Below are 144179 nucleotides of genomic sequence, written 5' to 3'. Positions count from 1 at the left end.
TGGCCAGCCATGGACCCCAGGTCTATGATGCACCTCCAGCATCATGCTCACTGTGGACAATTTTCTGCACAACACTTTATTTTCCTACTCAAGCATAGATCCCCTCCCATCTTCCCTCCTGAACACCAGACCCCACCATCAACCACCCCACCCAGCACCAATAGAGCACTCCCTTTCAGAAATGTCATAAATTTTTAGGGTCAGAAGGGACCTCAGTAGATCATTGAGTCTGACCCCCTGCCCTGGGAAGGAAATAACACTGGGTTCAGATGACCCCAGCCAGGTGCTTGTCCAGTCTCCTCTTAAAGATCTCTGGGGGAGGAGAACACCACTTCCTTTGGAAGCCCATTCCAGATTCTGGTAACCCCTACTGTAAAGAATTTCTTCCTGATGTCCAATCTAAATCTGCTCTCTGTCAGTTTGTGGCCATTGTTTCCAGTTACTGCAAGGGGTAGCCTAGTAAACAGAGTATCTCTTATTCCTTGCTGCCCCCACCTGATGAATTTGTAGATGGCCACAAGATCACCTCTCAGCCTTCTGTTGTGGAGACTGAAGAGATCTAGGTCCCTCAGTCTCTCCTCGTATGGTCTTACCTGCAGACCCCTAGCCATATTAGTAACACTCCTCTGGATCCTCTCAAGATTATCCACATACTTCTTGAAGTGCGTTGCCCAAAACTGGCACAGTACTCCAGCTGTGGCCTGACCAATGCCGCATAGAGGGGAAATATCACCTTCTTAGACCTGTTTGTGATGCACCTGCTAATGCATGATAGAGTGCAGTTAGCTTTACTTATCACTTCGTCACATTGACAACTCATGTTCATCTTGGAGTCTACTATGACTCCGAAATCCTTTTCTGCCACTGTGCTCTCTAGAAGGTCATCTCCCAATCTATATGTGTGTTGGTGATTCTTTCTCCCTAGGTGCAGCACTTTGCATCTATCTTTATTAAACTGCATCCTGTTCTGTTCTGCCCACTTTTCAACCTGTCCAAATCTGCCTGAATGTGTTCCCTGCCTACCTGTGTGTTTACTTTGCCCCATAATTTGGCGTCATCTGCAAATTTGGACAGGGTGCTCTCCACACCCTCATCCAAGTCACTGATGAAGATATTGGACAGCATTTGTCCAAGGACCAAATCTTGGGGGACCCTGCAGCCCACATCTTCCCAGGTCAATACCGACCTGTCCACCACCACTCTCTGGGTGCGTCCCATAAACCAATTTGCCACCCACCTGACTGTAATCATCTACATCACAGCCATTTAGTTTCTTTATAAGACTGGGATGAGACACCGTATCGAAGGGATTTTTAATATCCAAGTAAATGACATCTACCTCAACTCCTGCATCTAAACATTTTGTGACCTGGTCATAAAAAGAAACAAGGTCAGTCAGGCAGGATCTACCTTCTATGAATCCATGCTGGTTGCCCTTCAGCATTATTTTTTCTGCTGGACTCCCACAAATGTGATCCTTAATGATTTTTTCGAAGGTTTTCCCAAGGATAGAGGTGAAACTAACTGGCGTATAGTTGACTAAATCCTCCTTCCTCCCTTTCTTGAAAATAGGGACCACATTGGCCCTTTTCCAGTCACCTGGGACCTGTCCTGACCACTACAAGTGCTCAAATAGTCTTGTCAGTGGTTCTGCTATGACACTGGCTAATTCCCTCATCACCCTTGGATGAAGATTGTCTGGGCCTGCTGACTTAAACATGTCCAGCCCCTCCAAGTGCCCCTTCACTAGGTTGGCACTAATTGTTGGTGGGCTGGTGTCCCTCTTGTGCCTGTCTATAATACAACTGGGAGACATGTCTTTATCTGTGTTCAGGAATACGGATGTGAAAAACTCATTGAAGAGCTCATCTTTGTTGCTTTTATCTGTCACTAATTGCCCTAGTCTGTCTGGTAAGGGTCCTATGTTGTTGTGCACCTGCTTTTTGCTCCCTATATACCTGAAGGACATTTTGTTGTCTTTAATATTTGACGCCATCCTGAGTTCCTTTGCTGCTTTGGCCTTTCTAACTGACTTCTTGCAAGTGGGAGCCAAGTAGGTATACTCCTTCTTGGTGGCTACTCCCCTCTTCCACAGTCTATATGCCTCTTTTTTTGCCCCTAGGCTTTCCTGGATATTCCTGGTCAGCCAAGAGGGTTTCTTGGCCCCTCTGCCCCTGCTTTCTGTTCAATGGGATTGTTCCCTTCTGTGCCTGAAGGATTGTTCCCTTGAGGAACAACCACCCCTGGACTCCCATCCTCTCCTACTGATCTCCTGAGCTCATTGAAGTTAGACTTTCTGAAGCCTTCCCCATGCCAACTATGTAGATTATGCTTTCTGTACCCTCCCAGGGTAGGGGACCAGGAGTGGAGGCACCCATGGAGGCGAATGCTATGGTGAGGCTGGCAGGCAGGTGGCTAGTCTAAGGGATAAGACAGTTGCTGCTTTGCTGGCATGGCTGGCTCCCCCTCCTGTCATGCAGCCTAGGGACAGAGCCAGCAGGGCCTGCATGTGGTGCTGGCCCAGCTATGGTCACCTTCTGCTCAAGGACTGAATGGAGCCTGGGTGAGTGGTGTGTAGGGACCCAGGAAAGGAGCCCAGCTGGCAGGGGCCTAGGGTGGGTGCCAGAGCAGTCAGCCCTGGCCACTGGAGGTGCCGTTGCATCTCAAGGCATCCCACTGAGAGGTTTGAGGCTGGGCAGAGGGCAGCCACCAGGAGGCAGGCAGGGCCAGGACCTGGGCCAGGGACTGAGCAATGGACATCAGGAAAGAGACTCTTAGTGCCAGGATAGTGTCTAGCAGCCAGCAGTCCTCCTCCATGGCCCCACTGCCCTGGCCACCATGGTGGCCTTCTACTCATGGGCCTCCAGTAGGCATCTTCTCAAGAAGGGTGATGTGTCTCTTTTGGGGGGCCAGGAGTGTCTCTTGGAATACCTGGTCCTCCCAGGCCCTCTTCTGATCCCTCTGTAGTATGTATGCAATGTCCTCAGTGCACCAGGCCCACTCCTCTGCCAGCCGCTCCTCTGCCATGGTGACCAAGTTGTCCAGCAGCAGGATCCAGTCTTGAGTCCACTGCAGCCAGAGCTGGTGCACATGGAAGGCCCTGGCTGAGGGTAGTGGTGACCCTGAAGGTGCATCCCCAGTGACAGCTGGTGCCTCTCCATCATGTGCGAAAGAGGCTGTTTGTGAGTTTGCAACATTTCTGAGATAGCATGAACTATATCAGGGGGTTGTGTGCTGTCTGACCTCAGATCAGGGTCATGCCTGCCCAAGTGCCCAGGAACCATGGTAAGTCAGCTGGGCTGGCTCTGGCACAGTGGCTGCTGGCTGAGCCCTCTGTTCCTGCTTGCTCCATGGGGGCAGGCAGCCCTCTTGTTGCTTATCACAAGTAGTCTGCATTCTCCACCCCCTTCTCAATCTGGGCCAGGCCTGGCTTCTGGCATCACTTGCTGTGGCTGCTCCAGACCCACTCTCCACCTTCTCCTGCAGGCCAGGCAGTCTCCTCCTGTGTCACCAGGCCCATGCTGGCTGTGAACAGGGGGGGCAAGTGGTTACCACCTAACTGGGATGCAGAGCTTGCGGTACCCCTGCCCTCCCCACAGGGGCCTCTCCAGAGAGGCAGCTTGGGGCATGGCCCCTGCTGCACATGGCTTGCACCCTGAGCATGCCACTGGTGAGAGTGCCCTGGGCATTCTGTGATGAGCTGTTTGTGTGCACCAAGAGGATGCCTGACCCACTATGCCCTGCTGCTGGTCACTGGTGCCCCAGGTTCATCTGAGAGCCTGGTGCTTTGACAGTGCCTCAGGAAAGCCCATGCTTCCCGGCAACATGTGCCACTGCTGGGAGGGGTGCCTCTGCTGGCACTGCACATCCCTGCTCCCCTGTGGCAGAGAAGGAGATTGCTGCAGGCATCAATGAATTACTCTGCATGTGAGAGGCCTGTGGCTGCCTAGCTGAGAGGGCACTGGCTGCTGAATAAAGTTTTGCACTGCCTCCTGCCTCCCTGTGTGCTGTGGGACAACTGCAGGGGCCAGAGGGGAGCTCAGACAAGCAGGGTTGGGAGTGGGGCAGAGGTAGGGAAAGGAGGGCCCTCTCAGTGCAAGGCTTACCAGATGGGCATGGCTGGTGTCCTTGGTGGCCCACATCTGTCTTTGCTGGTGGCAATGATGTGCAGCTTCTGCTGATATCCTGGGGTGCAAGTGCATGGTGCCTGGCTGCTCAGGCAGTGGGCCTCTCTGGGGAGGAGCTGGAGCTTATCATGGTGGGTGGTGCCATCCCTGGGCTATCCTCCATGGTAGGGCTGTGCACCCAGGGCTGGTGGGCAGCTGCTGGGCCAGGCTTCCAGAGCTGGTGGATGAGGCTGGGGGCTGGGAATTCACTGGGAGGTGCTCCTTGTGCCCTGAGAAGACTCATCACTGCTGCCAGGCTGCAAGAGAGTCTCCAGCAGGCCTCCCATGCTGGAAAATATAGGGTCCTGAGGAGAGAGGATGTGGTCAACCTGCTGCATAAAGAGCATGGTCCTGTGGGCAGCCCCTAACTGGTCGGTGATGTTGACCCACTGCACCCACCGGGCCCTGACCTTTATGTGGCAATGCTGCACCAACCAGTTGTATAGGGCCACTGCTGTGGGACCTGGTAGCCAGAGGCAGGCAGCAGGTGGAACAGGCCCTGGGCTCACAGCACCATTTTAAAGGCCAGGCTGGAGCAGGCAAAGAGAAGTTCTGAGATCTGTGCCCCTGGGGCAAGCCTGAGGTTGGCCCCCTGGTAGTGGGGCTCACCAAAAGAAATTTGCTTCTGGTTGGCATCTACACATGTGCCACTGTACAGTAACTACTGCACAGTTAATGTACTACCTGCATTTGCATTACTAACCATGCAGCACACTAATTTACTGCACAGTAAGCACCTATATGTGTGGATAGTGATGCTTTACTGTGCAGTAAATTAGTCTACTGTGCAGTAAGGCATCTTGTGTAGACGCACCTATGTTGGAGGCTACCTGAGATAGTTTAGCAATCTACTACTTATAACTGATATTGCAATTCCTACAAACTGTGACACTTGATGAAAAAGCAAAATGTTCTCAAAACGAGGGAAATGAATGCTCCCAGGGTTGTTATGCCCTACACAGAACAATCAAAAGGTTGAGTTATAACACCTTGATTAGCTGCAGGGTTAGAGTCTGATGACTTTTTTTTTTTTTTTTTTCCTTGCACTGGTCCTGGAAGCACTGCAATACCAGGTCAATGCATAGAGTGGACGGAGCACGCTCCGGTTCCACCAACCAATACCAAAAAGAATCTGCTCAACATGAGCGGAAGGCAGGGAGAGGCTGCAGGGCCTGCCCGGCATGACAATGAGGCATGTAGAAGCACCTCAAACTCTGTAAGAAAAAGCATTACAAAATGAAGCATTCAGTGCCTTCAGCATTGAGCAACTTTTTTGGACAGGTGAGCCACAAAAGTCAGGTGATGATGGTACAGCCACGTAGGATGTTTTAAAATGGCAAGTATGGCTTATAGATTTATTTTTATACTTTTATTGTTTATGTTTTTACAATATGAGAATGATAACATAACATTACATAGCAACAGAGAAGAATAGTTTATATTTATATTGTGTTTTCATCCAAGGATCCAAACGCATTATAAATAGTAAAATATGGATAGGTGCACTTATTTACTAACAGCACATTGTGATTGGCTGGTCTTTAGTTTTAATATCTCAGCTATACAAGTCCCAAAGGCACACATTGGATGCATCTACTTGTGCCATTAAGGCAACATGAAAAACTCTAGTGCAGTTTGTGCTGGAGTCAGCTGCTCCTTGGTGGAACATCTGAATGTGTGCCCAGGACCACAGCAGTTTGAGCCAGGGTGGAGCAGCCCTGCGCTGGCAGCAGGCTCAGGGGGTCAGTGCTGGGCTCGGGGTGATGATGCCAGGTGGTGGAAAGGCTGGCTGGAGCATGAGAGTGCTGAAACTGTGGAGCCATGTGGCTGCCCCCCCCGAGTCTGCTGCCAACCTGGGGTTGCTCTATCCTAGCTCAAACTGCTGCAGTCCAGTCACCAGCCACAGGTAGGTTTCTGCACAGTAAATTACTCTGCTGTAAGATAGTACTGTCCCCAACAGTAGTAAGCCCTAATACCAGTGCATGTATAGATGGTGATGCTTTACTACAGAGTTAATTAGTCAACTCGGCAGTAAAGCACACAAGTAGATGCACCCACTGGGATCTCATCACTGAAAAACAAAAACAAAATAAAAATGCCTTGTTCCTTTAATTTAAATGAATAAGAGAAACAAAGGTTAATGGGGGGGAAAAAAAGATAATGGAACCTGACTGAGGGCAATCAGAGGTAGGAGAAAGCTTATGTGGGTAGTGAAAATGCTGCAGGATACTGTTATTGTTTTAAGACAGTCTTATTTCTGGAATATGTCAACTTGTTTTTTCAATAGCACTTTGGAGATTTTCAGCCATTTGAACTCACAACACTGCAGTTTAAGCTAGGCTGATATTGTAGGCCTTGCTGCAGGTATGTCTACATTGCAGACAACAGTCTTGTTTTTGGCTACCCAAGCTACCTAAAACTGAGCTAGCTCAGGTACTAGAAAGCAGCAACACACGTCTCCTTATGGACAAACTGACCCCACTCTTAGTAAAGTAGCCTGTACAGAGTCTGTGCTACTGAATCTAGACTGCTTCCTGTATCTAAGCTAGGCCAGTCTTAGCTAATTCCAATTATCTCTATACTGTTCTGCATCCTGCAGTGTGGGCATACCATGAGAAAATTATTTAATTATCTGAACACAGTAATGAGAGGCAGGCCCTTCGCACTGACTAGCTGCATCTACATAAGATGCTGACTGCACAGTTGTTACTGCACAGTCATTTAGTACTTCTGTAGACAAGTACTAAAAGATTGCATTGTAACTGGAGTAGCATAGCCAAATGGCTTTTAGGTGATGCTGACTGTGAAGTAACTTGCTACTACTGTGCAGTAGCATCATGTCACGCTTCATGCCATGCGATGCTACTGTGCAGTAATAATGAGCTATTGCTCAGTCAGCATCTCCTGTAGATGCGGCCACTGTGTGTTACTGAAAAGGTATGCAGATGAATTAGCATGTTTGAAAATTAGTGTGTTGGTGCAAATGGTGTGGTGCATCATAATGTGTAATGCAATGCATAATTTTATCCCATTAAAAAGAAACTAGAAACTTCATTAATAAGCTAGTGGCCTAGGATTATATTATATATGCAGTTTAAGATTGGAGTGAGGATGAATACAAATTTATTGGAATGTGCATTCATTTGCAATATAATATCTAATGCATATATAACCACAACAAATTAGGCAAAAATAATCAAAAGATGTTGTTTCATTAGTCCTGCAGTCATTAGAACTAAATGGACATCTTTTTTTCTAATTCGTAAAACAAAATCAAGCCTTCTTGAGCATCTTAACAAGGCATCCAATGCTTCACTAAAAGTTATTTCCACATTAGAGTTAAAAACAATGTTCACGACTGTGAAAAAGGAGTTGAATTATCAGGAGCAGCCAACAGACATCAGCCAACCAGATGTGCAGGGGCATGCACTTGAAGCAGCACAAATTTATGCCGCTACTTTGTGCTGCCGTGCATGCCCCTGCACATGCACTTTGATGAGGGACAAATTGTCCTACTTCAGACAAACTACTCTTTCCCCACTTCTCCCAGCTCCCGGTGTGCTGGAGCAGCCAGGACACAAATGAAATAGTAGAGACACTCTGGCCAGTAGCCAGAGTGTCTCCCTCGAGGACTGAGCCTCCGTTTGTTCTGGCACATGCTATTGTAGTGTGCACTGTGCTTTCTTTCTTGGCATGTTTTTTTGCTACCAGGAAATCCCAGTAGCAAATTTTCCCCCCATGCCACAAATTTGCAGTGCGTGGCATGCTTTAACATTATGGGCATGTGATTTCTGGTGCCACAAAAATGTTTGCAGCACCACATACTGCACATGCCTGCATGTCTGGATGTGGCTCACAATTACAGAAGAAAGGCTAGCTTGATTTGTTGAATAGCTAAACCATTAAAAGGAGAGAGGGTCATTAATACCTGTGGTATGAAGAGTTCAGAAGGAATCAGGTAGATTATAATGATCCATAAAGTCAATTGATTCCAGTCACTGTTGCCTGAATAGAATTGCTACTACCACTGCCAGGCAGTTTAAATTCTGGATGAACTGGGAATCAAAGGGGAGGGGACAATGCAACTGCACTATCGCAACCTCCTCGCCCCCATCCTGCATCCACCTCAGTAACTTCTATATCTGTTAAAATTAATGGGCATACAGTGCAGCCCATCATACAGTGCTAGATACCTTAAAAGCACCACAGATATTTGCCAAATATTATTGTTATTTTTACTGGAGAAGTGACTATCGCCTGTGTAGAGCTAGCACATGCATTTTGACAAAAATACTGGAAGGAATTCTGTTAACACTCTCTGGATTTTTTGTGCATGTAGAATAGCTGCACTGATACTGAAGAATGTAAGGGACCCAAATGGTTCTTACCATATATTAATTAAATACTGCATATATTAATAAGTTCACAAGTCTCTTGTGTCAAAAATAAATAATATCCCAAGTGATAAATATTCACAATAAAGAGCTTCTAAGTACTCTAGTATGATAGTTACACTATTTACTTGTTTTCTTTACATAAAAGTTAATAAGATGTTAAGTTTTGGGACCCCCACTTCAGAAAGTATGTGGACAAATTGGAGAGAGTCCAGTGAAGGGCAACAAAAATGGTGAGGGGCCTGGGGCACATGACTTCTGAGGAGAGGCTGAGAGAGGGCTAATTTAGTCTGAGGAGAGGCTGAGGGAGGGCTAATTTAGTCTGAGGAGAGGCTGAGGGAGGGCTAATTTAATCTGGAGAAGAGAAGACTGAGAGGGGACTTAATAGCAACCTTCAACTAGCTGAAGGGCCATAGGCAATTGGGAGGAGGAGCATGGGAAGGCATGGGAGGACATGGGGGGGCATGTGACCCCCCATGACAGGGCTGTCCCCTGATGCCGCCAGCAGCTTCTGTGGGTGCTCGTCAGCCCCATCCCCACTGCTGATGCTGCCATTGGCTTCTCTGGGTGTCCCCTCCAGACTCAGAAGGCACCAGTCGCTCATGTGAAGGGCAGTTCCAAAGAGGATGGAGCTAGACTCTTCTCAGTGGTGGCAGAAGACAGAACAAGGAGCAATGGTCTCAAGCTGCAGCAAGGGGAGTTTAGGTTAGATATTAGGAAAAACTCTCTCACTAGGAGGGTAGTAAAGCACTAGAGCAGGTTACCCAGAGAGGTTGTGGAATCTCCATCCTTGGAGGTTTTCAAGACCCGGCTAGACAAAGCTCTGTCTGGAATGATCTACTTGAGGATGGTCCTGCTTTGAGCAGGGGGTTAGACTAGATGACATCCTGAGGTCACTTTTAACTCTAATTTTCTGTGAGTCTTTGATTCTATGTTCATTTCAATAACACACAACAATAACCAAGTTCCCTCATTTCCCATTGCTCCCATCACCCAAATAAATACCAGTACTCAACAACTTCTTTATTATTATGTTTTATTGTCAGGCTTGGGTACAATCTTTGAAAGAAACTTACGACTCCCATTTTAACTTAATCTAAATTAGAGATACTTTCAATTTTAATTTTTTTAAATCGGTTATCCTTGGTGAATTTTCAACTTTGAAAACAAACATATAAAAATAATGAAAAAGCCTTTATCAAAATACCAGAAGTATTTTATAGACTATATAGTACAAATACAAAATATAATTCTAAAAATAAAGTGCAGAAATAAATGAAAAGCTAGTGAGTTGAGATATAGTGAGGACTGATGTTTTATGCACATTAAAATAATTAAACGCACAATTTCCTCTAGGAAATGAATAAGGGATAGAAATAGTCAATGATGATTTGATCTTATCTAGTTATAGTTGAATTTTAACAAGGCCCAGATTAGTAAAAGCATCTCTGACTATTTTTAATGAACTATTTCAACATGGGATTATTTCTTCTTCACTTGAGGAATCTCTCACATGTCTCATTCTGGATAACACCGTTAGTGATTATTAACAGTCTGTCCACAATGTTGTCTAAAGGTTGAGGGAAGTGCCCTTTTTCAGTTAGACTTTTCAGTATATACCTAATTAGGCTGGTTAATATGGAGATTTCTGAGGCAAATTCTGTCAGTTTGATAATTTGATCATTGTCCTGGATGTGAAAAAGATGTCTATTGGGTTTTGGTAGCTTTTGCACTTAATTCTTAAACAGAAAATTGATGGTGGAGGACTTTTTTGGGGGGGGGGTTGTTTGTTTTTTTAAACTAACATAGATTTTTTAGTTTTCCATATACTTCTGTTATAACCATTACTATGTATATTCATCACAACAGTTAGGCTAAGCTGTGGGTAAAATTTTGAAAAGCATTTAATAGATATTAAGTGACACCAAAGCTCCTTAGTGCCTAAGGGCTAAATCTGCAGAAGAGAATAAGGTGCCACACTGTCACTTGAGGAGCATGCCTACTGGATTAGATCTTACACAAGTGACAGCTGGACAGAAATCCAGGGTTAAGTGTCTCAGCTGGAAATGTGGGAAATCTATTTTTAAATAGCCACTGTGCCAGACTTGGAGTAGAGAATGCCCACAAGTGTCCTAACCACCAAAATATAAAGCATTCAGAGATTCGCCTCTTGGTCTTTTCTGTTGGAGCAGTTTTACTTGCTTAACTAATTGAATAGACATTGTGCTAGAGAAAGCAACTGAGAAAGACAGATTCTATGTTTTTGTGCTTGGTGTACTTACCCTAGATGTAGGAGAGTCAGGGTCAAGTTCCTACTTCTAGGATAATTTAAATATACAAAGTGGAACATCTTCAACAGTACAGATAAAGAAAAGCTCACTGAATATCTGGTCACCTGTCGATTAGATATCTCCTGCTCTAGGATATGTAACATCAAGTATTGTCTTCAGTCAGGCTGAGTGGGTGTGTGACATCTACTAGGCGCCCAGTGCTTTCTTGATTTCTCTTATCCAAACAGGCTGATGTGGCTTAATTACCTGTTTCCAAAATGAGGTGCACAGTTGAAAGTGCAAATAGAGATAGGCTCTCCTTGGCACTTCCCACTAGGGATATAAATATTGTTAAAAAAATTATGTTTAACTTTCTCTAATTATATTTGTTAATGGATAGCACCTATCTACTAGGGGTGTGTGAAGTGGGCTGTATTTGATTTGGATTTGGATTTGGCCCGATTTGGTGGACAGCGATTTGATTAGTTGATTTGGATCACTGTCCTGATTTGATTTGACCAAAACCAAATCTGGAGATTCAATGATGGTTTGGAGAATCAGCAATTCAACCAGACACAGCTTTAAATGTTTTTCCTACGTAACTCAAGGTACCAGGTACAGCTTGTGGACACTGAGATGGTGGGGCTCTATGGGGAGCATCCCATAGAAGTGCAGGGGGCCCCCCCCCACATACTCAGTGGCAAACCTCACCTGTGCCCCCCCAGCTTGGTGATCAGCCACTGGGGCAACCTGGGTGCCCCCCAGACCCAGGAGGCACCAGTTGCTGAGCTAGGGGATGGGGAGAGTCCCCATGTGCTTTGCGGTGGACCTTCTGGTCTACTTCCAGGTCTGCCACTGAGCACGCTAGGGACTCCCCCGTGTTCCCATGGGATGCTCCTTCTGCCCCAGCATCTCAGCGTTCATGAGCTGCCTCGTACCTTGATGTATGTAGAAAAAACAAAGCTGTGTCTATGTCTGAATCACTGAATCTCTCCAAATTGATTTGGAGGGTTCTGATTTGATTCAGAGAGATTAAAGGGTCTCCTGATTCAATCTGGATTCAGCAATTCGGCCACCAAATCAGGTTGAATCGCTGCCAAATCAAATCAGCAACCAAAGCTTTGCAAAGGCCTAATATCTAGTTTAGTGACCTCTGATAGGAATGGCCCCAGCCTCGGCCCTGGCCCAGCCATGGCCCCGGCCGCTAGAGCATAGATGTGATATTCAAGAAATAAATTAGTTGAGTAGAATCTTGTCATCTCAGTTATTAAAATGGACGGGCTTGAGCTTTCTTGCTCATGCTATTCTTAAACCTGTTGATGATTCATTCAGGACTATAAAATAGTTGGAAGGGCAAGTTCAGAGGTAATCCTTTTGTTGATATATTCTCATAGAGAGGCTTAACTACAAATTAAAAGGCAATATTAGAATGTGAGATTGCTCCCTCACTAAAATCCATTCTTTATTTGAAGCATATGCAGAAAGTAAAATTAATTCTTCTTAGTTTGTATTTATGGATTAGACTAGTGGAATAGACTGAAAACTGATTTAGCTGTTAATCTGCGTGACTACATATATTTTTTATTATAATTTTAATTGGGACTAATAGCAACAATATGTAGCACTTCCATTACACTTTATATCCTCAAAAGAGAATTGAGATTTAGGGTCTGATTCTGTTTTTATTGACAGTGATGTAACTCCATTAATTTCTATAGAACTGTCCATTGATTCCCAGATTTTGTAAAAACATAAATAAGAGGTGACTAAGACCCATGAATTTATAAAATACTACAACACAATAAATTGGCTAGTCCCTTAGTTCTTCCTCAGCGTCATAATTTATTGCTAATTCACCCTGACAGCCATACTCCAGTTTTCACAAAATCCATGCAAGGCAGGTTAGGATTATTCTTTTTTTATACACTTGGAAACTGAGATACATAAAGGGTGAGTGTCATAGTAATGTAGGGCTAAAATTGATAATTAACTCAAGTTCTTGTCTTTTAGTGCTGTATTCAGGCTAGTGAATTATTTCATCTCTTACACACTCACATCAAAATAAAAATATTTTATCTGCATAGGAAGAGAAGTATCTCTGTATCTGTAGTTCAAAAAGATCTTGCTTCAGAGAAATAACACCAATTCTATACAACAGTTCAACCTCAAACTCAATGCAACTGTAAGAAGCAACCAACCCTCAAATATCATCAATCTCTCAACGCACACACTCGCCAAAGCTGAAAAATCTGTCCTCTCTAAAGGCCTGAATATCTGTTCAGAAAAACACCTTAATAAAATACTTCAATGTGGAGAACTACAAGAAATCTTTCGACACCTCCACCTCAATATATATTTCCATAACCAAAATGAATCCACTTCCAACAACACTTCAACCTTTGACACCATCGAGAAAATGATCATCCTTAAAAAAAATCAGATTGGACACTTCATGGTGAACAAAATCCAAACCTTGACCGCTATATTGATTGCTTCAGAGACCAAATTAACAATGAAATAATCAACAAGACACACCACCATAACAACCTCTCCCTCTCCGAGAAAAGGGCCATAGAATCTCTAAGACTGAACCACCAGATAGTAATAAAACCAGCTGATAAAGAAGAGCTACAGTTATCTTTAATTGTGAAGACTACATAAAAGAAGCCAACAGACAACTCTCTGACACCACCTACTACAAAAACTAGAGAATGATCCTACTCCCCTTTTCACCTTGGAACTCAAAACTACCATCAAATCATTTCTATCAGAACTAAAACAAAAACTACAAAACTTGATCTCCTCACTATCCAACCCAGGGATTTTTACATGCTCCCTAAAATCCACAAAAAATGGAACTCTGGCAGACCTATCATGTCCAACCATGGAGCCCACACTGAGGAAATACCAGGTTTCATTGAATCAATCCTAAAACCTCCTGTCACCCAAAGAGCTAGTTTTGTCCAAGACACAACAGACTTTCTATGAAAACTTAAAAACATAGACCACCTTCCAAGTAACACCTTCTAGCCACCATGGATGCTACCAGCCTAGGGTGTCTGTAGATGAAACGGGCGCCCTAAACTGAAGTGGTGGGGTTTTAAAAATGCTGCTTCAGTTTAGGGCCAATTAAACCCCTGTGGGGGGCACTGCAGCTGCGAAGGGAAGCACCAGGCCCCTGTGCAGCTCAGGCAGACAGGCAGGCTCCAGAGGGGGAAAAAAAAGATCAAGCTCACCACTTCTGTTGTGTGCAGCCTGCCTTCCCGGGCTGCTGCCAGGCTGCCTGCAGGGCTTCCTGGAGAGCCACGGAGCTGCATGGAGCCCGATGCTTCACTCCATGGCTGTAGGGATGAATTTGGCCAGACACAGCTTTAAATGTTTAAACTCTTTGAAGGAGTTTTAGTTTGCTGCTCCCCAAGTCATTTAAGGCATATTACACTGCCAAATTTCCTACAGCGGCTGGAATTAATGCATAATATGCCACTGAGGAGTGCAAACACTGACACAATTAAAGTGGTGCAAAAACATTTAGCCTGCTTTAAAGTGTCATGCACACATGCCCCTCGTTTTGTCTACATATGACCCTATATACCAGCATCCCATACCAGGATGGCACTCAAGCCTGCCTTACGTATCTGCAAGAACAAGACTGCAACACAGAGTACAGACCCAACAATGTTGTCTAACTTATACACTTTATCCTCACACACAATTTCACTTTTAATAACCAGCACTTCCTCCAGACCCTGGGCACAACTATGGGCACCAAAATGGCCCCACAGTATGCCAACCTTTTCATAAGCCACCTGGAAGAAAAATTCCTCAAGGACTGCACCATTAAACCCTTGCTATACTTAAGATATATTGATGACATCTTCATCATTTGGATTGAAAACCTGCAATCTCTGATTGATTTACATCAGAATTTCAACATGCGGCACCTCTCTATCAGACAATCTCTGGAATACTCCAACACCAACATTCACTTTTTGGACACAATGTTACTATCCAGAATGGTAAAATATAGACCACCAAATACAAGAAACCCATGGACCAACATGCATATATGCACGGAATCAGCAATTACCCTACACACACCAAGAAAGCTGTAACATACAGCCAAGCCCTCTGATACCACTGAATTTGCACTGAGAACACCTGTGATCACCACCTCACAAATCTCAAAAGGGCCTTCACTCAACAAGAATACTCCTCCAAAGAGATGGATCACACTTTTGAAAGAGCCACTTAGATACCATATGAAAAATTGTTGCAATACAGAAGAAAACCCCCCATGAATTGCACACCTCTGGTTATGACAGATCATCCCTCCCTGGAACCTATACAGAAAATCCTCAAACAGTTGCAACCCATACTAGAAGACCCAATTCTCAAAGAGATCTTCCCAGAACCACCCATTCTATCCTTTAAACAAGCACCAAAACTCGCCAACCTCATCACCAGAAGCAAACTTCTTACGGTCCAAAGCAGACCAAATGGATCCAGACCATGCTGGGACAAGAAATTTAAACCCTACCAACACATTTCCACCACCCCAATCATTACTACTCCCCACAACAGAACCATCACCATTCCTGGATCTTACACCTGCACCTCCAGAAGTGTAATATAGCTCATCCAGTGAACCAAATGCCCTGATGGAAAATATGTAGGAGAAACCAAACAACAACTGTGCACCAGAATGAATGCACACGGCAAATCTATCAAAGCAAGAATACCCAATTACCTGTGGGGGCACATTTCTCACAAGAAAACCCCAATCTCTCAGTTCTAAACCTCAAATGGAATTTACAAAATACCTTTCACAGATAAGACTTTGAACTTCACTTCATCAACCTAATGGATACAAAAAAATCACAGACTAAATATACACATTAGATTTATGACACATAATAACCTGACATCTGACTCCCCAGGTAAACCCTCTACTTTTTACCAGATATTTTCATTCCCTCCCCCTTTACACTCCTGCCTCCCATCTTTTGACTACAGCTACATTCATTCCTCCTTCCCTTCTCCCCCTACCCTGTCTCTCACCTACTGATGACCTCAATTTACATTTTGACTGGCTTTCTTGCATACCTACTGGCCTCTGGATGCTTTACCACTCTATCCAGGAAGAGCACAGATCATCTGCAGACACTACCTCAGCCTGATGAAGGGTGTTTGTGCCTGAAAGCTTGCTAAGAAGAATTTTTCCAACTATCTGAGGTGGTCTAATGAAGGATATTGCATTTACCCAAAGAATGTTGTCTGTCTATGTCCAACACAGCTACAACCTATACCCCTTAATGGTTTGAAGCATCGGTGATGTGTAGCGGGGCATGCGGGTGCATGTGCACCCCCTGAGATTGGCCATGACTTCCCTGAGATTAGCCAACACTGCTGGTGGGACCTGCGGGCAGTTGCTGCTTGCCACCCCCCCACCACTGACGCTGCTGGTGGTGTCTATGCATGGTTGCTGATAGCCACTGTGCCCGCCTGCGGGCATTCCCTGTTCACTGCTGCCACGCCGCTGCTGCCAACACTGCCACCCCTGCCTTTGGGAGGTCACCGTGTACCCTGAGCCTCAGGAGCCATGAGGTGTTCATGGTTTGAAGAATATCAGGCTCGTGTGTGGAGCTGGAAACAGAAGAACCTAGATCACATGTGATACTTCTGCCCTGACAGATGCTAACAGGTGCTCCATAGGAAAGCCTGTCCTCCTGGGTTTTTAAAGTGTGTATTTCTGTAACAACACGTTTAGTCAGTTATAACAAATTTCATCTAACCTTTTCTGTTAGTCTGTTTTCCTGAAGCTGAAATTCTGATTTTTTTTAGTTTTTATAGTCAGTCTGTCTCTGTTTAGTTGTCAGGAGAATGAGACATGTTTGTACACATATAACATTCCTGACATTCATGACTGATTTTGTTATATGATAAAAGTGCTGAATAAATGTGTCTAATAGTTCCACATGAATTATTCCAGAACCAGTGTCTTCTAATGACACTTTATAAAGGAGTTATGCATCATATTTATAAATGTACTTATGGGTGTGCTTCAAGCTATTTCTACATTAGAAATGAAGGTAGCGATAATTTCAGTGGTTTTACTTCTTCTCCTGTCCCTTGCTCTGCCTTTTACATCAAGCTCAAATTCTTCCATTTTCCCACCATTGAAGCTTTTTCCCACTTATATCTCCCTTATTATCTCCTTTAACATCCTCTCTCATGTCTTGCTTTTCACCACACCTTTGTCTTTTCCTGGTCTCCTCCCAGTTTCAGCTTAATGCTTTTTCAACTTATCCTTCCTTCTAACCTTTTAAATTCCTCTACACCCTCCATCTTCATGAAAACCCTTCCTAAAACAGCTGTCTTTCATTTAAACTGTTCTCTTTTACTATATCCTCTGTTTCCGCCTCTATTAATGAATTGGTTGCATCAGATCCTTTTGGGGAGGGACATTGGAAACAAGTATTTATTCTTTCAAACTAGTATTTATTCTTATGATACTCGTGTTCTCGCAGTTTTATGATGTGGACCACATTACACATTGAAAAAAATGGTGTGGTGGTCTCCTTTCAGACTCCACCCTGAACTATGTATGAGGTAAATTCCTATTCCTGTTCCTATTAGGAAAGTATGTATGTGTACATGGAATTTAGCCAATGGAAACAAAGAGAATTCTTTGCTTCATTTGGCTAGCCAGGTGTCCATCAGTAGTCAGTGAGAGTCCATGGACTGTAATTTGAGAACCTCTGTGATAGGACATGCATTATTAACAAGGGAAGGAAAAGGAAAAGAAAAGGAGGTAGTAAGACTTGCCTAACATTTTGGTTTTTCAGGGTTTTTTAATAATCTGAAATTCAATTTACATATGAAGGAAGCTTCAGAAAAATGAATTCAGGGCAAAAGTTAGGGCATGAAACCCCACCACCACCACCAGGGGGTTGTGCACATGGAGCATGGTGTCCCCCAGCACATTCTGAGGAGCACAGCACAACTCCAGGATGGCCTCTCCAGTAGTGGCCTTGCTGACACCAAGCAGGTGGCTGACATACTGCAGGCTGATGGACATGGCCAGCTTGAGCATGGTGAGGGCATGGGTGTCCACGAGAAGGGGTGGCCAACTGCTGGTGTCCTGCCATTCCAGATATGGCTGGAGCTGCTCTAGGAGATCCCAGAAGATGGTCTGGGTAACAGAGACTGTCATTGGTGTTCCTTCTCTGGTCCAGCCAGGTGGAGGGGGGTGGAGGTGGCAGGTGCATGATGGCAGCCCTGGGATGGCTCACAGTGGGCAGGCAGGCAGTCACTGCATGTGAGGGAGCTGGGAGGGGCAAGACAGGCATGGACCAGGTGGTGGTCAGTGTGGTGGGCCAGCAGGGCCAGCATGGTGGCCAGCAGGAGCGTAGGGTGCTGGTCATCACTGCCAGGGGCAGGGGCAGGGGCAGGGGCTGGAGCAGCCACAGCATGGGGAAGCACAGGTGGAAAGGAGAGCGCTTCTGCTTGCTGTCCCTGCCCTGCACATGCTCCTGGCCAGGCAAGTTTCATAGTTGGCAGGGTAGGAAGGGACCTGAGAAGATCATCAAGTCGGACCCCCTGCCATGGCAGGGAAGGGTATTGGGTCAAATGACCCCAGCCAGGTATTCATCTAGCCTTCTTTTAAAGACCCCAGGGGTAGGAGCCAGCACCACTTCTCTTGGAAGTTGGTTCCAGATCCTAGCCTCCCTGACAGTGAAGTAGCGCCTCCTGATATCTAGTCTAAATCTACCCTCCACTAGCTTGTGTCCATTGTTTCTAGTCACTCCTGGGGGTGCTTGAAGGAACAGGGACTCCCCCAATGCCTGCTGGTCCCCCCTTACTAGTTTGTAAACTGCCATTAGATCCCCCCTCAGCCTTCTCTTGTGGAGGCTGAACAGGTTCAGGTCCCATACCCTGTCCTCGTAGGGCCTGCCCTGCTGCCCCCTGATAATGCAGGTGGCCCTCCTTTGGATCCTCTCCATGCTGTCCACATCCCTCCTGAAGTGTGGCACCCAGAACTGGACACAGTACTCCAACTGTAGCCTGACCAGTGTTGCATAAAGGAGGAGGATCACCTCCTTGGACCTGCTCGAGATGCATCTGTGGATGCACAACAAGGTATAGTAGGCCTTCCTGACTGCATCCCCACATTGTTGGCCCATGTTCATTATGTCATCAATGATGACTCCTAGGTCCTTTTCTGCCTCTGTGCTGATGAGAAGGGAGTTCCCCAGCCTGTAGGTATGCTGCTAGTTCTTCCTCCCCAGGTGCATTACCCTACATCTGTCAGTGTTGAACCCCATCCTGTTCCCATTGGCCCACCCCTGTAACCTGTCTAGATATGATTGCAGCCTATTCCTCCCTTCTAGCACGCCCACTTCTCCCCTCATCTTGGTGTCATCTGTGAATTTGAACAGAGTGCTTTTTACACCCTTGTCCAAGTCACTGATGAAGATGTTGAACAGTGCAGGCCCAAGGACCGAGCCCTGCAGAACCCCACTGCCCACATCCCTCCAAGTTGAATAGGACCCATCCACCACCACTCTCTAGGTGTGGCCCACCAGCCAGTTAGTGACCCATCTGACTATGTAGGCATCAACACCACAATCTCCTAATTTTTTTATGAGAATGGGATGAGAATGGGGTGAGAGACTATGTCGAAGGCCTTTAAAGTCCAGAAAGACTGTATCCACTGTGACACCTGTATCTAAGGATTTGGTGACCTGGTCATAAAAGGCCACCAGGTTGGTCTGACAAGACCTGTCCCTAATGAACCCATGTTGGTTGCCCCTGAGCATAGTCTTCCTTGCTGGGCCCTCATGGACATGGCCAGGATAATTCTCTGAAAAACCTTCCCCAGGACTGAGGTAAGATGCACGAGCCTATAGTTCCCTGGGTCTTCCTTCCTCCCTTTTTTGAAGATGGGGACCACATTGGGCCTTTTCCAGTCATCCGGCACATCGCCCGAGTACCACAAGTGCTCATAAAGCCATGCCAGAGGTCCTGCAAGTGGCAGGCCAGAGAGCAGCGAGTGGAGCTGCCTTTTGAAGAGCCCGGAGCTCCCCCCGGTGGCAGCAGGGGTCCATTGCAGGACCCTGGGAAGAGGGAGCAGATTGGCAGTAAATCTGTTCCCACTTCCCTGCATGTGTAGATGCCTGCCCAGCACCATTTACTCATGAGTAATTTACTCAGCAAATGCATGTGTAGACGCACTCACATGTCATGACATACTAAATAAATAAAGCTATGTCTACATTTCAGTAGAGATATAGGTGCAGCATATGTAGACATATGCAAGCTTGTTTTGATTTGGGTCTTTTAGGGTTAGTAGTATGGACTTCAGTGTATACTGGCCATAAATACCGTGGGGTTTGCAGATACTTGTGCAGTCCATGCCTAAAGCCTGTGTCACCATGGTTTCAGTATTGTCAGGATCCGCATTACCTAGATCAAAGCTAGCTTGGCAATGTCCATGCTTAATGCAATCTGATCTGACAGAGTCTAAGGCAAAGCTGTTAGCAGGGAAGGAATGCAGAGCTCTGATACAGAGTTTAGTTTGAGCACAGTGAGGATATCAATACTGCAGGATAATTGGGAACTGACCTGAATGATGGCTGAGCAATTTACCCTCATAATGATCCAAGCTGTAACATTTGTGTATTTTTCTGTCTCTGGGTAATAATAAACTAAATATCTTACTTGATGGACTCCAGTAACCAAGAAGAACATGTTTGTTTATGAAAGTGTATTAATGATGATACTTGCAAAGTGCTTATACTGGGATAGTCTGAGCCACATAGTTTGAAGCTTAATTTCTTGTGAAGTCCAGGTCTGATTGGATCTGCATCTGGTTGTGGCTCATATCTCATTAGTTTTCAGAATGCTGAGTCCTTGGGAAATGCTATGTAACACAGACTATTCCTTTTCCACCTTTTGAATTGTGATATTTCAGTGATTGAGCTGAAAGCAAAGGAATAAGAATATGAAAGCCCACCCAGATCCTACTCTCTGTTGTACTTCTATTACTGGTTATATCCAACAGGCAATCTGTGTTTCAGCCAAGCACTCTGAAGAATCCCCAGTTGTTAGTACCCTGTTGTGAGCTAATGGGTGACTCAGGAAAAGTTAAACAGCAGTGATTGCCAAAGATTACATTTTAGCCCAGTGGTGCCTGACCTTTTTGTGCTGTGGGCTGTGGGCTCGATGGGTGAGGCTAGGTCTGTCTGTGGGCTGGATCCAGCTGTTGAGTTTGATTTAACACATGGGGCTGGTGCAGTGGGGGCCCGTTCCAGCTATGGTGGCGTGCACAGCCGGACCCCGATTTGACCACCCAGTGGCATGAGGAGTAGCCTGGCTTTGGGCACATGGGGGTGAGGGAGAAGGGGCAGCACAGCCCCAATCCAGGCACATGGTGAAGAGGTAGGAAGCAGCTCAGCCCTGATCCTGATGTATGGGGGCACGGAACAGCCCCAATCTGCATGTGCTGGGATGGGAGGGAACAGGGAGCAGCCTGGGCCTGACCTGGATGCATAGGGGTGGGGGTAGAGCAGCCTGGCCTCTATCTGGACATCTGAAGAGGTGGGGGGAAGAATGGCAGACAGGGACCAGGGACAGGTAGGGGTAGGCCCAGCCCTGGTTTTGCTGTGCAGCAAAGAATCTGGCTACATGGAGCTTCCACCGCTCCCCTGCTGTCAAATTTCCTGACCTGTGGGTCAGATGACATGGCTCTGTGAGCTGGCCTACAAACTTGGGGGTTGAGGGCCACTGTTTTAGCAAGTGCTGCTTTTTATCAGACTACTTCATAGAGGCACTATAGTCCATATCAGCAAAAAAATTCCCCAAAGCTCCTGGGTATGGACTCTTGCATTCTTCTAAACCTTCTGCCTGATCTCTTTGCAGCAGCCCTTCCTGTGAGCAGCTTTGTAAGAACAGAAAGGAATAAAGCTGAATGTAATCTGGTGTGTACTAGTTAGGTGACTGACCACAAGGCAAGATTGCTCATGCCATGACAGCACTATGTCTGGGGCAGGCTAACTGTCTAGGTATTTACACAGCTTCTCAGGTGGGTTTTTCTGGCAGTACTAGAGACCAGAGAATCCCTCCATATCTGTCCGGTATCTGTTAGGCAGTCACTTTCTGTAGGTTCTTAAGGTGCTCCTTGCTTGATGATAGTCTTTTTTGCTACACCGAGTCACTTTTTGTTTCTTGTCCTTTTCCTTCTCTATGGCAGTTTCTCACACACCATGTCCCATTTTATGTTTCCAGTGGCTATTGTACTGTGTGTCCTAGGATGGTGTAATAAATTATCACAAGATTTGGGTTGTCTCCAGTGACTGAGGATTCACATTGCCCACACTGAAATGTAAGCTTCCAGCAAATGCAGATGCCATTGCACATTCCTAAAAAACTAATGTGGTGTTGGCAGCTGCCTCCTTTTGAATGAGTTCTGAAATCAAAGTCCACCTGCCATTTTTTGAGAGAGGTAGGGTATTTTTTCTCTCCTCCAAAGAGAATGGTAAAGGTTTAAAATAAAGGCAGAGCGACTGTCATGGCCTGGCCAACACTCACTTGGATTAATATCAGGAGATAAATTGCTAGTGAAGTGTTCATGGCTGAGTACACACAGTGGCGCTGTACTCATGATTTAAGACGTGAGAGTGGGAAAGGAAAACAGCTTGCTTGTTCTTCGAGCGGCAGAAATGCTAACAGTTCTGTAAGTGCAGCTGTTTCCTTGTGTATGTGAATAGTGGTGCCGTCCAGTTTCACAAAGACCCATTGCATGAATTTTCCTTTCCTGGGCTGCATATCAAGAAAGGAACAGGAGGATTTTTTAAAACCTTATTTCTGACTATTGCCTATAATGGAGTTTATTTTGGAATTTTAGTCTACTCAAATCAATTTATTTGTACTATTGATAGCTAACTCTGATACCAATAGATTATCATCAAATCCTCCAGCATAGCTATATATCAGACAACACGTAAGCTACTGTTTGAGGTTCCACTTTGTTTTCCTCCTCACAGTTCCTACAAGTGTCATTTTCTTGTTCCCTTGCCATCTTTGTGTTGAAAAGCTCCTTCATTTCTGCAGCAGTTTTTTCATGACATTTTCTACCTTGTTAGCAGGTCTTTTTCCTACTGCAAAAAGGGTCTCCTAAAGGAAATTGTGATTGTAGCTCATATTGACACATCTGTTACCATTAAACCTGCTAGCTCAGATACTGATACTAGCATTATGTAATGAGGCCAGATCACAACTCCGGACCCAGCCAGCCACAGATCAGGGTAATTTATCCCTTGAGGAAAGTAAACAGGTGGCACCTGCAGCAAACTCAGATCAACACTCTGGATCCAGCTGGTCCAAACGAGGCAATCAGGGCAGCCAGTCCTCCCCTCTCCACCACAGGCAACAGGCCCCACCTGTTCTAGCACTTAAAAGGCAGGCCTAGCCCACAGCATTGTTTGGGAAAAGACTGAGATATTTACTTCTGCTTATCTTTAATATCTGCGCTGAGATATTTACTTCTGTGGTGTGTTCTTGGCTTTCTCTTATTGGATTTCTGGTTTTGACTCTTGGCTCCTGATTCCAGTCCTGATTTCTGGCATATCCTGACTCTAGCTTTTATATGATGCCTCAGTGAGCTGCTGGAGTTCTACCAGGATTCCTGGTCCCCAGACGCAGTCACCCAGGGTGCAGACATCTTAGCCAAGCCCTTTTTGAAAAACCTGCAGGTGGTAGTGCTGGTGACAGAGCTGCTGTGGGTGTGCTAAAAAATGGTCCTGATCAACACTATCCATATCAGGGACCTCCAGGCAGGGGTGGGCAGATCCTTCTGTGCTGGCCTTGTGCATGGAGCTGCCCATACTGCATGCACCCTGCCATTTACTCCAGGAGATCAAGGTCACTCTGCTGGACATTGCCTGTGCCTATAGGTCCTGCATGAAAGCAGTCCCTGTTCCCTGGTGTCCCCCTGCCTGGGGGATGAGCTCATCCTGGGGCCACTGCCTTGACAGGTGCAATGACAGCCCTTACCACACTACCTCAGCAGGCTGGGGAACATGAAGCTGGTCTGCTTCTGCAGAGCCCATTGCTGCCAGCTGTACAAGTTTGTGGTCTGAATGATCCACCATCCTGTCCTTATATCCTGCCCAGACATCAAGTGGCAGGACACCGTTGGTGAACACAAGTCCCCCATGGACAAGCCTGCACAAGCCCTCATCCCATGAGCCACCAGGGACCTCAACTGGCAGCTCCTACACAGAGCTGTAACCATGGGTGAGTATCTGGCACAGTTCACAGACATCCCCAACACCTACCCTTTTTGACAACATAGGGACGCCCTAGTGCATGCCTGTTTTCATAGATTCATAAATATAGGGTTGGAAGGGACCTTGTAGATCTTCTAGTCTGACTGCCTGCCCTGGGCAGGAGAGAAAACTGGGTTCAAATGACCCCAGCCAGGTAAATGTCGAGCCTCCTCTTAAAGACCCCCAGGGTAGGAGCCAGCACCACTTCCCTTGGAAGTTGGTTCCAGATCCTAGCCACCCTGACTGTGAAGTAGTGCCTCCTGATGTCTAGTCTAAACTTACTCTCTAGCAACTTATGGCCATTATTCCTTGTTACTCTGGGAGGCACTTGAGGGAACAAGGTCTCTCCCAAACCCCACTGGTCCCCCCTAGTAAGTTTATAGATGGCCACCAGGTCCCCCCATAGCCTTCTCTTGTGAAGGCTGAACAGGTTAAGGTCCTGTAGCCCCTCCTCATAGGGCCCACCCTGCTGTCCCCAGATCATGCGAGTGGCCCTCCTTTGGACCCTCTCAATGCTGTCCACATCCCTCCTAAAGTGCGGTGCCCAGAACTGGATACGGTACTCCAGCTGCAGCCTGACCAGTGTTGCATAGAGGGGGAGGATCACCTCTTTAGTCCTGCTTGTGATGCATCTGTGGATGCAAGACAAGGTATGGTTAGCCCTACTGACCGTGTTCTCGCACTGTCAGCCCATGTTCATCTTGGAGTCAGTAATGACTCCATGATCTCTTTCTGCCACCATGCTTTCAAGAAGGGAGTTCCCCAAACTATAGGTATGCTGCTAGTTCCTACTGCCCAAGTGCAGCACCCTGCACTTGCCAGTATTGAATCCCATTCTATTTTCATTTGCCCATCCCTGTTACTTGTTCAGGTCCTGCTGTAATCTGTCCTTCCCTTCTAGCGTGCTCACCTCACCCCAAATCTTGGTGTTGTCTGTGAATTTAAACAGGCTGCTCTTCACTCATCGTCCAAGTCACTAATAAAGAAATTGAACAGTGTGGACCCAAGGACTGAGCCCTGGGGGACCCCACTGCCCAGTTCCCTCCAGGTCGAAAATGACCCATCCACCATCACTCTCTGAGTGTGACCTTTCAGGCAATTTGCAATCCATCTGACTCTGTAGGCATCAATGCCACAGTCACCTAGCTTTTTAATGAGAATGGGGTGGGAGACAGTGTCAAAGTCCTTCCTGAAGTCCAGAAAGACTACATCTACTGTGACACCTGCATCCAGTGATTTTGTGACCTGATCATAGAAGGAAATTAGGTTGGTCTGACAGGACCTGCCCCTAATGAACCATGCTGGTTGCCCTTGAGCATAATCTCTGCTGCTGGCCCATCAGAGATGTGATCCTTGATAATCTTCTCAAAGAGCTTCCCCAGGATTGAAGTAAGACTAACGGGCCTATAGTTGCCCGGGTCCTCCCTCTTCCCTTTTTTAAAGATGGGGACCACATTGACTGGCACCTGGCCAGAGCACCACAAGTGCTCATAAAGCCATGCCAGGGGCCCAGTAATAACCCCTGGCAATTCCCTCAATACCTTGGGGTGGAGAGCATCTGGACCTGCTGATTTGAACACATCCAGCCCCTCCAGAAGTTCTCTAACCTGGTCCTCCCTGACCCTAGGCTTGGCAGAGTTTCTTCTGAGTCCACCCTGAATCTCAGTAGGGGAGTCCTGGTCCCTGCACAAGAAAATAGAGGTGAAGAAATTGTTAAAGAGGTCTGCTTTCTCCTCTGGTGCGACCACCAGATTGCCAAGCATATCCTACAGGGGCCCCACATTACCCGGGGCCTTCTTCTTTCTCCCTATGTATTTAAAAAATACATAGGGAGAATGATGCTTGATGCTATGCCTAGTTCTGTATCTGCCTTAGCTTTCCTAACAGCTCCACTACAGACCTGAGCAGTGGATGTATACTCTTCTTTCCACCCCTCCCTTCCACTGGGTGTACACCTCCTTTTTGGCAATTAAGATTTCAGAAATGGCTTTGGTGAACCAGGGGGGCTTTTGGGCACTCTTGCCCCCTTTGCTTCTTGTTGGGATTTGTCACCCCTTGGGCTCTGAGTATCGTCTCCTTAAGGAACGACCACTCATCTTGGGCACCAAGTTCCCCTACTCTCCAGGACCCTAGTGCCTCCCCCAACTAATCTCCTCAGCTCATTGAAGTTGGCCCTCTTAAAGTATAACACTACTGCCTTGCTACAGGCCCTTGACACCCTGCGCTGGATGGTGAATCCTAGCAAGTGATGATTGCTATCGCCCAGGTGGTCGAGGACCTGGAGTCCCCTTACCAGGTCATCGCCTGTGGCCAGGACCAGGTGCAACAGGGCATTCCTCCTGGTAGTACTGTGCACCTCTGGGGTTAAGTGGAAGTCCTGTATCTCAGCCAGGAACCACTGTGAGCAGTCAGACCTGGCTGACTGCTTCTCCCAGCAGATGTCCAGGTAATTTAGATCACCCATGACAACTACATCCCTTGCCCTAAGTGCCTCCCTTGCCTTTGAGTGTACCAGGGTGCAGTCCCTTCATAGTTTCTTCACAAACCTCTTGCTGAGGTTCTGGCTGCACTACTCCCTGCACCTTTTCATTTATGCACTCTCCATCTGTGGTCCCACCAAGTTCTGGGGCCTCTTGGTGAACCTCCTCCTTGCTCAATCTAAGTTAGCTGTCTACCTGACCAGGGAGAAGTAATCAGCCAGAGGGACCCCTGATGACTGTGGGGCTTTCTCACCTCCAAGCAGAGTTTCACTTGGGTGGTGTCCACTGGCTCCTTGGGCTTTTTCAAGTGTTAGTGGACTCAGACCAGTGTGCTCTGCTTGGGGCCCAACATTGGAGCACTTGTTATTAACCTTTGCCATCCCTGTTTTCACATTTTTTTTATCCCACAAAATCACTTGTTATGCACTTAGTGCTCCTTCTCCAGAAATAGGGAAGGCATGTAGTTTCTGAGTGGGCCGAGCTTATTGATCACTTGTATAACAAATAAGGCTGAGGCTGGCTTTGGTTCCTGGTTCCAGTTTGGCTTCTGACTTATTATGTTTCTGGCCTGGTTCCTAGTTCTGGCTTTGTGTCCTGATTCTGATTATGGCTTTGGCTCCTGATCCCAGCTTGACTCTTGGCATATCTGACCGACTAACACTCATAATTCCAGCTCTGATGTTGGACCCCTCCAGACCCTCAGCTCCTTGGGAACTTGGCCTGGACTTCACCCGTGTTTCAGGTGACTGATCACTAGGCAAGACTACCTATGCTCTAGTTCCTAACATTATCATAGCAGCACTAGGTTTGGAGCAGGCTAACTGTCCAAGTATTTACATAGTATCTCCTGTGGGCTTTGCAGCCATGCTAAGCTCTGCACTTTTGTAGTACTACTTTGTTGTCCATAGTTGAATTAGCTAATATGAAGCTAATTGGGGTAGGCCTACATGAACCACCATGCAGGGGGGATCTTGTGGCCTGTTATAAACTAGTCGGGGGGATCAGCAGGCATAGGGGGAGTCACTGTTCCCCCGAGCACCTCCAGGAGTGACCAGGAATAATGGTCACAAGCTGGCAGAGGGTAGGTTTAGGTTAGATATCAGGAGGTGCTACTTCACGGTCAGGGCAGCTAGGGTCTGGAACCAACTTCCAAGAGAAGTGGTGCAGGCTCCTACCCTGGGGGTTTTTAAGAGGAGGTTAGATGAACATCTTGCTGGGGTCATTTGACCCCAGTATTCTTTCCTGCCACGGCAGGGGGTCGGACTAGATGATCTGCTCAGGTCCCTTCCGACCCTAGAAACTATAAACTATGAAACTATAGTTTAATCAGGCAGGTGCCTTTTTGCCATACCTGACTCTTTGGAAGATGGAAATGACTCTGAACAGAAAAGCCAGGTTGTGAGAGAGAAGCAGTGCTGGAATAGGAGTTCCAGAGAAAATCAGAGTTGTTTCTTAGTTAATCCAAACACAGAATGGGGAATTACCATGTTTTTTCTACATTATATCAATGGAAGAAATGGCTATTCACATTGACCAAAAGAGAAACCAAGAAATGGAATGGTATTGATTTATATTTTTATTTTTTTCTGCCACTCTTATAAGCTCTCTGCACATGTCTGCTATAAATATGTTACTGTAAGACCAGAATCTACCTTAGCAACAACAGAAAAAATAATTGGCAAGACAGTAAAACTATTAACTACAGGACTTTTTAAATTTATCTCTGAATATTCTCTGTCCATTTGAAAAGAAAGAATTAATCTTTTTAAAGGATTATTTTTTAAATCTGTTTTCAGTTACAATTGAAATAAAATTTATAGCCTCAGCTGTCCTTAGTTGGATGATGGCTACATTGTTAAGATACCACATAATTTAGCACAACTAACATGATTGGGTCTCTATTCAAAAGATCAGGTCTACTGTACCTTAGGTATGTTACTACAGGTTAGATTGGAGTCCAACTGGCAGAGCTATGTAGGAAGTTTACTAAGTATATGTTTGTAATTGTGTTTTACATACATCTTGTGGTCCTCACAGAAGGAGAGAGGGGATTTTTCTCTTCAGTTATATCTTTCCTTTCTCCATTTTTCCGCTTTTACCTCCTGGAGTGGAAGAAAAGAAACAGCAGGACAACATTAATATTTCTACACTGTGAGGGTCTGTCTTGTGCACTGTAGCAATAGAACACAGAACAATCTGCTGCCTTGGTATTGGACAGTACACTCATAAGCACTATAAAAGCAATAACTAACCAATTCCTATTCAACACAAAAAATAGCTTTAATTGCATAAAGAAACTGCTCTTTGTTCCATGACGAACTTGTCTCTAAATGCAAATTATATCCTAATGGAATTTTCTTTCATCAGTTCCTGTAGTGTTAAATGAAAGCTTTCATCGTCCTCCTTGTGCTTTGCAAAGCTTGGTGGGCAGGCACAGGATTGCTGTAGAGAGTATAAAGTGTTCCCCAACAGTGTTGTACATGGAGCAGTGGCTTGTTTACACCTTGCAAAAAAAAAAAAAAAAAAAAGCAGATGGGTAACAAGAAGTATTTAATTCCCATTGCAGTGTAATAAGCTCCCTCCTTAGATAAATAAGTTTTCTTAGTACTTTTTGGTTAATCAATATATTTTTATCTTAAAGAAAAAGTACAACTAGTTTGACAGTTTTAGTCTTTTTGCTACGTCTCTTTGAATAGAGTTTGCTAGTGAAAGTCTGAAAATTAGTGTATTATATTCTTTTTGCAAGGTTCTCAAAAACTAGGTTATTGGAAACTTTAGTAATGCTTCATGAAAAATACTCCTGGCCATCCCTTGTTGAATGACTGGTTCTAGTAATATTTGCCTGTGGAAAAATAGATTGAGACTGTTTATCTGACATGGAATTATCTAAGTATTCATTGTGCTTATTCAATCATTTATATCCTGAAAACACTATAATCTAACATTTTTGTTTGCACTTAGTGGCACTAATCTGTTCCAATATGCATATATAAAGGGTCTTATATTGCTTACATTGCTAGATACCTAAATGGAAAAAGTTTCAGCACATTTTAGGTCTGTGGTTTGTATGCTTATTGGTACATTAAAAATTACTTTGAACTTTTTAAAGAGCTAGTATATAATAAATCATTTGAGACAAATTATGCCTTCCAAATTATGACATAAATAAATGCCAGTGAAATCAGTGGTAACCAGAAGTGTGCATCAAATGAGACTTTAACACTTTGAGACAGAACTGTCAAGAATTATAACTTTCTCACATGCATGAGTTTAAATGCACAGGGAACACTGAAGTTATACATCAGTGCCAGCAAGCCTCTGTTTCTGTGTTGAAACTTCCTAAGAAAGCTTATGTGATTTCTTTCAGGCTATCAGTCTTGCGTATTACACCTATATTGGTAAAATTTATTATTATCTGGTTTAACAGTATATAAAAATGAAGCAATCACATGACTCACTGAGTGGAGAATATAGTATTATATTCCTTTGCCAGCAGTTATGGAAAGTAGGCATAAATATGTCTTTACTTATTTTAAAACTAGTAAAGGAGGGAAGGTGTGCCATGGAGTATCATAGAGAACTGGGGCTGGAAAGAACCTCCAGAGATCATCTAGTCCAATCCCCTGCCTGAGGCAAGATCATTCCTATCCAAACCATCCATACAACCATAAATCCAAACTCTACATAAGACTAGCAAGAATGTAGACCTAACACCCTAACCTACCTAGGTAAAGCAGGAGAATCACAGGAGGCAATGTGCTGCTTTTCTAAAATGTTGTCAATAAACACTCAAGAGGTCTCAGATAGAGGGGCCATGGCCCCTGCTACAGAGGAAGTAAAAAAACACATGGTCCATGTTAGGGTGACAGTATTTGGATCTTGGGGAGCATTAGGTTTGCAGTGTTAAAAGTAACATTGCAAGATGCTTAGGAAAGCATTTTCCTAACAATATAGTAGTGTTGTAAGCTATATAGCTCATTACGTAAAAGAAACAAGATGCAAACCACTGGCTATCATTAGGAGATAAAGCAGATTTTGCTTATGAATGCTTATGTTAAGCCAGCCATTTGCTTATGCTAAGTAGCCATCCTAACTGTGTCAACCATTTTCTGAAAAAAGCAGCAAGTGAGTCTGTGTAAGTCTGTGTAAGTCTGTGTACTGTGAATGAGGTAGAGTGATAGTTAAATGAAGGCTGGTATGAACCAGTAACAAGATAAGATATAGGCGTCTTAAGAATGTGGAGATGGTACAGTATGGGACTGAAAAATACAGACTTGAATGTGATAGACAATATATAACTGGTAACAGAAACTGAAATAAACATATGCAGAAAGGTGAGTGGTGATTGGTAAAGAAGCCTCCAGAAGCTTCCTGGCTTTGGTTGAAGTCCGCCCAAAGAATCAGGGGTCTTTTGCTATGAGCATGTGCTTATAGCAAAAGACATGTAATAAGTGAAATTCATAGACAATTCCATGCTAATGAAGTAAACAATAAACAGAGGCGGAGCTTAAGATGAGAAGGACTAAGGATGGCACAAAGGAGAGACAAAGGTGGGGTAAATGTTAATAAGCATAAACTAAGGTGTATAAATATGGAAAGAAATAATGTTCAGGGCTGTTCCCTGGTTTGTTAAAGCACACCCAAAGCTGTCTCCATTTTGAATAAAGCTGTTGACAAGCAATGTGTGCAGGTCATGCGTGATGGCATCTATCTGTTGTCTCCCTAGTTATTGGGCATCACATGGAGTCAGGGTCTAATAGTCCATCTCACTCTGACCATAGGGTAAAATTCTTTCCTGCCTCCAAATATGGCATTTGGTCTGATTCTGAGTGGAGGGGCAAGACCCTGTAGCCTAGAACCTCCAGCTTTGCTCCTATCAGAGGAATTGGCACACCCCAGTTGAAGTCCCCCAGTCTTGGCTTTAGCCAACACCCAGTGCCTCTGGGAAGACTTAAAACCACCCTGACACATGGCAGAAAAGGTGAGAGGGGAGTGGGAGGGAGAGCAACCAGCAAAACCTGGAAGTATAGGAAATATCCATAGTACAAAATAGGCATAGCTACACCTAGATCATCCCCAACCAGTGCCTGTCCAACCTCTTGAACACTTCCAGTGACAGAAAGTCCAAAACTTTCCTGGGCAGTCTATTCTATTGCTTCATTATTCTAACAGCTTCTTCTAACAGAAGAAGTTTTTTCCAGATATCCAATATAAATTTACGTTGCTGCAACTTCAAGGCATTGGTTCATGTTCTCCTTTCTGCAGCAAAAGAAAAAAGGTGCTTTCCCTCTTCTTTATGGCAGCCCTTCAGGTATTTGAAGACTGCTATCATGTCCCCTCTTAAGTGTCTTTTCCACACACTGAATAGGCCTATTTCCTTCAGCCTCTCCTTGTATGGCTTGATTTCCAAGCCCTTGATCATTCTTGCAAGCCCCTGGACCCTCTTGAATGTCTCCATGCCCTTTTAAAAATGTGGAGCCCAGAACTGCACACAGTACTCCAGATGAAGCCTAACCAGTGCCAAGCAGAGAGGCACTATCACCTCCCTTTTCTTGCACGTATTTCTTCTGCTGATGCTGCCCAAAACTGCTTCCCCACAACTAATAGGAGATAAGAATCAAATACACATTCCAGGGTATATTTAAATATACCTTCAGTCAGGTTTGCACAAGTTTAACAGGGAGATGATCAAATTAGAAAGTGAGAGTGAAATCAAAGCGGAATGATGGTGCCCTGCACACACTTTACACAGATGTGATTGACTAACTAAAGTGCAAGATGCTAGTAAATGAGGTCCAGAGTTTAAATTACTTAGTGATAATGGGCTTCCCCTTTTTTCTTTCCTCTTCTCCCCTAACTCTGCTGCAGGTTGGGGTGACTTGAGGAAGAGGTGGAGAGATATGAATGCCTAATTACCTATTTCAGGCACACCTTAGCAGAAGCAATTAGTCAGGGCTTATTTTTTCAGTGGCATACCCTGGTTCAGGAAGCAGCTCTGTAGACATGCCTAAATGTCCTGATTCCTACTAGTAGTATAAGAGGGATGGTCCAGAAGCTGTGATGGTCCAGAAAATATGTGAAAGGTAAGAATTTCTTAGGCTGATATCTTTTATTGGACTAACTACGTAGTTGTGATAAAGTTAGACAAGCTTTTTAATAAGACATTCTTCATCAAATCTCTGATTACAGGAAGGAAGGCACAGCAAGTGAAGCACAACATAGGGCAGGGGCTGAGATAAATTCTCAGGAGTAGCAGATCTACGATTAGCAGAAAAAAAGATGATTACTGGGAGATCAAGGTCCATCAGAAGAGGGGAGGGTCAGTCTCACCTTCCTTGTATGGAAAGAATTCAGGACTTGGATAAATTATCCAAATTATCCACGCTCTGAACAAGCCAAAGGAGCTAAGCAGTCCTGGAGGAGAAAGCGTCGAGTGATCATCATAGGCGACTCCATCCTGAGAGGTACAGAGGGCCCCATCTGTCACCAGGACCCCTCAACACATGAGATCTACTGCCTACCTGGAGCAAAGATTCATGACATGATGGGGATGATCCAGGCTGTGATCCAGCCCTCCGATTACTAGTCCATGGTCCTAATCCATGTGGGTACTAATGATGTAGCCAGGAGAAGCCCTGATCACCTGATGGCAAACTACCACCCTCTGGGGGGTGTGCTGAAGGAGATAGGTGCACAGGTGGTATTCTCTTCTGTTCTACCAGTGAGCAGATGTGGAAGATGGCATGAGACGTGCATTGCAGAGACCAACTGGCGGCTTTGGGAATGGTGTCTGGAGGTGGGCTTTGGCTTCCTTGACAATGACCGACACATCATGATGAGAGATGCTTGGATGGGATGGGCTCCACCTTTCTCCTAAAGGTAAGCGTGTGTTCTCTTCTAGGTTGATGGATCTCCTCTGGCGGGCTTTAAACTAGGCTTGTTGGGGGAAGGGGAAGATGAGGGAGGAGGAAGCCTTGGACTGCTAAACCAAGCAGCACTCACAAGTACAGCCCAACCTAGACCAATGAGCAGAACATATACACAGGTAAGCAGCAGGGGCCAGGGCAATGCTGTGATTAGGGGCCCAGTGCAAACACCCACAGGAGGCCTCAAATGCCTCTACACAAATGCTCACAGTATGGGAAACAAGCAGGACGAACTTGCCCTGCTGCTAGCTGACACCAACCCAGACAGTGGGGCTCACTGAAACATGGTGCGACCCAACGCATGACTGGGTAGCGAATATCAAGGGCTATAGGCTGTACAGGAGGGACAGGACAGGGAGGAAAGGCGGGGGTGTGGCGCTCTACATTAAGGAGGAATACACATACTCACCAGGTAGCACAGAGTCAGATGAGGGGCACACAGAAGTGCTCTGGGTTAGAATACAAGGCAGATGAGGGGAACGAGACTTAATGGTGGGGGTCTACTACAGACCACCCAACCAAGGGGAAGAGCTAGACCAGGAATTCTCAAGTCAGCTCACGGAGGTAGTTAGGTCAAAGGACATGGTCATCATGGGTGACCTGACCTTTCCAGACATCTGCTAGGAAGAGTAGTCGGCCAGGTCTGACTGCTCACGTAGGTTCCTAGCCCAAATGCAGAACCTCTGTCTAACCCAGGAGGTGCACAGCCTCGGGTGGCCACGGGTGACGACCTGGTGAGGGGGCTGCGGGCAACAGTGATCATCGTCTGCTGGAATTCACCATCCAGCACAAGGTGGCAAAGGCCTGCAGCAAGGCAGCAGCCCTAGATTTCAGGAGGGTGGACCTCAATGAGCTAAGGAGAATAGTTGGGGAAGCACTGAGGTCCCAGAGGGGAAGGGAGCCAGGTATCCAAGAAGAGTGGTCGCTCCTTAAGGAGACGATCCTCCAAGCCCAAAGGGAGGTAATCCCAACATGGATCAAAGGAGCAGGAGGGCACAAAAGCCCTTGTGGCTCACCAAAAGCATCCAGGAATGTTTTCTAGCTAAAAGGGAGGCGTACACCCAATGGAAGGGAGGGGCTATCACCAGGGAGGACTATATTGCGATTGCTCGGGGACGCAGGGGGGCAGTCAGGAAGGCCAAGGTGGAGATGGAATTGGGACTAACTTCCTGGATCAAGGACAACAAGAAGTCCTTTTTTAAATACATAGGGGGCAAAAAGAAGGTACCGGGTAACGTGGGGCCCCTGCAAGACACGCTAGAAAATTTGGTTGTCACACCAGATGACAAAGCTAACCTGTTTAACAACTTCTTTGCCTCCATTTTCCTGAGCAGGGACCGGATCAGCCCCCCCACTGGGCCTCCTTCGGGCCCCAAGGGAGGCACACCTAGACCAAGGGTCAGGGAGGATCTAGTCAAGGAACTTCTGGAGGGACTGGATGTATTTAAATCAGCTGATCCGGATGATCTCCACCCCAGAGTGCTGAGGGAATTAGCTGAGGTCATTGCGGGACTTCTGACACAGCTTTACGAGTACTCGTGGTGCTCTGGTGTGGTGCCAGAGGACTGGAAGAGGGCCAATGTGGTTCCCATCTTCAAAAAAGGGAGGAAGGAGGACCAGGGGAACTAGAGGCCAGTTAGTCTTACCTCAATCCTGGGTAAGCTTTTTGAGAGAATTATTCTGGCACATGTCCATGAGGGGCCAGCAGGAGAGATTATGCTTAGGGGCAACCAACACAGGTTCATTAGAGGCAGATCCTGTCAGACCAACCCAGTGGCCTTCTATGACCAGGTCACAAAATCCTTAGATGCAGGGGTAGCAGTGGACATAGTCTTTCTGGACTTTCGGAAGGCCTTTGACACTGTCTCTCACGTCGTTCTCATTAAGAAACTGGGGGACTGTGGCGTCGACACCTACACAGTCAAATGGGTTGCCAACTGGCTGGAGGGCCACACCCAGAGAGTGGTGGTGGATGGGTCATTTTCAACCTGGAGGGATGTGGGCAGTGGGGTTCTGCAGGGCTCGGTCCTCGGGCCCACACTGCTCAACATCTTCATCAGTGACTTAGATGAGGGGGTAAAAAGCTTCCTGTTCAAATTTGCTGATGACACTAAGATGTGGGGGGATGTGGGCATGTTAGAAGGAAGGAATAGGCTACAATCAAACCTAGACAGGTTACAGGGGTGGGCGGATGAGAATAGGATGGGATTTAACACCAACAAGTGCAAGGTGCTGCACCTGGGTAGGAACAACCAGCACCATACCTACAGGCTGGGGAACTCCCTTCTTATCAGTGCAGAGGCAGAAAAGGATCTTGGAGTCATCATTGACTCCAAGATGAACATGGGCCGGCAGTGTGGGGATGCAGTCAGGAAGGCCTACTATACCTTGTTGTGCATCCACAGATGCATCTCGAGCAGGTCCAAAGAGGTGATGCTCCCCCTCTATGCAGCACTGGTCAGGCTGCAGCTGGAGTATTACATCCAGTTCTGGGCACCACACTTCAGGAGGGATGTGGACAACATGGAGAGGGTCCAGAGGAGGGCCACTTGCATGATCAAGGGGCAGCAGGGCAGGCCCTATGAGGACAGGGTAAGGGACCTGAACCTGTTCAGCCTCCACAAGAGAAGGCTGAGGGGGGATCTAGTGGCCTGTTACAAACTAGTCAGAGGGGACCAGCAGGCATTGGGGGAGTCCCTGTTTCCCTGAGCACTACCAGGAGTGACTAGAAATAGCAGTCACAAGCTGGCAGGGGGTAGATTCAGACTAGATATTCAGGAGGCGCTATTTCAGTCAGGGCGGCTAGGATCTGAAACCAACTTCCAAGTGAAGTGGTGCTGGCTCCTACCCTGGGGGGTCTTTAAGACAATGCTTGACAATCACTTTGCTGGGGTCGTTTGACCCCGGTACTCTTTCCTGCCATGGCAGGGGGTCAGACTTGATGATCTTCTCAGGTCCCTTCCGACCCTACTAACTATGAAACTATAATAAGCCATAAATACAATATCAGTGATTAGTCCCTGGTTCTTAGTGTCCAGCCAGTATATGCATTTTTATTCCCAAATTCACCTTTTAAAGGTGCTCGGTAGATTTCCCTTGAACATGAGGATACTGAGTTCAAAGATGGATTGATTTTTCTGTGAGAAATGTGCCCCTAATAGTGAATGTACACTCACAGTCTCACAGAACAACCTTTTTGTCTCTCAGTGCTCAAGGAGAATCTACAGTGAGCTGACAGTGGTGTGCTACCAGATTCTTTGTGCTTGCTGCCCTGGACCAGATCCAACCTTTCCAAGGACTCAGTATGGCCCGTGAGCCAAAGGTTGTTAATCCCTTTGGAGGACTGCAGGATGGAGGATGCAGAATAAGTAGCTATTTCCATAACTACTGAAGTAAGTGTAAAGAGAGTAAAGGTTTTTTGCTTGCTTTCTTCAGTAATTTAAAAAAATTGTGCAAAATGTTATGGCTGAACAAGCTATGTAAAATTATATAGGAATATCCATATTTTAGAAAAAGAATAGTACTTGTAATTTGGATCAGATTATAACTATTCCTTATTTAGTCTTATTCTCTTCTTTTTATTCAGTTGTGTAAATCATTTATGTCTGTGACTTATTTCATTTATTTTACACCTAAAAAGAATATTTTGAATATGCTTGTCACCAGAAGACAATTTATCTTAAATGAGTGAGTTAACTTAAGTGCCCACAGTTGAAATTGTCTTGCTGTTCAACTGTCACAAACATCAATATGAAACAAAAAACAAGGTATGAAAATTACTCTAACAACTGGAAGAAGGCCAATGTGGTGATCCAGGCTGACCCGGACAGGCTCAGCAAATGGGCGGGCAAGAATCTGATGGTGTTTAACACCGAAAAATGCAAGGTTTTCCACCCTGGAAAAAAAACCCTGCAGCATCCTTATACACTGGCTAGCACTACAGAAGAAAGAGACTTGGGGGTCATCATTGACCACAAGATGAACATGAGCCTTCAATGTGATGCTGCGGCTAGTAAAGTGACCAAAACGCTGGCTTGCATCCATAGATGCTTCTCAAGCAAATCCTGGGACGTCATTCTCCCCTTGTACTTGGCCTTGGTGAGGCCGCAGCTGGAGTACTGCATCCAGTTTTGGGCTTCACAATTCAAAAAGGATGTGGAGAAGCTTGAGAGAGTCCAGAGGAGAGCCACGCACATGATCAGAGGTCAGGAACACAGACCTTATGACGACAGTCTGAGAGCCACAGGGCTCTTTAGCCTGGAAAAGCGCAGGCTCAGGAGTGATCTGATGGCCACATATAAGTTTATCAGGGGTGACCACCGGGATCTGGGGGAACGTTTGTTCACCAGAGCGCCCCAAGGGATGATGAGGTCGAACAGTCATAAACTACTACAAGACCGTTTCAGGCTGGACATAAGGAAGAATTTCTTTACTGTCCAAGCCTCCAAGGTCTGGAACAGTTTGCCATCGGAGGTGGTTCAAGCACCTACATTGAACACCTTCAAGAGTAAATTGGATGCTTATCTTGCTGGGATCCTATGACCCCAGCTGACTTCTTGCCCTTTGGGCAGGGGGGCTGGACTCGATGATCTCCCGAGGTCCCTTCCAGCCCTAATGTCTATGAAATCTATGAAACATTGAAAGGAAGCAAAAAAGCTTTATTAATATATTCTGAGTTTCTGTGTTAGGATCATAGTTCAGAAAAATGGAGATGAAATCTAACTGGTTTTGTCTTTATATGCAAACTAAATTCTGCTGAATTTTATACTCCTTTGTAAAATATCTACATGACACTAAAACCACTTTAAACAAGCCTGCAGCTTAACTAAACAGTTTTCCCCAAAGTTAAGAAATATGTAATGCCTCTGTGACGGGCTAGCTGGCAGTGACCTAGCCCAGGGGTTTTGAAAGGGCCAAAGACGTTTGGAGGACTTGGGATTCCCTTTCCTCACCAATCAGGCCCCAGAGACTTGCCCTCCATGTCCCCTAATTGGCCCCTTGGGTTACCTGGAAGAGGATAAAAGAGGCAGTGCAGCTGACTCAAGGGAGACCAGCGAAGGACCACAAGGAAGGAGCTTCAAAGAGCTGGGCCAGCGGGGTGGGAGCAGTTGCCCCAGAAGCACCTGAAGGAGCGGGACCTGCAGGCAGCAGTGGGACCCTCAGCGGCGCGGCGTGCGGCTGGCAAGAGAGGCTCCCCGCAGGGCTCCAGGATTGCTTACAGGAGGCTGTGGCCAGCAAGAGAAGTCCTCAGCTCCAGCAAGGATCTGAGCAGTGACCTGAGAGGTTCCCAGCTCTGCTTCCAGCTCCTCCAATAAGAGGTAAGGCAGCTCAATGTGAGGCAGGGGTTCCTGGAAGGTCAAGACCCCTAGCAGCTTGGTATCACACCAGCCCTGGTGGCTGTGTGGTAGAGTTTCTGCCTACTATGTGGGAGATCCAAATTCAAGTCCCAGTTGGGGTGAGTGAAGTAACAGGGAGAAGTCTTTGTTGCAGTGGAAAGGGGTCATTGTGTTTTTCCCCCTTTCTTCCCCTCCAGGTACCTGGGCCCTATATTCCTTGTTATTTGACATTTTGTATTTTGTGCCTTTTATATTTCACCAACCAGTATTGCTTGTTTGTGTTGTTTGTGTTTTATATTTTGTTAACCCTGACTTTTGTCAACTGGATGAATATGTCTATGATTGTAAATGTCTAACCTTTGTTGAATTCTGCCCCCTCAGGGCATTGTAGTGTCCCCTATATCCCCTGGTTTATGCCTGTTATGTTCCCAATGCTGTTCTCTGATTAAAAGGCATATGGTTAAGTCCCCATTAGTGATCTGGCTCTGCTCTATAGGGGGAGGAGAGTCCCTACACTTCCCACAGTGCTTGTGCACCTGCTCTGACCTCTTCAGTTGGAGAGGGGGTACCTCTTGGAGTACCACCCAGCTTACACCTCTGTAGCAGAGCACTAAAATGTGCCTGCTCCTTAAGGCTGAAGAAGCCTGGCTCAGGAGCTCAGCAGGCTAAGTAGAGCTCCCCAGCTGCAGGTTGCCAGGGTAACAGCCTACAGGAGTAATTGGCCACACCTGCTGACATCATCTGACCGGCAGGAGGCAGGGTTCTGGGATGTATAAACCCAGGCTGTAGCTGGCAGACATGTACTCTCTCTGGCAACTGGCAGGGAAGGAGCTCCTGCCTGCTGTAGCTACTTGAGACCTGGGGCTGCCTGCCTAGCTCTCCCAGTACCACCTGCTCTGCTATCTAGGTACTACATCACTACAGGGAGTCTCCCAGGTACCTAGACTAGGGGCATGTTACTCTGAGTAGAAATTTGTTCCCTTAAAGGGGCATAGCATGGTTGTTATTGTTAGTATTTAAGTTATAGCCTAGGGGCTTGTGTTTATGTTCATGTTTGCCCTGGCAAATCAGGATGAGGCTAGAAGGGGAGGTTTGGAGGCCTCACTAGTGAGAGGGCATATGATTTGGTAGATCCCAGTGTCAGGCACAGCAGGCATAGTGCCAGAGGGGTGTAGCCACAAGGGTGCAGTGAGCCCAAAGTGCCAGAGGGGTGTAGCCAGATGGACACATGTACAGAGTTGCGGTGAGCCCATAGCATCAGAGAGTTGAAGCCAGAGGGGCACAACACCCATAGCACCAGAGGGACACAACTAAGGAGGTGCAGAACCAGGAGACCAGGAGAGAGGCACAGAGTCAGGCAGCCGAAGAAAAGGCACAGAAAGCCACTCACTAGATAACTTAGTGCCTGCAGGTTGCAGAGAGACAGGAGGCAGAGGGCTCAATGCCAGGGTTGTATAGAGTTGACAATTTGTGAGGCATGGGATGTGTAGAGAAGGTTGGAGCGTGTATATACTGCCCAGTGTAGCTTGGCACATGAAGGGCAGCCTCCCACCTAATAAGCAACTTAATTATTTACTAACAAGGCATGGCAGGAGAGAGAGGCAGGTGGACTGCCCAAGACAGGTGTGTAGGCCAATGGAGAGGTCAGCCTCAGGACGGCTCCCTGTCATGGCCCCCAAAAAGGGATTTAGATAGTCATCTGAATTTAGGTTTTATCTAAGTTAGTAAAAAACACTGAATTTGGTTTTGTGTTTCTGATACTTTAAATGTTACCCTGTGATGAACAATGGCAGGAGGGGAAAAAAGGTTAGGGAGGGGAAACTTGAAAGATAAGACAAAGCTTAGAAAGTGAGAATGAATCTATTCATGAGGTTAGTAGTTAGATATTGATAATTGCCAGTACTGTCTGTAGTGGGTCAAGTCAAGTTCAATCGAATGTTTGTCAGTAAATGGTAACATGTCAGCTGATGCTTAAAAATATCCCTTCATGTTTGGGGTACCTGTATTCTCAAAACACTCTCCTTCTTGTGTTCCCTGACAGGACATTAAGACCACTCAGTATGACTCTGGGCACCCTAATACAAACTTACGTCTCTCATGCCTTTTATCTCTGCTTTGGGTTAGATTCTCAGTCCTGTTAAAGCTACTTTGAGCTGCTTTGGCAATACAATACCAATGCAACTGACTGTTAGAAAATTCCTTTAAGGAAATAGATTCCTCAAGTAGTATAGAGTCCTCACAGTAACTTCTACACCACATCCTGTCCTATCCACAGTGTGTAGGACAGTGATGCCCAAAGGGTGTGTCATGGTACACTAGTTTGCCACAAGAGCAATGGAATTATGCTTTAAGAGTCCCCTTTGTGAGGAGGGAAATGCTCTGGGCCTGTGCCTGCTACTCCAGTGGCACCAGTGGCTGCTATTCTGGGGACTGCTGCCATCTTTTCCTGCCCTCCTCTGCCACGAGGCAGCCCCTGTGCTCGCTGCCTTTCCCCACTGGCATGGTCCTAGCAGTGTGCTCCACTGCGAGGGTGTGGGCAGACATACAGAGCTGTGCTTTGTAGCCCAGGTCATCCCCTCCATTCCTCCCAGGACTGGCAGGAGGGCCTGCAGGCATGGGCACTGGCATGTGAAACCCTGCAGGAACAGCTGCAGCCACAGGGGCTTGAGGTGTACAGAGCAAGTGTTAGGACAGGGTAGACAGTGGAAAATGTAGGGCACAGCAGGGTGAGGTCCTGTCCCTGCTGCCCCAGCCAGCCTAAGTGGAACCAGCTATTTTGGTGATTCTCAACCTTTTAGTCTTAAAGCCTTCCTCCATGTCTCTTCTGAATTTAGATCCATCTCAATGATTTTCACCTGGGATGCTGTTTTAGAAGTTACAGGGGAGTGCCCTGAGGCTAGTAAAATCAAGAACCACTGGCATAGATGTGAATTCCTTGCTTAAAGAAAGATATATTTGGTGTAATTTTTTAACTACATCTTGGCACTGATTAGTATCTCCTCTGACAGGAGAAGGAATTGTGTTATATGTTTTGGAAAAAGGTTGCGTGCATGCACCCGCACCCCCTCCTCCCACTAATTTTAATCCACGAGAAAGTGTGTTTGAAGTATCAAAAGCATGGGAACGCTGCTGTACAGCCTATCTTGGCAAAAGAGGAAATTGCCAAGACACCTCTGACAGCTGACAGATAACCAAAGCATAAAATAATTGCTTGGGGTTCATGGGGGCTAAGTATAACTTGAACAATCCTAAGGCTTTCCTATTATATTGGGAATTATCTTGGCCTTTGGCAGGCCCTAAGAGAAAGGGTTGGGGAAAAAAAAGATGGCAGTATTTCTTTAAATAACTGATTCTCCTCACCTCCACAGGCTTAGAGCTGGTTGAAAAATAAACTCTGGTTGTAAACCTTATCTGGCAGATCACCATGAATTCAATACAGTGTTTGAAAAACACATGACTTCTTGACCGATATCCTTAATATCAACTTTCCGAATGTCCATGGAATTTGAAACTATCCTTTTTAAAAATATATCATGAGTTTTATAGTAACAACCATGGTATCATGGGGTTCAATAGATCTATTCTCTCTATGCTGACTGGGACTTAGCTCTATTCCCAACTCTAGCATTGAATCGCTGTGTTATCATAGGTAGGTCATTTGACCTTTCTTTGGATTTACCATCTCTAAAATTGGAAAGGAATGCTGCTTATTTGTCTCCAAAAAGCAATTTGAGTCCCACAGAAGCTACATATCAATATTAACTTTTCAATATATGGTGCTATTTGTTTTAGATTTTTTTTAATATACTGGCCAGTATTTTTCTATGGGCTGAAGTTTTCTATGAACCAAACGTCACAGCATTTTCAGTTATTATTTTCTTTTGAGATGATTTACAGAGAATGGCTTTTTACAGCATGCCAGACAAAGGAGATCTTGCAGCCTCACTGCCTGTAAGGCTCTCATTTCAGCTAAAGAGTTTTGTGCAGGAAGGCTAAAAAAACAGGTCTTTCCGCAAAGTGTACTAACCTAAATTTTAGTATCAGCCCTTCCTTTTAGCATTTATATTTTAAAATCATCATGAAACCATCCATGCTCCACACACATCATCCATGCTCTGATCCCTATGAATATTGGATATATTAATATTCAGTTGCTCTTCAGGTCTAAATATAGACTTGCGACTTTAGAATCCTTTAGTGACAGCCTGCTATTACAGTTATTTTCACATATCCTGATCGTAACTATTTTCACACATTATTTTTTATAACATATAGATGAATCTAACAAAGTAAATGACTTCTGATATGAAATGGGCTGGAACCAAATCCCTGGATCTGAGCTAGCTGAGTGGAGTCTCAGCTGATATAATTGCGATTGCTCAGTTTCAGGGGAGCTTGGACAATTTACACCACATGATATTCTGTTCCTATTCTAAGCTGAAGAAAAACTATGGATTTGAGCTATTCTGAAATTTGAACTCTCAAAATACTGATCCATATATGGGCTCTTCCAAATTCTGGACTATTTAAGTTTAGTGTTTTATCCTAAGCCATTAGTAACGATTCTGAACAGTGGTATCAAATAAAATAAATATGATGTCAGTGGATTTACCTAGTCTTTGGGAAGTCATTACTGAGAATCAGTCATCAATCAAGATGATTTGTCAGATGCTAGAGTACAAAGATTAAAAGGGAAATAATTAATCCTTTAAATTTCATGGTATTTGACACTTCTGTAGTAAGATCTTATACTGATAAAACATTAAAAATCAGAGAAGAAAATGAGACACACAGCAATTATTTCCCCTTTCAGTTGTTGTTTCTCTTAGGTTTTTGAAAATTCTTTTTTGAAATGTTCACCAATTAAAAACTTTCAGTTGTACTACCTGCAACAGTATTCCTCACTGAGGTCTTCTTGGATGTTACCCCAAATTCCCTGGCACTTTTAGAAAAGCTAAGACTTGAATCATATTGTTAGCCACGAATTGCCCTTTTCTTTACTCTCCTGAATGATGGTGGCTAGGTGACTTCCACCTTAACTGAATGTACTTCAGTGATGGATATACATATAGTTTATAACTTAACTAAGGATTCCTTTTGGATATTGGATATTGTATATTTATGAGGGATATCTCAGTACCAATGAAATGATTTCAAATGGTCTCTCATGGTATGAACACAATATTGCAGTTTTAGCTAAACTAGCTTGAGTGTTACAGCTCAGTGTGGTCTGACAGCCTAAGTATTAACCCAGCTTCTTGGTGGGCATTAACTAAACTTCTTTCAGCCTAGCATGACCATTGTTAAGGGAATCCAGGATAAGGTAAGGGAATCCAGGAAGGGGAGTGACAGTGTCCATGCATTCCCCCCCGCCCTCCCCTTCCGATCACACATGTGTGCATGCACGCGCACACATGCACAAACACCCATTGCCTGTGTGTGTTCATGCGCGCACACACACCTGCACTCAGCACAGACACCCTCTCCCCCAAACCCTGCATGTGCATGCACACATATACCTCCCCCAACCCCATGGCTCCCAGGAGCCCTGATGTCTGGGTTGGGTGGGACAGAACAGAGGCTGGACCTGGCTGGGAGTGACTTGGGCCCCTCACTGCTGGCAGCCACCTGGGGCTGCTACATGTAGCCTGGGCCTCGGCAGTGGCCACAGTGGCAGGGCATGAGGCTTTGCTGCCAAGGCTACACAGCTAATAGTGCCCAAGCTAGTTAGTTTAAAGGCTTTTCAGGCATATCTGCATTAGCAACAGTTGCACAACAATCATGTACAGATAAACATAAAATTCATGTTTTGGACAAAATATTTAAAAATAGACATGCACTCTGCTGCCACTTAATAATGCTTTTAATTTCCTTCTGTTTTCCTTTCCTATGGGAGGAACGTTTGCTATTTCTGAGAGGCTTGCTACTGTTGTTTTCCTTTATTGATGCTATAAAAAAACCTCAACATTTTTTGATGCTCTTGTGCCTAACATCCATATTCTCCAGCACGTCTCCACTGGAAGATACCATCTTGTCCACTCTGCCACTTTATCCTTTCCTCAAAACTCATATTTTCTCATCTAAATGTCTTGCACAGCTTACCCTATTGAGGCACAGGAGCCTGGTTTTAATCTACCAGAGACTGGAAACTATTTGATTAAAGCCTGAGGGCTAGAGGAGGAATTTCATTGCAACTTGCTTGATGGAATTTGTCACGTCTAAGGTTTCTAGGAATATATAAATTATGGTCTGAGCAATTCCACCCTGTACCTCAAATGATGCCCTACCCAAGAGAGGTGTCAGTGTTATTACTGGAACTGTCAGCTCATGGAAAAAGTGCAATAAGCACTCCTCGACATTGTGATAGGCTTATTCAACGTCCTGAATTGTCACTTAACTCCCCTCTGATTATGAACCTCAGATAGAAGAGGCTGCTAATGAATTGTTTTAGTCTTTAAGCCATTAAAATTAAACAACTAAAAAACCACCCACTTAATCGTCTTACATCAGGATAAAATATGAAACAAGGAGATGTGAAAAAACCCAATGTATGTCTATTTAAAAAATAATTTATAAAGCACTGTAAAGGTATATGGGTGCCTATACCTTGCTCCAATATATTCTAATTAATCCAGTCTTCTCCGCATTCTAATTAAAATGCTCTAGCATCGCCACAGCATCATGGGCACCTATACGTGTGACGGACCTCTGCTCTGACACATAATTATTAGCATGTGTAGGGGCAAATTTGATTAATTAAATCTGCTGCAGGTCTGCTAATTAGCATTCTCCAGCAGCCTTCATGTTGCATGTATTCAGCACCTCCACATTTCAAAATGGCGGTGAGGGTGCTTTAATTAAACCTCGTTGAACAACCTTTAGTTAACACACCCCTGCCACCATTTTGAAGCATGGGACACTGAATAGACGTGATGTGGGTGCTTTAATTAGAGTAGCTTTCAGAACCACTCTAATTAAAGTACCCTTCCCCCTCCCCAACACACGTGTATAGATGCCCCATGTGTATAAACCCCCATGGGTTTAAAAATGGCTGCTGGGGCACTGTAATTAAACTCATCAAATTAGGCTTAGTTAAAGTGTTCTGTGGCCATTTTTAAATGCACAGGGACTTAATACATGCGATGCTGTGGTGTTTTAATTAGAGCAGCTCTCCGTGAACTGCTCTAATTAAGCGCTCCTCCTCTCTTCCACACCTGACCATGTGTATAGGCAGCCTAAGGCTTTGCAGACATAATAAACTTACATTTCCCTAGAACAAGGCCCTCAAATGTTCTGAACTTCCCATATTCTACTGAAACAATAGCCATGCCAGTTTACACCAATGCTGAAATTTGTCCTTTGTCTCTCCTCAACAGCTGAAAACAGCTGATGAACTTTTTTATAGTATTTGAAAATAAGCAAATACAGTTCTCTCATAGCTGTAAGAAAGGTCTTATTGGGTAAATAAAAAGATAAGGTCTCATGCACTTTTAGCTTTATGTATGCCCTTTTAGAGCATAAAAAGGCCATATACTCATTTAGCCTGATTGTAACAACAACAAAAATGCTGGGACCATCACAAAAAAGTTCCTCTTTCAAGAGGAAGTTTTTTGTAGCAGGGAGTTTTGTAAAGCCACATGTAACACCTATACTGTTACATCTAGTGCCATGTGGAGTCCCTCACATCCCACACTGGTCTGTTCCCCTGCACTTTCCCTCTCCCCACCCAAGGGGTTGTTGCAGCACTAGTCCAACAAAAGCACTAGGACTGTTAAACTGGTGCCAGTGCTTTAACTGGTCCAGCTGGCCTCAGCAAGGGCTGTTTGTGCAGCAGAGACCACCCAAGCAGCCATTGCCTTTTCAGGAGTTGCAGGCAGCCCCATCAACTCTTACCATGATGGTAACAGCTGATTGGGCAAGCCTATCTGTAAGCCGGAGTAGCTCATGGAGTAGCTTTGTGGGTGCGGGAAGCTGAGGAGCAGCTTCCTATTGGCCCCTGGATGGACAGCCTGCCTTTGTGGCAACTCTGTTGTGTTTCAGCTGAAAAGCTACAGACTTTGTAGCACTACAAAGAGAACATGTCTAGGGCCTAAGGAAGACCTCCCTGACTGATTGTTATTTACCATTTTAATGAATGTTACTTTATAAAACCAAGCAGTATTAGATGTGGTTAGAAACAGATGTAATATGAGCAGGTACTGCAATAGTTTTTGTCAGATCATTTACATCCTGGCTTGTAGTATTTTTTACTAATATAGCAGAGAGACTTCTAGTAACAGAACCTGACCATTTGACCAAACGTGGGGCCACATCCTGCACCCTGTACTCACTGGAGTCATTTAAATGTGCACTTTACTGTGGAGTTGACTGATTAGCTCCACAGTAATGTATCATTGTCTACCTGGGTGGTGCTGTTAGGCCAGAGTAAGCTAATTAACTCTGCCATAGGATAGTACTGCCTGACACAACTACTATCTGACAGCAGAGTTATTTACTCTGCGACAACACAGATGTAGCTGGTGACCAGGGCCCCACACTGTAGCACCCTCTTGCCTAAACCAGCCCCTGTGAGGCACATTGAGCTGGGTTGGAGCAGCTCCAGGCTGGTGGGTGACTCCGTGATCCCCTGCCATCCAGGGCTATGCTGCCCTGGTTCAGCATGCTGTTGTCCCAGGCACACATGTAAACACTGCATCCAGTAGCTATAAACTCTGGAACGATATGTGCCAAAGTTTATTCAGGTGCATTAATTGCATGTGCAGATGTGCCCACTGAGTAGATTAATCAAAGAGTAGACTAATCAGAGTAGACTAATTATCTCCACAGTAAAGCATCTCTGTCTACATGTGTACTGGTACTGGGGTGAAGTAAACTAATTAACTCTGCCATGAGATGGTACTTTCAAGGACAGTGCTACCTTACAGCAGAGTAATTAACTGTGGTGAAACCATGTGTAGTTGGTGATCTTGAATTGGTCAGACTCCTGCCTACTGCTGAGCCACACAGCTCTGCAGGTTCTGCACCCTCGTGCTCCCTCAACTGCCTAAAACTGCCACCCACAACCTGGGTCTGACCCTTTATGTCCCCTGCCAGCCTGGGCCTGCTCCATCCTGGCTCAAATTTCTGCTGTCCTGGGTGTATGTGCAGATGCTACATCCAGCTCCAACTGCTTCAGAGTTTACTGCTTCACATTAATTGCTTGTGTAGATGCACTTATTAACTGCAGAAATGGGCTCCTCTTGACTTTGATAAATGGCAGTAGAAGAAAACCACCTAGGCTCTTGACATTTTGGGGAATAGTCTTGTGTTTCCTTAATATTAACATCTGCTTTCTTCAGTAGGTAACCAACCTGATAGAACAATGTAGCTTTGCTATGGATATGTGTCTTTAAAGGTTATATTTATATCTTACCTTTGCACTAACAAAATTAAGTAATTATAATGGGAACAGTAAATTTACTCCATGTTGAATGTCTTGGTATCATGACATTTACAGCATCTGGTACTGTATGTGTTAGAGCTCACTCACATGGATATATGACAAGAAATATGCTCAAGGCAAAACGTAAACTGAGAATAATATCACAAAAAGCACCATACTAACTGTAGACAATTCATGTACACTGAAATATTGAATGCAACTTTAATAAGTGCAGTTGAATCTACAACCGATCACCAGGACTGGTATTAATAAAATACCATAAAATGTGATTCTTGGGAAAGAGAATTGAGGTTTTAATATATTTTTTAATGCTTTTCACACACAAATGTGTAACTGGTTTGTGGATGCCTCTTCTCTTGATACATATACACAAAGATGATTTGTAAAATATATATGCACATATATAAATAATAAAAAAACCCCACCCAATAATATACTATTTATTTTATCAAATATTATTATATAGTGCTATTTAATAAAGTAATATATAATTGATATGTACATAATACTAACATATAATATAATATATATTTATCAATATAATCTTTGTTTTGCCTGAACATTCCAATAAGATCTCTGGGACAATTACAAAGGTTCTTTACATGGAAGATGAACTTGAGGAAATATCTGAGAGTTTGCATAGCTCTCTCTAAAAGCAGCTGGAAACAAAAGAAGCACCATGTGATCAAAATGCAGATCATTTCCAGGGGCTGTGAACAACTGTTTTGAGTAAGTGTGAAATATCACAATGCTACTATAGTCTTTTTAGATGGGGATCCCTCCTTCATTGAAGCATTTTTCCTCATTTTTAATTGGCTTACAACTTGCTCTTAATGACAATTTATTTTGAATGCTGGAGTGTAGTGTGGTTTTTTTCCCTAAAGGTTAGTAAAAAGCTCTAAAGAATGATACCAATTAATCATTGGTGACATTCTGTTTTCTCATCTATTAGAGATAAAATATTTACCCTTTAACCAAGATCAATTTGGAAAGCAGGTGCAGCTTTGATATTTACACCCTTTAATCAGCAGCCCTAATTAACAAGTTTGTTTGCTAATGATTAATAATTTGCACAAATAAAGTGTGGATTTGTCAGTTTTAAAGTTACAGGCAGTATGAATGTTTTTGGGTTGATAGTGGAATAAAATTAGACATAAGAAAATGATTATATCTATCTTTTGAGATGTCTGAGATGGGATTTCTAAAGGAAAAGTAGGGGTGGGAGAGTGCCAGCTAGGCCACTGATATTGTAGATCGCATCTGGCTTTATGTCTATGGACTCAGTTTCAATTTCAGGTACATACAGAGGTCAGATATCAAGCTTCTCAGGTCTAACACCATATTGGTGGTGCCCTTTTTTGTACAGTTTTCTCCAGCAGCAGATTCACAGGTGACACTTATTGTTGTTTGATAAATCACTTGTACCTTTTACCAGCTCCACTGCATGTATACAAGTTCACTAACCGGTTCCCTTTCATCTGCTTAGAATGAGTGTAAGTGGGTTTAAGGAAGTCTAAGTGGCTGTGAGGGAGTTTAGTTTGTATGTTGCTTCTGGTTTGCCTTAGAAAAATCAATTTCTTTAACGGCAAGGTTCTGTTTTATTTTGCTTTGATGGTGAAAATTTGTCTATATGGAAGGAGGGAGAGAATTGATCTAAGAATATAATTACTGTGGTGTCTGGAAAGAGAGAAAATAACAGGAGGATCATGGGTGGGGATGGATGGATGGACAGACAACAAAGGGGTTCAAAACTTTGGAGAAGTGTTTGTAAGTGTTTTCAGCTTCATTCTGTTTGGCAGAGTATAAATAGCTTATCAAAATATAAATTATCCTAGTTTCTTATCTCTTGATCGCAACCTGTGTGTATATGTTTTTTCTTCACCATGCCAGAGAAGATATAATCATATCTGTTATCTGAATCACCAAGTAGAAATGAAGGCTGTATTCTAGTACTTGCTTGATCTTTTAAGTATAACCTTTCAAGACGGGGTGCTTTAGTGGTTTTGGAAACAATCAGTTGGCGCTCATCTTTACGAAACTCAGCCAAGCTTCAAATGCAAACTGCCTTAGCTTAATTGCCTATTTTGAGTGCAGTATTGTACAGTAACCATGACAACTAGTTTTAGCTAGGCCTAAACCAAAATGAAGACTATCCTAGAAACCTTCTTCAGTAGTAACGTCATACCTATTCTGCAGCAACCTCTACTGGAATATGCACTAGTAATCATTAATGTGCTGTAAAATTAAAAGCAATCAGAACTTGTGGTAGAGGTAGATATCTTTTCTTAGACCAACCAACCAGATTTTTGCAAAAAATCTTTATTTACAAGCTTTTGGACACAAGTACCCTTCTTCAGGTGTAGGAGAAAAGATTGTAAAAGTTCTCCTAGGTAGAAATGAAAGTTCATATTTCATGGGAGAGTTGAAGTTGTGGTAAAATCTCCTGTTTGGAACGTTCATTATAATCGGAAGGAAATATGACTCTACATCCTCATTGGCATCAAACAACTTTGAGGTAAATCGACTATGCCAACTTTTCTCTGAGCCTTATTTGCATAAAATGAGCTGTTCCAAACAGGAGATTTTTACCACACCTTCAACTCCCCTATGAAATATGAATTTTCATTTCTACCTAGGAGAACTTTTACAATCTTTTCTCCTATGCCTGAAGAAGGGTTCTTGTGCCCAAAAGCTTGCAAATGAAGATTTTTTAAAAAATTCTAGTCAGTATAATAAAAGATATCACCTCTACCATGAGCTCTTATTCCTTTTGCCTCTAGACCAATATGGCTACAGCCTGGATACCTGTAGAATTAAGCAGCTGTAATTCTGTCTACTGACCTTTTTTTTGGTTAGTGAAAAGAAAGTAAGTTGTCTGCATAGACCAGAATAGATCATACGAGTCCCTTACTCACCTTGACATATCAGCATTATCAGTGATGCCAGCTATATCGTTTCCAAAGATTTGTATGTACTTAGAAAGCCCAGTCTTTTTATAGCATCATATATGGGTTCTAGGTGCAGGGAGGAATGGGTAACTTTTTCTATTTTCAAAAGAGGGCCTTATTCCTTTGATAGATAAATTTTGAAACTCCCCTGTGGTTTCCAAAAGGAGGAAAATAAGCCAGGCCTGAGCAAAATGGTATCACTGGCGAAGATGACATTTAATTCCTCTTCAAAACAACAATTCTGTTCACTAAAACAGTATATGCCATTCTAACCCAGTCTGAGTGCTGAAAGGGGATTCCAGAGTTAAACCTGTGTAGCTTTTGGGCACAAGACAGGGCATTTCTGGGCAAACTAGGAATCAGCTGTGCCCTTAAAGGGAACAAGCTGAAATGCACTTTATGGTCTCGACAATATGAAGTTTAATGTTTCATTTTAATTGTATCATTTCCTGCTTGATGATAAGACAGTAATGGGTCAATACCGTATCTTTATTACAGTGATGCCATTAAACTTTAATTCACCAGCTATGTTATGATTTAGACTGTTTGTGGTTAATTTATAGATACAAAAGATTTAATAACAAAAATAGGAAAGTTTAGGGTTGAGTTATTATGAGAGCATTTGTCTGGATTTATAAGGAGTGTTCAGGAACTTTGGAAATATTTTGAAATGGCCACATGCCAATAATTGTAATATCTACAATAATTTGGTAAATCCTCTTATTACACCTGAGCTCTTGAGTGATGAGGGGCTGAGGATGATTTTTGTCCGTTCAGCCATTTATTTCATAGGGGTAAAGTAGTATAAATTACAGTGCATTGCCAAAGCCATCAAAGAATAAAGATTTAAGGTAGGGTCTGAAAAATGAGTGTAGTGGTTCTAATGATATATTTTTTAAGTATTTAAATGTGTGACACTGCTTTATAAATTAACTTCAGTAGAAATCAAAGTATCTGAATCTACTTGAAGGCTAAGCATTGATTCTCCTACAGTGCAGTTGCCTTATTTGTATCCCATCTCCTCAATGACAAGAATTGGCATTTAACCTTTGCACAACAGTGGAACGTGAGACTAGCACAGGCGTTCTAAAGCTTGCTTTATTTGCAGCCTTTCTCAAGTGACCCGACAGCACCTTGCGCAATCTTTTTTCTTAAACTTTTCCTAAAAGAAGTGTTCTTTTTACAGCTAAGGTAGCAGTTTTTCATTACTTGAATTCCCCCTCCATCAAGCCAAGATTCGTAAGGGTTTGCTTTACAGGTCACTGAAGTTAAATGAGTCTTTCAATATACTTTGGGATATAGATTAAGCTTTCAATTTCATGCTAACCAAATTTGGGAATGTTAGCACACTTTAGTCTCAACTGCATTTCAGGTAATTTTTAATTGTTTGGAAAATGGACATAAATGCTATTTCCTATTTAGATTTGTAACTTGAGCCAAATACCATTGACTATAGGCTGCTCTGATTATGAATTCCTGGTTTGCAGAGCAATGTTTGGTTTCTCTTGCATGTATAAATTGCATTGTAACTCTAACTGCAGCCTTTGAAGTTATTACTAGTAAAGTTTCCCAAATTCAGGTAAGTATCTCTAATTGTGTGCTGATAGTCTGTTTCCATCTCTAGCTTAGTGACTCTTTAAGTAACTCTTATACAAAATGGATTAGTTCTAACAGGAGGGCTTGAGGATGACTTGTCTAGGAGTAGTTGATTTGTCCAGTGGTTATTTTACTTACCTGAATCTTATAAGGCAGGGGTTGTCAACCAGGGGTATGTGTCCCCCCAGGGGTACTTTGAAATGTCCCAGGGCACACACGTGGATGGGCAGGGACAGAGCACCGCCACCCTGTGCCACCGCCTCACAGGGGCAGGGCCGGGGTGGGGAGAGGGCAGCAATGCCCCTCTACAGATCAAGCAGGCACCGCCCAGCTAGCTGGACATGGGGGGAGAAGTTTGCACCACCTCGCACCACGGTTCTGTGACTGGCTGCCACTCCCCGCCACTCCCCACCCCCACTCGCTCCTTGATCAGCCATTGGGGGTACACTGCTCAAAAAAGGTTGAAAAGCCCTGTTATAAGGCCTTTCCAATCCTTACTCCATTGGGCAACTGATGAATTTGAACTCTGCTTGCTGAGATGCTCATCTGAGTATTCTGGGATGGAATGCTTTAATCCTGTATGTTGGCACTGTTCCACTATATACTGTGCTCCCTATATAATACTTGCTGACCAAGAAAGTAAGTGACTTGCTAGCCTAGGAGATATGACTCCTGCTTTCCAGTGCTTGCTCTAGGTGGATGTCTATATCTAAGTACCAGTATTTATATGAAATTTGAGCAAAAGAGACTGAAGGGACCCTGACGTAGCCTTGTATAAAATGCAGTCCCTTGTAAGGTGGGAGATTATTCAAAATCCACAAACAGAGGAAGCAGTTAACTTTGTCTTCTACCTTCTGGGTAAGCACAAGGCTTACACAGAGCTATGGGGTAAAAAAAATAAAGGGGGGTGACAATTTCCTTGGAGCTTTAGTGAATTTAGGCCCCACATCTTTCTAGCTGGGGTTATTTGACCCCAGTAGTCTTTCTTGCCTAGAGCAGGGGGGCTGGACCTGATGATCTCATGAGGTCCCTTCCAGCCCTAAACTTCTGGGAATCTGTGAAACTACTATATTGCTTTGAATAAAACACTTTTTTAGTTTTGGACCCACCAAAATTCTGACCCTCAATGAGCAAAAAATTAAAATACCTCTAATTTACAAGGGTTCAACTTCTGTATGGTATACAAGAACCCTCCCTTCCTCACTTTAAGATGCAGGTCACTTTTTTTAGAAGAAATACTTCATGTAAGAAGTGTTTTGTATTCAGTGCATTTTGGGTTGAATCCCTCTGTCCCCTCTCCTCCTCCCCTGCCCTTTGTTCCCAGAGATAAGCAGTGTTATGTTAGAATTAAGTATTTTGTCACTTTTGTAGGCTGAGCTGGTAGGTGGGGAGCATGCAAAAATGAAGTCTCAAACCCTGATCCTGCTAGAACTAAATCTAATTTCTATCAGAAATTGTTATATATTACTACAATATATATTATACATACTATAATAATATATATATTAGATATTTTACATGTCTGGAGATGTAGCCAATCAACATTCCCAGATCTTACAGCTACACCTCCAGAAATGTAATATAATCTCATCCAATGCACCAAATGCCCTGATGGAAAATACATAGGAGAGACCAAACAACAAGTGCGCACCAGAATGAATGCACACTGGAAATCTATCAAAGACAGGAATACCCAGTTACCGGTGGGGGCACATTTCTCACAAGAAAACCACTCTCTTTCCAACCTCTCAGTCCTGATCCTCAAAGGAAACTTACAAAACACTTCCCAGAGACGAGCCTATGAACTCCACTTCATCAACCTCCTGGATACTAAAAATCATGGACTAAATATAGACATTGGATTTATGACACATTATAACCTGCCTGATAGCTGACTTTCCAGGTACTTCTCCACTGTTCACCCCGCTTCTCTCCCTCCCACCCAGCCTGTCTCTCGCCCATTGACTCCTCAATCTACATTTTCACTGACTGCCTGTCTTCATAGAATCATAGAATCACAGAATCAATGAGTGGGAAGGGACCTAGACAGATCATCTAGTCTGACCCCCTGCCATGGGCAGGAATGAGCACTGGGGGTAGGAGGGGTCATAAGACCCCAGCCAGGTGCCTATCCAGTCGCCTCTTGAAGATTTCCAGGGAAGGTTAGAGCACCACCTCTCTGGGAAGCCTATTCCAGGCTCTGGCCACCCTTACAGTGAAGTAGTTCTTCCTAATATCTAACCTAAACCTATCCTCCCTCAGCTTGTGGCCATTGTTCCTGGTGACTCCAAGGGGAGCCCTGGTGAACAGCCTTTCCCCGAGTCCCTGCTGCTGGCCCCTGATAAGGTTGTAGGCAGCCACAAGATCCTCCCTCAGTCTTCTCTTGCAGAGACTGAAGAGATTCAGGTCCTTCATCCTCTCCTCATAGGGCTAGCCATGGAGGCCCTCAACCATATGAGTGGCCTCCTCTGGACCCTCTCCAGGTTCTCCATGTCCTTTTTGAAGTGCGGCGCCCAGAACGGGACATAGTACTTCAGCTGCGGCCTGACCAGCAGCGCATTGAGGGGGAGCAAGACCTCTCTGGACCCGTTAATGATGCCCCTGTTGATGCATGACAGGGTGCGGTTGGCTCTGTCTATTGCTTTGTCGCATTGGCGACTCATATTCATCCTGGAGTCAATCCTGACTCCAAGATCCCTCTCTGCCTCTGTGCTGCCAAGGGGGTCAGCCCCTAACTTATAACCATAATGCTGGTTCCCTCTCCCCAAGTGCAGCACCCTGCGCTTGTCCTTGTTGAACTGCATCCTGTTTAGATCCGCCCACTTCTGTAACCTATCCAGGTCTGCCTGGATGTGGTCCCTGCCTGCCGGTGTATTCACTTTACCCCACAGCTTGGTGTCATCAGCGAACTTGAACAGGATGCTCTCCATGCCCTCATCCAGGTCGCTAATGAAGATGTTGAAAAGCACCAGCCCAAGGACTGAGCCCTGGGGGACTCCGCTGCCCACACCCTCCCAGGTCGACATCAACCCGTCCACCACCACCCTCTGGGTGCAGCCTTGGAGCCAGTTTGCCAGCCATGTGACTGTGCATTCATCAATGCTGCAGTCCCTCATCTTGCCCACCAGAATTGGGTGGGACACTGTGTCAAAGGCCTTCTTGTATGCATACAAGCCCAGCCTCTGGCTTCTTTACTTTTCATCCATCCAGGAAGAGCATACACCAACTGCTGAAACTTCCTTAGCCTGACGAAGAGTTTTTGAACCCAAAAACTTGCTTAAAATTGTTCTTCAACAATTTCAGTTGGTCTAATAAAAGATATCAGATTCACCCAAAGAACCTTGTCTGCCTATGTCCTTAGACCAACATGGCTACAACCTACACCAAAGTAAAATAAAGGAATTTCACCTTCTGTGCAGAATGCTGCAGGCTTTACTGTTCCTAAACAATCCCCAATAGATGACTATCTAGCCTTTTCTAGGATCTTCAGTGAAGATGGCAGAACTTCCTTATTTGCTAGATTTTAGTTGAATTCCCAATGACAGCTGGGGAAATCCTCTATCTTGGAGTTTGGGTACCTTGAATGCCATATTTTAAAAAAGACAAATGAAATCCAGCAAACTAAACAGTAAGAATTGCCAAATCAAACACTGCTTCCAACAACGTTAAATCTGCAAACAGCAGATCTTCAAAAAAGGTTAGGTAAGGAAATGTACCCTGCCACGGAGGTCAATTTCCAACCAGTTCAGACTAAGAGCTGGGGAGTTAATTTCAAGGTTGAGGTCATAGAATCATAGAAAATTAGGGTTGGAGGGGACCTCAGGAAGTCATCTAGTCCAACCCGCTGCTCAAAGGGCCATCCCCACTAGATCATCCCAGCCAGGGCTTTGTTGAGCCAGGCCTTAAAAACCTCCAAGAATGGAGATTCTGTCACCTCTAGGCAACCCCTTCCATGCTTAATCTTCAAACAAACATTCCCTTAACTGGGAACAATGTTATTGCCATCATTTTTATCCCGTTATTATATACTAAGGACAGATTAGTTCTGTGTCTTTTCTGGCAGCAAATGCCATGAGAAGAATCTCTTCAGACATGTGTAAATTGCTCATTTTGCAGCATGTCAGTGTTCTGTGCATGGAACTTTCCAGACTGGAAGTAGTTTAGCTGCTTTGGCATGGTGATGTGGCCAGGTTAATTGGTTTTGCCTCTCATTTGGGCTAAACAGTTTAGATGTAGTGCTGTGTGAATGTGGCTATGCTGCTTCTGGTTTGGGAGATGGTGTACATGGTGCATTTCAGCACAACTCTCTTTGCATGCTAACAAGTACAGACATCCTCAGAAAGATAGGCCTTGCTACACAGACTTTATTTTTCCACATATATTTTATCCAAGGATTGCTAACAATAGCCCTTGAAACTGGTGCTGGAATCCAGGACTTCCCTCTTCTTTAACATGCCCTAGTTGCTGGGCCCCAGAAGTATGCTCCCTTGTTCTCTGGCCCAAAATTTTCATCAATTTGTAAATGATAACTTACAGAAGGAAAGCTGGATAGGTTCTTGCCTGAGAAGTGTCCACTGTTCAGTGGTTAGGACACTGTCTGGGGAGGCAAACATGGGTGCGTATATGCGCAGGCAGAGCAGTGATTGTAACCCAGGGCTTCCTTGTGAATGCTCTGACAACTGGAGAATTGCATGGAAAAGGTTTTTTTTTCTTTTAAATGGAGTGACTTCTTTCCTTCTAAAAGAAAGAGAATAGGTTCTTAGCTGCAGGAAAAGGTGATGAGCTATAGATCCCATGGAAAAGAAGCACCTCTGCAGCCTTGATTAAGCTATCTAGCTCCTGGAGAATACGGCCTTTACAACATATACCTGATTTCAGTTTTTCCTATTGGCTACTGTAGTCGGCTTCCTCTTATGGGGTGTTTAACTCCCAAACACTGTATCGCTATGTAATTGTCGGTTCTGGCTCCCACTGCAGAGGCCTAAAAGCTGCCGTTGGTGGATCTAGGACAGGGGCAGGCAATTATTTCAGGCAGAGGGCTGCTTATTGAGTTTTGGCATGCCATCAAGGGCTGCATGAAAGGCAGTCAGGGGCAGATAAATCTTAATTTTCTAAATTTTGGGGGGGACCCATGGCCGGATAGAATGGCCTAGCGGGCTGCATTTGACTCATAGGTTGCATTTTCCCACCCCTGTTCTAGGATGTTGTAAGGCAGGTGTGGGTGCAGAAGCTGACACTGCAGGAGTGCCATGACCTGCTACTCCCCCCACCCCCCTTTATTTTTTTTTTTACCAGGGCAGGCAGACCAGGCTGCAGGAGTAGCAGCTGGGAGTTGTAACCAAATCGGATAAGAATCTCCGTTCCCCAGCTCTTGGCAGCCACCCCCTTCCTCTCCATAATCAGTGGCACCTCTCTTCTCCTCCCCTCCCCTCCCCCACAGCTGAGTTCTCCAGGGTATTCCCCACTAGCCCAAGAGCACAAATTGAGGCAGGGGGATTGTGCCCTGCTGTTGTCTCCAGCTGAGCCCAGTTCCCTGTGCAGCTTGGCTGGAGAGGGACAGGAATGGACCTCTCCCCATTCCCAGGGCAGCTGGAGACAGTGGCAGCAGTCAGAGAGGGGGAGGGGAGGGGATGTACTGCTGAGCATAGAGGAGAATGGAGGGAGGAATTCTTACCTGATTTGGGGACTTTAAAATGTCCCAGGCTGTTGGTCTTGCAGCAGCCTGAAAGGGAGGTGTGACTGCACCACTGTACCCCTCAATCCAGCCTTGGAAGTTATATACCAGAATGGTTCTGGTGCCTGAGTCTTTTCTTGAATCTATGACTAGATCCATTAAAGAACTAGGTGCTGCTATGTGTAACTTCTGTATACTTTGAAGTTTGCAAATTCTAGGGTTCCTGTGCTGTGCTGCAGAGAACTAAACCAGTCACTATATGGGCTGCAGCCTTGTTCTGTGCCATGTAATTTGAGGTGTGGTCCCACATAAAATTCATTTCAGTAATCTAACTGCTTTTTGGTGGACCATTTTCATACTTGGTATGTGCATGGATGCATACAATGCTTAGAATTGTTCAAATTAGGCTTAAACCTAATTGGATAGACCTATGAGCCTGTTGAACTGGTTTAAAGCTAGCTGGAATGGTCCAGAAGTATTTTGAACCATTTCATTGTGACCCAGTTCAGTGTTATGTTATGTTCAGTGGACACCAAGGATTCTGAAACACAGGTGTGATCAATCCTCCAGGTATCCCACACTGCATTACCCCCCACCCCCACAGCCAGAATGGACCATTCTGGTATGTAGCCAGAACTATACTCTTCCCCCTCCTCTGCCCCAAAGATGGACCTTGGTCATTTGCAGGCTGCTGCAGCTTACTGAACGCATGTTCAGGAAACAAGGGAAAGCAGAGAGATGAGCCACAGGTCACCCCTACTCCCATCCCCTGGGACTCTCAAAGCTTCTCCCCTCCCCCCCACTGCAGGGCATGCTGGATTGGGTGTTTGCTCCCCACCCCCGGTGTTGGAGTCATGGCACTTCACATAATTGTGAACCAGTTTTGAATTGGTGACATTTTGTAATGGTTCAATTGTTATGTCTTTCCACACCCACAGATTTCCAAATCCTACTGATGTAAAGTAGTTTAACTGAGGCAACAGATCCGGAAGGTTTATATGAGAAATTGATGGATTTCCCAACATTTATAAATCTTCTAAGTGTATCATTTTAAATTTCAAGAGTAGGCAGATATTAGTGACTAGATCAGGGATGGCCAACCTGTGGTATGCAAGCCACAAGTAGCAGAGGCAGCCTGGGGTAGGGACAGGCAGAAGCATGACTGATAGGCAGAGCAGCAGATCAGGTGGGGAGCACAGGGTAGGAAGCATAAACCAAAGCAATGGATTGGGCAGGGAGCAGAGAGCAGATCAGATGGGGAAGGAGATTTGGAGTGGCTCTTGGGGTGGGTGCAAAGCTAATCTTGTGGTATGCAAGCTAAAAAGGTTGACTTCTCACCACTGGACTACAGGATGGATTCTTACCCTTATCCTTAATAAATCTTGAATATACACAGATGTAGGTCAAACAAAAAGAACTGTCACAGTGACAGCAGGAGAGTTTCTATATGCTCTCTCTGGTGGGTTTGAAAGCAGAATGGGAATGAGATGGAAAGGAAGAATGTTGCCAGACCAGTTTAATGAAGGTGGATATTATCCCTTGGATTTGCCAAAGGATGTTGGCAATAAAATGCCTTTCCCTTGGCAGCATCCTTCCCTATTCTGACCTCAAGCTGTTGATCCTGGGCTCTGGTACATACATAGAGCTTCCGTGACTTGGCAGCATAGTGCTACCTAGATTCCTAGATTCATCTGTTGTCTTACTTACTGTTTAATAGGGCTTTGTTTGTTTGTTTTTTAAATCATGCCTTTCATCATTCAGGATCCTAAAGCAATGGAGCAGATATGGCCTTGAGTACACTATTATGAACTCATCAAACTCTGATTGTAATAAATATGTTCCAGATCTCAACCTCAGAAAGCAGATAAATGTTATGTGCCAACTTAAATTTGAACATAAGATTTCCTGCTGGTTTTGATGAATCATAATTAAATAATTTGCCTCATTTTAATCCATAAATAAGACCTCAATAGTAATTCATAACCTGTTTTTGTTACAGCACCACAAATATTTAAAAAGTAATGATTCACACTCAGTTTTTTTTTAAATGCAGAGAGAGATTTAATTCTATCATCTCCTCTTCACAGAAGAAGCTAACCCTATCTCTTATCACTTGTCATTGATGAGGGGTATCAAATTAAATTACTGTGCAGTATGCTGTGTTCCTGAGCCAGATTTTGATACACTTGTATGGATCCAAAGCAGGTCCATGAAGTTCAGGGAAGGTAAATTCAGGATGTCAAATGCATCCAGCCCTGTGGGCTAGATGAGTGGCACAGGGTTGGTCCTTGGATTAGATGAGGCCCACATGCCAGTCCTGCATGCTGGATCCAGCACATGTCCTTGAGTGACCAGAGTGGGTGCCACATGCACTGTGGTCCTGTTCTGGCTGCGCCTGAGTAGCATGGGAGTGGAGCAGCACACAGTTGTTTTGGGGTGAGGCTGCACATGCTGTAGCAGTCCCCATGCCATGTGTAGCACAGTCCCAGAGTGGCTGGAGTGGGCACTATGTGCAGTGTACAGGGCCTTCTAGTATGCCCTGCATGCTGCCTGTGGGTTAACTCTTAGACCTATAGGCAGCACTGGGGGCTGGATGGTGGAGCTCATGGATCTCAAAGATATGAGTCCCTGTTGTAAGCAGATAAATCACAGATTGAATCAACTTCTCCAGGCACAGTTATCATTTTAGGCCGTGTGCTGGCCTTTATGTTGCCGCTGTGGCTTTAGAGTAAGTACAGCTATCAGCAAGGGGATAAATGCTGCAAATTTCTCATGTTATTTCCATGGAGCAGGCTGACATTATCTGAACATGTGTTACTTAATACAAGTAGGAGATACACCTCTCATGTCAAGTTGTTAGGTTTGCTACAATATGAGTTCACTTAGCATGCGTTTTACACATTTTAAGTGCACTTACCACATGTTAAGTGTCCTGTGTGATGCGGTCCCAGGAAGTTCCCTGAGCAGTGCAGAATCTGTGTAATAGTTCTCTGCCTCAACCCCTGCTGCAGCTCTTTGAGCATGAATATAACACTGCTGGGAAAGGAGACATGCTAATGTCAGAGCACTTTGCTCCTATTCATTTGGATCAGGTCGAGTGGCTGAAGGGAGGCTGCTCAATGCTGCTCTGAGCTGGAGTAACCCCAGGGATTCCACCTGGTGTGAAGGGGAGGGAGGTAGGCACACCTAGACTCTGGGAGACGCAAAGGAGCCTAAACCTACCTCTATGCCCTGCCTCCTCTGATGAAGACTGTGGCTCCTGAGCTATGCATCACAGAACTGGAGCCTTTATTTTTGCTTCTTGTGACCTTCTTAAACAATTTAGTGAAGAATCCCTGCTGGCAATGGAAAGGGACATTATTGAAAACAAGTCAAGAGTTAAGTGGATCATGTGTTGACAACCTATCCATTTAGCTTTCCTAGCCTTTATCAAAATGGACAAGCTCTGACTTTTAAAATGACTGGAGTGAGCAAACTGTTGAAAGCTACATCCTGGCCAAGCTGATTCAATTGTTCAGACTGAGATGCAGACCTTTGATAGCTTAGATGGAGGGGCTAAGTCACTAACGTATTTGGAGGAGAGAGAGAATTATTTCAACAATTGTTTTATTTCATAAAACAACTATTTAAGTCAATGGAGTATAAGTAGTCCCTGACAGCATTGAGGTTGAGACAGTGAGGTACACAAAAGGGATAAAAGCCCTCATGCAATTTGCAATTGTTAACATTTAACAGCAGTTTTCAGGTACTGCAAATGGTGTTATCCTATAATGATGGCATGACTTCAGCACATGAAGTCTGCTTTATTTTGGGAGGTCACAAGCAAATATTAATTTGTTTTACCAAGGCAAAGAGAAAGACATCTGAATGCTCTTCAATTACTATATGTTGTAATTTTATTTTTTCCTTTCTCTCTTCAGTGGTACTTTAAGACCATTGAACAGTAACTATAACTTAAATGGGCTTGGATGTATATGCTTACAAATTAAATGTATTTGGGGAAGGACTTCATTTTAATATTTTTTTTAATGATCCACACCTTATAATTTGTAGTGAACTACCACTTTACATGCATTTTAGTTTCTAATTTACTTCATTGCCTGTTATACAACTGGAACAGTCAATGTCTTTAAATAAAAATCTGAAGTCTTTTTGAATGACATTCCAGTGGGTGGAGTCCAATGTGAATTCCTCTAAAATTTGGTGGTACTTTTGGAACGGAGATTTTGGTTTTGGCTCGATTAATAGAAATAATGCATATTGGTATCTTTACCTTCTATTTACAGAGGTAGTGTGTCAAAATAGTGTGTCAAATTAATAAGACTGTTTGAGTAGGCCTATTAGGTTTGGCACAATTCAGGTGTTGTATAATGGTCTATCTCTTAAGTAAGAGGTGGATATATTTTTGTGATAATAGCCCCCTTCCTCCCAACATATTAATAATATAGGTAGTCAACATTATTGTCCTTCTGTGAAACTTCAGAAATTTTCCTGGTCTACATTAAGATGAGTACAAGACCTTTTAAAGTGTATGTAAAGTTAAAAAAAACCCCAAATGTTCATAGAAGTATGAATCTTATGTTCCAGCATGTAATAAGGTCTTTTAACTCTTTCCATCCAGCTCTCTCTTCATGCACACAAATGTGTGTGCATTCATGTGTATATGCATGTGTGTAGTCAGTTTAAAAGATTATCTAAAAGGGAAGATGAAAAAAAGACATTGAAAAACTACTACTGTTTCTGCTTTCAACATATAGTAGCTATTTCCCAGTTGGTAGTTGCTTTTGAAGTATAATTTTTCACATTCTATTTGAAGTGAGGAAGTCAATGTGGGGAAGTCTTTAAGTTGTTCATTTTTACTTAAAGGCCCTCATCAAGATCAGGTCCCACTGAGCTAGCCACTGTTCAAAGCATTATTAAGGTACTTATCTCTTTTGGGATAGTTAATAGCATAGCCAGAAAGCAATGACAAAGAAAACAGAGGCATTTGGCTGTGTTAGTCTGAAGTCAGGCAGGTGGATATACACTTTAGGTATATATCTTATTTAATTAATCTGTATACATACATAGAGAGAGTGAGTAAGCACAGAAGCTTTCACAAACTTAAGTTCATTTCATCAGATGCTGTGAAAGGAGACCATTGAGTAGTTTATAAAGCATAGGTGACTGCCAGAGAAATTCTGTAGTCTTTTGTCCCGAGGTTGGTATCATAGGAGATCAGAGCAAGGTCTGAGTCTGGATTTGTTGATTTTAGTGGCTACAATTTTGGGACAATATTGTATTTGTAGGAATCCTTGCTCCAGATCCTTAAAGTGTTCACCTTGGTTGGTGGAATCAGAGCAGATACAGTTGAACCATAGAGCCTGGCTGTAAATAATGGATTGAGTGGTGTGCTTAATTGCCACCAACAACCCCCAGCTTGAACACTTTAGACACCTCATTAATGACCTCCAGCCACTCCTGGTAAAGGATGACTGTATAAAGGTAGTCATGGGGGACAAACCCATCCTGGTTTACAGACAGCCCTCTGATCTCAAACAATGTAACCCTCATCCTCACCAAGGCACCAGGTCTTGCGATGAACCAAAATGATTGCTATGCCCCCACATCAATATAGACCACATCATCACTGGACAGAATTACAAGGTGTATAACATCCAAGGTTCATACATGCAGCTCTTCCAATGTCCTATATGCCATCACTTGATCACAATGCCCCTTTACTAATTGCATTGGACAGACAAGATGACCCCTACAGGCAAGAACGAATGAACGTGGCTTGTCAGAACACTTTAATCTCCCTGGTCATTCCATTGCTGGCTTTAGGATTCCTGTTCTCAGGCAGCAAAATTTTAAAAACCAAATTCAATAGGAAATTATGGAACAAGAAATCCTCCACAGACTGGATTGTATTAAGTATGATTTAAACAGGGACTACCGATTTTTATCCCACTACCTGGATTAGTTGTTGTGGCCCCTCTGTTTCTGTCATCTTTGCTTGTTTCCTTCTCCTAGGACTGTTCCTCTCCCCTTCCCCCTTTCTTCTCCCTTATCTTCCCTCCTTTTTGTATTCATATCATAGAGAAGTAGGGTTGGAAGGAACTAGAGGGCTGACTAGAGGTCATCTAGTCTAACCCTCCTGCCTGAGGCAGGATCATCCCTGTCCAAACCAAGCTATACAAATCCATTGTCTAACCTCTTAGCAAAATTACACAGTCGACCCTGCCTAAAAAATCCAAGACATAATATCCTAACCTGTCAAAGAAAAAGCAATGGACCACAGCAGCCAACATCCTGCTGCTCAGAGGTTGCTAATATATGCTGAAGAGATTCCAGGAAGAGGGCCATGCCCACTGCTACAGAGGAAGGCAGAATCCCCCACAGTTCATATCAGTCTGACCATGGGGAAACATTCCTTTCTGACCCTACAAGATGATGAGTCTGATCCTGAGTGGTGAGGCAAGACCCTTTAGCCAGGAAACTTTGGCCTTAAGTCCTAGCAGGAGCATTGATACACCCCAGTTAAGACCCTCAATCTTGGCTGCAGCCAACACCCAATGTTTCTGAGGAAAGCTTAAAAAGAAAAAAACCTGATGCATGCAGCAGCAAGGAGGAAAAATGTTTCCTTGCAGCCCCATGAGACAACCAGCAAAGCACAAAAGCATGTGCAGCAGAACATAAGTATAGCTATGCTAGACCATCCCTGACCGGTGGCTGTCCAACCTCTTCTTGAATACCTCCAGTGATGGAGAGTCAACAGCTTCCTTATGCAGTCTTCCCCCACCCCACTGCCTCACTGTTCTAACAGTGATTTAAGTTTTCATCTGCACTAGCAGTAAATTTCCTAATAGAAATTAGAGCACAGTGGTTGTGGGATTATGCTAATTTCTGTAGTAACCAGCTGTGCTATTGCAAAACTGTGATTCCAAATGGAAATGAACAGCAGGAGCAGACAACCCATGAAGCAAATCTAGGTTGTATGCAAATGTCATTTACAGAAACCCAGTCATTCCTTTAGCAGTGGTCATAATTTCAGAGAATCAGGACTAAGGATCTGCTGGTCTTAAGTGTTTATTTCAATGTGGAGAACAATAATGTTTTTTTGGCTCTGTAGATCATTGGATGAAGTTGTTGAGTGCTTTAGAAACATGAAGCCTCTCAGCACTCTGATATTGTAGGTCAGGGCTGTCCAATACGCCTGTGTGAATAGGAAAGTATTCAGTTTGGATTTCGTCAATTCGGAGGACAGTGATTTGATTCAGAGATTGGGATCACTGTGCTGAATTGATTTGGTTGAATTGGCTTTGGAAGATTTGGCACTGATTCGGAGAGATTCAGTAATTTGGATTGGCCGGGGAGAGGCAGGCACAGATGGGCGGCTGCAGATTCTCCCATTGCTCCTCTGGTTGTGCCTGACTCTCCCCAGGTTGGGGGAACTGAAGGAGAAGCCCCCATGGCTGCTCTGCCCAGACCCATCGTTTGCCTGGGCCCAGCTTAGTCCTGGCACTTGAAAAAACCCAAAACAAAACAAGCTCTCAAAGGCTCCAATCATCATTGCCAGAGCTTGTGAGAGCAGGGCTTAAAAAAACCCAACAAAGCACTGGGAGGCTGGGCTGGGGGAGGAATGGGACTGGGTAGAGCAGCCATTGGGCTTCTCCTGTGGCTTCTCCAGCTGTGCTTGCCTCTGCCCCGGCAGGGGGAGCCGCTGAGGCTCTGCTCTACTGCCTGCTTGCTCATCTGGTGCTGGGGGTGTTATGCAGGTGTGGCTCGCTTTGGGCAGCAGCAGGGCCTCCATCAGTACTGGAAGTGGGGACTCTGCTCTGCCGCCGCTTGCCAGCTGGCACAGGAAGTGCAGGATGTGGGCACAGTAGCACTGGGAGTGGGGGCTGCTTCCACTTGCCCCCTTCTGCCTGGAGTGAGCCATGCCCGCATCCCAACCCCTCTGCCCGCCCCAGTTGAGCAAGCGGCAGCAGGGCAGAGCTGCCGCTCCACATCCCTCACCCCACCCCCACCTCCCTCCCTCAGTAACGTGCCCTCCCACCCAGGCTGGGCAGCTTGTCCCAGCTCCAGCCCTAGCCCCAATCCCTCCCTCCCCATGTCCCTTCCCTCCCCCAACCCCAACAGACTTAGCAGCTGGAGGCAGCTGTCAGCTCTCTGTTTAGTCTATGGTCGAATGTCTGAATTGGCCGAAGCTTTCCTGAATCAATTTGGAGCTTTTACTTGGTCTCCCAATTTGATTAGGATTCAGAGATTTGGTCCCCCAACTGGGCCTAATCTCCTCCAGATTGAATTGGCTACCGAAGCTTCACACAGCTCCACTGTCCAACTGGTGGCCCATGAGCAGTTAACATGTGGTCTGCAGGCCCTGGCAGCCACCTTTCCTGCTGTCACAGGTGAGGGGCCATGAATGAAGGGCCATGTACCACTTATGCTGCCTGTGTGATGAAGATTGGGGGTCCAGGTTCCATGTGCCATTGATGCAGTGGTACATGGTGAAGAGTGAGGGGCTGTGTGCTATTGGCACAACCCATGCTAGGGCTCCAGAACCTGCATGCTACCAGCAGGGGCTGTGTGCTGCCAACATAGTCCATGCATTTGGGGGGCATCAGGGGACTGCCCCTGCAATGTCCAGCCAGCACACCAAAGTCAAACAGCCTATTGTAGGGGAGGGGAATAAAGAAACAGCCATCTTTCTACTGGTAGTGTTGAAGCAATGTCATTGTGATGGTCTAGGAAATATGCAAGGGGCAAGAATTCTTGTGGGTGCTTCCTTTTATGGGACAAACTGCATGGTTAGGATAAACATTGACAAGTAACCTTCCTCAGGCCTCTGGGAGAGAAGCAGACTCAGAGGTAAGTAGCAGCTAACTATTAATTAGCCTACTGTACACTGAGTACTATGGACTTAACATAGCCAATGATATCATGCCCCATTATAATCTACCTGATGTAATCTAACCTCTGCACTTCACAGGTGATATACCAGCCTGCACAGTCTTATTCCTCCTTTATCATGTGTTTGCTTCATCTCTCTTGCCTGTTGGCTACTTGATCTTTTCTTTTATATACTATTTCCAAATCAAGTAATTGGTGTTTTTCGTGTTCACCTTTGAGGAAAACACAGTAAGCTGATTTTGAGTTGGGGGTGGATGGGTGGCAGGGACTAGTCAAACTGATCTTTCTATTGGAAAAATGTTCTTCATCATCTCTTATTCTGGACATTTGGTTCAGTAATGATTAAAAGGAAAGAGTGCCACCTGGAATAGCTAAATCCATTATCTGTATCTTACTACAGTTTGAGCTATTTTGTGATGTATCAAAAACATTTAAAAAATGCAGAAGTGAGCTGGTTCCCATTCAGATAATTATCCCATTCCAAGGCCTAAAGCGTCTCATAGCTTACATGTTCAACTTGCTGTGTATATTTATATACTGCTTCATAGAAAGAATGTGTTGGACAGTCTACACCAAAAATCCTGCTGGCTAACAAGGCTCTATAAGAGTAAAAAAAAAAAAAGGAGGAAATTTGAGGGAAATATGTAATAGTTAGTTTTTGTCCCAGGTGCTCACCACAATGTTAAAAGGAAAAATGAGATGACAAAACACAAAGGTGGGAATGTTGACATGTTGAAGTGTCCATGAATGATGATCAGTTAAGTCCTTAGTCTGATGTATAATGTGCATGTCTAATGCACGATCACACACAACCTGGTTTTCTCTGCTTAAAAAAAAAATGCAAATTTTCTGATTTAAAAAAAAATTAAAAAAATCACAAATTCTCTGATTAAAGAACCCCAAATCTGCACTTTTCCATGATTAAAATGAAACAGCACTATATATGTATCAGTTGAACACAATGTTTTATTGATATATTTACAACTTTAAAGCAATTTGGAAGCCTACCAGTGCATCAATCTTTTTAATAAAATAAATGCCAAATACGTATACATTTTGGCATTTGGTTTTGGGTTTATCATGGTGTGGCAGGGCGGCCTAGGGGTGCCATGACCTCCCCTAGTGCCCCTACCTACCATGCCAAATTGGGTCTCGAATGCATCCTCTCTCTCACCCGCCATGTCTTGCTGGTAAATATCATTAATGGGAGGCTGCCTTCCTGCCCTCCTTGGCACGGTGCCTTGCTGTACTGGGGCTCCGTCCAATTGCCCGCCTGTGCCCTCACAGGCGCCCCCTCACCTCCCTCACCGCACCGGGGCGTGTCTCCTGTGGCGCCCGCCCCCCGCACCGGGGCCTGTGCCTCACTCTCCCGCCCCCCCCACACCGGGGCCTGTGCCTCGCGCTCCCGCCCCCCCCCCCACACCGGGGCCTGTGCCTCGCGCTCCCGGCCCCCCCACACCGGGGCCTGTGCCTCGCGCTCCCGGCCCCCCCGCACCGGGGCCTGTGCCTCGCACTCCCGGCCCCCCCGCACCGGGGCCTGTGCCTCGCGCTCCCCGAGCTCTCATAAATCAGGGCTCAGGTGGCCTCGGCCTTACCTGGCCCCCAGACCCCTTCCTCGGGTCCTACGCCCACTGGGCTTCTCCCAATTGGGGCTCAGGCGGCCTCAGCCTTACCTGGCCCCCCCAGACCCGCCTCCTCAGGTCTTACACCCCACTGGGGCTTCTCCCAATAATCGCCCACACTGGGGCCGGGGTTGGGACACCCCAAAACGCAGTGCTCTCTCTAGCGCTAGGAACCCCCCCTCACTGGGGAGTTCCCATGAGGCCTCCTCCACCCCTACAGCCTTGCCCGGTCCTCTGGTGTTATATCACAACCAAAACAGAAAACTCCCACTCCTGGGTTACAACATAAACTCCATGCCCAACTGGCTATCCATCATTCCTCTCCCTGCCAGGGTTTCCTCCACCCCGTACCATCTTGCAGAATGCTGCTCAGGCCATCAGATTTCCCTGCTCTGCTTGCTCCAGCAGAGCTCCACTTTCCTTGGCTGCCAGAGGGGAACTGGCCTTCCAGCCTCAGCCTATCTGTTAATAAAGGCCAGGCCCTGCCCCCTTCTGGTCGGCTGACCAGACTGGTTGCCCCAGCAACCCGCACCTGTGCTGCCCTGGTGACTGGCAGCTGAGCTTATACTACTGCTATCAGTAGCAGGCACCTTAGTGCCCTGCTACACATGGAAAATCAGTGTTCCCCCTGCCCCTTTTGCTCACCAGGATGCGGGTCCAGCTGTGGCTGTTTTCCCTCCTCCCCTACCCCCACTGCTTTGTGGCACTGAGCAGCCCTGTCCATGCCATTGCCCCTTACTCCCCACCCACAGCCCCCTGGGCCCTGCTGGTGCTTCTCTTGGTGAACCCATGCTGGCAGTTCCCAATCACCCTTTTGTCCTCTAGGTGCTTCACAATAGGTTCCTTGAGGACCTGGTCCTCTAAAGGTCATGCTGACTTGTCTGTAATTCCCTGGATCCTCCTTACTCCCTTTCTTAAAGATAAGCACTATATTTGCCCTTTTCTAGTCATCCAACTTCCATGAGTTCTCAAAGAAGGTGGCTCTGAAATTACCTGTCAATTCCTTCAATACCCTATGGTGCATCTCATTTGGCCCTACCAACTTGAAAGCATCTAACTTTTCTAAGTAATCCCTAACCTGGTCTGTCATTACTTTAGGCTGTTTGTCTCCTTCCCTATCTTTGTTGCCAACTGTACTTGTCCTCTAGTAGCTGCCTCTGTTTGTGAAGACTAAAGTAAAAAAGGCATTAATTACTTCAGCTTTCTCTGCATCATCCATAACTAGATTGCCTTCTGCATTCTGTAAGGGACCTGTGCTTTCTCTGGTCTTTTCCTCTTGACCTATGTGTAGAATCCCTTTTTGTTGCTTTTTATGCCTCTTGCCAGCTGCATCTCGAATTGTACCTTGGCTTTCCTAATTTTCTCCCTGTGCTCCCATTCACTGTCTTACACTCTTGCCTACTACTATAACCCAGTTTCCACTTCTTTATTGCAGGATTCCTTTTTGAGTTTTGACTCCTTGACTCTGTGTGGTCTTCCATTTCATTGGCATAGCTTGCTCCTGCACTATTAAGAAGGCCTCCTGAGAGTATGACCTTTTCTCCCACACTGACTTGCATCTCCAGTGCTTTACAAACACTGGGTTTGTTAAAGTCTGCTTTTCTGAAGTGCAGTATCCTTATTCTGCTGCTCTACTTCCTTCTACCCCTCAGGAACTTGAACTCTATCATTTCATGGTTACTGTTACCCAAGTTACCTTCCACCTTCACATTCTCCACCAATTCCTCCTTGTTTGTGAACAGTAAGTCAAGAGCTCTCCCCCCTCCTTCCCCTCCCCTCCCCCATGTGCACAATTGGCCTCTCTACCATCTGTATCAAAAAATATCCCCAGTATACTGCAGGAATTTACTGGATTGGCAGCAAAGATGTGCATTGCTTGGTTTCTCTCCCAGTGGATGTTCCGATAATTAAAGTCTCCCATGAGAACTAAGTCCTGTGATCTAGAAGCTTCCATCAGTTATTTAAAGAAGGCCTCATCTGCCACCTCCTCCTGGTTTGCAGGCTTGTAGTAGACACCCACCATGACATCCCCCCTGCTGCTGTCCCCTCTAACATTTAGCTAGGGGCTTTCCACAGGCCTATCTTCCATTTTATACTGTACTGTACATCGCCTTTATGTATAGGGCAACATCACCTCCTTTCCTCCCTGCCCCTGGCCTATCCTTCCTGAATATGCCATGACCATGCTCCAATTGTGTAAACTATCCTGCTACATCTTCATAATCCAGATTACATCATATTTCTGTGCTTTCACTAGGATCTCCATATTTCTTGCATAAGTATATCTACATTTTGGGTACCTGATGCGTATATGCACTCTGCAATGTGTGGTGCAGCTCCATAATGTGCATGTGCAGTATGCAATGTGTAATGGGTATGTGCAATGCAGTTGTGTACTGTGTAATGTTCTGTGATGTGGTTCTGGCCTGTGGATGCGTATATTCTCATCCATATGGTGATATATTTATACTTGCAGTTCTTCCCCTTTGCTGTCTGACTCTATGTGTGTCTGTCTGTCTCTCCTTACAGATTGAATTGATATTTATCTATATGTCTGAGATTTATATATTTCATATTTTATATATAATATTGAGAAGAAAAGTTTTTTAAATCTTTTTTATATTTCCTGGAACATCACAGCTATAACATCACTCAACACTGCCAAAATCTTTTTACTGCTATTCCATTCAATCTCAGTCTCATATAGGGATCTGAAATGCCAGTGAAGTTCTGGCACTCACATCTATTGCAAAGAAAACCTGTTTTTTTGTAAGCAGCAATAGCTAACAATTTTGTTATGTTAGCCAGCAAGGTTTATTTGGAGTTTCTGGTTGCTATGGGAATTGGATCTGGGCTTCCACTAGCTGTTGTACAAGAGTAAGAGTTGTGAACAGCATATGTTTGGTTTAATCCAACTCCAAAAAATGAAAACAGGGTAGATGACGGAGGACAAGTAAAACCATGGTGAAAAGAACATGCAGTTGCATGGATACCTTTATTCACCAAGTTAAAAATATTGGTAAAAATACTGCATCAAGTATTTTTTTCATGTGTAAACTGGCATAACACCATTGAAATCAATGAAATAATGTCAGTTTATACCAGCTGAGTAACTAGTCAATTATTTGTCATTAAAATAAGCAAAATTACCTATGGAACTGATAAGGAGCAAAACTCGTGAGTAAGTAGGTACTCTTTTTCCAGGAAGTTTTTTATCTTAACCACATGCAAATCCCTTATTGCTGATGTCTGGAAGGGAAAAGCCAGCACTATGGGGAAAATATGGTGCGCATTTAAAGAAACAATGTGAAAATCATGAAATTCATGTTTCCTCCTCCGGCATTCTCCTCACCTCAGTCCTTTCCAGTCAAAGTACTATCCTATGCTGGAGTTATGTACTCCATCACAATGCATGTGTAAACACTAACAGGGTTTACTGGGGCACAAGGGTGCGTCAGTGCGGGAGCTGCCTCTGTACTGAAGTCCCAGCCAGCCCCTATGCAGCATGTTGAGCCAAGTCAAAGCATCCCTTGGCTGGCAGGCTGACCTCCTGGGCTCCTTGCCAGCCAGGACTGTGCTGCCCTGGCTTAACATGTTGCAGTCTTGGGTGCATGTGTAAAAGCTGCACCTGGAGCAATAAACTCCAGTACGAACTGTGATGGAGTTTATTGCATCACATTAGCATTCATGTGTAGACACACCCTGTACTTAGTATACTGCCTTCAGCAGTGGCCACTAACTGATACTTTGCAGGAATGCAAAAGAATAAAACAATTAAGCAGCGCTGTAAATAGAGATAAACATTAATCCCTTATCCTAGATCTGGCATTCTGGGGCAGGGGTGAGCTCCGCGGGTTCCCACATGCTGGACCTGGTGTCTGCTCTGGCCAGTCTGGCACTAAGCTGTACTGATGCCTGCTTCAGCCATTCCAGGACTTGTGCTGCACTCAATGTCCACCCTAGACCAGCTGGAGTAGGCACCATGTACCACTCGCGTCCTAATTTGGCCAGAGCAGACTGGCCAGATTGAGTGCTATGGGTCCTGGATAAGGTATGTGAGGGGCCAGGAAGTTGGGGGTTCTGTGCAGCTGATCCAGCTTGTAGGGCTGGCTCTGGACTGTTTGTCCAGCCTGTGGACTGGGCCCAGGACGCTCATTTGGACCCCTGCCATACGCCATTCATCTAGTCTGTGAAACACTTCTCTCTCTTGGGTCTTTGTTGGAGGGAGGGTGTCTTGTTTTAAATATTATAAGGTTAGCACATTGAATTTTCTTCTTGTTCTGTTTATTGAGTATCCTCTTCCAATACTATTGGAAAGCAAATAAAGGAGGGACAGATCACTGGAGGTGGTGCTGAGGAACTAGCACGAGTGGAAGTGGATCATCATAATAGATTTCATTTAAAAAAACGTGATCAACTCACTCTGTGAAAACCTAGGCATGTACAAGATTTTTTATTTCTAAGGATATCAAGAAAATAGTGTCTAGAGAAAGTGAAAAAGAGAATAAGCCTCTGCTAGTGTCTTAGGTAAAATTCCTGCAGCTGTTTGATTAAGTTCAGAGGACTCTCACAGGCAGTCCCCTTGGTTTCTTCTATCCCTCCCTAGAAGTTTGTGATTTGAATGCTGTTGATGGACATAAAACTGTGCCTTAGGTGCTGCTGTTGTCATAAAATCTACTGCCTGATGGTTTGCAATGATAAAAATCTGTCTCCCTTCTGCTCTTGTCAGGTCATGCGTGACTCTTGCTGACAATGTGTCATGCATCTTTTAAACAACCTTTCAAGATGAATGTCCCGGAAGTAACATGGTGGTATGGAATGGCAGTGAATGGAATTTATGAAAAGGTTACATGGTAGTGCCAAACTGCTCAGGTGATCTTTGCAGTATTCTTTCCAAGATCAGGGAAAAACAAAGGGCAGAAGGGAGAGGGAAAGTGGTTAATAGATGCTGTTGCATTTCTGTTTTCTCAGGTTTATAATTTATTCTATTGATTGTTTTACTTTTCATCTAAGGAATAGTAAGCATTCCTGTCACTTAAGCAACTTGTAAAAAATGCTGTACTGTGCACTTATTGTATAAAGCTGCTTTTATCTGAATATCTCAATGTGCATTACAAATATCAATTAACCATCAAGTTACCTCTCAGAATCAAGCAGTCCCAATTTAATAGTGGTGAAAGTAAGGCAAAGAAAGGTTAATAAGCTTGCTTGGAGTTGCATAGCAAGTTTGTGATAGAAATGCCAATTCCTGGGTCCATACTTGAACGATTATACCACATCTTCCTTCTAGGACCTTCAAAGTACAAATCCTCATTTTGGGTTCTGTATTTCCAAGGTCACCCTTCTCCAGCACTGTTATTCATAATCTCCTACAGAAAATGAATAGAACTCTCAACATTTATCTTTAGTGTGCTTGAAATACGAACCAACTATATATCAAAACCAAGAAGTAGAAAAAGAAATTGATGCTGCAAGCAGTGTGTCGGAAGTTTTTAGATGATGCATGTCTCAATCATTCTGTCCTAGTAGCCTAAGTCCACCAGCAAAGGTAAAATGAAGTTTTGGCCGGTGGATGACTGTTCCATTTCATCACTATTTTGAGGTTTTGAAATCTGTTCTCATTCCTGCGTGGAATGAAAACAGAACCTTTAAAATTTTCTGTGAAACTGATCTGTAACAAAGCAGACATTTTTGGATGGAAAAGGCTTTTCTTTTGGGATCTCTCTCTTGCTGAAAATGACCAGAGTGCACACTTGACATCAGGAAGCTTCCTATAAAAAAAATCAATGGCTGCTGCAAAGTATTTTGGCTATATTGGGAACCAGCTGAATAAGTTTCAGTTAGCTGTAGTAAAATGCTTTCTTGCAGGTAACTGTACTTGTTTAATTAAGAGTGTCTAAGGGGAACTCAAAACTCTTGAAAACCACCTAATCTCTGAGGAAACATTCCCTGAAAAAACTTAATCTAGAAAAAGTCATCAACAAATGAAGTGGATCAGCTGTTCCAGGGTATCCACCAGCACAGCTGATCTGCTTCATTGAGCAAGTACGTTGCCTGTTATCCTGCCCATTTATCTTGCAGGACAACAGGAGATAGGCTGTGGAACGGTCTGGGCCACCTGGGCCATGGCCCCACCAACTTTTAGCACATTATTTTAGCTAGCTATGCAGTTAAAAATATAGCTATATGGTTTTAACCGAATGACAATTGTGCGTTTGTGGGTTATATAAATTAATGTGCTAAAAGCTGGTCAGGCCATGGCTCAGGTGGCCCACCCTGTTCCATGGCCTATGACTGGTGATGTGTTCCCCACTTGCAGTGACACATCTTCAGCAATCTTGGTCAAGTTTATGGAGGTAGGGGACCCCAGCTTTCTGTGCTTCCAGAGATGTATCCTAGAGAAAATCAGGCAGGTGCACCCTGGGCTTGTGGAGGATCCCATGCAGGAATTCTCGGGGTGCACAGGACCAGGCTCTTCAAGCTCAGGGAGCACCTGCAGCTCTGGGCCTTCTCTGCTCTCCTGCCATGAAATAAATAGACTTCCACTGCAATAAAGTGGCTCAATTAATTACTACCTTTGTTGTAGCCATGCTGTGGCATGGCAAAAAGTATGGACATCTATTTACTGTCACTTTGTGCTGCCATAAAAAATTTTGGCATCTATTTCTATCTTTAGTTGAGGGTGGAAGGACCCAGGATAACAGTGTGAACTAGAACCAGTGACCTTAATGACATTATTTTATGTGCCAGAACACTGTGACTAGGATGAGTGTAAAGAACTACACTAACAATCTGTACTTTTTTAAATGCTTGCTGTGGGAAGCAAGCTTGTTTGTAGAGTTGACAGTTTGTTGAATATTCTTAAATTCATCCACAAACTAGTGCAGGACTTTACATAAATCCCAGGGAGAATATGCTTGGTAGATCTTCTGCAGACACACATCTATCTTAAACCCATTGCATGTTTTGTAGTTTTATTGCACATTGATAAATGAAGGTTTCTGCTTTCACTGAAGTTTCTCCAGAACTCTGCTTCAGAGCAAATGAAGATCAAGCTTATTATAAAGATCAAGAGAGTATGCTTACACTCCCTTTTGAAGGAATCAGTAAATAGAACAGTCCTGACAAAGGCACAAAAGATGGCGGGTATCCCAGAGGGAAGGGCCAGGCATGACACAAAGGGTGCGACCCTAGAGAACAATGATAACTCTAACATGAAGCCACTTGGCATACATGACCTTCAAATGGCCACAGCAGTCCCAACAAAATAAAAGGGGAAAATATTTCTACATTCAGTTCTTAACTTTAGGTCATACTGTGTTTTAAAAGACTCATAATAACTGATTTTGTACAAAATATAAAAATACTCACTTATAGCCAAGCATAAAAAGCTCAGCAATGGTATTTTGTCCATAGTAGAACACAGCTTGTTGCCTAGTTACAAGCAGTAGAAGAAACCAGGTTACAAAAACATATTTGTTCATGAACAGCAATAAATGCATTTCTTTCTTGCCAATGTAACTTAAAAATATTCAAAGTCACCAATTATTACAGTTTTTACTACATTTTAAAGCAAAAGCAATACAGACCTAAAGTTTCAGGTAGGTGACCAATTCTTATTCAGTCTGCTCAACATCTTGTACAAAGATGATCAATGCAAATGTCTCATTATTTTAGATACCTGATTCAAGCATTTGTAAATTACTGCTAGCAAAATTCTTTCTAGGGCATCCTGCAAGTGAGTAGGATTTTTTTCAGTGAAGACTAACTTACACTTCGTGCACAATTTCTGTCATCAATTAAATCCTCTCTGAATTCAGTCTGCAGTCATTTTAGTTATGTAAATGAAGCATAAATAACTTATTCTCTTACCAACTTAACTTTATTGCCTCAGGCCTGGACCAGGTCTTGGCTTCCTGTCCTTAACTTGGGCTCTTGTAATTGTGTGTGGCAGGCTGGCCGGAGGGCTCACTGGCAGCCTGGCTTGTTGCCTTGAGCCTGGATGGCTCGGGTCAATTGGTGGGGCCATTTCCCTTCCCCACGAATCAGGAGAAGGCAGGAGGCAGGCATGCCCCGCCTTAACACAAGGGAGAGGTGAAGAAGAGCACCTGAGGGGGAACTAACCCCTCGGGCTTCCCCGTTAGTTAATTTTCAGTCTGGGGGTGGAGCTTCTGGAAGGGTTAAAAGCCCACGTGCCCAGCACACAGGTGGCTTCAAGGGATGATGAAGAAGGGCTGGTGGAGCTGACCAGCAGGGCGGAGTAGTTACCTCAGAAGTGCCCTGAAGATGCCTCCACTGAGTGAATCCACTTCCAGGTCTGCCAGGAAGCGTACTGGGCCCTGCCCCCATCCCCGCACCCTCCTGGCTCGGCAATCAGCCGCAGGGGAACCCTGGGTGTACCTCCCCCAAACCCAGGAGGCACCAGTTCCTGAGCTGGGGGGGATGTGGGGTGGGAGGGGGGCCCTCACACTCCCTGGCAGACCTGGAAGTGGACCAGAACTTCTGGGGCTGCTGCTGAGTGCATTGGGGAGCCCCCTGTGCTGCTGTGGGACACTCCATGTGCCCCAGCATTGCAGCACTCATGAGTCTCTGCTACCTAGAGGTATATAGAAAAAACATTTAAAGCTGTGTCTATTTCTGAATCTCTGAATCTCTGAATCTCATCAAATTGATTTGGAGAGTTCCGATTCAATTTGGAGAGATTCAAGGGTCCTCTGATTCAATTCGGATTCAGAGATTTGGCCACTGAATTGGGTTGAATCTCTGCTGAATTGAATCGGGGACCAAAGCTTCACATAGCCCTAGTGCTCATGGTCTCTCTGCTCTGCTCTGCTGGGGAGGGAGGTGAGCTGGTGTAAGCTAGGCTGTCACACTCCCACAGCATGCATACACACCCTAACATCCCTTCAGTTGGAGAGAGGGTACCAGTTGTGTACCACCCAGGCTACATGTGATTCCCAGTCTCAGTCTCTTCCAATCCAAGGTTGTTGTTCAGAAACCACCCCTCTTCTTGGCAGTATGGGAAAGACAAGTGGTTAGGAAAGGTAGTTTTGAAATGCTGACATCTTGGAGGAGGATTGTGACCTGTAGGAATACTACCATGATAAGAAAGGCTCCAAAGAAATCAATTTATCTCATCTAATTTTAGAGCAGTGGTGCCCAACCTCTGGCCCACATGCCAGCTCTGACCATTGAGGCAGTGTCACCTGGCCCATGAGTCCAGAAATTTGGCAGTGGAGGAGCAGTGGCATTGCTAATTGCTTCTCTTCTGGTGCCAAATTTCCAGATCTATGGGGAGTCCTGCAGGCCAGATATCTAGTGCACAGGGCCAGGTTGGGGACCAATGTGTAGCTGGATCTGGGTACATGGGGCAACACCCGCAGTGTGATACCAGATGGGATCAGGTTTGTGGACCAGCCCCCTGCCACTTTGTCTGGCTTTCAGACTGGAACATTGGGCATCACTGTCTTAGACCATTTGCCACTGTAAAACCTAGGGAATAATGACAAAGGGGCCATGAATTGTCTCATATTATTTTAAGTCCATTAATTCCTTTGTAAGTCCTATATGTAGATAGTTCAGAGAAGGTTCCTTCCAATCCTATGCTCCATGGCCATTGGGTCCAGTCTCCTGCATTTGCAAGGAATCATTTACCCAAATGCTTTCTGACATCACTACTTCAAGCCAAGTAGTCAACAATCGCTTAATGTTTAGTTTGGAGGAAGTACCAAGTGGGGTTCTCCGGGGGTTAATCCTGTGTCTGGTATTGTTTAATATTTTCATTAATGATTTGGATGATGGGATTGAGTGCATGCTTAACAGATTTGCAGACAACACCAAGTTGGGTGGAATTGCAGGTGCTCTGGAGAGCAGGACTAGGATCCAAAATGACCCATATAGACTAGAAATATCGTCTGCAATCAATCAGATGAGATTTAGCAACAAGTGCAAAGTCCTGCACTTAAAAGCATGCACAAGTACAAACTGGGGAATGACTGGATAGGTTGCAGTATTACAGAGAAGGACCTGGGGGGTTATTATGGACCATAAAGTTGAATGTGAGCTAACGTTATGATTTCATTGCAAAAGAAACCAAAGGTGTACTTGATTGTATTAATGGGAACAGGGCCAGCTCCAGAGCAGTGCAGTGGTACAGCTGCACCATCGTTTCTGATCATGCAGCAGGAGCAACAGCCCCTGAAGAAGGTCAGAATTCTTGTTTCCCTTCTCCTCCATGCTCAGAGCCACAATTGTTTGCTTCCCCTTCCTGTCTCCTCTTGTCCCATTCCCCCATTCCCCACCTGCCATTGCTGTTGTCCTCATTATTCCAGGGGCAAGGGGAGTGCCTATTCTGCTGCATGGGGGCTGGCCTAAGCAGTGGCGGACAGGTGGGTTCTCCCTTCCTGTTGGTACTCACCATGTGTTTCCCTGCCAGCCTTAGATCAACTTTTAGTGAGACAGAGGAGTGCCAGCACTGTGCCCATTTCTTCACATCTGCCATTAAAACACAAATATGTGGCTGACAATCACTGGAGAAGGCAACTGCTTTCACCTGACTAGCAGTAAGAAATCCCAGTATAACAATAAGGTACAAATGGGATTTGACAGGACTTGCTGTTTTCTGGGACGCATTTTAGTCTCATAACCATTTACTTGAGCTATTCATTTGGTTTCTTTTCTCCAAATGGATTGGGTCTTGTGTCTTTTATTAATGGCTGTAAGTGCAGCCCAGAATCCTTTGCTGGTTACTCTACTGACTTTTGAAGATGTGTAGTAGATAACAGACATTTTGATGTATGCTCTTTTAAGAGTCCATGTGAGAGAACATCTAACTTGTAAGCCTTGGATCTGTGTAGGAGAGAGGTAAGAAGGGAAGGTTGTAGCTACTTTACTGTCTTGTTCTATGGAACAGAATGGAAAGTATCCCCTGTTGTCCAACTGATTTATGGGGGTAGTGGCTGTTACAGGATTAACACTTTAATTGCAGAGCTGCAAGGAGAGTGTTTAGGTCTTCTCTGGCCCTGCTCCATGGAGCCAGCATTTAACCATGACTGGAAAAATCTTTTTTCTTCCCCTTTATTCTGCCAGTCCAAAACAACATGTGTGTCTTATTTGGGGGGTGGCAGGGGTGCAAGAAAACATGAGCACTCATATATATTAGCTACCTAACATTACTTGACAAGTATGGACAAATCTCTCATCAAATATATGAGAAACAAACTACTTTCCCTGAATTGTCCTAACTGGAAGCATTGGAGCATGAAATATACCACAGCAGGTAGGAATATTAAAAAGATGCAAATGCAAACAGAAAACAGCATGTGAATTTTTTGCCCTGAAGAAGGAAGCTGATTCATAAATTATTTTATCTGGGTATTTTAGAGCCTAGTCCACTCAATTATCCCTGCATAAAGGGAATAGGTGCCTAACCTATCCAATTGATCACAGTAGATAGTGGCTATTTTTTCCCCTAGGCACATGTCACTATTGACAGGCTTCCAGGAGAGGCAGAAGTTATTCATAAGCATAACTCTTGAATGTTTTTTTCCTTCTATAACTGTCCGTTCAGAACTAGAAATGGAAAACAGCAATGTTGGCAAACCTTGAACAGACTGTAAAAGAATTCCCTTTTTGGCACTGTACAGCTAAAACTATTCAAGCTGTATATTTGTGCAGTGATCCCTTGGCAGTAGACTCTTGGCAGGTGTCTTAGGTAACCCAGGCAGGTCTCTAGCCAAATCATTCTCTTTAATGACTGGCTTAATATATCCACATTTTCTGTTACTTCACTTGTTAGCAAGAGCAACTAATTCTAAAAATAACAGAGATATTTAATAGGGTATTTTCTAAGATTTGAGAGAGCCATTTTCTGAATGTCATGGAACTGTATTTTCCAGACACTTACATTTTTAAATTTCAGGCCTAAATCAAGTTTCTGGATTAAATCGGTTGAATAATTAAAACCTGTTGTGATTGCTAATAATATGTAGTCCAGGCATTAAATTGTAGATATAAGGAGCAGAGCCTTTATGGCAGTACTACTGGTGCAGAATGTGGAACAGGTATACTTTTCATTCCACAAACATTCCTGTTAATCAGAAGATTCAGTAGACTTATATCATGGATCCCTCAAATGTGGGAGGCATGGGAGAAAAATCTTAAAATGAATCTCTGCATTTGTTAGTAGCTAAATTTCTCCTACAAAAGATATTTAGCTTGAAAGAGGGATGCAAACAAAAGGGAAGTATATTTATGTTTGAAGGACATATATACAGAGGCTTTGCTGAATTTGGTTTTGCAACATGTTTGAATAAACCCCAAAGTGTTTGATTCAAAGTTAGTCTGAGCAGGTTCTAAGTGGCTTTAGCAATACCTGATTGGGTTTTTCTAACCTATCACTTCAACAAGATTTATTGCACTTTCTGCTGAGACATTTGGTATTAACACTTGCAAGATAGAGACAAAATTAACTGCTGGTTTGATTAAATATAGCAATTATTATTCAACTTGGGGTAACAGTCCAAGCCATACCCAACTGTATAATTGTCAGAATAATACTGGGTAGTCTTTTGATCTCAGTTATGGCATTCATTGCCATTACTACTGACATGCATGTTATCAGAAAGACTGAGAGCTGAATAGACCATGGAAGCTTAAAACTTTGGATGGACTACTTCCAACCTTTTTCCCATGGAAATGAGGTTCAAGTTTTCTAATTTTCTACTGCTATTTATTCACAAAACAGAAACACAGAACAGTCAATCTGTAATTTTTCATGTATATCAAAAAGAGGTGGGGCCCAGAGCCATAATAGGGCAGAAGCAGCACGTGGGACAGCCGTGGTTCTGAGCTCCCAGATTTTCATTGCAGTTTGTTGGAGTGGGGGACAGGGAAGGGGTGGGATGGAAATGCAAGCATTCTGCTGAGATGGGGTGTGTTATCCCTTCTTGAGGATGCTGTTCTGGAAACTAGGCTGCTAGGGCCATTTTTGATGGACGACGGCTCCGAGGAGCTTGCCTTCAAGGAGAACTTTGACATCTGACATTTTTTTCTCTCAGCCAGAATGGAACTACTCTATAAAATGGTTAAAACCTCTTTGGAAAGTTTAGTTCATTACCTGACTCTCAGTTTGTAAGCAAGACTACCACCTTAGTAACAAGCTTCCTAGCTGTGCTAGGTAAATAGAGATGGAAGATTAGAGATGGTTAACATTCTTTGTGTTGATCTTGTTTCCCCTCAACACCAGTGCCTTCCTGACTACTCCAGTCTTGTTGAAATTCTTAGGTTTTCTTTCAGTTTAATTTTTTGAATGAAAACAAATTTATTAACAAGCTTAGTAGAGACTTGTTAAAGTTTGGCAGCCAGTAGTTCTGGCACTACTCTCAGAATGTTCCATTGTTGCTCAGCGGGACTGTCACAGTTTCATAGTTATTAGGGGCTGGCAGGGACCTTACAGATCATTGGGTCCAGCCCCTCTTCACTTGGGTAGGAAAGACTGCTGGGATCAGCTGACCCCAGAAGGTGGGTGTCAAGATACTTTTTGAAGATTGCCAGGGTGGATGACTGAACCACGTCTGGGAGGAGCCTGGTCCAAATCCTTGGTACTCAATTTGTAAAGAAGTTTTTCCTTATGTCTATCCTGAAGCAATTCTCAATCAGCTCGTGCCCAGTATTTCTGGTCCTCCCATGAGGCCTTGATGAACAGGTGCTCCTTGATATACTTATAGGCTGCCACCAAGTCCCCTGTAATCAAGATTCTTGACTGGTAGGAGGTCACTATGATGCCAGACTGTGAAACTGGGTCCATTCTTATTGCTATCCTCCTGGTGTCTGGAAAGCCTGGTAGAGGCTGGAACCAAAAGGAGATAGGGGCTATTTGGTGTGGAAGGGAGGAGTACAGGAGATGGGAGCTGCATATAAACAGCAGACAGGGATAGCAGGGAAGCTGGATATAATTATGGAGGAAAGTGAGAATGAAGGAGCAGAGGGGCTTGGATAAAGGGAGAGGGGAAACAGGAATGTGTGCAGGGAAGACTGGAGCAGGATGGGAAATACTGGGAAGGTTAGGAACAGTGGAAGGAACAGGGCAGAAAAGAAGCAAAGGGAGGCCAGACAGACTGATGGGGTGTGGTTTGGACAGAAAGGCCTATAATCACTAGAGTGTGTGCCACCTCCTGAACTTAAAACTGAGCAAGGGAATCTTGAGTATCTATCTACTGTGAGCTTGTGATGCACAGCAAAGTGTGCATCTTGCCTATATGTAGCAACCGGTTCATTTTGCTAATAAAAAGCCTTCTGCTCCTCCCAATGACTCTTTACCCATGTGGAGGGGGATCTAGAAGTCTGAACTCTTCTGATAAGTTAGGGGTCAGTATGATTCCATGTATTAGAACTTCATCGATTTCACTTGTTTTCCTTTTTTGAGTGTTGTATATACTTATTAATGTAAATGATCAGTGGTAAAATATCATTATTAAGGTTGCAAAGCCAGGCACTCAAAAATTAGGAGATGGTTTTTATTCTCTTATCTTTCCCTTTTTTGAATCCTACTAAATGCATGCTTTCAGTGATATCCAGTGGCAGTAAGCTTCACAGGTTAATGACGAATTGTATTCTTAAGCAATCTCTTGAGGTTTTTTTTTTTTTTAACTTTTTCCAGAAAAGATCAAATTCTAAACTCTCAAAATCTCCTAAATCTACAAATAGTGATGTGTTATCTTAACTAATGCATAACTTTCCTATGGAAAAACAAAGGAAAGCACACTAGTGTGAGGATTTAATTGGAGCTAATTATATGAATAACTACACATTCCTTGCCATACACAATCCATGTTCTTACTCGAAATATTTGATTTAGTGCAATGAAATAAGTGCTTAAACTGCAAACCTCTGATAACTAGCCTGCTGGTTAGGGATTTGCATGCCTCAGTGATTTAAAAGTACTTTGTAAGTTTTAATTAACTGCTTATATTCTCACTGTGAAGTATCGTCCCCATTCTACATACAGAAGGAACTGAGATGCAGGGTGATGGTTGGACCAATTTTGTTTGCCTTAGATACTGAGTGATGAGCAGTTAGCCACTAGCGTCTAGTTTTTTTGGAGGTGCTGGGCAGCCTGCTCTTGGATAGGTCATTGTTGCCAAAATATAGAAGGCATATTAGTAGTAGTAGCCTTCTTTAAAATTTGGGTCACAAGAGACTTGGCATCATCACAAAGAAAGTGAATGCCGGGGTGGGGGCAGGCATTACATAGACTGCTCCCAATTCCAATCAATTCTTTAACTACAAGATAAAGCTATTCTGTTCCCTGGACTTCATTTTGTAAATGGGTTGTTTAAAACTTATCCGCCTGATATCATGTATACTGAAAAAGGTAATGATATTTGTTTCATAGATTCTTGCAGATAAACTTCCCCTGTGTAGCTTTCAAAATTACTGCTCTCTGTAGGAAAAACCAATAAACACTAGCCTATGAATTCCCAGAGAACATGTGTTACTTTCTTTGTAGGCCATCTAATACAGCATAGTATGCAAGAATAATAAATGCTTAAATGATCATTACCTCACTTAGCAAACATTATTGGAGATTTCATAGACTTCATATACATTAGGGCTGGAAGGGAACTCGGAAGATCATTGAGTCCAGACCCATGCCGCAGGGGCAGGAAGTCAGCAGGGTCATATGATCCCAGCAAGATAAACAACAACTTTCTCTTGAAGGCATTCAAAGCAGGTGCTTTAACCACCTCCGGTGGCAAGCTATTCCAGACCTTGGGGGCTTAGACAGTAAAGATGTTCTTTCTTACGTCCAGCCTGAAACGGTCTTGGGCCATTTGAACTCATCATCCCTTGGGGTGCTCTGGTGAACAAATGTTCCCCCAGATCCTGGTGAGCACCCCTGATAAACTTCTAAGCAGCCATCAGATCACCCCTGAGCCTGCAGTTTTCCAGGCTGAAGAGTCCCATATCTCTCAGCCTGTCATCATAAGGTCTGTTTTCCTGACTTCTGATTATGTGCATGGACCTTCTCTGGACTCTCTTGAGCTTCACATCCTTTTCGAATTGTGTAGCCAAAAACTGGATGCAGTATTCCAGCTGTGGCCTCACCAAGGCTGAGTACAATGGGAAAATGACATCCTGGGATTTGCTTGAGAAGAATATATGGATGCAAGCCAGCATTTTGCTTGCTTTACTAGCTGCAACATCACATTGAAGGCTCATGTTCATCTTGTGGTCAATCATGACTCCCAAGTCCCTTTCATCCGAAGTGCTAGCCAGCATAGCACCACTAAGCCTAGAAGCATGCTGTGGGTTTTTCTTCCCAAGGTGAAGAACCTTGCATTTTTCAGTGTTAAACACCATCAGGTTCTTGTCCGCCCATTTCTTGAGCCTGTCAATGTCAGCCTGGATCGTCCTCCTATCCTTAGGAGTGGATGCTTTACCCCAAAGCTTGGTGTTATCAGTGAACTTGGCCCTCTGGGTCCAACCATGGAGCCAATTCCTGAGCCAATGGATTGTGGTGGACCCGAGTCTGCAGTTGGCTAGTTTTGCCAAGAGGTGTTCATGGGATACCAGATTGAAGGCTTTTTTAAAATCAAGATATATGACATCAATCTCCTTTCCCTCATATAGGTGATAGGTCACCTGGTTATAAAAGGAAATAAGATTGGTTAAGCAAGACCTACCCACAATAAACCCATGCTGGCTATCCCTCAGGATTTTGCCATTGGCCAGTTCATTAAGAACAACTTCTTTGATAATCTTTTCTAAAACCTTCCCCAGGATAGAGGTCAGGCTGATGGGCCTGTAGTTTGCCGGATCTACTTTCCTTACTTTCTTGAAGATAGGCACCATATTGGCCTTCTTCCAATCTTTGAGCACTTCACCAGAGCACCAGGAGTTCTCAAAGATCCATGCCAGGGGCTGAGATATGATGCTCGCCAGCTCCTTGAGTACCCTGGAGTGTAGATTGTCAGGGCCGGCTGACTTGAAGGTGTCCAGCCTCCCAAGGTGTTCCTTCATGAGATCAGCATTGATGGAGAGCAAGGAATCTCCCTCACCTGGGCCTCCCTGTCCCATAATGGGCAGGGGCGTCCCATGAGACTGGTGAAAGACAGATGCAAAGTACCCATTTAGCAAGTTGGCTTTTTCCTAGGCATTGGTTGTCAGTTGTCCCATCTGGTTTAGCAGGGGTCCAATGTTGCCCTTGCTTTGCCTCTGGCTCCCCACACATCTAAAAAAGAACTTTTTATTGTCCTTAATACTTGTGGCCATTTGGAGTTCCATCGCAGCCTTGGCTTTCCTGGTTCGCTCCCTGAAGGTCCGGACCAGTGCTGAATATTCCTTCCTGGAGGTGGATCCCATCCTCCATCCTTTGTAGGTCTTTCTTTTTAGATGCAGAAGGTCCGCTAGTTCCCTTGAGGAGCAACCACTCTTCCTGAACTCCCCTCCCCTTTGGGTCATGGTCCCTTAGGACCTCACCAACAAGCCTCATGAGTTTGTCAAGGTCAGCTTTCCTGAAGTTGAGGACTTCTGTATTGCTGACTGACTTGCCAGCTTTACAGCAGATGGTGAAGGTGACCAGCTCCTGGTTGCTGTGAGCCAGCTTCCTTTCAACTGTTAGGTCACTGATTAGGTCATCCCCCCCTGAGGCCTCCTCCAACCCCTACAGCCTCGCCCGATCCTCCGGTGTAACAATAAACAAAGCCCATAAGCCAATCAGCTGCAACACAAACTTAGGCCTCTTGGCCAAACTCTAACCCTAAGCCCTCAGGCTCATCATTATTATCATCCCTGTCAGGGGTTCCTCTACCCGGTATCCTCACCTAAGCTACTCAGGTCAGTAGGCTTCTCATGCTCTGCTTATTCCCACAGAGCTTCATCTTCTACAACTACCTACTTGGCCTCAGCCTAGACTGTTTATATGGGCCAGGCCCTGCCCCCTCCTGATCAGCTGACCTCAGTGGATGCCCCAGCAACCCACACCTGTCCTTTAGGAGCAGGCACTTCAGTGCCTGCAACAGCTGTAATTTTACTCTGCCTCAAATAATAAAGCTGCCACAGCCACTTCTGTCTTTTTGCTCTAAAGCTCATTCTCTTTTTTGTAGAACTTTCCCATCGTGAAGTATTACTTCCTGTATGGGAGGGGGAGCATTTTTTCTACTCATCTTTTCTTTCTTTCCAGGGTCCCATCCACCCCCATTCTAATCTCAGTAGCTCAGTATTTCCCACTTTTCGTCAGCCTCTCTTGATACTGCTCTGATTTTACCCAAGCCCAGTTTCTTGCACTGAAAACTAAGTTTACAAACAGCAACTATAACTGAGCATGAGCTCCAAAGGGCAGCAACAAACACGACATTTAACAACAAAGGAGTCAGAGACCTATTTATAGATTAGAAAGGAAAAGATGATGGAGGACTTGGGAATTCAACCCACCCTACCAATCAATCTTTACCTCTTGCAATAATTCACCTATTTTCAAGGGCACTCCTGCACATTAAAACTTTCTATAAATCAACAACTTTTAATAAAAGTGTGGTGACACTCAGTTAATGCGATGAACTGCCTTTGAAGAGCAGTGATGATTTGTTTTCCTCCCTGCTTCATACTAGAAGTAGTAGTCCCCTCCCTGCGGCCGCCTGGCCACTCCTCAGAGGGACTTGGCCCAGGGTGCCGTGTCGGTGTCCCCCTGCAGCAACTGCTTTCAATGGAGGGATTAAACCCTTTAGGCTACTGGTGTCTAGCTGCTGTGGCCCCAGGTGAATGAGCAGAGCCTAGTGGTGCCTGTGCCGCCCCTGCAATGGAGGGATTAAATCCCTGCTTCCCCTCAGGCTACCTGCATGTGGTCCCCCACCCTGCTCCTGCTACTGGAGCAGTGAGGGAGTTGAGGATGCCTGGCAAGGGTTGCTGCCCCCTTTCCAGGCAGATCTGGCAGCACTCCATAGTAGGGTTTCTCATCCCCACCCTTTTCTCAGCCAGCCAGAGCAGTGATAGTGCTCCGGCTAGGGAGTGGAGGAGTGGAGAGGGCCAACACTGCTTGGCTGGAACAGATCCCCAACCCAGCCCAGTAGCATGCTGGAGGACTCTGACTTAACTTAAACCAAGAAGGGGTCTTGGTTTAACCAGTTTGCCCGAAATTAGTTAAGTCTGATACTACATTCAGCCAGGTTTATCTAAACCAGTTTGGGCCACTTTGAAACTGGTTTATGTGCACTGAACTTATGTTCTGTTACAGGTTTAAACCAGTTTCCGATCACTTAAACCAGTTTATGTGCAACTTCTGTCCCTAACCATGAAGACAATAAATCTATTAATGGCTGTAAACTTAGTTATATTTTTTGGTAGATTGATGAGAACACAAGTACTTTCAAATACAAGGGACAGAAGGTCCATCTTTTTTTCATCTGTATTCGTGGAAAATCATTGTACATCTCTTAAATAAAAAAAAACTTCTGGTTTTATTTTCAGAAGTTTTTTTTTTATTATTATTTTCCTCCTGTATAAATTTGTTCGACTCCTTGGGGATGGAGATGAAAATTTTGCAAAATACATTACTATTATTTGTTGCTTAAATGTGAACAGTTGCAGGAAGCTAGGTGCTATAGAAACACTGAAACAAAATGATTGTTTTAAAAATGGTTTATGTGATCTGACCCATTCTTGAACCTGTGGGAGCTTTGTTTTCTTGTTGCCCCTCCAACATTCAACCTGTAGATGGAAAGATGTGATTGGCCTCACTGCTTCATTTGAAATCTGCATTTGATACATGGATTCTGCTAAGGACTCAGCTACTGGAACTTGTGAGTCAGTGATCTGGACAGTTTGCTTTAGGGGCTGCTACCAAGTAATTACATGATTCACCCTCCCCCCAAAACTGATAATTTTCCTCTGCACAGGAGGTGAAAAGCTAACGAAAATTTCCTGGTGGAGTTTATTCTCAGGAGTGGCGCAATGTGAAAATTAGTTGAAAGGTAAAAGGAACCACAGGGTAAGATAATCTTCAATCTCAATGTGATCAGGAAGCTGAGCCCTAAATGATTTGGCTGGCTGAGCTTCACAGTCAGTAGGGCAATTAACCAAGAATCATCCACAGACTCTACTGATCTCAGAGAAATATGCCAAAGCTTAGCATATGGGTTTTTATCTAATAAGCATACCCAGGAAGGGGGTACAGTTCTTGGCAGTGCTGCTACAAGAGAGAGGGAAAATCACTGCATCTGAAGAACAGCAGTAATGGAAGGTGCAATTAGTAAGTATGTCACCTTCCCATGTAATTAAATTTGTGCCTTTAGAAATGCAGAGAGGTACCGGAAAGTCTAATGGGTCTGTCTTTATATTTTGCAGTCACACTTAGTAAGTTAAAGGTGATAAATGAGGAGGCTTCAAATTTAAACTGTCATAAAGTAAGACAGATCAGCATCTCTGCCCTCATTAAACTATTTGCCATTGTTATGAGTTGCCAGTATGTTGCTATAGCTTTGAGTTCAAGAGAGCAATTCGTTTAGGCCCTGATTCATGAAGATGCTGTTCATGCTTAGTTTAGGTGTACTGTATGCTTACATGCTTTTCTGAATCAGCACCTCTAACAGCATAGTACCATCATTAACACTGAACATTAGACTTTGACAAGAAGCAGATCTTAAAAGGGTATTCCCACCATTGCTTAAAAATGTGTCCCATTCATTAGGAATCAGCAATACTTTAATTTTGAGTGTGCCCTGTGCATTCCACACACAATGTTCCCCCCAACCCCTGGGTATTAAGAAATTGAGTCATATATTTTATAGCTCAGCTTTAGTCCTGAGCTTATATGCCTTGCTCACGTAAAATCCCTCTGGAATCCAGAAGACATTTGTCTGAATAAGGCATTAAGAGTGAGTTTATTATCAGCAAACGCTGTGGATAATCATGCACTCTTCAACTAGATTTCCAACCATATATGGTTTGGTAAAGCAAATAAAAATAGATACAATACAGGCCAGACAAAATAATAAGATTAATTGCTACTTTCAAAACAAACTAGACAACCAGGTATTTTATTTTCCACTCAATGTATATAAGACATTATGCATGAGCACATTGTTTGAGACAGAGGATGTGAGTTCTGTTTGACACAGTACATCTAAAGTAATACATTATACTCTGCCATTGGTTATCTTCACTGGCTTTTAGTGGAAAGGGTTTGTGGAGCTGATTGAGAGAGCTAAGGGAGAGGATATATATTCTCTGTGGTTTATTGGGAATAAAACTAATTTAGCATAGTGTCTTCCATTTCTAATAGACCATACAAGCAATGTGCTAAGTGTTTTTGTGACCCTTGTCCTGCAAGCATTTACCTGCTTGTTTACTCTGAACCCAGTGAGGCTATTTATGGTAGCAAAGTTAAGCATGAGCCTAAGCATTTGCAGGGTTGGGGCCTATGGTTCTAATCCCACAAGATGATTCATATGATTTATCCTGGCACCCACACAGGCCCTAACTTGTTTCAGGCAGGGCCCTGCATACGAAAACGTGTATGTTCTCTCTGAGTCCCAATAAAATTCCTGGGGTGTGGAAAGCATTAACAGTTTGCTTATGGGATTTTGGGATTAAAACAGGATTTAATGACATTGTTAATGAACTTGAAGTTCCCAACAAAAGATTATTTAGACTTGGTTTGGTTTTAATAAGGTATTTTCAGACCTGATTTAAGCAATGTGTTAAGCTTGGTGCTACTGATTAAACTGATTAGTATGAAAACTTGATTTGAATTGGGATGTGGGGTACCCAGCTGAATATTGTAGATGTCAAGTTTATAATTGAAATAAAATAGTCCATGACATTGCTCTATCTACAAAGAACAGTATAGGAGCATAAACTGTTTCTGGAATCAAGGAACTCTTAAAAGCAAGGGGATTATCCCACTGCTATCTTCCAAGTGACATAGGAACGGAGAAATTTTTGTGTAAAGAAGGGCTTGGATGTGGATCCACGGAGTGTGCAAAGACCTTGATTGATGCTAAGCCGTCAGATCTCATGCCTGTTAAGCGGGGGGGGCATGTTTCGTAAGTAAGTTATTGTACAGTTAGTCTTCAGGGAAACACAACTGGGTTATGGTTTTGCCTTTAAGCACAGAAGAAACTTTAACAAAATTGGGTTTGAATTCAGCTGAGGAAGAGGAGCCGTGGTTTTTCAAAGTGATCTAGTTTCTAATGATTATATGACTCAGATGGTGAATAATTCGGTATAGTTTTTGATTACTGAAGAGAGTGTCTGAGAGAGAGATGAACTTACAGCCAGGTTGGTAGAGTTGGTATTGAACATCAAGGCTCTTGCTGGCTTAATGCTATATTTTCTATACCCCTCTACTTAGTAATTTTCCAAAACATTGTTGGCCTTATCAGCCAGGGATTGAATGAAAATAGAGATTTAATTACTCTTCTCTTCTTTAGAGCTGGCTTTTGCATGTGTCTGGTAGAGCCACATTTATGGTGCAGAAACTAAGAGCTTTTATTTGGATAACACGAGAACTACTCTCCCAGGAGAAACCCTGAGTTTACAGATGTTCAAGATTTTTCTCCCAAAGCAAAACTGGAAGTTTCAGGAGAAAAATAATCTGAAACAACTTGGGTTAAATCACACCCAGGAGAGTTTCTTCTGAGATGGAAAATTTCTGTGAAGCAGTGATTCTCAACTAGGGTTCTGGGAGATCCTTTGAAGGGTGCCATAGGAGGTGTGAGGAGATGAGCCTGCTCATCTGTCTAAACTCTCCCTGCCATGCTACTGCCCTATCCCCACTGACTGCCCCTTTTCAAGGGGGTAAGGCCCGTAATAAATAAATTAGATTTTGAAATGGGGTGTCACTCAATCACAGAAGTTACCGAGGGGTGCCTCAAGTGTGATCAGGGGTGATTTGGGCCAAAGAAGTTTGAGAACCACCGCTGTACACATTCTCTTGTAAGAAAATATACAGCACAGTCCTCCAGCATCCCAAGGTGTTTCGTTTCCCTACTCTCCCCCTGGGAGATAGCGTGTCACTTGCTAGACTCCAGCTGAGCAGGAAAAAATACAGGCCCCATACACAATCCCACATAGTGCTATGAGTAGTCTGGGTCAGCCAGTGAGAGATGCCTTGTTCTCTGCTGCCGTTTGTCTCCAGGCTCACTGAGGGAGTCTGCTGAGCATACTGAGACATGTGCACAGGGCTTCTCTGGCTGTGAAACATTAGCAGTACAAGCTTTCCACTCTTCAGGGGCTCATCGCTTGAATATCTGTTCAGGTGTTTCTGGGTAAGTTTTTCTACTAGGAAATAGGAGAATAACACCTATTGCTGGCATTAAATTTGCTTAAATTTTCAATAATTTTTAAAGAATGCAGTTGTTCTTGGCAGACACACAGTATTGTACACGTGTTAATTTTCCTCAGATTGATACTGCTGATTCTTCTGGTGTTATTCTATAAGAATAAAAATCTATTAAATCGGGTATTTAGTTTTTTAAGCAGCATTAAATTTTGAAACCACAAATAGACCAAATGTATCCCTCATGGAATTTTGTTGAAGGTAATAGTTAAAGCAGGGATTAAGCTAGCCTACTGTGCTTTTCTGGTACTTGGGTATATACATCTTTATTCCTAATTAAAAGGTAACATATTTTCTACTTAAATAGATGTCTGTACAGGAAGGAAAATGCTGACTTATTTATTTCATAGAAGTTCTCCAGTGACTTGCTAGAATCTCTGCTATTAGTTTTATAAAAAGATACACATGTTGGATAATTCAACATTGAGAGGCTATATGAAAAATATATAGAGAGAGACTTTAATGTATGATATATAATCTCACAAGGCAAGTCTTATTTGCTTTTTTTTGAATGATAAAATATAAGGACTCACCAATTTTTTGGATTCAAAACTTCCTTTGAAAATACGGATTCTTGATTCTCAAGATATGTAGAATCAGATGCTTAGTGGATGTGGTGATCGTGGGAGGCCATGCTCTGTGTTTTGATTTTAGGAGAGTAATTTGTAGTGGATCAGGCTTCAGCAGGAATTTTATAATCTGTAGGAGACAGAGACAGAAGCCAGTTACTGAGATGAAAAATCGAACAAGGCTGGATCACAGCAAACTAAGTACTGTGTTTTGTGTTCTAGCTTAGTTTACAACAAAAAATAATTTTAAAGCTTGCTTCAATTTTTATTGAAATGTTGCTATAGTCATTTATGATTCTTATTCTCAAAACTGATTCAAATTGGCTTAGATCTGAGAATTGTATGAAATGAAACCTGGATAAAAGATTCTTGTGTGCTAAAGGTAATACAGACTGGCAATATGATAAGTAGTAATATTGTTGTCAATTACATGAAAGAGGAAGCAAACAGAATTTTAAAATCACAGATAATGCTAAGCCAATACAAGCTGCAAATGCCACAGGGCACAGAGAAATGAGCCAAAGATAAATCTAAGCTTCAGAGTATGCTTTGAGAGTGGAAACATCTATAAAAATATTCCTTAGAAATAAGAAACCTGTAAGCGGAAATCTAGTGTTGCTGGAAGACTCAATGAAGGCTTGAAACGTGGAATTGGAGCTTTTTCAGCTCTCCATTGATGGCAAGGGAGTGTTATTGCCTAACTCGGCATTTGATAGTCCAATTGACTCTTCAGCTACTGGAAATGACCCTGGCTCTCCTGTGGTCTTCCAGGTTTTGAGTGAATGGGTGGGAAGTACTCAGGGCTGTCCCAGCCTGAACAGTGTAGACATGCTCTAAATTTGAAGAGCTTTCAGCCTCTAGAACAACATATTTGCCAGTCTGACAGAATAAAGATGATAAAGGATGATGCAATGCTGGTGGTCCAGAAAGGAAGGATTCCTTTGAACTCCCTTTGGTGTAGGAGACCTCCATTGACACTACTCTGGTCAACAACTAAATGCAATTTCTGTGGGTATGTTGTTGGTTTTGTTTTGTTTTGTTTGATGCAATCCTAATATTTGGGAGGGACCCCTCACATAGATTGCAACTTTGATGTGGTCGAAAGGTTTGTGTTCTACCAATGGCTGAGTGGTGCTGTCAGGGCTTTTATACTCCTGGTAGGGCCACCCATGGAAGCAAGGTCAAGAGTGAGATTTCCAAAGTAATTGCAGTCCAAAAATATAATGAAAGTCCTCAGTGGTGAAACAGGTGGATGAAGAAAGAATACTTCACAATGGCCATAAAGACAGATGGAGGCTGCAGCAGAATAGAAACCACTGATCATCTAGTTTTCCCTTGTGATTGGATTAATTTCCTTCTTGCAAAGTATCATGTGGCTTCTGATGTGCAATGATAGTCTCACATGAAAAGAAGATACACCCAGGTGCCTTCCTTTAGTAGCAAGTACTATGGTGATGCGCAGGTGGCAATGGGGGCAGGTGCTAGTGATTACTATAAGTTCCTAGTCATAGACCTTTGTATTAGACATGGTCATTTTGTACTTGGGATTGAGACAGGTATACAATTTGGTAGCTGAAGTCATGACTGGCCAGGCCTATTTTGGGTCTGCTCTGGTCACCCTGTATGAAGAGAAGGCTAGAAAAGTTTCCCTAAACAGAGTATCTCATTTCATGTGGCTGGAAAGCTGCATCTGGCGGGATAACTCTCTGTGGTCCAAATCAAGTAATAACATTTGCAACTTGGAACAGCCTCAACCTGAAGGACAATCCTAACAATGACTGACTGGAGCAAAAGGGCAGTACTCATGGCCACAAAGTTTGCACAATTTGCTGTTGATATTGCTGCACTTGGTGAGACCATGTCCATGTGCCCTGTGGCATTTGCAGCTTGTATTGGCCTAGCATTATCTGTGAGTTTTAATATTCTGTTTGCTTCCTCTTCCATGTAATTAACAACAACATTACTACTTATCATATATGGAGAAAAAGTGTAGCTCACAGAGCATGGTGGTGGCTATACTTTGTTTTGGAATGGGGAAAGCCACAAATGACCGACACATTCACAGCATTGGTTTTGCTATCAAGACCAAGATGGTTTTTCAGATGACGGAGTGTCTGATTGACATCAGTGAGGATCTCATGACTTCATTTCCAACTGACCAACAAAAAACATGCAACAATCCTTAACAACCCTTAATGCAGATAGTGAAATAAAATTATATTCTAAACAACCCAATCCTGTCCTCAAAGAATACAAGATTATTTTTTGTGGTGATTTAAATGCTAGAGTGGGTGAGGCCTCCAAGCCATGGAATGGAATGCTTAGAAAGGACAGGCTGGGGAAAGTCCATTCAAATTGAGTTCTCCTGTTTAGGAGTTTAGACCATAGTCTCATCATAATAACCTTCTTATTCTGCCAACACAACAAATAGAAGATATCAGAGATGTAATCCCATTCAAGACCCTGACACCTGATTGATTATGTTCTAATGCATGCCCAAGACTGTTGAGTCATTCATATCAACAGAGCTATGACCAAGGAAGTAAACTTCTGGATGGATCCTTTATCCTCAGTCATGTCTATTCACATTGCCTGAAAATGACATAAAGACAAGAAGCTATTGAAAAAACAGGTTTAAGCACTGAGTGCTTGAAAAATTGTGCTAAAAGTGATCATCTCCAGTAATGCCTGAGTAAGAAACTCTGATTTCACTGGTAATCTTGGCACCATTTATCATTGGGAGAGCCTCAAGGAAGGCATCCACGAGGTATGCAAAGACTTCTTGGGCTTCTCAACAAAGAGAAATCAGGATTGATTCAATGAAAATAATAGGGAAATTCAAACTCTCGTGTACTGAACAAGGAGAGCCTTCAAAGCCTGACAGAATTAAATTAACTCCAAATAGAAGCAAGACACTTATTTCTAAATTAAAGCTGAGACCTAGAGGAAGACTGGGGAATGAAAGAACAAGTGGTGGGAAGACAAAGCAAATGAGATTAAAAATTTGCCAACAGCCATGACATTCAGTTTCTTCCACACAGGTCCAACAATGGAATAACACTCCTTAAAGATAGCTCCACCATCAGCACATGGTGGAAGGAGCACATTCAAGAGCTCCTGAACCAAGAATAATCTCAAAGACAATGCCATTGAAGCCATTCCATAACACCCCAGTAAGGACTACCTTGCAAAGCCACCAACTTGTCGAGAGGCTTTGAAAACCATAAAGCAGAACAACAACAACAACAACAAATCATATGGTCCTGATGGAATACCAGCTGAAATTTATAACCATAGTGGAAAAAAGCTCTCTTACCAAGTACATGCCATTATTCTGAAAATCTGGAAACAAACAGATTCCTAGTGACTTGAGAGATTCCAGGATATAGTAACCATATTCAAGAGATGGATTGGCTTGCAGCATTTACCATGGCATTGCACTCCTGTCCATAGCTAGGAAGATCCTTGCTTGCATTCTCCTCAATAGACTAACTCCTCTTGTTGAGGAGATTCTGCCCATGTGCCATTGTGGTTTCAGACCACTTAGAGATAGAATGTAATCTTTATTGCTAGACAGCTGCAGGAGAAGTGCTGCAAACAACACAGAGCTCTCTACATGGCCTTCACTAACTTAAAGCCTTTGATTCAATTAACATAAAAGCTATGGAAGACCTGAACAAGATTTGGATGCTTGTTAAAACTTGTTATCATCATCAGACTCCTTCATGATGGGATGATGGCAAACAACCTAAGCAACAGCTTGGAAATGGCCCCCTTCATTATTAGAAATGGAGTCAAGCAAGGATGTTGAGTGCACCAAGACTTTTTCATCTATATCAAAGGTATTCTACATCACATTGTTTTAATCTGGAGTCAGCATCCGATATCACATGGATTGGAACTTCTTTACCATCACCTGGTTACATTCCAAATCCAAGATAACTAACAGCTCCATTGCTGATTGCCAAAGCATTGACAATTGTGTCATGTGTGCCCACTCAACTGAAGAGATGCAGGACACTCCTAATTGCTTCTGTGAAGTGTATGAAAGGCTTGAACTCACTGTAATCTTCATGAAAATCAAGATATTTTACCAACCCACCCCAAACCAACTAGCTTCTCCTCCATTTATTAGGGGGAATGCTCAATATTCTCCAAACTGGCTAGCTACCTTTCCCAAAAAATGAATGTGATATTCAGAATTGGATAACATCTGCCTTTGGATGTCTCTGAAATTGTGTCTTTGGTTATGACATCAGGACCCAAATCAACCTTCTTGTCTACCTGTTAGTTGTCATTCTTACCCTGCTGTATGAGTGTGAAATCTGGATGACATGTTATAAACACCTGGAAGCTTTGGAATGTTACCATCAGTAATGTCTTCAGACAATTCTCTATACTAATTGGAAGGACAGAAGAATAAATGCCAGCATTCTGGCTCAAGCAAACACCAGTAGCACTGAAGTCACATTTATACAGCACCAGCTCCATTGTCGCTGCTCTAGAGGTGGTCAAAAGCAGAATCAAGTGCCTTCCTACGCTGCTTTGCACTGACACCTTACTATTGCATTAACAACAGCAACCCCCTCACATATGACAGAGAGATTAATTTTTTTTATTGAAGGTCAGTCTGAAGAAATGTGATATTAGCATTAATACATGAGAGACTGGAGCACTGAATCACCTCCAGTGATTGCATGATGAGGTTCATGTTGAGCAAACTTGCCTGGCTAGGGAATTGGATAGATGAGACAGACAAAGGGAAAGAGCTGTGATCTGACTTTACGAGGTCCCACGCCTTCCTCCTGGAACTATTTGTTATGTCTGTAGTGAAACATGAAGATCTCAGATTGACCTCCTCAGCCATCTCTGGCTCACCTATGTTTACCTTAGTTACTGGAAGACTATCCTTCTCATATTGAGGGACTGATGACAATGACAATTTGGGAAGGACATATCTTTCTGCTTGTCTGTCAATACAGTTCACTTTCAAAGTCATCCTTCAAACCCGACTTTTCTGATAAGTCTTTTTGAATCACCTATTTCAGATTTAAAGATGAGCCTGAATCTAAACAACTTAGAGGTTTGCTACACATGGCAATTTGCATGTGCTAAATCTACACAATGTTATATGATATTAAAACTAGGATGTGCTATGAGCAGTCCCACATTCTATCTTTGGCCTGCACAGCTCTGACTTGCCTGAGAGGTGCAGCAGGAGCATACTTCTTCCCTTCCCAGGGGCTCCATGTTCCTGCCATGCCAAACCCTCTCCTGGCAGTTGAGACTCCACACACTTGGGGGAAGCTTGACTTGCATGGAGCTGCCAGGATGGGGAGAAGCATCCTTCAACCACTCTCCTGGCAGCTCCACGCAAGTCCGCCGTCCCCCATAAACGTAAAGCCACAGCTGTGGGAGGAGCAAGAGGATTTGGTATGGAACTGCAGGGTGGCAATGCTGTGCTTCAAAAGGGGCCCAGTTGTGGCAGTCCATGGACCTAGCAAGGCCTGCTTGCTCCTGAGCAGTACTATCCCTTGGGAAGTAGTGTTCAGGAGGATGGGTAGATTGTCCTACAGAGCAGGGGGAAGGGAACATTGGAAGTAGTGCTTCCTGGGATTCTGGACAATTTGTTAGATGCAAATTGTTTTATCTCTGTGGAGCAGATTGATTTAACACAAGATATTCTGTATACCATCAGCCAGAGATGCTCCTCACCCAAAATGGGCTAACTTCGAGACACTCTGGATGTACTTGGCTCCGGTTTTCTTCATTTAACATGTGGACTCCTGTGTGTTAAGTGCATTTAACCTGTACCAAGGCTAACATGTAACAAGGCCCTTAGGGCTTTTTTTAAACAGGACCAGAAAACTGTAGACCCAAAATCACCTTTAATTTTTGGTGTTAATGCGCCATAGCTGAATTTTGACATTTGGGGGCCATCTGTGTTTCCTCAGCTTGCTATCTATATTAGATGTTTCATTTTGTTTGTGCTTGGGGGATGAGATGGACTTAGGCTGACATGCAGAGTAAGCCAGGAGAATTCTTATTGGGGTGAACTCTGGGAGTGTCAGAATTTGGTTCCTTATGTGATTTTACTACATTCATACTGTACAACATTTTCTGTTAACTCCTTTTTGAAAGGTAGTTTTTACGCAGTTAATACAGTGGAAAATACATTTATGGAATTAGAAGTGAACATTTTGGTGATGCTTAAAGGAAAAATTTGCATTTAATGTACATAATTATCAGGAAGTTGTATGCATGTATGGTATTTTTCTTTAATATAGAAGCTGTGAGAGAACAGGCTACAAACTTCCATATGTTTGATTAAGACCTGAAATAAGTTATTCTTAAGCATATCCATGTATAAGTAATGAATTGGAAAAACACACTATGCAATGCCACGGAGACATGAATGAATTCACCCAGGAAAAGTCAAGCTGTTCTGGTATTATTTTGCTTTAAGAAGCTACAAATACAAGATAGTGCCTTTGCACACCAGTGGCAAATTTTAGCCCTAGTTGAATTGGGCATTTTTTTTACATGCTTCTAAAAGTCTCAGTCTATTTTTTGCTTGTTTGGCCCCTGGCAGACATTACATACTAAACCTGCCACATGTTTAAGGAATAAATGGTAAGACAAAATGGGGAAACCATCCACAAACATGTTCTACAAAATATGTGAAATATTTTTGTGGCTGGTTTATTTTGCACCTTAAATTTGAGAATGTGGCAGGGTAGCCCTGCCATGCAGCCTGATGCCAAATGCGTGATAGGGCTTGATTGACTGCTCCACTCACATGGACAGGCTGACAGCCATGTGGTGCAGCCCTGCATGGGGCCCCACCCCACTGTTTTCAAGCCACCAGCTGGAGGGAAAGTGTCAGATGAACTTGTGACAGGTTACAGGGAATCCTCATGGTACTTGCCTTGCCCTTCAGCTACTATGGGCACTGGAGATGTCTTGGCTATGTGGAGTTTATATTATGGTTTGGATAGGGATGATCCTGCCTCAGGCAGGGGGCTGGACAAGGTGATCTTCCAGCCCTACTTCTCTATGACCCTGGGATCAGGGAGAGGTTCTTTTAAAAACTTTGTGTGTAGCCCATATGAACATGCATTTTTCTGATGTCCCTGGTATGTGATACTGTGGGTCCAGGGGCCAGAACTGACAATTTCTTGAATTGACCCCAGTGTGGTCCTAGGATGGGACCAACATCAGATGATTTTTTTTTTTTGGTCCTGTCCCCAGCACTGTTTAGAGTCTCTGCCCAACTCCCGTGTAGTCCCAGGGCTAGTACTGACACTAGCTAATTGTTGGTCCTAATCCCAGGGCCATGCTGGGTTGCAGGCACCTGATTTGCCAGTGCAATAACAAATTGAAAGTTGTTGAGGTGCCCAGGCTCCCCCTGCACTGGTAGGTAGTATTGATGCAAGTAGGGTCTTATCCCTGATCCAAAAATCACCTGTTCTGCTATGCACGTGTGACATGGCAGGAGACATGATTTGTTCGGATTGGGGATCAGATCTCACTGTGCCATTAAATTAACATATGTCAGGGGCCTATGTTACCCTGCACCAATATAGCAAAATGGTCTGCCAGCCTTCCTACACTGCTTTGCACTGACATCTTACTATTGCATTAACAACATAACAGCAACCCCCTCACATATGAGAGAGAGAGTAATTTTTAATTTAATCTCAAGTCAGAACAACAAGCCTCAACCTGGCCCCTTCTAGATATGTAGGCAATCAATCCCTGACAAACAAGATGACTGCATTCTGGCTAGAGCACATATTAATGCATTTGATTATTACGCAGTGAGGTTATAGGGGGAGTTGGGGGGATGGATGACATGGAAAAATGTGTTCATCTACTGTGTTTTTTTTTCTTGGTTGGGGACCCCTATGTGGTCATAGTCATTGATAACCTTCTTGGTGCTGGTAAGCTTTGTGACATGTGGAGAAAATGCCTTTTTATGGCTACATGCACTGTATACGTAGCTGCACTTAGTGTAGATTTGCCTACACCAAACTGGTTCTCAGTGTACTGGTAGCAGTTGGGTTGATGTCTGGTGGCCTCTCTTCGGAGTTCTGCAATTAACTCTGTCTATTTCCAGGAACATGGCTGTACTTATCCTGAAATTCTCCCTCCGCTGTTTGTCAGTCCAAGTGTTCAGCATGGACTTACCAGTACATGATCACTTCCTGTTTCCAGATCCAGTGGTCTATAAACAGAGAATGGTCACTGGGCAAGCCACCCCCATTGTTTGCTGGATATCTGTATCTTATGCTAGACTAGGCTACATGGGCCTATAAATGTCATGCAATAGAATTATCTATCTCAGTCTTCTTGGTGCTGCTCCAGCCATGGCAAGATTCACACTCATTCTTTGATGTGGATGAAGACTTGTGGTAAAAAATGTACTCAGCAGCACAAAGTTGAATACATCAGTGTGATCTGGTAGTGGTTGGCATATAGCATGTTAAAGAGATCAATTGAGATGCATCCATTCTCCTTTCCTTTCAGTTAAAAGCAATGCCATTTTTCCTACCAAAAAGAAATTGCCAGGTGAGTCTTGTGATGTGACTGTTATTTTATTACTTATTTGTATTATTCCTCTCCACAGCTGAACTATGGAAGTCAAATTTGGAGACTTCAGGCATCCATATGTCCTATGCTTTGCTGTGGCAGCTGTTTTTACATTTTATTGGGTGTGGCCATGAAGCACCTCCAAGGGTGTTGTGATACCACCTGCCTTATTCCTGGCACAACTCCTTGAAAGTCCCACTCCATGTTTATGTTCGAATTTATAAGCACAATCGAATAATTTGTGCATAGCTATTTGTGAGCCACTTGCCTCAAACTTTGCTTCTTACAACTCATGTGTCCATGGCCAAACAAGGATAGAACAAGGAGCTAATTTGGGAAAGAATGTCCACTGCTTGATTAATGCCTCCCTTCTTTCCTACAACTTCATTTAACTTGTGTGTGTTTAAAATCTTACAGGCAATAATAAAATAAAGAGAGCAGCAAACTTTCTTGGACATCATATGAAGTGCTAATTTCTTTTTCTGCTCCTAATTGATAAGGATCTCCTAAGGATGACCAGATGATATTCTGTCAAAGATTTCATTCTAATTTGTCTAACAAGGCTCTTGTAGGTCTTTTCCAATATAAACCCATTTAAGTCTTTTCCAATATAAGCCCATTTAATTGGCCATTGCCTTCCCTGGAGGGAATGGCATAATCCTGATCAATCTGTAAGTGCACTAAGAGTTTTTCTTTCTTTTTCATAAAACAAATTAGCCTAGGAACATGTCCATCTGAGTTCAGCTTTATCACTTATTATAATGATGCTTAGCTTTCAATTTTATTTTAGGGAATTAAAATAAAACTAAGTAATGCTTTGAGTAGTACATAATATAGAAAGGATCAGGGGATGGGTTATCTCTTTGATTACATTTTTATTTTAGCTTTTATTGAGTTTTGTAATTATGTTGACACACAGCAATGAATTATACCAGTGAAATGTCATTCATAGGCATATAGGATGTTCCCGTATGTAGTCTACATGCTGTGTCTACATTGTCATGCCTGTGCAGTTGGAGTTGATACCTGTTTTGATGGCTGTACTCTTCTGTATTATCAGGACAAGTTGTTCTTCTTTTAAAATGTATTGTGCAAAAATCAAATGGTTCTATTTCTGCAAAAAAGGAAATACATTGAGAGAGTCAACAAAACACTCTGCTATCAGATCTCTCTCATGACATTTATGGCTTAGTTCAGAGTACTTCTTTACAACAAAGCTGAGGTATCATTTGCCTTCCTGAAAATAAATCCTGGAAACTCTCCTGCAGATTGGTCACCAGTTGACCAGATTGAGAAACAGGCACCTATAGGTCATGATCTTTCAGTTGGTAGATAACATTCAGACTTCTGCAAGAGGAAAGTAATTTTAATGGGAAGGTAGCAACATAAGAATTTCCTTATAAGAGAACCCTGAATAAGTAAGCCTTCACAGTATAACTTCCAGTTTAAGATGAAATAAAAATGTATCAAAATATTCTTCATTCTTTTACTACTCCCTAGAAAATAGTAGGTGATACAGCCAAGTTTCTGTATCTGATACAAATGGCATTCACTTATAAATAAAATGTGTGCTTGCTAGAGAGGGGGGCCTGTATAGCTGAGAGCTGCTATTTACCAAATGGGTGTGCTGAAATCTGTAATCATAAAATAATGCAGCAGTTTCTCTTTGATATATTATGCAGTGATTGCTGTTCTTGAAATTTCAAAGAAAGGGAGATGAGTGATAAAACTCAAAATTACATGGCAAAAATACTGCTGTTAATTTACTAAGGAGGACTAGAAGACCTTAAGAAGTAAGGCTGTTAACCTCTCATATCCTCATTCTTGTGCAACAGGTCTCATTCTTAGCATATGGCTCTTTCCTTTTGCAGTTTTTTTAGTCTTCTGCTAATTGCTCACAATTTTATTTCCTCCTCCTCTAATCTCCTTTTCTTTTTTTCAGCTTAAACTAGAAGTATTCTTGGATATAGCCTGCTCCTATTAAGTATTGTGTGTGATTAATGAGCTCCATACACAAGAAGTTTACATATATGTTCAATCATAAAAGTTTTTTTAACACAAAGTTTGTAACTCTTGTTCTTACAGAACACCGTAAACTGTGAAATCCAAACCTCTGAAAACAAGGAAATGAGAGTTAAGGCATATGTTTACCCAATTTTAACTGTGTTCTCATTCAGCAATAGCCTAATATGTTCATAACATACAAATTCCTACTCCGCCTTTTAAGTATATGCAATAAGGGATGCTTACCCTTGCCCCAGAGTCAAGCATTTAGCTTACTTCAGTTGAAGAATACAGCATTTGCTAAATTTTAAATCCATTTAGACACATGATACATCTAATACTACCCTTTTATGTATGTATTACTAAACCCATACACCACACTCCTCTGCTACCTCACTGCTGAAGGTCTTGAGGTGCACCAGGCAGACAAGGTTCTTTAGGTAAATTTGATATCTTTTATTAGACCAACTCAAATAGTTGGAAAAATATCTTCTTTGCATGCTTTCAGGCACAAACATCCTTCATCAGGCTGAGGAAGCATCTGCAGTTGGTCTGTGCTCTTCCTGGATGGAATGAATAGTAAAGAAGCCAGAGACTGCTATGCAGGGAAGAAAGGCAGTCAGTGACCATGTAAATTAAGGTGTCAAAAGGTGAGAGACAGGTTGGGGATGGTGGGGGGGTGAGGGGAATGAATGCAGCTGGTAAATACTGGAGAGATACCTAGGGTATAAGATGTTGGCAGGTTATAATGTGTCATAAATCTAATGTCTATATTTAATCCATGATTGTTTTTGTATCCAGTAGGTTGATAAAGTGGTTTGTAGGCTTGTCTGTGAAAGGTGTTTTGTAAATTCCCTTTGAGGATTAGAACTGAGAGATTGGAGAGAGAGTGGTTTTCTTGTGAGAAATGTGCCCCCACAGGTAATTGGGTATTTTTGTCTTTGATAGATTTACAGTATGCATTCATTCTGGTACACAGTTGCTGTTTAGCCTCGCCTACATATTGTCCTGAGTTATGGTAATTTAGCAACTTTTGTCATCTTGAACTCTAACCTAGTTACCAACTTTTGCTTCTGTAAATGAGTTATACAGGGCACACAGTGCACTGGATGAGATATATAACTTTTCTGAAGGTGCAGCTGTAATATCTAGGAATGGTGACGGTTCTGCTGTGGGGTGTAGTAATTGTGGGGGTACTGGAGATATGTTGGCAGGCTTTGCATTTCTTGTCATAGCATGGTCTGGATCCATTCGGTGTGTTTTGGGCTGTAGGAAGTTTGCTTCTGGTGATGAGGTTAGCAAGGTCTGGTGCTTGTTTAAAGGATAGGATAGGTGGTTCTAGGAAGATCTCTTTAAGAACTGTGTCATCTTCTAGTATGGGTTGCTAGTGTTTGAGGATTTTCTGTATAGGTTCCAGGGAGGGATGATATGTTATAACCAGTGGTGTGTGATTCTTGGGGGTTTCACTTTTGTGGCTCTTTCAAAAGTGTGATCTATCTCTCTGTAGGAGTGTCCTTATTGAATGAGCCTTTTTGAGATTTGTGAGGTGGCAACAATGCACTGGGTGTTCTCAGTACAACTTTGGTGGTATATGGGGGTTTGGCTGTATATTACAGCTTTCTTGGTGTTCTTAGGGAGTTTGCTGTTCTGTGCAGATTGCTGGTTGAGGTGCACTATGCATACAGCCTATGCTTAGCTCTGGATCTTTAAACGCAGATGATCTTGTGAGGTCCCTTCCAGCCCTAATATGTATGAAACTCTGAAGCTGCTAGTAGAGACAACCAGATGTGGTCTGTGTTTCAAAATCAGTTTTATGTCATGATGGTTATGATCATTTTAAGCACCTGAGAGAGAACATGTGCACCTCTTTCCTTATCCAAGTCCCTCCAAATATTTTCCAGTCTCACTAAATTATTAAATATTTTAGAAACTATTACTGGGTAAAAAGTTTATCCTTGCCATTGTATGCTCCCTTCTTTGTACAGGTATCATAGGTAGCAGCTTAGTGAATGGTTGCATGCTTTCTTGGTTATGTAGCCTGAGATGTAGATTGAACCAGGTTCCTCAAGCTCTCCACGCTTCCCATTCTTCTTGTCCTCCCCTCAAGCTGAGCTCCCCAATTTCTGTCTGGCAAGTCTCCTTGGCCATAGTCCTGGCCCTGCCATGCTGGCCTCCTTCTCCTTACTTCCGTCCATTTTCCCAGCACATGTGACATATACCTTAACTTAGAATTTTCTAGTTGGAAGCTCTTCATGACCTCCAGAGAGCAGGGCTTCTCCAAACGGTGGTTGACATGGAAGCACAGAGAAGTGCACAGAGCTCCCTTTCTGGAGGATCATGGCTTCCAATTCTGGCTCACATAGGGGCAGGGATAAATGCTCTGCACTTTCCCCACTCCTCCCAGAGGATTAAGGCTCCCCTTAGTGTTGGCTCACATAAAGGCAAGAAGAGGAGCTTGAACACACAAAGAAAGGCAGGGACTTCGCAGATTGTGAGTTGCATTGAGTTGTTTCTGGGCATTGGTGAGCAGAGGGCATGAGCAAGTAAGGGATTATTTAGTTGTGGTGTTCTGGGATGCAGCAGAAAAGTTCTTGTAGATATGCCCAAACAATGGAAAACCAGCATAAGTAGAAGCTGCTGGCCTAGGCCCAGTCCTGACTCCATAATATTTTATAGACAAATATTTAGAAGAAGAAATGATGAGTTGGGAACCTTGGATCATAGTTTAGGTCCTGCTGTGGACTTGTGCAGGTTAACTGTTCTGGACTTCATATAATGGAGTATAATCTATATCATGAATATAATTCCACAGAGACATTATACTCTTATTTAACATACACAAAGCATTTTGTCATCCACAGAGAAAATGCTTATAATTGGAAAGAATTACATATAACCACCAGTTACTACCTGCAGGCTACCTCTCCAAAGAGAAATTTATTTAGCCAGCATGTTACAGTTAATCACTGCTATGTTGAAAGGCTGGATCTGCAACAACTTCACTTAATTCAATTAGGAAACTGCTGCTTTATTGAAACAGAAATCTTTCATAGGAAGGAATTGTTTTGCAGAGAAATTTTATTATGAAGATTTTTTAAAAAAATCCAGCTTGGACCCTGCCAAATAATATAGGGATTAGAGCACTCTTCTGGGATGGAAGAAGACAAAGATTCAAGATCCTACTCTCAATTGGGTAGGATAAGAGTTGAACCTGGGTGTTCCACATCTAGAGAAGTGCTCACTGCTGGGTACTACACTCGTGCTTTCTTAATGTCCCCAGTTGGAATTGTTCCATTTTAGCCCAATGACTATTCTGTTAGTTAGAGAGAGTTAGAGGGGCTACTTGTGTAGCATAGGGAATTGCCCTTCGCACCAAGCTAGTCATTTAGGTTGGAGGTTATTGTCTCAGAATTTTAGGAGGTCTTGTTTTCATTTTTCAGACAAATGAAAAAATTGATCTCCAGGAAGTCCTAGTCGTCAAATGTCCTCAAGAATTTGATATCATGGAAATAAGAAATTGGTTAAAAATGCAGCTTGAGTTATGGTAATTCAATAACTTTTGTTGTCTTGAACTCTAATCTAGTTACCAACCTTTGCTTCCGTAAATGAGTTAGTTATTACGGTTCATTTACATTCTTTAGAAAGCATGAGAGTTACATTACAGTACCACTAGTTTGTTCATCCAGTTTTCGGGGGGGCTTTTATAGCTAGATACATAAAATGCGTGTTGCATTATTATTTGTTTTTAGTCACTAAGTGCCTTCTTTTCTTTCCACTGAGGAGTTAAACACTTTTGCTACACACAGCATGGTAAATCTAGCAACTGTGTATAAAGTAGGAATAACCTATTGTGGGCCTCACTTTGCATGTCTCTTACTGTATATGGATATACAACTATTTTTCAGCAGTTTGTGGGTACTCAGCAAATCCCTGCTGCTATTGTCTTTGTTAGTTTTTATATGATACTATACAAACTAATTGTTCACAATCATTGTAGCCATTGATTTTTATAATCTTGATTTACACTTTCACCTGATGTTTCCTGAGTCATTGAAAGTTGAAATCGAAGTCTTCCTTGTTTATGCACATTAATTGTGTGAGCTTTGTTGTTGTTGTTGTTGTTTTGTTGGTTCTTTTGCAATGTTGTATTTAAGCAAGCTTTGTCTACAGCTCTAAGCTGTTTATGTTGACAGATCTGCAGTTGTCTGGGAAGGCTTTCTACTTTGTTTCACTGTAATTGCTAGCAGTGGAAAGATTTCCTTTATAATTAAGGCTATCCAGTGTTTTAATGTGGTCCCCACTCATTGTTCCTGTACTCAATCTTCTGGCTGTGCATGTTCAGAGTTTTAATGTACTAACCATTAGTGAACTCTCTCCTGAAAACAGCCCAAAAGTCATTAAACTGCATCATTGATTGATGTTCTTATGCAATCAATGGATGTCTGCCAGCAAATGCAAATCCAACCTGAAAGAATTCACAGCAGAGAAATCAAGTTCAACATTGTCTGTACTTTTGAGAATCCAAGAATGATGATGATGATTTTAAATATGTATATGGAAACATCTGAAAGACTCCTTTCATAAAGCTGGGAAAGGTTGTCTAAAATACAATACAGGGTTTACTGAGGACAGAAAAAAAATGGTTTACAGCAGCAAGGCACATAAGGAGTCATTGATAATCATATAGCTTAAAAATGAGGGGACATGTAGTACAGAAGAGATCCAGTGCTGTGATTAGAACGTGGATGCATTTTTGCTTTCTGAGTATTTACCTCCACATTTTTGGTGTTTATGTGATTTACCCTGATGAATTGTTTAATGAACCACACTGCAACTGACACAATTATGTGTAATAAAATCCTATGCAGCACTTATTTGGCTGCTTATCTGACACTTATTTGGATGGTAGGTATACACTGTAAAATTCATCTGATGTCCTTTAGCTTTGGAATTTGAAAGCAGAAAATGAAGGAGAAAATTATGGTATCATTATGAAAGTCCCCTTCCTCCCCACCAAGGAACTTTTGAAAAAATGACTTGAGGGCAGTGTGCAGGTAAAGTCAGGTCTTGGGGAGATCTCTTTTTGTTATTGGAATTTGTTTATATGATGAGTTGAAATGCCAGTACCTTCGTCATTGTCTTTTGTGTGCCTGGTAACATTGCTTATTTTCTCCACTCTTTTCAATGCACTGTGATGTCTTTAAAAGTCTGTGGAGTAATCCAGGCTCTCCTGAAATATATGGTAAAACTCCTGTTCACTTCACTTGGGCAAGAAGTTCATGCCACACTTTTTGCTGTTCATTTTCTTAATTTGTGATAGTTTTTGTCTATGCTGCAGATTCCCTAGGACCTATTTTTACTGAATCTGTTGATTTTATTGTACAGAAGGATTTCTACTTGTATGTTCTAATGCTTACAGTTTAACTATGAGGAGTTTTCTGTCATCTGATGAAATTAGTCTGCTCCATTCCTGATATCAGCTGGGGTTATATCCCTAATATCTGAAGATAATCAGTATCGTGAGTGGTAGTGAAGAATAACAGCAAAAGTATGTTGGGTCAGTTCATGAACCTGAAATAAGCTAGGTTACCCAGGCATAACATATTATTTCTAGAGATGCACCAAATGTGACAAAAAAGTATAATCCAGTATCAGTAAACCGTTAGAGGGATTTCAAAGCTATAAGGAATTCATTTGAGGTACCCTCAAAGGCCAACCTATGAAAAGTCCAAATAAACTCAAATATGACTGAGGAAAGAATGGAGTTAGTTGTTATTGATTTAAGCAGATAAGAAAGCAGAACCTGACCCAATCTGAATGTCAGTAGAAAGTCTTTCAGTTCATTTAGGGGTAGTAAACTTCTAAAATCAAATATTATTTTAAGGATGTCCTAATAAAATGTATAGTTTCCCATATAGAATGATCTTTCTTGATTTATACTGTTCGACCAATGGCTTTGTTATAAATCTATATAATATAAACATGATGGTTGTGAAATTAAACAGACCGTTTATTATATAGTCATATATAATAAACATACAGGAAAAAATGCAAGTGCTGTCTTGTCTGGGACTGTTAGGTTTAGAGTAAAGCCACAGAAAACTAATCATTGTCTTTAGTCTCTCTTGCAGTTCAGTTCTGTCTCTCCACAAGATACTCTCTATGGCTAGGGACAGACATTACACATAAACCAGTTTAAGTGATCAGAAATTGGTTTAAAACTGTAACAGAACAGACATTCAGTGCACATAAACCACTTGGAAAATGGCTAAAACCAGTCTGGGATAAACCTGGTTGAATGCAGTATCAGACTTAACTGATTTGGCTCAAACTGGCTTATGCATAGTCTGTCCCAGACATCTTCATGGTTTAAGTTAAATCAGAGTCCCCCAGCATCCTGGCATGCTCTCTGGGCTGGGTGGGGCTCTCTGCTCCACAACAGGGCTAGCCCCTCCCCTCTGCTCCCTGGCTGCAGCTCAGCAGAGACTGCAGGCATCTGCCTGGCTTCCCCTTGCCCCGCTCCCCATTGCCCTCCCCACTCTCTGCTAAGCAGGTATTGTAAGGCAGAGGGGACGGGGCATAGAGACTTCTCAGCATTAGCTAGCTGACCACATGCTGGCTACAGTCCCTGCTGTGGCAGATGGGACAAAGGTGGAATCACCAGGTACAGTAAAAGCTCTGTTATCCAGCATCCCCTGGGAATGAGGGATGCCAGATAACAAAATATGCTGGTTAATTGAGTGGCCTGGGCTGCCACTTCTCCTGCTGCATCTGGGGTGTCCCACCACCCCTTCCACAGCATCGCCGCCCTTCCTGCCATGTTGCCGCCCCTCCTGCCACATCGCCACTCCTCCCACAGGCCCTGCAGGCCCCATAGGATGGGGAGGTGGGTTCTTCACAGCCTGTTATGCCCCCGGGCTGTGGGGGATCAGTAGCACAGGCTGCTTTGCTCTGGGCCATGGGGGCTTGGAGAAACCAGAAGTGCCATGGTGGGCACTTCCAGTTTCACTTTATCTTACAAGCTGGCATGTTGGTTAATTGAGCATTCCGGATTGTAATATGCTAGTTAACAGAACTTTTACTATAGTTGGTAACATCCCTCAGTTGTCTTCTTAATAGTGTGATAAACACTGAGTTATCAATTCCCTGCTGGGCTGGTGAGAAATGGGGGGGGGGAGGGACCCTCCCTAATCAGTGTCCTGCTGGGGTCTGGCCATGCCCCCCTCAGCTCAGCACTGTGAAAGGGAATTAGGGGCTGTTCTATCACTCTTCCAGCTTTTAGTGTGTGCCACTGCAGGCATATGACTTCATTTCTGGGATGTCTGTGTAGTTATAAACTGATTCAGCCTAGCCAGGTTAGATTAACCTGCAAAGTTTGAATCAATTTAGGCTCAGCCTTTTTGAATGTCTGTTCCTAGCCTATAGCAAAAGGAAAGATTGGTCCATGTGCTAGCCAGGTGCAGGTTATTTCTGTTAATGGATTCCAGGAAGCTGATAATCCATTGGTTTTACGTCACTCAAAGAAAAAGCATGTGACAATTGGTCAGGAGCTGGCTTTTCATTAAAATGTGTGAAACAGAAAGGATCAGTCATTTGCTTAAAGATGCTTGACTGAGCAGAGAGAACCTCCAAGCAATTATGTGAATGGACGAGAAAAATCAGTTTTGCTAATGAATTTTAATGGAGAGGTAGATCTGTTAATACTAGGTGCACAGGGACAATTAGTCTTACTAACATATAATGACTGAGGCAGTTTAAAAGACCACTGGCCCGTTATAGTATACCCAGTGGGAATTTAAAGTGTGTTTTATGTAACAAAAAATAACACATGATAGCCATATGTTTATTTATGTTTTTATAGTTGGAAACTTTATTTTAAATTGCATTTTATTTTTTGAACACTGTGCTGTACGTTCTTAGAAAAGCAACTAAAGACAGAGGTTTTTAAAACAATATTATATTTGAATGGTCTAAATAACACAAGACCTATCTAATAATAAGAATGGTTTTCCAGAATCTTTTATCTTGCAAGATATTCACAGCAAGAACAGTGTATCATACTTGTCATATTCGGTACGAGTCCCCTGGCATGCTATAAAAGCTTGATTGCTGCTTTTGCTTGAAGGTATGTTTATAGTAACTGATAAACCTCACAAGAATTGCTTCAGGTAAATTATATTACAAACTGTTATGGGAGCTGTAATTCATTGTAATTAAAGTATTACTGGAAATATGTCTCAGTTCAGCTGTGTGTATACTGGCATATGCCAAATACTGGCCCTGTGCTTGTCTTGGTAATGATAGAAGTTATAGATCTTGTCAAGTTGTGTGGATTATTCAGAACTCTAGGTTATGTTGTCTGAAAATATGATTTCTGTCCAAGTAAAACTTTTGGCTGTTTCTGACATCTTTTATGGATGTTCTTCAACTGGTATAAGCTCAATATGGCCAAAATGGAACTTTTCAAGGTATACCTACATGGCACATAGAGATCTGAGCTAGCTAACCAGCTAGTTGGGTGGAACATCATACTCATGCTATGAAATTAGTTCAGTATCTGAACTAATTCATAGATTCATAGATGCTAGGGTCGGAAGGGACCTCAATGGAACATCGAGTCCGACCCCCTGCATAGGCAGGAAAGAGTGCTAGGTTCAGATGACCCCAGCCAGATGCCCATCCAACCTTCTCTTGAAGACCCCCAGGGTAGGGGAGAGTACCACCACCCTTGGGAGCCCATTTCAGACCTTGGCCACTCTAACTGTGAAGAAGTTCCTCTTAATGTCCAGTCTAAATCTGCTCTCTGCTAGCATGTGGCCATTATGTCCTGTGACCCCGAGGGGTACCTTGGTGAGTAAAGCCTCATCAATTCCCTTCTGCACCCCCATAATGAATTTATAGGCAGCCAAAAGGTCACCTGTCAACCTTCTCTTGCAGAGGCTGAAGGGGTCCAGGTGCCCTAATCTCTCCTTGTAGGGCTTGGCCTGTAAGCCCTTAACCATACAAGTGGCCCTTCTCTGGACCCTCTCCAGGTTGTCCACATCCCTCTTGAAGTGTGATACCGAAAACTGGATGCAGTATTCCAACTGCGGTTTGCCCAGTGCCCGATAGAGGGGAAGTATCACCTCCTTGGTTCTGTTTGTCATGCATCTGCTGATGCATGATAAAGTGCAGTTAGCTTTGCTGATGACTTCATCACACTGACGACTCATGTTCTAGGACTCCGAGATCCCTTTTCACTCCTGTGCTACCTAGCATGTCATTTCCTAGGCAATAGGTGCAGCACTTGGCATTTCTCCTTGTTAAATTGCATTCTACTGTTTTCTGCCTATTTGTTCAACCTGTCCAGGTCTGCCTGTAGTTGTTCCCTGCCCTCCGGTGTGTCAACTTCTCCCCACACTTTTGTATCATCCACAAACTTGGACAGAGTACACTCCCTTGTCCAGATCACTGATGAAGACATTGAAGAGGACCAAGGACCGAGCTCTGCGGGACCCCACTGCCCACATGCTTCCAAGTCGATACTGACCCATCCACAACCGCTCTCTAGGTCTGACCCTCTAGCCAATTTGCCACCCACCAGACTGTGTAATCATCCAAGTCACAGCCTCTTAATTTGTTTACCAGTATGGGGTGGGATACCATATCAAAGGCCTTCTTGAAGTCTAAGTAAACAATATCCACCCCAACTCCTGTGTCTAGGTGTTTTGTAACCTGGTCATAAAAAGAGACTAGATTAGTCAGGCATGATCTACCTGCTATGAACCCGTGCTAGTTTCCCCTCAGCATAATTTTTCCTGCTGGGCTCTCACATATATGAGACTTAATGATCTTTCAAAGACTTTACCAAGGATGGAGGTGAGACTGACTGGCTTATAGTTGCCTGGATCCTCCTTCTTCCCTTTCTTGAAAATAGGGACCACATTGACCCTTTTCCAGCCCTCCGGGACCTGGCCTGTGCACCACAAGTGCTCAAATAGTCTTGCCAGTGGATATGCAGTGACATCAACCAGTGCCTTCAGTACCCTTGGATGGAGCTCATCTGGGCCTGCTGACTTAAAAGCATCCAGTCCTTCCAAGTGACTCTGCAACATCTCAGGGTCAGTGCTTGATAGTCTGGCACCCTGCTGTTGCCTCTCTACAATATCATTGAGAGGCTTGTCTTGCCCCTTGTTTAGGAACACTGAGGCAAAGAACTCATTGAGGAGTTCAGCCTTGTCCCCCCTGTCTGTCACTAATTGCTTTTGCCCATTTGGTAGTAGTTCTATACTGCCCTTGGCCTTCCTTTTACTCCCTATATATCTGAAAACCAAGTTTTTGTTGTCCTTTAATTGGGATGCCATCCTCAGTTCATTCAGAATACTTCGGGTGTCTCTACATGGCAGTACATTGTGTCTCAATCCCAGGCTCTGGTTCTCATGGGGGACTTCAGTCACCCTGACATCTGCTGGGAGGGCAATACAGCAGTGTGAAGGCAATCCAGGAAGGTTTTGGAGAGTACTGGGGACAACACCTGGTGCCAGTGCTGAAGTGACCAACCAGGGGCCATGCTCTTCTTGACCTGCTGCTCACAAACAGGGATGAATTGGTGGGGAATGTAGTTGTGGATGGCACCTTGGGCAGCAGTGACCACAAGTTGATTGAGTTCAGGATCCTGAGTAAAGGAAGGATGGAGAGCAACAGAGTAAGGACCCTGTACTTCAGAAAAGCAGACTTTGATATGTTCAGGGAACTCATCCCCTGGAAAGCCAGTCCAGGGGGAGAGGAATCTAGGAGAGCTGGCTGTACTTGAAAGAAGCCTTACTGAGAGTGCAGGAACAAAGCATCCCAATGTTCAGGGAGACTAGCAAGTATGGCAGAAGACCAGCTTGGCTTGGTAGGGAACTCTTAAGTAAACTAAATCCCAAAAATGAAGGGTATAAGAAGTAGAAACTTGGACAAATAATTAGGGAGGAGTATAAGAGCATTGCTCGGGCATGCAGGGATGATGTCAGGAAGGCCAAAATGCAACTGGAGTTGCAGCTAGCAAGGGATATGAAGGGTTTCTATAAGTATGTTGTTAGCAAGAGGAGGATCAGGGAAATGTGGGTCCCTTAATGAATGGGGGAGACTATCTTGTGAAAGAGGATGCAGAAAAGGCTGAAATGCTCAGTGCCTTTTTTCCTTCAGTTTTCACAGGCAAGGTCAGCTTCCAGACTACTGCACTGGTAAGCACAGTTTGGGGAGGAGATGAGCAGCCCTCAGTGGTGAAAGAACAGGTTAGGGACTATTTAGAAAAGCTGAACATGTACAAGTCCATGGTGCCAGATGGAATGCACCTGAGGTGCTGAGGGAGTTGGCTACGTGACTGCAGAACACCTGGCTATCATCTTTGGAAACTCATGATGGTGAGGAGGTAGGTCCCAGATGATTGGGAAAGGGCAAACATAGTGCCTATATTTAAGAAAGGGAAAAAGGATGATCCAGGGAGCTACAGACCAGTTAGCCTCACATCAGTCCCTGAAAAAAGCATGGAGATCCTCAAGGAATTAATTTCTAAACACTTGGAGGGGAACAAGATGATTAGGAACAGTCAGCATGGATTCATCAAGGGCAAATCATGCCTGACCAACCTGATTGCCTTCTATGATTAGGTGACTGTCTCTGTGGATGCAGGGAGAGTGGTGGGTTTGGTATATGTTGATTTTAGCAAGGCTTTTGATACAGTCTTCCACAACGCTTTTCCAGGCAAGCCAAGGAAATATGGGCTGGATGAATGGACTATAAGGTGGATAGAAAATTGGCTAAAACATGCGACTCAGAGGGTAGTGGTCAATGACTTGATGTCTAGTTGGCAACTGGTATCAAGTGGAGTGCCGTATGGGTCAGTTCTGGGGCCGGTTTTGTTCAATGTCTTCATCAATGACCTGGAAGATGACATAGAGTGCACCCTCAGCAAGTTTGCAGGGGATGTCAAGCTGGGTGGAGTGAAAGTGACCTAGACAAATTGGAGGTGTGGGCCAAAAGCAATCTCATGAGGTTAAACAAAGGCAAGTGCAAAAGCCCTGCACTAAGGATGAAATAATCCCATGCACCAGCACAAGCTGGGAGCTGACTGGCTGGGCAGCAGTTCTGTAGAAAAGTTCCTGGGGGTTACAGTGGACGATAAGCTGAATATGAACCTGCAGTGTGCCTTTTTTGCCAAGAAGGCTAATGGCATACTGGGCTGCATTAGTAGGTGTGTTGCCAGTAGGTCAAGGGAAGTGATTCTTCCCCTATATTCAGCACTGGTGAGGCCACATCTGGAGTACTGTGTTCAGTTTTGGGCCCCCTCACTACAGAAAGGATGTGGACAAATTGAGAGAGTCCAGCAGAGGGCAATGAAAGTGGTAAGGGGCTGGGGCATATGACTTCTGAGGAGAGGCTGAGGGAACTGGGCTTATTTAGTCTAGAAAAGAGAAGACTGAAAAGGTATTTAATAGCAGCCTTCACCAACCTGGAAGCGGGTTTAAAAGAGGATGTAGCTACGCTGTTTTCAGTGGTGGCAGATGTCAGAACAAGGAGCCACAGTCTCATGTTGCAGCAAGGGAAGTTTATTTATATATATATATAGGAAGAATTTTCTTACTAGGAAGTTAGTAAAACACGGGAATGGGTTACCCAGAGAGGTGATGGAATCTTCATCCTTAGAGGTTTTCAACACCCGGCTGGACAAAGCTTTGGCTTGGATGATCTAGTTTGGGATAGTCCTGTTTTGAGTGGGGAGTTGGACAAGATGACCTCCTGAAGTCCCTTCCAACCCTAATTTTCTATGATTCTCTGGACTTGTTTTTTCCAAACTTCCCCTCCTTTCTCAGTTCCAGGAGACAATACTATCAGGCACCCTGTCTTCCAGATTCTAGAACTTTGGTATCTTTAATTCAGTCCCTTCTTTAGATTCAGCTACATCTCATCCCCACTTTGTTGAATATATATCAGATCTTCCTCCTTGCATCAAACACCAAAAGCTGTTTTCATGGCTAAGTGACATATTCTTCTAATTACTACCATCTTTGCTTTTCTGTTTAGATGTCTACTCCTGTCATTGTTGTCAGCAGTCCCTCAAAGTCAAGGATGACATCCATCAGGCTTGATGAGTCCTCAGGTGATTGAGGAGCCTGATTTTGGATATGCACATTCTTCAGTAATGGGGGCATGTTGTTGTGCAGGGGAGTTGGATTTGCAGATCTGGGTTGGCCTCCTTCTCCTTCCTCCGCAACTGCTGTTCTGCCTCAGTATTGAGTCATTGGGCCTCAAAGTTGTACACGCCTTTGTGGACCAGGTGGTACCACACCAAACTGTCAGCAGCTTGCTCCTCCCAGCTGTTGGTGTCAATGCCTTCATGCTTGAGGGTGACCTTGAGTGTGTCTTTGTACCATTTCCTTTGGCCGCTCTTTGAGCATTGGCCAGAGGAGAGCTGGGAAAAGAGAATCTGGTGAGGGACATTGTTCTTGGACATCTGGATGCAGTTGCCCATCCATCAGAGTTGTTTTCGTAAGAGCAAGGCTTTGATGCTGGTGGATGCAGCTTCCTGGATGATGCTTGTGCTTGTCCAGCAGTCCTCCCACTTGATCCTCAGGATTTAAGACAAGCACCACTGATGAAAGCTCTTGGGGGTCTTAATGTGACATTGGTAGATAGTCCAGCTTTCACTACAGTAGAGGAGGGTGGTCAGCACAGCAGCCTTGTAAACCAAGACCTTTGTTGACTTCTGAAGGTCACTCTTTTCAAAGGCACATTGTTGCAGCTTGAAAAAGGTGGCATTGGTGCAGTTGACCCAGTGCTGGACTTCTTCATTGATGGTAGCCTGTTGAGAGAGGTGGCTGCCGAGATATGGAAAGTGCTCCACATACTCCAGAGCCTCCCTGTCTATGTAGATAGCATGAGGGATGTTCAGCTGGCCTGGGGAGGGTAGGTGGAGACCCTTCATCTTCACAATGTTCAAGGATAGGCCAAGTCTTTTATATGAAGCATTGAAGAAAACTAAGGTCACTTGAACCTTATAGGCTCGGCAGTGCTACACTGGCTAGCGTTACGGAAGAAGGAGACCTGGGGGTCATCATTGACCACGAGATGAACATGAGCCTGCAATGTGATGCTGCAGCTAGTAAAGCAACCAAAATGCTGGCTTGCATCCATACATACTTCTCAAGCAAATCCCGGGATGTCTTTCTCTGCTTTTAATCAGCCTTGGTGAGGCCGCAGCTGGAGTACTGCGTCCAGTTTTGGACTTCACAATTCAAAAAGGATGTGGAGAAGCTTGAGAGAGTGCAGAGGAGAGCCACATGCACGATCAGAAGTAAGGGAAACAGATCTTACGATGACAGGCTGAGAGCCAAGGGGTTCTTTAGCCTGGAAAAGCACAGGCTCAGGGGTGATCTGATGGCCATTTATAAGTTTATCAGGGGTGACCACCAGGATCTGGGGGAACGTTTGTTCACCAGAGTGCCCCAAGGGATGATAAGGTCAACGGTCATAAACTACTACAAGACCATTTCAGGCTGGACATAAGGAAGAATTTCTTTACAGTCTGAGCCCCCAAGGTCTGGAACAGCCTGCCATCGGAGGTGGCTCAAGCACCTACATTGAACACCTTGAAGAGCAAACTGGATGCATATCTTGCTGGGATCCTATGAACCCAGCTGCCCTTTGGGTGGGGGGCTGGACTCGATCTTCTGAGGTCCCTTCCAGCCCTAATGGCTATAAAATCTATGAACATCCTGTACAGAGTGAGCCATAATGCAGCAATCATCCACAAACTGATGGTCCTGGATGTCCTTGGTGGTGAGTTTCATTTTTGCCTGGGAGTGCCCAAGATTGAAAAGCTTCCCATCCAGTCAATATTGGATACTGACACCAGATGGTAGATCATCTCAGGTGAGGTGGATGATCATGGTCAGGTGGGTGGTGAAAAGGGTGGGGATGATCACACAACCTTGTTTGACTCTGGTCCAGATGCAGAAGGTGTCGGTTTCAGATCTTCCACTCAGGACAGTGACTGTCATATCTTCATACAGGATCCTCAGCATGGTGACACACTTCAGTGGGCAGCCAAGGCATTGGAGGATGGTTCACAGAGCTTCACAATTTAAGGAATCTAATACCTTGGTCAGAGCAATGAAGGTGAGAAACAGTTTTTGACTTTGCTCTTGACATTTTTCTTGGATCTGCCTGGCAATGAAAACTGTGTCTGCAATGTCCAGGGATGGTCAGAAGCCACACTGGGCTTCCAGAAAGATCTCCTCAGTGATGGAACACAGGCAGTTCAGGAGGTTGCGGGCCAGGATAGTCAGGATCTTACCTGCAATGGACAGGAGGGAAATCCCCCTGTAGCTCCCACTGGCAGATTTGTCCCCCTTCTTGGAGGTGATCACAATGGTTGCATTGTTGAGATCCCTGGGGGTGTTCTCCTCATCCCAAAGGTGGAGGATAAGCTGGTGGAGTCATGATGTGAGCCAGAAGCTGCCAGCATGGTAGACCCCTGTGGGTATACCATCTGTCTCACAGGATTTGTTGGTTTTCATCTGTTGGATGGCCCGCTTTAGCTCTCTGATGGTTGGTGGATTGCCAAGGGAATCCACCACAGGGTGTTGTGTGATGGCTTGGAGGGTCTCCTCTTCTAAGGTGGACTCTCGGTTAAGGAGGAGTTCAAAATGCTCCTTCCAAAACAGACAGATGGTGTCATCATCCTTGAGGAGCTGGGAGCCATCCTGTGATGGAGCAGGGTCCATAGGCTGTCTTGGTAGCCTGGAAGAAGTTAAGCATGTCATGCTGATCAGTGTAGCCCTGGATCATGCATGCCTCTTCCACCCACCAGTTGTTCTTTGTCTTGGATGCATTGCTGGACCTCAGCCTTCAGGTGGTGGTACACTGCTGTCTTTTGCCGAGTTCATGGATGGTTTTGCCAGGCGATGAAGGCTACACACTTCTACTTGAGGAGATGGCGACTTTGAGTGTTATTGGTGTTGAACCAGTCCTGGTTCTGTCACGATGCAAACCCAATTGTTTGGGCACAGGTATCTTGGACAGTGGACTTGAGTTTCTCCCAGTGTGCCTGGATAGTTATGTCTTTAGTAATAGGGACGTGCTCCACTGCACTATACAACTGGGCCTGGAACTCATGCCACTGTCCAGGGTGCTTCAGAGCTGTGATGTTCAGCTATCTCTGGGCAGCCTTCTGGGTCTTCTGGTGTCTTGGCCCCAGTAAGGTGTTCATCCCTGAGCTCACAAGTTGCCAGTCTGTCCAGCAGTCTTCAGATCCCTTCATGGCCCTCATGACAAGCACGTCCCTCATGTCTCTACCTTGGATGAAGATGTAGTTTAAGAGTTGCCAGTGCTCTAACCTTGGATGCCTCATGTGGTCTTGAGTCGGTCTTTCTGGCAGAAGATGGTGTTCATCATGATCAGGCCATGTTGGGCACATTTGGTCAGGACAGGATACCATTGGCATTGGCCTTCTGCATGCCACTCTTGTCAATAGTTCTGCTCCCAATTTTGTGGTCATGTCCAACCTGGGCGTTGAAGTTGCTTAGGAGAATGACCTTCTCCCTGGGGATGGAGGCAAGGGTGTTGTTGAGTTTGGAGTAGAACCTTTCAATCAGAATTCAGAGTTGCAGCATATATATTGATGATATTGGCACATTGGTTTTGGCTGAGGTGCAGGGGAAGGGTTATCAGTCTTTCATTTACACCCAAAAGGAGTTTGAGAAGCCTGTCAGTGATCTTGTTCCTGATGGCAAACCTGACTCCATGGATACGGGTGTCATGGTCTGGTTTCCCTTTCCAGAAGAAGGTGTACCCTCCACTGACCTCCCTCAGCTGTCCCTCCCTGGTGAGCTGGGTTTCACTGAGTGCAGTAATGTTGATGTTATGCCTTGTTAGCTCCTGAGCCACAATGGCAGTTCATCTTTCGGGGTGATTGCTTTTTGGGTTCTCGATGAGTGTTCTCAAATTCCAGGTTCTGAAATTTAGCTTTTCCTTATTTTGACTGCAGGAATTGTGATCCTGCTGGGTGTGGTTTCCCAGCCAGGAGAGATGGGACGCCTATTTTTGGGTCACCTTTTCCACACCCCTCCACATCGGAGTGAACAGGGGGTATCCTAAAAAGGACACCTCAGTTGTGGATGCAGCTGCCGAAGAACACCCGTGTCCCAACACAGGTGCCTGATGACCATCACGCATCCACGGCCTGTGTAGATTCTTGGCTAGGGGTCTCCAGGTATCACAGCCCTGCCCCTGTCACCAATCCTGCATCACCACAGGGCTTTTGGACTTGATGGAAGCCTGCGTATGGCATGTTTAGTGTGGGGACTACAGTATGCAGTTAGGCCCACAGTCTTGGTGGTTGGTGGTTGTGTTCAGTGGCTTGGTGAACCATGATGACTGGGGCCACTTCTCCACTGCAGCCTCCTTCTGCCTTCACAGCCATTGGGGATGCAGCCTTCCTCCGCCTGCTCTGCCATTCGTAGATTCATAGATGTTAGGGTCAGAAGGGACCTCAAAGGATCATCGAGTCCAAGCCCCTGCCCTGGGCGGGAAAGAGCACTGGGGTCAGATGACCCCAGCTAGGAGCTTGTCCAGTCTCCTCTTAAAGACCCCCAAGGTAGGGAAGAGCACCACTTCCTTTGGAAGCCCATTCCAGATTCTGGCAGCGCTTACTGTGAAGAAGTTCTTCCTGATATCCAACCTAAATCTGTTCTCTAAATCAATTTGTGGCTATTGTTCCTAGTTACTCCAGGGGGTGCCCTCATAAATAGAGCATCTTCTATTCCCTGCTGCCCTCCCCTGATGATGAATGTATAGGCAGCCACAAGATCACTTCTCAGCCTTCTCTTGCAAAGGCTGAAGAGATCTAGGTCCCTCAGTCTCTGCTCATAGGGCCTTGCCTGCAGGCCTCTGACCATATGAGTGGCCTTCCTCTGAACCCTCTCAAGATTCTTCACATCCCTCTTGAAGTGCGGCACCCAGAATTGGATGCACTACTCCAACAGCCTGACCAGTGCTGCATAGAGGGGAAGCATCACCTTCATGGACCTGTTCGTCATGCTAATGCATGTTAAAGTGCGGTTAGTGTTGTTGATCACTTCAAGATAAACACGAGTTGTCAATGTGATGAAGTCATAGTTGACTCCAAGATCCCTGTCTGCTGCTGTGCTGCTGAGAAGGTCATCCTGCAGCCTGTAAGTGTGTTGGTGCTTCTTTTTTGCCCTGGTGCAGCACTTTGCACATGTTTTTGTTGAATGGCATCCTGTTTCATTCTGCCTATTTTTCTAACCTGTCCAAATCCATTTGGATCTGTTCCATACCCTCAGCTGTATTAACTTTGCCCCATAATTTGGTATCATCTCTGAACTTGGACAGGGTGCTCTCCATGCCCTCGTCCAAGTCACTGATGAAGATATTGAATAGCATTGGTCCGAAAACCGAGCCTTGTGGGACTCCACTGCCCACATCTTTCCAGGTCAATATGGATCCATCTATCAACACTCTCTGGGTTCGACCCCTAAACCAATTTGCCACCCACCTGACCGTGTAATCATTTACATCAGAGCCTGTCAGTTTATTTATGAGAATGGAATGCGATACCATATCGAAGGCCTTCTTAAAGTCTATGTCGATGACATCTACTTCAACTACTGCATTTTGTGACCTGGTCATAAAAAGAAACAAGGTTAGTCAGGCAGAATCTACCTGCAATGAACCCAGGCTAATTTCCTTTCAGCATTATTTCCCTGTTTGGGCTCCCACAAATGTGATCCTTAATGATTTTTTTCCAGAGTTTTCCCAAGGATAGAGGTGAGGCTAACTGGCCTATAGTTTCCTCGTTCTTGTCTCCTCCCCTTCTTGAAAATAGGGACCAGACTCGTCCTTTTCCAGTCCTCTACAACCTGATCAGAGTACCATGAGTGCTCAAACAGCTGTGCCAGCGGCTCTGCTATGACACTGGTCAATTCCTTCAACACCCTTGGATGAATTTCATTCAGGTCCACTGATTTTGAACACATCCAGCCCCTTGAAGTGTCCCTTCACTAAGTCTGTGTAACAGTTGGTAAACTGGTGTCCCTCCTGTGTCTTTCTATGATACAATTGGGAGATTTGTCTTCGCCTGTGTCTAGAAATACAGATGCAAAGAATTCATTGAAGAGCTCAGCTTTCTTCCCCCTCTGTCACCAATTGCCCTAGCTTGTTCTGTAGAGGTCCTATGCTATCCTGTGCCTTCCTTTTGCTCCCTATATACCTGAAGAAGAACTTCTTGTTGTCCTTAATTTTTGTCACCAGCTTAAGTTCTAATCCTGCTTTGGCCTTCCTAACTGATTCCCTGCAAGTGTGAGCCAGGGAGGTATACTCCTCCTTGGTAGCTACCCCCTGTTTCCACAGCCTGTATACCTCTTTATTTGCCTTTTAGGCTTTCCTGGGCTTGTCTGTTTAGACAAGAGGGCTTCTTGGCCCCTTTGCCCCTTTTTATGCACAATGGGATTGTCTCCTTCTGTGGCCAGGGCTCGTTCACTTGAGGAACAGCCACCTTTCCTGGACCCTCATTTTGCCAATGCTGTTGAGCTTTAACATCTCACTAACTAATCTCCTGAGCACACTGAAGTTAGCTTTTCTGAAGTCTAGCACTTCAGCCCTGCTGGTTAGTTTACCCACCTTCACTGGATAGCGAATTCAATCAATTCACTATCCAGTATCCCCTAGGTTACCTTGTACCTGCAGATTCCCCACCAGGTCAGCTAACACCAAGTCCTGTAGCTAACACCAAGTCCAGCAAGCCATTCCCCCTAGTGGGATTGTATACCTCTTGCATTGAGGACTTTTTGGATCATTCTTTGTCTGGAACCCCGCCTCGATCTTACTGCTATGGATGGCTCTACGAGAAGCGTGAGCTCCACATAGCATTGGTCTCAGGGTCATTGGAACACACAAGGCTCTCCACCATGACAAGGTGATGATCCTGGGAGAGGCTACTCCTGTATCTTCTATTAGTCATAGCAGATGTGATTGCCCATTTGCCATTTTCCAACCTACACCTCCACTACCCCCACCAGCAATCTCTTATAGCTCAAAAGAGCTCCTGTAACCATCCACAAAACATCAATCCCTCTTTAAAACTTCTTTTCTGGTGCCCATGGAAGTCTCTGCACTGGTTGTACAAGTGCGAACTCCACTTATCAGAGTTTATATTCACTTCATTATTTTGTCCTTTCCTATCTGTTGATGTCTCCATTGTTTTCCTTATGAAAGTCTCATACTTAAACTGTCATCTTTTCATGACAAGCAGGGATCCAGGTTTTCCATTTCCTGCGTAAAAATGGAGAAAACCATGGATTTCTCCTTTTTTATCAGAGAAAATGTGGATTTCTCTTTTTAGCAGAGAAACCTGCAGATTCACTGTTTTGCAGAGCTCTGCAGGATGGTTGAGCTCCAGCCTGCAAGAGTTGTTTGCAAACAGGGCAGAAAACCCCCAGCCCTGTCCAGAGGGTGAGGGGGAGGGGAAGGGGAAAAGGGAGGGCCTGAGGCTCTCAGTCACCCAAGGTTTGACTGGGCTCAGCTCAGCCTCACTCTTCGCTCCTGGAGCCTGTGCAGTAAGTGGAGCTTGCGGGGGGCTGGGGGCCAGAAGCCCCTCTGGCAGGGCTGGGGGGTTGTGGACCATGGCTGAGGGCACCAGCAGAGCTGGGGGGGAGCCCGCCCCACCCCTGCCCCCGCCCGAGCATGCAGAACAGTGGGGGAGCTGGATGCATGCTGCTTCTGCTGCAGCTGCCTGCTGTTGAGGGCAGGGAGCTGCAGACTTGAGTCCCTCACCCCATAGCTCTGGCAGCTGGGGCCCCCTCCAGCAGGGTGGGGGGGCAGGGGCCATGGATGGGGGGGCAAGAGTCATTAGTAGAGTGGGGGGTCTTTTGTGGGGGCAAGTGAGGGGCACCAGCAGGGCTCATGGGGGGGGGATTTTGGGGGACGTGAGGGGCACGAGCAGGGCTGTGGGGGGCTTTTAATTTTAATAATGGGTTTTAGGGTTTTTATCAGAGATTTTGTGATTTTTTTTTTTTTGTCAGAGAATATGTGGTTTTTCTATCAAAGAAAACCAGGATCCCTGATGATAAGGATGACTTCATTGTAATGTACTGTATTTACCTAAAACCAAGATAACTATACATTTAAGATGTCTTAAATTTGTGTCCTGTTGCCACCATTACTCTAGCAGGGAAAGCAGCATCAGCAGGGCAAGTGGTGGAGATGGTGGTGGTGGTGGGGGCAAATGGCGGGGGGTCAGGCAGCCTGACCCTGGACCCTTGCACCCCCGCACCCAGCTACCTGCTCCCCCTCCAGCACCACATGCTGAACTCCTGGGTGGCTCCTTGCTGGGTCCCTCACTGGTCTCTGGTTGCATGCTGGGTCCTGAGCTGCTCCCTGTTTCTGCTCTGATTCCCCTAATCCTCCCTGGCTCAGCAAGGGGCCAAGGGACAGTGTGGATGAATGTGCAGCTAGAGAACGAGGGGATCTGCACAGAGCCAGGGAATGGCAAAGCAGTCAACACAGAGCCAGAGAGCAGTGCAGGATCTAGCATTGGTTCCTTGGTCACCCTGGCTCCCAGCTGGGTCCTGCACTGTTTCTTGACTCCCTGCTGAGCCAGGAAGTAGTGGGGGAATCTGCTCAGACTCAGAGAATGACAGAGGATCCAACACTGATTTCCTGAATGCTCTATGGCTGCCTTCTGTGTCTTGCTGCTTCTTGGCTCTGTGCTGATATCCTGGCCAATATCTGCCTCCCTGATGGTTCCTGAACTGCTCCCTGTTGACCCAGGGGGGAGTGGGGGTATCAGCACTGGGTCTTGTGCTGTTCTGTGGCTCCGGGCTAATTCCTTCACCATTCCCTGGTTCAGTAGGGAGCCAGAGAGTGGGAACAGAATCAGAATGAAGCCAGGGTGCAGCACAGGACCCACTGATGCTTCCAGCTACTCTGTTGTAAGACAAGGCTTTGTTTTCCCCATGATGAATGGGAATAAAAAACTCATCTTGGAACTGAGTAAAGATGGTACATTTGCAGTTTACACTAATATGACAGCTGATGTAGCATCTGAAGGCTTTGGAGTAGCTTTGATACTTTAGGAATCTTTTAAAATGTTTCTTTTATCAGACAGGCTGGGAAGAACATTTTAATTGTTTAAAATGTTGCTCATACTACAAAAAGGGGTCAAGGGAATGAATGATAAAAGTATCGTTGTTTAAAAAGCTGAAAGTCATTTTTTTGTAATTATTTTTGTAATCAATTTGATAGTGAAAATATATCCCTGGAGATAATTCACAGTAACTTTAAACTAACCTTACATCATGATTTCACAACTTTAATCTAGCTAAAGATCTTGCAGTATTTTTTTCATTCTATGGATCAAATGTTCAAAAGGGGTTTTCATTTGTACACTGAAATCTACCTTATTCATCCAATTACTGTGAAGAAATATACTTTGACAACTTGGTGATTCTACTCCCTCAGCATCTTAAGAGTTGTTATATCACAATCCAGCTAAACGTTAGATGTTTAGAAAAAGGCTTTTTCAAGGAAACTATCTACATACAGTTGATGGCTTGGTATCTAAAATAAGCATATTTCTCTTACTTGGTAAAAATGCTGTATCTTTTCATAATTTTTCAGATAACATTCTGTCCTGAGTATCTCTTGACCCTTGTTTCAAAATTTTAATATAACTCTAGATTAATCTTTTTCAGTGATTTATTTTGAACTTCAGTGATCAGTGTTACAACTATGGAGAAAGCTGTTTGGTTTTAGGCAACATTTGGGAGAGAAACATTGGAACATCTTCCTAGATTTACTGAGGGACCCTTCTGAAGATTACTAGAACCAGCATCTAGCATTCAGACTTCTTTGTGAAGCAATGGGCTGCTGCTGGTGGGTCAGACAGAGTATATTGACTACTTGGTTGCTATACTGCCCATTTTACTAGTTTTTGGGGGAGGAGTCCTAGATCTTTAACCAAAAAAATCACTATTTTTTCTTGAATGTGCTTGAATTACAGTCAAACCATTAGTCAAATACAGGCTATGGAATGATTAGCTAGGCAGGAATAGCTGCAGAGAAGGACCTCGGGGTTATAGTAAACTATAAGCTGAATATGAGCTAACAGCAGGCTCTTGTTGCAAGAAAGACCAACAGTATACTGAGTTGTATTAAACTGCCAATCAAGGGAAGTGATTCTTCCACTCTACTTGGCGCTGATGAGGCCTCACCAGTTTTGTTTCCTATACTCCAACAGTGACGTGGATGCTTTGGACAGAATCCAGTAGAGAGCAACAAAATTATTTTGAGGCCTAGGAAGCAAGACGTTTATGAAAAGAAGCAGAAAGACTGAAGGGGGATTTGACAAGACTTCAAATACCTGAAGATGTGATTGAGATTGGCTTTTCTCGTAGAGGACAGGACTCAGAGCACTAGCCTCAAGATGCAGTAGAGGAAATTTAGGTTGGAGATTTTGGAAGAACTTTCTGATTATGAGGATGGTCAAGTCTTGGAACAGACCACCTAGAGGAGTTGTGGAAGCTCCATCCCTGGAAATTTTAAAGAGCAGGTTGAACAGGCTCCTGGTTGGGATGGTTTAATCAGGGATGATCCTTCTTTGAGGAGGGGACTGAACAGGATGACCTTGTAAAGTTCCTTCCAGGCCTATTTTCCTGTGATGAGAGTGTATAACTATTATTACTTTTACAAACTGGAACATTTTTTCCTATCAACATAACTATTGTTGTTATGATTCATGTTTCCTGGGCTGTTTGAGTCCTACTAGAGGGTAGAGCATATTCTTATTCTTTTGGCGTCTCAGCACCACTGTGCAACATACTAGGAATTACTTCAGTTCATGATTACCATCATTGATGCCAGGAGCTCTATTTACAGAATAATGTACTGCCCAACCTGAATAAAAGAGCAGGATCTGGTACTAAGAGACATACTGAAGGTTTAAATACTTTTAAAGAAGATGTATTGAAAATGTATCTTTTATACAGCCTGTAACTTCAGATATATAACAGTCTCATTATTATATACTGTCTTTGTATTTTTGCATTTTTTGTTTTTCTTTTTAAATAATAAAAGAATAAGAAGAGAGAACCTATTAAATTTTCTGCATGAATTTAGTGCTCATAATCTTATGCACAGGTATTCATATGCAAAGTGGAAACTTTGGTTACTAATTTCTTATGACCATTAAAAAGAAATTCTTAGGTGATCTGTTTGAGGGAGGTGCATGATGATCACTATAGTTTCATAGTTTCTAGGGTCAGAAGGGACCTGAACAGATCATCAAGTCCAAGCCCCCCCCCTTCATATATACGAAAGTGTTTTTAGACCCTTCATTGGCAGAGTGCAGGTCAGCAAGCTCACACCAATACTGTTAGTTTTTGATTGGTGTTAAAGTAAATGTCATAATCCTCTATCAGTTTCTTTGACTCAAGGATTACTTTCAGGTGTGCCTTATCTTAATGGCTATTATTACCTTGCAGAAAAGATTTTCACATTTTTTTTTCAGATACAGATACTTTCTATTAGAAGAAATGTCCACATGGCAGTAATCATACTGGTTAATTCTGAGTCAGTGTAAAGTAGATGGCTTCAAGTCTTTTGTACACACAATGTATATTCACACTTTAAGCATGAGGTAAAGTACTGTTCAGCTTAAGCTTCAGGGCAAGGGACAGAAAGAATAACAGTGAAACACTGTCTGCATAATTCAGTGAACTTGTAGCAGAAACCTATGTGGCACAGCTACATTTTGGCCATGTCTACACATTGCCCTATGGCCATGTGGTGATGTGCTACATTGCTGTATGGAATGCTATGGCACCTATCTACATATGATCGCCAGCTACATTGTCATAGCAGCATGCTCCCCACCATATGCATGTTGCTATGGTGAGATAGCAGCAAAATTTAACCATGCACCATGTCCATGGCACAGTAACTGGCCATACTGCACTGTGCTTTAGTACTTCCAAAAGGAAGTACTAAAGCACACTATGGTGTAGCAATGTTACCTTATGGTGACATGTGATCAAATAAAAATTAAGAATGACGTACTGTAAAATGATCACTTTATGAAAAAGGTTTACATTTTAAAGGAATCAATCAATTTCCCTACCTTTTCTTCTGGGTAAGGACGCTTCTCTTAGTTACCTTGATTACAGTGGCTTTTGCTTAACAGTTCATGTGTTTTGCCAGGCTGTCCTTTTAAATGCTGCTTAATATGAATATTGGTGCTGAGAGAATGTTGGTACATACAAATTTAAAAGCAGTTCATTGCCATTTTTCATGTTGTCTCCTACCAGTGAAGTAGCTTGCTGTTTTCATAGACAAATGCCCTTAGAAATGAGCAAAAACAAAATAAAGTTTTTATCTCTCTGAAACCATAAATATTTACCTTCAGGTGAAGGAAATGACTATAGATGAACATTTGACTCTTTTTTCCACCCCCCCGTCTCTTAGCCATAGTATTAATCAAAACATGACCTGTGTCAACAGAGTAGACCTAAGTGCTCTAAGTAAACTTCCTGTTCTGGGAAGTGGCAGCAAGTGCTTTGATATTGTCTTCATTGCCCGGGACTTTTGCACTCTCTGAGTTCTATTTTTTGCTTCCAGAATGTCCTATGGATCCATTTCTTCTTCTTTCTTCTCTTTTTGATTATGCTGGGCCTTGCTCCTACTCTGCAGTCTTGACTGGTGTGTCCTGGGCCACAGTCACTTTGTTCTTTCCAGCATTCCTAATAGTTTGTAAATTTATGGACAGGCCTTTAAAAAAACAAACTAAAAGTGTATAAGAAAGTCTATGAAATATTGAGCAGCTGGGAACTTGCCTGAATTCCCACGGGAAAGAAAAATTTGCCTTGAGTTGGCAGTCCTGATCCTTTCTAGAATTACTCTAGCACTGATTGTGACAGGCACTGTTTCCATGCTTACAAACGAGTAGAAGTGCCTGTCAGCCTCCCTACAGTGGCACTGTCACATTCAAAATTGAGTGCGGTAAGTCAAGAGCTGGCAACCTATAGCCTGCGGGCCAGATCTTGCCCCTTTAGCCAGTGGATCCAGCATGCAGAGCAAAGTCTTTGGTGGCATTTGGTGGTGGGGGGCTTTGCCCATTCCATGCTGTGGCTGGGCACTTCACCCATGCCATGACACAGCTGGGTGGTAGGGAGAAGAGACAGCAGTGACAGCTGGCTCCTGGCATGCTTTGAAGCCAAGCTAAATCATTCCAGCCTGCCACAGAAAAATTTTGCCTCTAGCTCTGTGAAAGGTGACGAGTATATTACTCTAGTAGGGTTTCCATATCACTTACAATCTCCACTTCTGCCACCTTTGGTTGAACATCATTTTGCCCATGTTTAGGACCAGGCCTACAATAGAAGGAGTTTGTTACAGTTATATTAGCAAAATGCACAGTTGTTGATACAGCTTATACTACTTTCCTCAGTTGAATAAACTGCTGGCAAAGACCTCTCATGCTGACAAATTATTATTCTGGCTGACACAGAAATGCTGCTAAAATCATACCCCTAACTGCCATTGGAGTACAGGCAAAAGTTTCTGGCATAGATGTGGTGGTGGGGGGGTGTAGTATTCTCATAATTTCAAATCTAATTTCCCATTAAAAAAAGAAAAAGATCTCCACTTAGGAGCTACAGAATCTGTTTCCTCACTCATGGGATATGAAGTTTACACCTCAAACAGGAAAAAGTTTTTATTGGCTTTATTAAAATTGTTATTCACGTAAAAAATAAAAAAAATTTGGCCTCAAAGCAATAAGAATAAATTAGGAAAGAGGTTGTTGATACTTACAAACAGAAACTTAAGCCATAAAATCCATGGTTATATCCAAATCCACATCCAAATCCCGGGATGTCATTCTCCCCTTGTACTCGGCCTTGGTGAGGCAGCTGGAGTACTGCATCCAGTTTTAGGCTCCACAATTCAAAAAGGATGTGGAGAAACTTGAGAGAGGCCAGAGAAGAGCCATGCGCATGATCGGAGGTCAAGAAAACAAACCTTACGATGACAGGCTGAGAGCCATGGGGCTCTTTAGCCTGGAAAAGCACAGGCTCACCAGAGCGCCCCAAGGGATGACGAGGTCAAACGGTCATAAACTACTACAAGACCATTTCAGGCTGGACATAAGGAAGAATTTCTTCCATATGTCTGAGCCCCCAAGGTCTGGAACAGTCTGCCAGCAGAGGTGGTTCAAGCACCTACGCTGAACACCTTCAAGAGTAAACTGGATGCTTATCTTGCTGGGATCCTATGACCCCAGCTGCCTTCCTGCCCTTTGGGCAGGGGGCTGGACTCGATGATCTTCCGAGGTCCCTTCCAGCCCTGATGTCTATGAAATCCAGGAAGTCTTCCTGCCTGAGGTAAAGGTTAGGAATTGAAGTGTTTTTTTCAAGAAAGGCACTGTTAGTTCAGTCTGTTTCATATAACAAACAGCAAAGATATTGATTTGCATTTCTAGCATTCCTAATTTTTTTTTAGAAGTCTTCCAATCTTAGCACCAGCCCTGTGGTGAATCTAAGTGTGAGTGCTAAATGAATGTGGGCAGTTCACATCTTGGAGTTTGAGTCTTCTGGTTTATGTTCTGACTCCAGAGGGTTTGTAAGTTCCAAAAGCTTTTTTACAAGTTTTTTGCCATGTTAAGAAAACTAAGGAAATAGTGATGAACTGCTGATCTTTCCTCAACAAAGAAAATCAATGATCTCATTAAGGTAAAGATGGAGCAACAGAATGCTCTATACATCAGACTCCTTCCAAACCTTTTTATCAGTTCTGGTGCAAATACCCAGGCAATTAGTTTGATCTTTCTGATGTGTTTTTATTCACTTGCCATCCGCTGCTTGCACAATTTATCAGTTTTTAATTTATCTGATGTGTCAAAAGATGTAAGAAGTATTTTTAAAGGTTACAGATAAAAGGAACAATGCAAATCAGACAGCCTAAAAGCTTAAAATTAAAGGAAGTGGGTCAAAAATCTATAAATTCAGAATTATTCATCATCAGATTGGTATGATCTTATGGGGAAATTAATCTTGACTGTAGCTATCTAGTAAAAAAAGAAATGTCATGCTCTGTAGAAAAAGGGTTATGAAAGAAAAACAAAACCTTCCCTGTATTGCAGTTTTTTACTCAAGTAGAACACCATCTCTTTTTCTATTTTTGGCCTTCAATATACCTCAAGTCCCTGTCATACGTGCATCATACGTACATGAACTAACCCTCTCCTCCCATATATTACTGTTGACACATAGAGCCTTCAGCATTCCTGGATGTTACAGCTGCACCTCCAGAAATGTAATACACCTCATCCAATGCACCAAATGCCCTGAGGGAAAATATGCTAGAGAGACTAAACAACAATTCCCTACCAGAATGAACGCACACCAGAAATCTATCAAAGACAGGAATACCCAGTTACTGGTGGGGGCATATTTTTCACAAGAAAACCACTCTCTCCCTGATCTCTCAGTCCTGATCCTCAAAGGAAACTTACAAAATACTTCGCAGGATGAGCCTATAAACTTCACTTCATCAACCTCCTGGATACTAAAAATCATGGACTAAATATAGACATTGGATTTATGACATATTATAACTTGCCTGACATCTGACTCCCCAGGTATCTCTCCACTATTCATCCCCCTTCTCTCTCTCCCCCGCCAGCCTGTCTCTTACCCATTGACTCCTCAATCTACATTTTCACCGACTACCTGTCTTGCATGCATACCAGCCCAGCCTCTGGCTTCTTTACTTTTCATTCCATCCAGGAAGAGCATACACCAACTGCAGAAACTTCCTTAGCCTGACGAAGAGTTTTTGAACCCGAAAGCTTGCTTAATAATAGTTTTTCCAACTATTTAAGTTGGTCTAATAAAAGATATCAGATTCACCCAAAGAACCCTGACTGCCTGTTGACACATAGGATCTACTATTCCCCAGCTACCTTGACAATTTGTGAAATCCTCTTCCAAACTATCATTTCTTTTCATCTTGACTAGCACGTTTCCCTTTTCCATGGCCAGGTGCCATTTCCAGCTCATACAGAATGCTGTTGTCAAAAGCTTGGGAAGAAGCATCTTGAGGATATTCCAGGCAGCAGTACCTCATCTTTGAAAAGAATGGTTGATTCCAGGCTCCAGACACAGGGTTGAAGAAACTTAGAGTTTGGAAAGTCTTGCTTTGATTTAAAGAACAGGAGCCTTGAGCTGTAAATCTGTTTTCAGAAATGTAACCTTTCTCTTCTGCCCCCTTAATTACAGATATTTTACTTACTGTTGTCTGAATACTATTTTTGAGAACCCAAAGAGATGTAAAACCTAAGTCAATGTCAGTGCCACATGCTATAAAGTGTATGATATTGTCATATGTATAGTGTCAGATATTTTTAAATATGATAGGATAAAAGCCTGTATAAAATGTGGCATTCTTCCAAGACCATCTCACTACCCAGTTGAATTCTATTTGAGTGAGTCTGTGCATATCTCCTTTCTTGTGTTCTTTGAACTTTGAAACACTAACACTGCTAAGATTTAAGCCTATTGTGCCCAACTTTTTTCCTGGTGGGCTGGTCTGGTAGTGCCTGATCCATCCACAGGCTGATCTAGCTGGTGCTCCCAATCTGGTGGGGGCCCAGTGGGCACCATCTGGCCATGCACAGGGGGTAGGAGAGAGAGAGAGAAGCAGGCTGGCTTCAATGCAGCCCTATAGGGGAAAGGAGCTTGACCTGACCCTGTGGAGAGGAAAAGGGGCATTGTTTGGCCCTGGGAGAGGGAAGGGCCATGGCCAGGCCCCAGCCTAGCCCCACAGGGGAGAAGAGGGCATGGCCCAGCCTTATTTGGGAAGAGGAGGGAGGATGGCCATTGCTCCACCACTGCCAAATTTCCAGACCTGTGGGGAGCCCTAAGTGTCAGATGCTCTGCAGGCCACATTTGGCTCAGGGCCAGCCTCATGCCTATCATCACCATCAATAGGTGATGCCTATCATCACCAGCCTGATGCCTATCCAGCCTTCTCTTAAAGACCCCCAAGGTAGGGGAGAGTACCACCTTCCTTGGAAGCCCATTCCAAATTTTGGCCACCCTTACCATGAAGAAGTTTTTCCTGATATCTAGCCTAAACCTGCTCTCTGTCAGTTTGTGACCATTGTTCTTTGTTACCCCAAGAGGTGACCTGGTGACAGAGCATTTCCGATCCCTTCCTGTGTCTCCCTAATGATTTTGTAGGCAGTCACAAGATCACCTCTCAGCTTTCTCTTGTGGAGGCTGAAGAGGTCCAGGTCCCTCCATCTCTCCTCATAGGGCTTGTCTTGTAAGCCCCTAACTGTATGAGTGGCCCTCCTCTGCACCCTCTCAAATCTATCAACATCCTTCTTGAAGTATGGTGCCCAAAAATGGATGCAGTACTCCAACTGCAGTCTGATCAATGTCGCATAGAGGGGAAAATTCACCTCCCTGGTTCTGTTTGATGAAGTGCGGGTGGCTTTGCTGATGATTTTGTCACACTGACGACTCCTATTCATCTTGGAGTCCACTATGACTCCGAGATCCCTTTCCACTTCAGTGCTGCTGAGAGGGTCACTTCCCAGTCAGTAGGTGTGCTGAATATTTTTGCACCCTAGGTGTAGTACTCTGCACTCATCCTTGTTGTACTGCAGCCTATTGCGTACTGCCCACTTTACCAACCTGTCCAGGCCTGCCTGCAATCATTCCTTACCCTCTGGAGCGTGGGTAGGGAATGATTAATGATCATTTAATTATCTTCAAATTTACCACATCTGTCATCTGAAACCGTAGTTTCCTATTGCTAAGCAACCTTAGGCTTTAATTTTATAATATGCACCTTTAAGATACTAGAGCAATTCACAACAAAAAAAGTAGTGCTAGAACTGAACTACTAAATTTCCTAACAGAAATCCTTTGGACCTAACGGTAATAAAATACTGCTTAATCTGGTTAGTGTAAACTCAAATGAACAAAATATATTAAATTTTTGGACTTGGATATAGACACTTTTCAAAGGGGAACTGAAATTTCTCATCGAATTTTGAAATGACTGAAAATTATATAAAAAAGCAAGATTGTCATGTGTTTAAATCCATGGGATCACATTCTTCTTCCTATCTCTGTAAACTTAAAGCAACTCAGATTTATACTGGTATAACTAAGCAAACTGACCGTAGTAATGATTTGAGAACAGGAAGTATCACTGTGACTATAATTCTATAACTGCATTATTTAAAAATGCTTTGCTTTTTTGACCAGAAGCAGGGATGTAGTAAAAAGTTCCTAAAATAGCTTATTGAAATGGATTGTGGTGTAAAAGTAATTCTTAAAGGTTAGTAATTTAAAAATGGAATAAATAGAATTTCAAAAGTATTTCCTGGTAAGATAATTTTGGAAACCAAAGACCCTGGTGAATGTAAAATGCTGCGAATAAATACTTCAAAGAAAATATGAAGACTGTGCACCTGTCAGAGATGGAACTGATCCAAAGTCAACCAGACACTTGGTAGCAAATGGTTCTCATTACTCTTACTGTTCCAAATGGGAGGTGATAAGCTTAGCTTTCATGGAAGTTGATGGCTAATCCATTATAAGCACATGCACACTGAAACAGCATAGAGATTGTCACCGATATACTGATATGTGTCTGTAGAGCAGTGGAGGCCAACTGTTTTGGCAGGCATGCCACAAATTAAGCCTTGCACTTTTCTCAAGTGCCTCTGCAATCTCCTTCCTTTGCCCAATCTGCTGCTCTGTTTTCTGCTCCATGCCCTATCTACCCTTTGCTGCCTGCCCTCTCCTGGATCTCCCACATCACACACACAGGTTTCCTCTGCTACTTGTGGCAGCTGTGCTGGAAGCTGGCCTGCTGTAGAGATTGGAGCCATATCTATAGTCACCTTAGTGCTGGTTTAAGAGATTTCAGCATAGGGTTTAATATTTGACAATAATGCCCATGGCCCATTATAGTCTTCTTATCTTTCATCAGGCACTGAAAAATAAGATCATCATATGTGGGGTTAGTTGGTTTGCTTCAGGTTCTGTTTTTGTTGAGAAACTGTGGAGGGAGATGTGGGTGGAATAAATTCCCTTTCCTTCAAAAGTGGGTTTTAATCTTTGGCTAAGAAGAGTTCATAATGGAATATGGCCAGGAATATAATGGAAATGGAATATTTCAAAGGTGCTCAAGTATTACAGTGCTGAAGGCCATTTATGTATCTAAATAGAAACAATCCATACAGCTTCCCTTCCCACTCTCAGGAGTAAGTACAAAAAAGCACATAAAGAAGACAATGGAGACAGGGACTTTTCCCACACTGTTTGGAGAAGCCAAGTGGCTCTTGGGTTCTCCCAGTGGTGCTGCTGTGATTGTTGCAACAGAAGTCACATCTCTAGAGAAGTCTGCACCATGCTGATTTGTAAATGTTTAATAGCAGGCAGGCCACATTAGATCTTATTTGTGCTCAAGTTTGCAAAACAGCAGTTGGTTATAGGCTGCTGGAAATTGTTTCTGACCCCATACAGAAAACACAGCTGGGAACACCACTTCAGATGAACAGAAAAGGGAACAGGAATGTTTGAGTATTCTCAGTAGTTTCTTAATGACAGCAGCCATGCTCAAGGGCAATCAGTAAGGACCACCAGTGACATTTTTCATCCGCAGACCAGGGACAGAACCAACTGGGACTCAGAGGAATTATTCTGGATATCTTTCAGTATACTGTATCATGCAAGGGATTTGCAGAACCTCATCTCATAGAGATTTCCTTTTTGTTTTTCTTGTTCACAAAAGTTGAGGACAATTTTTACACAACTAGACTGACTTAAAACGGCAAGCCAAAAGAACTTGGCTGGATCTTGGATGCTATACTGGTAGAATGTGCTTCTCTCAGGCTTTAAAGAAACCATTTGTAAAACAACACTAGTGGCAATACTGGTATTGTAGTGGGCAATACTTCTTATGTCATCCTAGATGCACAGAACCACACTGGCATGAAGTGGAGCCAGGCTGCCACAGATGTCCTCAGGGAGATCATTACGGACCATTCCTGGTGGATGTCTAGGATGCACACCCTCCTGCTGCTGCCACCACCTTCACCTTTGTCAGGGAGGAGAAGGAGCAAGTACGCCACTCTTGATTGGACCTGATCTCCATGTCCATGCTAAACACCACCCAAGTCCATGCTACCGGCACCAGGCCTGGTCCCCTTCAGTGACCACCACCTAGTATATGCTTGAGTCATGCTGCAGCCTGAGCATCTGGGGCTACCCTACTGGCACTTCAACAACAGCCTGCTGGAGGATGGGAGTTTTGTGGCCACCTTCTGGGAGTTCTGGCTGGCCTGGCATGGGCACCAGCAGACCTTTCCCTCAGCCTGGAGATGGTGGGACATGAGTAAAGTGCATGTCAGGCAGTACTGTTGCTGCTACCCCTGGAGGCACACCTGACAGTGAGAGACAGCTAGAGAGAAGCTTCAGAGGGAAGTGCAGGAGCTGGAGAGGTCACCAGCTCATACAACCCATCCCTCTGCAGAGTGTGTTGTGAGAGGTGGGAAGAGCTCTGAGCTCTGGACAAACATTGAACCCATGGTGTGTTGGTTCACTCATGCATTCAGCTCCTTCAGGAGATGGACCATGGCTCCCATTTCTTCTATTCCCTAGAGAAGAGAGGGGATGCCAAGAACTACATCACTTATCTCCTGGCAGAGAATGGCACCCCACTCATGGACATTGGCAAGCTGCAAGAAAGGGTGAGGGCTTTTTATGCAGAGCTTTTCACTTTGTATCTGACCAATGCTGAAGCCTTCTAGGTCCTGCCATAGGTCAGCATGGGCGGAGTCACCAATTGTTGGCACTGGATTTATGAACTTGTCCTGAGATCTTTTTTGGGTGAGCATAACCTTTCTAAATGACTGACCACGACCCCTCCATTTGATAATAGGAAAACTGTATTGATACACTGTCAAGAACCAACTCAAGGGTTCTCTCACCCTGGCCAAGCTCTTGGATGCTGTCCATTTTATGCCTGCCAATGTAGTGCTAGGCACTGACAAGTTGACCATAGAGTTCCACTGCACCTTCTGGGACATCCTTGGTTCAGACCTCATCAGGGTCTCGACAGAGTCCAAAGGGGATGGGGCACTCCCACTGTCATGGAGGAGGGCTGTCCTGACTTTGTTGCCCAAAAAGGGGGACCCCTGTGATCTGAAGAACTGGCACCCAGTTTTTCTTTTCTATATAGACTGCAAGGTCATAGTGAAAGCCATCTTGTTGTACCTGAGGTGTGTGCAGGTGGACATGATTCACCCTGGCCAAACATACATGGTTCCAGGACTGTCTTCAACAACCTGTACTTGATGTGTTATCTTCCTGAGCTTACTCACAGGGATGACCTGTCATTCGTTCTCCTATCCCTCAACCAAGAGAAGGAATTTGAGAGGGTGAATCATAGGTACCCCACAAGCATGCTGAGAGTGTTCAGCTTTGGTCCCCACTTCATGTGGTTTCTCCAGGTGCTGTATGGCTCTGCAGAGTGTATAATCAAGCTCAACTTGATGCTGATGGAGTCCATCCCATTAAACCAGGGAGTTTGTCCAGGATGCCTGCTATCAGGTCAGCTCTACACCATTGCCCTTGAGCTCTTCCTCTGCCTCCTGTGCAAGCAGGTGGTGGGGCTGGTACTCAAGGAGCCACCCGCGAGCGTGATCCTGTTCATGTATGCTGATTACATGCTCTTCACTGTCCAGGACCCAGGCAACCTGGCACAGGTGGAGGCCCACCAGTCCATCTACCCAACGGCTTCCTCTGCCTGGGTCAACTGAGTCAAGAGTTCTGGCCTGACAGTGTGTGACAGGTGGCAGGTAAGCTCAATCCCACCTGAGTTCTAGCACATCCAATGGAGTGTAGGCTTGCTGCTCTATCTGGGGGTCTGTTTGTCCCCCAGTCACCCCTCCCTGCTGGAGAACTGGCACCAGCTGGGGTTCAGGATGTCTGAGCAGCTGCAGGCATGGATGGGGCTGTTGCAGTCTTTCCCTTTGTGGGAGGGCACTCATCATCAACCAGCTGGTCCTGTCCATGCTCTGACACTGATTCAATACCCTGGCCATGCCCCTGGAGCTCCTGGCCAGTCTGCAGAGATGTGTGCTGGGGTTCTTCTGGCCCAGGCAGCACTGGCTCTCTGACTCCCTTCTTAGGAGGGTGAGCAATGCCTGGTCTGCCTCTGCAGCCAGGGTCCACAGCCCCTCTTTTGCCTTCTCTTCTGTACTTCTCCCCTCACCCTTTTTGTTATATACTTCCCATCCACGGCCCCACCAAGTCCTGGGACTTCCTGGTCAACCTCCTTCTGGCTGTGGCTGGGGGTAACATCTATAAGACCAGAAAGGAGGCTCTGCCTGGGGATAACCCAGGTGAGTGTGGGTCTGTCTTCCTGGCACTCTGCTCATATCTTTTGGCAGTTTCACTGGTCAGTGTCCACAGTTCCTTAAGGGGGATGCTAGCCGGTGTGCTCTGCTTTGTGTCCCCTTCCAAATCCCTTTTTATTAACCTGTGACCTCACTCCTGTTCCTGTTTTCTTTTTTATTGTCCCCAGTAATTAGTTGTAGTGGGCCCAGTGGCCTCCCTTACTAAGAAAGACTTACAGTTTGTGAAGGGTTAAAGCTCATGGCCCCCAGCACATCAAAAAAGCCTGTGTCATACAGTAGCAGAGAGCTGATGTTGAAAGAGAGAGTGAACTGAGTGTGACTAGGGGCTTCCCCCACCACAGTTCCTCTCTCACTTGCAGCCTCCAGCATTTAAGTCTAAGAAATTCTGATTCAGAGGCTGTATCCCCAACTGCTCTGCTCAATAGCTAATGATGCCCCTTTCCAGTCATGGGAATTAACTAGTTAAAAAATTAAAGAAATGGCTAACTTTTAACTTTAACTAGTTAAAAAAAGGTTAACTTTAACTTTTTTTAATGTATGTTAAAAGTTTTAAAAAAATGAAATCTGGCTTTCCCAGACTTTTTCCTGACACAGCCACTCTCTAGGACTGACAGGGAACGATATTTCTTTATTCAAACTCTCAGACTTCTTGTTTGAGGGGGAGAGAGTAGCATGCCTTCCTATGAGATATGGTCTCTTAAGAACTACAAATCCTAGAGTTCCTTAGTTCATGCTGGCATTTTCTGTGCATTTGCAGGAGTCAACAGGGCAGCCAGTTAGCTTCAGGTGAGGGAACAAGCACAAACAAACAGAGACCTTGATCCCAGTGAGAGTGGGAGCAAGTAGTGAGGGTGAAGCAGATGATGACTTCTTTAGTTTTAATGAAGATCAGAACCAGCAGCCCAGGGCCCAAGAAGTTGAGCATTACTTCTCATCTGTGACAAACTTATCTGACATGCCACCTACTATGAAAAAGCTATTCATCTGTTATAAAAGAAGCATTCACTCTTGTGCCCATGTAGAGTGATTGTTCAGTAGTGGGCGCTTAGTTTTGGAAGACAGAAGAGGAAAATTGTCAGATGTAAATTTTGAAATGTAGCTTTTGCTGAAGTTCAATAAGCACGTTTAAACAGTTTCTGCTATGCAACTAAACATTCCTTTTCTCATTTAAACTGATTTTCTCACTTCAGTCTAATTTTAATTTTCAGATACTTTCATTATTTCAGATGTATTTCGTTCCCTTTTGTTTCCTTTTCAGCAATAACAATTGTTACAACAGAGGTTTTCTGCAAAAACAGCTTTCATTTGTCACGTGGCTATGAATATCTCTTTTTTGTTATTCTGGTATACCTATATGATTCGTTGACTTCTACAAAGTATTTCACATGGAGAGGGTGAAAAGAATCTAACATAACATAGGTATTGGTAAATTGTTATTCTGAAAACTCTATAACATGTATAACATTGTTTTCAGGTAAAGACGGGCGAGTCCAAGTAAATTAGTGTGCTTCTGTGGGCTTATGGAAAAGAAACCCACTCATTGCATTTGAAAATGAAAAATGATGCTAAGAGGCAATTCACTGTATTTCACGCATGTCTCACAAATCAACTTAAGTTTTAACTAGTTACTCTCTTTTTAACTCACCTTTTAACTAGTTGAAAGTAGAAATATTTAACTTTTAACTTAAGTTAATTTTAAAGGCTGCTAACTTTTAACTTTTAACTAGTTACATTTTTCATAAACTTTTCCCATGACTGCCCCTTTCCTTCAAGCACTTGTCCAATTCTTTTTAGAATCGGACTAAATTGTCAGTTTCCACAGCATCTAGGGACAATGAGTTCCACACTTTAATTACATGCTGCGTGAAAAAGAACTTCTTGATTATCTCTGCAGTAAAATGTCACAGTCTACAGGTGTGCTGGTGTTAGGGCACAATAAATTAGTTAACTGCACCATAGGATAGTACTGTTGGGGACAGTACTATCCTATGGCAGAGTAATTTACTCCACCAAAATGCATGTGTAGATGGTGACCACAGCTGGCTGAGGCCTGAGGTTGCTAAAGTGCAGGGGCTGCCTGCTATCTAGTCCTACACTTTAGCACCCTCATGCCCCAGCTAGCCCCACCTCTACCCAATGCCACCACCTGGAGCCACGGTCTGACCCCTCAGGCCCCCTGCCAGCCCAGGGCTGCTCTGCCTCAGCTCAGACTGCTGTGGTCCCTGGCACATGTACAGACATTGTGTCTGTAACCAGCTGGCTCCTGTCTGAACTGCACCAGAATTCATTTCTGCACATTAATTGCATGTGTAGATGCACCCAGTGGGTGTGTCCACACAAGCGTGCATGCGCCTCTTGGCCCACCTCAAACCCCTTTGAGGCAGGGAAACAGGCATGTGCAGGAACAAAAAAATGTTCCCCACGCTGCAAGTTTGCAGTGTGGGGAGAAAATTAGATCCTTGAATATCCAGGGGTCTAAGAAAATCAATGTTTAAAAAAGCAGAGGCAACCAGAGGTTGGGTCCTCCATGGAGATACTCTGATTGCCAGACAGTCTCTATGGCTGGCCCTCGCCCTGGTGCTGAAACATGTGGCCAGCCAGGCCACATGTTTCAGCACCAGGGCTCCAGTGCCAGTGAGTAAGGGGTTGGGGGGTTGGAAGAGAGGGAAGGGGACCATGGGGGGGACCCCTGATGGTGCCCCCTCAAGGTCCCCAACCCCTGCCAGGACTGGCCCCTCCCCCTGCCGCCCCCCCCCCCGAGGCCCCTTACCCCTGCAGCAGGTGGCCCCTCCCCCCACCAGTCCCTCAAGGCCCCTGACCCCTGCCCTGGCTGGTCCCATACCCCTAATCCCCCCCAAGCCCTGCCCCCCACCCCATAGTTTAAAAAAACCAACCCCCCTGCATTTACCTGCAGTCTGGCTGCCTCTGGCTGACTGGGGCCACACCCACACAGAAGAGGGCTGGGTGACAGCCCCAGCAGCCCCAGCCTAGGCCCTGCTTCCTCCCCACTGCCCTGTGCTGCCCCAGAGGGCTCTGCCAGGAGGCCCAGGACCCCCTCCACCCCTGCTTCTAAGGTAAGTAGCGGCTTTTCTTTCCCTTTTTTTTCTGTTTTTTTTTCTGGGTTTCTGGCATAGCCATAGGAGCCTGGGGGTGCAAGTTTAGGGGGTGAGGCTGGGCGGGGCATCCATTGGGGGGTCTGGGGGAGCAGGGGTGGGGCTGGGTGGGGCAGCCATTGGGGGCTGCAGCAACTGATGGGGGATGAGTCCAGGTGGGACAGCAATTGGGGGGCTGGGGTGGGGCATGTGGGCCTTGCAAGGGGGATGGAGCCCCTGTGGGGACCATTTGGGCCTGGTGAGGGGCCGTAACCCTTGTGTGGGAGCTGAATCCCCTGTTGTAGGGCTGAACCCCCTGTTGGGGGCCCACAGCCCTTGTGTGGGGGCTGAATCCCCCTGTAGAGGGGCAAACACCTTGTGTGGGGCTTGGGGTACCATACCCCTTGTGAGAGGGCTGAACCCCCTGTTGGGGGGGGGGCAAACCCCTTGTGTGGGGCCTATTGCCCTGTGGGCAGGCAGCAAAACATGTATTCATGAATTCATGAAACAGGTATTTAGAGTTCACTTTATTATTATGCTAAGAGAATAATAATAAATAATAAAACATTGTCCAACTGATCACAGTCTCTGTCTTTTTCTCTGTCTTTGTAGTGGTCTTTTGTTTTACTTGTGGAGGAACATGGATTTGGGGGTATTTTAGAGCGTGACTTTGGGATTTTTGTTTATCAGGGATTTTTCAGTTTTCCAATAGGGAACACCAGAATTCCTGCTAGGGAGGCCAGTGGCAGGACCCTGGTTGCTCAGAGCTGGCACCTTGGAGCCATCTGGCTATGGCTGACCTCCTGGACAAATGGGGCCAGGAGGACATGCTTTGACAGTTCAAAGCAGGCCATCACACCTGGAACATCTTCTGGGTGATAGCTGCCCAGATGGCTAGGCAGGGGCACACATGACAGTAGTGCTGCACAAAGGCAAACCCTGTTACTGCAGTCCACTGGCAGCTGGCCCAGAGGGGGAAATACCTCTACTGGCTCTGCAGTCCACATCTGAGTCTGGCAGGTGCACAGCAGGTCAAAGCCAGGCAGCTGCAGTGGGTAGAGGGTGCAGGGAACTCTCATGGCTGCTTCAGCAGTCCAGCTGGCACAAGGGGTAGTGTCCCCAGGTACCAATTGGCTGAATCCCATAAGATCCTCAGAGCTAGTGGCCCTAAGCTACTTGCCAGGGCGGCTTTTTATACTGCTGGGGCTAGGACAGAGAAACTTTTTATACTGCTGTGGCTAGGTGCTCGCCCTGGGCTCTAGCTCCCCCTGGTGGAAGATCCGGGAGGAACCAGGCAAGGTTATTTTGCCCCAAGTGGCACAATTTGCTCCACAACAAAGTGCATGTCCGAGCACGTGCTCTGAAGTAAAAAGCCCTGGCTCAAATTTGCACTGCTTCTATTTGAGCTGCTGCAAGCACACATGCTTGCATGTGTGGACGCGCCCAGCGTGTCTTATCTTGACAGTCCAGTCTCTGTAAAATGTGCATTGGAAGAAGGCCTACCATGACAGTCTCACTGTCTAATAACTATTGTTTAAAGATTCATTTAAGCACGTTTTGAGTACTGTTTGAAATACTGGGATTGCTTGTACCAAATGTAAATATTTGCTCACTAAGCAGTTGTATGAAATTCTTTCTTTGAAGGTGACTCAGCTGTGAATAATACTTTTATACTTAAGATTTACATAAGATGGCTGATGTTCAGCTTTGTATAATACTTTCTGGAAAGCAAAAAAAGTTATAATTTTGGCCTATACCGCATTGAGACTTTCAGCAGAAGTTTGGGAAAGGGACTGCAATAATTGCATATGACTTGCCCTGATTCAAGTGTCTAGGATTTGTTAAACTAGAGGAGCATGTTTTGGAAATAATCTTGCTTAATAAAGAGGCTAAGCCTACCAAAGAGATGTGGAATAGTAAGGAAAGTACATACCAGCATCTCTTTAATTCATGCTGCTGTTGGTGAGAAGAATGCTTCACGGTTTTCTTAGAGGAAGGAAAACCATTTGTGGAACAGGAATAATATTA

At 44.1% G+C, this 144179-nt stretch overlaps 1 long non-coding RNA gene across 1 annotated transcript; it reads left to right on the top strand.

Annotated features, from left to right (window-relative positions):
- Positions 1-32918: 32918 nt before the first annotated feature.
- LOC149867581 (uncharacterized) lies at positions 32919-127597 on the top strand. The gene is made up of 3 exons (XR_016441639.1): positions 32919-33517; positions 36772-36956; positions 126862-127597. It is a non-coding gene; the product is annotated as an uncharacterized LOC149867581 (long non-coding RNA).
- The last annotated feature ends 16582 nt before the right edge of the window (positions 127598-144179 follow it).

Source organism: Crocodylus siamensis, chromosome 4 (genome assembly GCF_052110815.1).
Source record: "Crocodylus siamensis isolate JL-2025a chromosome 4, ASM5211081v1, whole genome shotgun sequence".
In the NCBI taxonomy this organism is placed as follows: Eukaryota; Metazoa; Chordata; order Crocodylia; family Crocodylidae; genus Crocodylus; species Crocodylus siamensis.
The sequence above is the reverse complement of the archived record's forward strand: the minus strand, read 5'-3'. Positions and strand labels throughout refer to the sequence as shown.